The sequence below is a fragment of the Ixodes scapularis genome, unplaced genomic scaffold (genome assembly GCF_016920785.2).
Source record: "Ixodes scapularis isolate PalLabHiFi unplaced genomic scaffold, ASM1692078v2 PGA_scaffold1__304_contigs__length_218370807, whole genome shotgun sequence".
NCBI classification, from domain to species: domain Eukaryota; kingdom Metazoa; phylum Arthropoda; class Arachnida; order Ixodida; family Ixodidae; genus Ixodes; species Ixodes scapularis.
In genome coordinates this window covers 173,534,101-173,678,279 of record NW_024609846.1, presented here as the reverse complement: position 1 = coordinate 173,678,279, position 144,179 = coordinate 173,534,101, and the positions used below count along the sequence as shown (strand labels likewise).

General features: G+C 44.9%; 2 protein-coding genes across 2 annotated transcripts; both read left to right on the top strand.

Moving 5' to 3' along the window:
* The first annotated feature begins 46,544 nt into the window (after window positions 1-46,544).
* LOC121835867 (endothelin-converting enzyme 1-like) lies at window positions 46,545-109,327 on the top strand. Its single transcript, XM_042290405.1, has 9 exons — window positions 46,545-46,614; window positions 51,335-51,403; window positions 66,943-67,104; window positions 68,583-68,669; window positions 81,880-82,073; window positions 82,569-82,763; window positions 82,900-82,986; window positions 109,050-109,175; window positions 109,313-109,327. The coding sequence occupies exons 1-9, from the start codon at window positions 46,545-46,547 to the stop codon at window positions 109,325-109,327; spliced, it is 1,005 nt and encodes a 334-aa protein (XP_042146339.1).
* Window positions 109,328-109,775: 448 nt separating this feature from the next.
* Window positions 109,776-130,863, top strand: LOC121835866 (neprilysin-1-like). Its single transcript, XM_042290404.1, has 5 exons — window positions 109,776-109,822; window positions 127,862-127,929; window positions 128,493-128,623; window positions 130,096-130,161; window positions 130,735-130,863. Exons 1-5 carry the CDS (start codon window positions 109,776-109,778, stop codon window positions 130,861-130,863), a joined length of 441 nt encoding a protein of 146 aa, XP_042146338.1.
* The last annotated feature ends 13,316 nt before the right edge of the window (window positions 130,864-144,179 follow it).

Here is a 144,179-nt window from a genome sequence, read left to right as displayed (position 1 = left end):
TGAAGCTGCTGTTCACCGCGTAGCGTGAAAGAAGGTTAAATCACTTGCTACCATCTAGATAGCAGGGTCAAGCAGAGTAATTGCAAGTAGCTAGGCTAAGTGGCGCTAGGCACCGCCCAATTCATGTTCTACAAAAAAATATTTTTTTTTTATTTCCTCAGGCTCTCTTTTTGGTTCGGGATCCTCTACTATACACACATGTACACACATTACGCACACTACAAACATCAGGTGAACATACATTTAGGGCATACACAAACATGGCACATACAAACGTCAATACAACGGCACACTAACTCGAACACTACACCCGAGCTCTGAGTTTCCGTCTTTTATATTGTCGTTTTGAACGTACGGAACTTTTCGGTGATTTCCTAAGCAATAAAAAATATTCCCAGCATGTTGATTTTTTCCCAACAATGTCATACCTCTGAGAGTATTTTGAATGGCTCAGGGGATGAATGTCTTATTAAAAAGTAAACGCTCGATCATGCCGTAATTATTTGAGAGCCAATAAATCAAGTCGCTCCATGGCGATTCGAAGCCATGAGTTCGTTTCCCCGAACGGCGCGTCGTAGCCGGTATTTCCATTGTAGTGTTTGTTTTTTTCTATTTGTGCTGTTCGGCGCACGGCTTCAATTGCAGCCTTGAATTAATCTCTGTAGAGCGGATATTCACTCAGCTGGAAGTGATGCTTCACGGGAAGAGAAATCGCTTTTCGATCAACTTGAACGCAGTCAAAGCCGTGACTTCCGGCAGGTGTTAAGTGTACGGAGCTACGCCGTGGCGAGCTCGAAAGCTTCTAGCGCTCATCCCAGTGCGCCGCTTGGAGGGCAGTTTCTCCAGGAACTGTAGTATATTTAAACAGCAAAAAAATGGTAGCCTTTTTTATTTTACCTACTATTCTTTTTTAATGCTGAAATTCCATACTGTAAGTATACGTACTTCCCGTCATAATTTCGTACTGTTCAGTCCTTTCCCGAGAGCGCAATCGCTCTCGGGGAGGAGACAACCGACAGTCACATTGGCCACAGTATGATAGGAGCTTACTGTTCAAAGCAGCGTTCCAACATGGCTATCCGCACGTCGACCGATTGCACCTAATCCCTCAAGGGGTCTTAAACTCTTTAATGCAAAGCAGAATGTCAACCTGCGACACCCCGCCCCCTCCGATCAAAGCCTGACCAGCGGCATCAATGCCCAACAGTTTACGTCATCTCATCTTGTTGTTACACTGATACACTGACACTGATACGCGAACACACGATCACATCGGCGATAATTACAGTCTTCTGTTCACAACGCACAACACTGCCATCACGATGTTGCTGCTATCTTGCTGACACGCAGAAATACAGAGCCACGTTGATTGCCGGTTGGCTCTCGGCATCAGAAAACAGAACCGAACTCAGCACGGAAAGCACCCAGGCAGCCGGCAGCAAAACCTGCCGGTCTTGGACGCAGTTCTTGCGATTTCCATAACGTCGAAAACGTCGACACAGTTCCGCGTCGTTCCGCTACTGTAGTTCCGCGGGGGTTCCGCAATCAGCAGACGGCCATCATACCCAGTGTACGTAGCGCTGCTGGCACTGCTGCGGAACTTCGCTGTTTCTAGCGGCTTTGTTTACTTGTTTGATAAAATTAGAGATAAAAACGTCAATGCAACCGAAATGTTCTGCACTTTTGGACTAGAAGACGGAATTACAGGCGGCCTTCGCTGCCGCTGGAGCTTAATCCACTCGACAACATTTATTAAACAACGTGCGCGACGTGCTCGAAAAACGAAACCAGAAGTAGATTAGTCGGGACTGTGAAAGCTTCCCCCCGTCTGCCTGGAGAAAGAGAATAAAACGTTTCGTTCCTCCCTCTTTCTCGTGTCCGTTTGGGGGCGCGTCAGTAGAAGGGAGGAAGACGCGCCGTTGCTACCTTTCTTCTCCATTTTTTCTTATAGTGCTAAAGGCATTTACTTGTGACAGTTTTTTGCTGCAAACAAGGTCGGATGAAGATATCGTTCTCTAAACACCTCAGTGAATGCAAAACGACTCGCAGTCATAAAAAGAAACGAGATCAACGAGCGCAGCTCGTTCACAACATCGCAATTGCCGGCAGCCATGTTATCGTTTCAAACCGCAGCAGAAAAAGCAATCTGGGATATTTTTTAAATCAATAATGATATTATCTGGATAATTTGGTTCTCAAACGAAAAATGTAGCAGATAAAAATTATAATACGGCACGAAAAAACAATTTTCCAGCGAACATCTAGACGTCGATCATTTCCCCAACCAACGAGAACCGAAAAAGGGTGCTGAACTAGATAAACACCTTCTTTTTTTTAGGGTGGGTCTAGTGTCACTAAATAAGCTACGCTTCAGAGTAACGACACTTGACCATATTGTGTATTAGAATCATGGTTGCCAGTTAACTTAAGCTTTACTTGAAATCAAAGAAAACGCTTTTCCGCCCTCCACGATAGACCGATCTCACCAAGCGTTCGGCGCACGCGTGACGCCGCCACACCTTTAGTTCGCAGGTGGCAGGCAGCAGTGCACAAGACAGCTCGTGCCGCCTCATGGTCCACACGCGCAGAGCTCCAGCGAGGTTGTCGCACGTGCAGAAAGACTAAAGCGGGAAACACATGTACGACGAAATCGTCCGATCAGACGTGTGGACTGCCGGAATGACCTTGGTGGGAGAGGGTTTTCGTAGCGTCGGAGAGCGTGGAAAACCCTCGCCTCCGACTGTCGTATTGCGCGGTCGGACGTCGGATCGGACTAGAATTAGGATTAAGATTTTAATGGCGCAGCGGCAACGGTGGCCCTAATGCGCCAAACAAAATGTGTTTTAAAGATCGAATGAAACAGATGCTAGGCTAGAGAAACTTTTTATAACTGGTGTAGATATCCAGTTTTGTTAATAAAATCAAAAAACTCGTCTGAGTGGTACTAAAGCATTGTCTCCAAGTAAAAACATAGGATGAAAGGGAAGATGGTTTCTAAAGAGTTCAGGAAAACATGATACGCGCAGTTGATGATAAAACCTACATTCCCATAGAATGTGTAAAACTGTAAGTAATTCCCCACAATGGGCACAAACTGCAACATCTTCGCCACTTAGAAGGTATGTATGTGTCAAACGTGAATGGCCAATTCTCAAGCGGAAAAGCAGAACCTCAAGGTGGCGGTTCTTGTGGAATGAACTTTCCCAGATGCCTATCATGGGTTTAATCACGTGGAGTTTATTATTGGTTTCAGTGTCCCATTCTAGCTGCCAAGTCTTTAAAAGAGATTTCTTTAGAAGTGGTTTAAAGTCCTGGTAGGGCAGGCCAAAAGATACTATTGAGCGTGTGGCAGATGCAGCCAGGCGATCTGCATTCTCATTTCCTGCGATTCCTACGTGACTCGGTACCCAGCAAAATTTGATAGTGCATCCAAGGCGAAGAGCTCTGTTTACTTTAATACGAACATGTTGTGTAAGTATATTTTTTGTAGAAACTCTGGAAGAAATAGCAGATAGGACACTTTGCGAATCGACAAAAATGACTGCGTTCAATACATTGTTGTCCAGAATATGCTCAATCGCTAATAAAATACCATAGAGTTCTGCGGTGAATATGCTTGCCATTCAGTCAAGCTGCACAGCTCTTTCAAAGTTACTAGAATAAACTGCACAACCAACGTGACTTAAAGATTTCGACCCTTCGGTATAGTACTCGTTGCAACCTCTAGATATCCTTTCTTGCAAAGATATAAACTCTTTCTGAAGAAACTGTGGAGCAACGGTCTTCTTACTGTATTTGGTGAAAGACCAGTCACAACATACGGGTAGCTCGTTCCAAGGGGCAATTCTCTCTATAGATTTTAGCAAGTTAACACCACTTGTGGAAGGGACAGGGAGGTTGAGAGAGCTACAGATACTTTGAACTCGAAAGCCTAGGGGGCGCACAATTGTTGGCTTGTTTTCAAACAATTTACAGAACTGAGGGGTGTGTAAAATACTATAAGCAGGACTTTTGGGATCCGAGAGGACTTTGTAATAATAACACAGGCTCAAGTACTGTCGCCGTTTTCCAAGAGACATTTGATGTGTGTCCACATACAAGCTTAATACGGGTGATGTGCGAAATGCCCCAGTGGCAAGCCGGAGCCCAAGGTGATGAACCGGATCCAACATCCTTAGTGTGGAAGGTCGTGCTGAACCATAAACGATCACTCCATAATCCTGGCATGACCGAACTAAAGCATTGTACAACCGTGGGAGGCATCGCCTGTCAGACCCCCAAGATACATGTGACAGCACCTTAAGGATGTTAGAGGATTGCAAGCACTTCTGCTTTATTTCCTTTAAATGAGACTTAAATGTAAGCTTTTTATCAAAGATCATGCCTAAAAATGTATGTTCGTGCTTCAACGATATTTCTGTGTTATTCAATTGTAAGATTGGATCCAAAGATAGACCTCGTCGCAGGGAGAAGGGCACACACACAGTTTTCTCTGGGGAAAATTTAAAACCATTTTCATTTGCCCACTCGCTCATCCTATTTATCGTGAGCTGCAATTGCCGTTTACAACTAGAGAGGTTGCAAGACGAAAAAGATATTTGCACATCGTCCACGTAAAGAGAGTAAGAAACGGATGGCGGTATAACTTGAGCCAGACTGTTTATCTTAACTGCAAATAAAGTGGCACTTAAGACTCCGCCCTGGGGGACACCATTTTCTTGTAAGAAGACACTGGATAAAGTTGAGCCTAATCGAACTTGAAATGTACGTTCACTTATATAGTTCTGTAAGCAACGGAGCATGCGGCCACGCACTCCACAGTTGTACAGATCTCGAAGGATAGCATACCTCCATGTAGTGTCGGATGCCTTCTCTAAATAAAAAAACACGGACACAGAATGCTGCCGGTGAACAAAGGCCTCGCGTATGACGGTCTCAAGTCGGACCAGATGGTCCATAGTCGACCGTCCAGCCCGAAAGCCACACTGGTTAGTATCGAAAAAAGGTTTTCTCCTCCCAAAAAAAACATAAGGCGGCGATTTATAAGCCTTTCATAAGTTTTCCCCAAGCAGCTTGTAAGTGCTATGGGATGGTAGCTTGTAGCCAGAGAGGGATCTTTTCTAGGCTTAAGCAAAGGTATAACGTGGGCACATCTCCAAGTATGCGGAAAAGCAGCAGTTTCCCAAAGGTAATTGAAAAAGGATAGCAGGTGGTACAAGGATTCATGAGAGAGGTGTTTGAGCATCTCGTAGTGAACTCTGTCTGGCCCAGGTGCAGTCTGCTTTTTTAAGCTGAGAGCAGCTTCGAGTTCACACATTGTGAATGGTTTGTTGTATGCAACAGAGTTAAAGCCTGACATAGTGAATTTCTGTTTTTCAGCGGCAGACCTTAACTTTACAAACTCCGTACTGTAATTGGAAGAGCTACAAACACGCTGAAAATGTTCTGCGAGAAAGTCTGCTTGCTCTGTTAGAGATGCTGAGATCGAAGGAAAAAGTGGAATCCTGAAAGCATGCTACTGGCCGCGAACTTTTTGGAGACGATCCCATACTTCTTTAGCCGTGACAAAACTATCTAAGGATGAAACATACTTTCTCCAAGAAGCCCACTTTGCCCGTTTTCGCGTCCACCGAGCTTGTGCTCTTTTTTTCCTAAACTCGATCAACTTACGGAAAGTTGGATACCTCCGAAAAGTTCCCCACGCCTTGTTCTGGCTTTTCCGAGTGGAAGTACATTCCTCATTCCACCAGGGTTTGCACCTCCGGGGAAGATTTCCTGAAGTCTGTGGAATTGAAGCGGATGCAGCATTTATAATACATTCTGTAACGTAAAGCGTCGCATCCTCGGGAGTCATATGAAGAAACAAGGAGGGATCAAGTGCTGCTTCTAAACCAAAAATAGACCAGTCGGCCTTTTCCAACTTCCATCGCGGGAGCCGAGTTGGTATCGATGAAACTGGTAAAACACTTTCTAAAATTATGGATAGATGGTCGCTGCCAAAAGGGTTGTCTAAAACGTTCCATGAAAAGCATGGAAGCAGAGATGGTGATGATAGTGATAGGTCGATTGATGTAAAAGTGTTCTGGGCAGCACTAAAAAATGTAGGTTTCTTCTTATTCAGTAAACAGATTCCAGTTGATAATAAAAGTCGTTCAACAACTCCACCTCGGGAGTCCTTGACGAGAGCTTCCCCACAAAGGATGGTGGGCGTTAAAATCACCAAGGATTGAAAAAGGTTTGGGGAGTTGGTTGATGAGTGCTTGGAGTTCATGAAGATGAAGCAGAACATTAGGTGGCAAGTAGAGTGACACTAGAGTGATGAGGCGGTCAAGAAGGATGCGATCTGCAACTGCCTCAAGTGAAGTTTGTAATGGAACTTTGGCACATGCCACTCCACTCTGAACCACCACCGCTACACCACCCGAAGGGCTTGAGGAATCACGGTCCTTTCTGAAAACTTGATGATGACGCAAAACCTGTGTGTGCGAGTTAGTTAAGTAAGTCTCTTGTAGGCAAATAGCAACAGGGCGGAGCTCATCAAAAAATGAATTGATGTCATCTATGTTACGTAGAAGGCCGCGACAGTTCCACTGCATAATACCTATATGCTTAGCCAGTGCGAAGTGAATATAAAAACCGGTAAAAAGTTAAATGAGATGACTATGGGTTAAAATCTATCTTTTTGCGCGGTGCATTCTTTTTCTTTACAGCCTCTTTCTGCTGGCCAGGGGGGTCACTGGTGGCAGAAAGGGAGGAGTCAGATCCCGCGAGGAGACTTTCCTCGCCGGGCTTGGGTCCACCTTCGTCCATAGGCTCCTCAGGGGGAGCCGGGGGGAGACCCGCGGGGGTCGGCAGCATTAACGGCTCACTAGCTCTCTGCTGGCTCAAGACACGGGGTTGCCCCCGGCCTTTCGGAGGCAGGGAGGCAGGGGCGGCGGGGGTGCCGTCCCTCGCTTCAGGGTGGACGTTGAAGGAACAGCGTCCACCGTGTGGTTGGGGCGCAGTGCAGCTGGCACCGCTCCCGTGGGTTTTAGATGGGACACTGACGGGAGACACACTCCTTCTGGAGGAGTCTGTGTTCCCGCCGACGCCATCATAGGCCGTGCGGGTCCCCTGCGCACGACCTCGGCATATCCTCCTTTTGATAAGAAGGAAAAACGTTTTTTCGCCTCATGGTAGGAGATGTTTTCTTTGGTTTTCAGAGTCAATATTTCTTTTTCTTCTTTCCATTTCGGACAAGAGCGTGAGTAAGCTGGATGACGACCTTCACAGTTGACACATCTTGGATCGTTCTCGCAACAGACAGCGACATGCTCTTTGCTGGAGCACTTCGCGCATGTATCACTTCCTCGGCAGCTCCGTGACCGATGGCCGAACCTCTGGCACTTAAAGCATCGCTGAGGGTTCGGCACATAGGGGCGAACACGGCACTGGATGTAGCCTGCCTTTATGGTCTCTGGAAGTGTAGTGGCGTCAAAAGTCAGTATAACATGTCTTGTTTTCGCTCCACGCCCTCACGACGAAGGGTGATGCGTCGAGCAGCTACTACTCCTTGGTCTGAAAGGCCTTCGACAAGTTCCTCGTCAGATGAGTCCATTAGGTCGTCCTCTGAAATAACTCCTTGAACTGTATTGAGTTTATGGTGTGGAGTAACATTTACTTTATAGTCCGACACGGCATTGAGAGAAAGAAGGGCCTCACTTTGCTTTTTGGTGTTGATCTCAACTAGAAGGTCACCGGACGCCATTTTTTTTGCAGAGTAATCCTTTCCAATGATTCCTTCCAGTACCTTGGCGACCAGGAAAGGGGACAGTTTAGAAAGTGGTTTTTCCTCTTCAGAATGGAAGACAAGAAATTTTGGGAATTTTTCATGTATAATGGATGTTTCGAGAGTGACTTGAGCTTCGGTGTGACCTCTTTTCAGAGGCCGATCAAGAAAGTTTTTGTTGCGCAGACCCTTATGAGTTGGGAGGAAAATTCAGTGCCCGAGTGCACCGCCCACCACGGAGCCCAACAAGGGGGTAGGTAATGTGCCATAGCAAGAAGGGCTTGGCTGACACAATTACACTACCAGTGCTGCCCGGGCACTATACCCTAGTGTGGTTGCAGGGACAGAACCTGTTTCCACTCAAGGTTGGCCCTTGCCGCCTAAGAAGGTGAAAAGAAAGGAAGAGAGTGTAGAAGAAAAGAGAAAGAGGTGGGAGGATAAGTGAAAGAAGGAAGAAGACGGTAGAAGAGGCGACTGACTGAATCATCCTGGTCGGGCCAAGCCAGGACACCCGTCTATACGAGAAGCACGGGGCCGAAGCGGTGTATTGCCTTGCCCGGGGGGCCCGAAGGGTCCAAACATACCCCGGGCTTAGCTCAACCACCAGGGTCCCCTTTTCCCCCGACACGGGTACGCCACGCACAGCCAGACGTGGGTGGGCGAACCCACATGGCTCGGGGTTCGTAGTGACGCCACTCACCAAGCACCTACAAAAGTAGGGGCCCCCTGCGTGCGGGTATGGTGGCCCACGTGGCTGGGGTCTGTGGTGACGCTACTCACCAAGCACCTAGCACCTAAGGTGCAGGCGCCCCCTGCGGAGCTCGGGGTCCGTGGAGACGCCACTCTCCAAACGTCTTATCGGACGGTTTCGTCGTACATGTGTTTCGCGCTTAAAGAACCCTCGATGCCTTGCGGCAGCGGTGGCGTGGTCAAACTGGCTAGTGAGATCGGTATATTTATTAAACAGTTCGCGACAGAGCCATACCTCGGCATTCTCACTCATGAGTGCGATCACTCACGATCACTCACGCTCACCGTCAGAGTTGAGGTGATCGTGAGTGAGGCCGCGAGTCTCGAAAAATTGTGAGCGTGAGTGTGAGTGGGATCGTGAGTTATGTGAACTCATGAGTGTGAATGTGAGTGTGAGTCCTGAGAGCTCATGAGCGTGAGTCTGATTGTGAGTGTGATAGTGAGTACTGAGAACTCATGAGTGTGAGTGTGAGTGCGAGTCCTGCGAACACATGAGCGTGAGTTTGATCGTGAGTGTGATCGTGAGTTCAGAAAACCATTGAACGTGAGTTTGAGTCCAGAGAACTCATGAGTTTGAGTGTGAGTTCTGAAAACTGATGAGCGTGAGTTCTGAGGAATCATGAGTGTGAGTGTGAGGTTGAGTTCTAAGTGAAGTACTCATGAGCGGGAGTTTTGCGATCTCTTGAGTGTGATTGTGAGTTTCAAGGCTCATGAGCATGAGCATGGATCAAGACGTGAGTCTTACCGCTCATTCACTCTGGAAGCGGATCCGCGTTCGCAAAGCGGTTGCGAACGCGGTTGTAGTATAAAGATCCAGTACAATTGCACGCGCACTTGATGCCACCGAGTGCGCGTGCAGTTGTACTGAATCTTTATACAACCGCGTTCGCAACCGTTTTGCGAACGGATATCCGCTTCCAGTGTGAATGAGCGGTTAGGGCAGATATGAGTCCGGTGGTTGCATTAGTCTGCCTGATGACGTGAGAGCTGCCGGGCCATCTTACCCCCCATTCACACTGGAAGCGGATCCGCGTTCGCGAAGCGGTGTCGAACGTGGTTGTATAAAGATCCAGTGCAATTGTACTGAATCCTTATACAACCGCGTTCGCAACCGCTTTGCGAACGCGGATCCGCTTCCAGTGTGAATGAGCCTTTAGTGTGCGAGGAGACTCCCGCTTCGCAACTACTATGTGGGGCTCAGGGTTGGTTTGGGTGTCGCTCGCCTGCTCCTCCGCCATGTAAGCGCGCTGGGTCCTGTGGAGGGTAGAGGAGGAAAGGGGGGGGGGGTGCTTGCTCCTGCAGGCTCCTCCTTGCCAGCGCCCTCTGCAATGTCTCAACCAGCTGTGGAGGGCAGAGGGAGTATGGGGGAGGGGGGGGGGGTTGCTTTCGTCTCTCCTCGGCGTTCGCTCTCCGCTTCTCGGCAGACGGCGAGACGCCAACGGACTGACGGCACCTCGTGGCGGTGCGGTAACGTCGGAGTTGGGGAAGCGCTCCAAACGGTTAGCGCTCCTCTCTCTGTGGCATAGAAAGGCTCGTGTGGATTTCGGCTCCTGTTGCCAAGTTGGTGCCGGTGCGCATAGAATTTTATTATTGCGTCAACTATACCGTTCGCACGGCTGCGACAAAATTAAGTGACTCGCATTATCCTCATCATCACCCAATCGAACAAACAATTTTACCGTTCGCACGGCTGCGACAAAATTAAGTGACTCGCATGATCCTTATCATCACCCAATCGAACAAACAATTTTATCTTTCTGCACACCTCACCATACTTTTCGCATATGAGTTAACACTCAAAAAGTGCAACGAAGGCGGTGTCATGATAGATCAAGGCTTCGAGTGAGATGTTTTACATTGTGCGATATCGTACTTTTATGTGTCGTTCGGGGCAAGATAGCACAAGCGCATGATATCCAGCCAGCAATGGCCAGGCGGAGCCACGGGAGTGCTGCATTCAGCTCCACAAGCGGAGGTGCCTCTGTTAATGGGGCGGCCAGTCTGCCCGTCAGGCCGTGGCGAGCGGCGGCGACCCTAATTTCAGCAGTTCCTGTGTACACGTGCGCGCCATGTCCCTGTTTATTTCATGTTTGGAGCATATTCTAGAGTTGTCATTTGAACACCAGTTTGAGTTGTCTTCATCACCTGTGGGGTCGCTATATAATAATCGCCGCCCGATCGGTCTGAGAAGGCAGCGAGAAGGCAGCAAATGGGTCTACTGCACTTCCCGGTTGCCCGTCTTCGAGAGCCGGCAGTCCGACCCGCCGACCATAGTAGTTGCCCGTCGTTCATAGCTCGCAGTCGGAGTCCGCGTCCAGGCCTGCGGATCGTCCTTCCCACGCCAGCGCTGCGTTGGCTAGCTGTTCCGGGCTATCACAGTCAGAGTCTCGCTGCAGAACCACTCCTGAACCGTCATGGCCTATAGGACGAAGGGCTCGCCATTTCCGCCAGTCCTGATCCGAACCTCGCTGGTGGAATGCTCCGGGGATCGACGTGGCCCGGACCAGCCAGAACGGTCCTATCGTTCCTGCCCGGCTCCAGCCTCGTGCAGCACGCTCTTCCTCTTGCCTCGCCGGCTGGCCCCCGCTCGCGCCTCGCTCGGCCGTCCTCTTCTTCTCCCGACGCCCCCATGACACTAGAATAAAATGTGGATAATTAGAACCGAACTCTGCATGCTAGAGAACAGTACACAAGCCAGGTGTAAAAAGGCGACAGGCAACAAAGTGCACGTGAGAAGGATATTTACGCTTCGCATGAGCTTTTTCAAAAGAAAACCTTCTGCGTCCTATTTTTTGCACGCCATCACATTTTTTACCAGACTCAGGATTGAATTTTGTACCCGAAACAAACAAAACATTTTTTCTACGAAAATCCTCTATTTGAAAACTTGCAGGTTTGGAAGGTTTTGGTTGCGACCGCGCGTGCCGAACGGCTCGCGCGGTCGCAACCAAATGCACGCTTAGAACTACGAGTACCGGAACGGGGCAACGGGCGTCTCGCCTGAAGACCTGATCGCCTGATCCTCGATGACATAGCGAACAATCGGCCCTATTTTTCCCACCATATTTCTCTATGTGGCTGTCTCAGAGACTCGTAAAACAACTTGTTCAATATGTTATTTTGCCAAGTAGTCTGCAAAACGAGTTTGCCAGACCACTTTCCAAACCTGCACATGTATTTCCGTTCAATTCAACAATTAATGTAAAATTCACTTACTTGATCCGTCGCACTGCAGTAATCCACTTCTGTCGCCGTGTCGCTTCCCAAAATCTTATAGGGAAGCGGTAAAGTTTGACGCTCGAGTCACCTTCGCGACTGTGGCAGTCTTTCACGCAGCAATAGCGACGTTTATTTTTTGGGGAAACTCTACGAGTAGGCGAAATGTCACAGGAACCCGGTGAGGTCATGGAGACGTGAAGTTGAGACTTACTTTTACGAAAAACGGTTCCAAAAAGGCTCACGCCGATCCGAAATGCCACGTTCACACGCGGTTCCTAAACGCGCCCGCCCGCAGTCCCCGTGCGACCCGGGTCGCCCACCTGTGTCACTTCAATGAATTTACTGGCTCCACGGGATGCGTAGAATTCGCCGTGTGCCGTGCTTACACTGAGAAGTAGAGGACGGCGGCGCCCGGCGCCGCAACGTCGCGACGCCTGCCCCACGGCCACGGCCGGGTTGCCGGCGCTCCGGCTGGGCGCGACTGCGAGGCGCCAATTGCCCGGGCTTCTCGGGCTTCGTGCATGACGCTGTGCTCCCCTTGCCCGTTGTTTACTCATGCTGCGTTTTTACGTTATTATGGTTGAATGTATGGGTACTCAGAGGGTAGTAAGAACTTCTTGTAAAACAAAAAAAATATATTTGAGAATCAACTTTTTACAATTCAATTGATTAAATTCTGAAACACTTCTCATCGCTTGAAGGCCTCTGACACATATCGCGATGATTCAAGCCCGTAATGAAATTTTACAATGGTGTAGCACAGGGCAAGATTGATCAGCGGGTCGTTGAAGACGGTACGCTACTGCGTTGAATGAATACTTGTCAACCGAGCGACAGAAAACCTGTCTTGAACCGATGGCTACAGAAACGACGCAGGTTTGTCAATTATGTCACATAAATTATAATATTTCTTGTGAATGTGCAACCAAATGAATAGAAAAACCGTTTGTCATAATTTCTGCCAGTTATGGAAAAAAAGAATGCCACTCAGCTTCAACTTCCCGAATGTGCTGCTAATTTCCGGGAACTAAATGCGGAAAATAATGTTAAATATTGTGTTTAAGAACACCGACCAGTTCAATTTTGATTGTGCCCGCGTAAGCTGTTGTGGTCCCAAAGCTGTGACACTTCATGTCGTGCAAGCACGCACACTTAAAAGGATCATGAAGACACGTGCACCTTCGATATTTTATTTTGCAATTGGAATAGGCTTCAGGCAATCTTGACAAAGTCATAACTAGGGATGCCGCGAACCACCCTAGGTTCGAATTCGAAAGGTTTCGATATTTTCGAACCAAATTGAGGTTCGAAATCGAATTATTTCGATAATTTCAACAGTACCGAGGTTCGAATTCGAAAAGGTCGCAACTTTCAAACACCGTGGAGTTTCGCAATCAAAAAGTTCGAAGCTTTTACGGTTTCTTAAAATTCGGATTCGATTGTTTTGAATATTTCTTTACTTGTTATTTGAGAAATTCAAAGATTTCCAACTTTCCTAACTTGAAATTTGAGAGATTCGAAAATTTAAAACTTCTTAGGATCTAAAGTTAAAAAACTGCGAATATTTCGAACGTCTTTGAATCTGAATTTCGAAAATTTGAAGATTTCGAATTTCTTTGGATCTGAATTTCGAAAAATTCGAACGTTTCAAATTTTTATAGACATAAAGTTCGATAAATTTGAAGATTTCGAATTTATTTCTGTACAAAGTTCTAAAGTTCGAAGGTTTCAATTTTCTTTTAAGGCTAAACTCGAAAATAACTTAGAAGGTTTCGTATTTATTTAAAGTCCAAGTGCGCAAAGTTCGAAGTCGGGTTTTCATGTTCCTCCACAGTTTCAGTTTCAAATATTGTTTTCACGCCTCAGTGGTTTTCATGAAATCAGGTTTAGAAAAGTTCGGGTGTGATATTTGGACTGTGCGAAGTTGGTCAGGCAATTAAATGAGACGTCGAGTGTCCCGGATGTACTGGAATATTTGCCAGTGCAGAGCGACGTGTGACCATAGAACAGTGATTGTGACCGCCAGCCCGGGGGGGGGGGGGGGGGGTAATTAACGTGCATCACGCAGTAGTGATCACATGAACGCAATGCTTAACGATACAGTCGATACTCATCCAGTATGAAACGGCCAGGGGAAGGCAAAAGATTGAGGCTCAGAAAAGCTTGAAGCGATCTGGCAAACTGCCTCCCTACCCCCTTGCATGCTGATAGTAATCCGATCGAACGCCGCCCGAGTGACGCTGGCATATAGTAATATTAGTTTTTACATGATGCAAAACCATGATGGAATGAACTTTGAAAGAAAAATTGTACGAAGAAAGAAAAACGAGAGGAGAACGTCTCAAACTCAGCTAGCTCAGGACAACGTCGAGTTTGAGACGTTGTCCTGTCCCCTTTTTTCTGTCTTCTTACACTTTTTTTTTTCGAATTCCATATACAGTCTCAGGATTTTGCATCACAATCAACACACGCCAGCTCGCCTGCCCCTTGGCAATTTTTCAGTTTGTAATTGCTCTAGATACTTTTTTTCCGGGACGGAAGAAACGCCGAGCAAAACGCACAGGAGCCGACACAACTCGAGGTCGAGGAGCGTTCTACCATACCAGTGACGTCAGAAAAGTAAAAACTGGGGACAAAGAAAAAAAAAAAAAAGAGGGGGGGATTTTGGATTGTTAAAGAAAACAATACGGGGAAAGACGGTGTGGTCGAGCTTATTTTAATCTGAAATTATTTATGCATATGTATAGCTACTGTCGTCCTACACAGCTTAAAAGATCGCGTAGATGGTCGTTGTTAGAAACTCGTCACTACTCGTCACATGCGCAGTGGTTCGGAAGTTCAAAGCTATGTCTTTGCAACCTATATAACTATGCCAATAATAATAATAATAAAAAAATGAAACATAACAATAAATGCGGGAATAAAAAGCTGGCGAGAAAAAAGAAACTATCAAGACTCCGCCGGAAGTGTTGTATTCTTGCAGATTCAGAGGCCCGGAACTACGAAACAAGTTTCTCCTACCAAAATGTGTACAGGCTAAAAGAAACACGTTCCAAAAACGTAAAGCGACAAAAAAAAAAAAAGATTTTTTTTAATGACGTGCTGAACTTGAACAGTATTACAAACCTTCCCCCATGAGTTAATTTATTCCTCAACGTGAAAAAACAATAAATACATCATTTTGTATTCCGCAGATGGCAATAATATGTACTGTCTGTGGTGTTAATTTAAATGCGAGACGAAAACAATTACCGAGTTTAGGGCATAATCGCCCGTAGATACATGTTTGGACATTTCTTCGAAACACATCTTGAACAGCAATATTCTTACCTAAAGACGACATTTACCTAGGCTATACATAGATCATTCTTAAAAAGTATAACATCTCTATCATAAATATCTTCGGCTATAACGTGCTTCAAATATGGAACGAACGACAATTGTCAAAAACCCGTCGTCCTTGCTTGCTCCTTCGGGAATTTATTTCTTTAAAACCAAGCATGCCAGATAATTGAAATAAACGGCATTGTCTTTCGCAAGGAATGCGGCACCGTATGTCGAAATTTGAGAAGAAAAATTACGAATGTACATCGTACGGCTTGAATCCAAATGAAACCGCCTGCCCGTCTTTCGAAGTTCGACGAACTTGAAAATTTACCCTAAAAGTTCGAAGTTCTTCGAACTTTTGACTTTTCAGGAATCGAAAGTTCGAAAATTTTCGAATTCTTTAGATAAATAAATTCGAAAGTTCTTTGATAGGATGGGTGCTTGGGCGAGTTGGTGAACCATACTTGACGGTGACAGCGCAGGGAAAACCAACCTCACACCAGACACTCAGGAAGACAAGCGCGTATGCTTGTCTTCCTGAGTGTCTGGTTTGAGATTGGTTTTCCCTGCGTTGTCACCGTCAAGTTCGAAAGTTCGAAAATGATCGAATTTCTTAGCGTAGGGAGTTCAAAAGTTCGAAAAGCTTCAACCATTTTAGTGGAAGAAATTCGAAAGTTCGAAAATCATCGATTTTTTAGTCTATCAAGTTCGAAAGTTTGACAAGCATCCAATTTCACAGCGTAATAAGTTCGAGAAGGATAGAACTTTTTAGCGTAAAAAGTTCGAAGGTTCGAAAAACATCGCGTTTCTGAACGTGTAAAGTTCGAAATTTCTAAAAGCGTCGAACTTCTTAGTTTAACAAGTTCGAAAATTCGATTTCCGTCGAATTTCTCGATATGTAAAGTTCAAAAGTTTAAAATATTTCGAACCGCTTGAATCGATCATCGAACCTTCGGTTCGAAAGAAGTTCGCGGCATCCCTAGTCATAACTCATAACCTGTACTGACGCTTGTGTGCCGAAGAAATCACTTAAATAGACCCCGCTAGTATTCGTACCCGTGGCGACGCCTCGAAAAGGCGGGAAGACCTATTTTCCGTGACGTTCAAGCGTAACATCAGAGTAGGCTCGTAAAGGCCGGTTCACACATCTGCGTTCCGATCTAGAGGAACGACAGAAACGACACGAACGGCATGACACCGGGACCACCGTGACACATGATCGCTTGATAAAGCTGCTCTTTGCCATCTCTGTCCCGTTCTGTTATACGAACAGAATCGTCCCGGTGTGATGTCGTTCGTGTTGTTTCTGTCGCTCGGAACGCAGATGTGTGGATCGGGCTTGAGGTAATGCGGAGGGCAAGTTCGTCTGCTTCTTGCGCAGGGGGTAGCGGTGACGTCAGAACGCCGAGCCCTGATTGGCTGATCGCGCCCCCCTATCTGAGCGTCGTCTGCTCCGTTGCAACGTCGTCTGCTCCCAACGTCGTCTGCGTCTGTCTTACCTTTCCTGCGGCTTTCGGAAGTGCAGATTCACGAAACGATCTTACGCCAAAACGTGCCTAAGACATACGTTAAGAACGAATTCGTATACACGAAACAAATCTTTCGTAAGTTTTGCGCAGTTACGACGAAATCCTACGACAGCTCCGAAGCTACATGTCTACGCACTTCTTACGATCAAATCAGCATGGCCGACAGCGTCGCGGTCGCGACGACCCACGGACTTTTATTTTTCTACGTGCGCTTCTCACGCGTCCCGACTTCAAGCAGCAAGAAAAAAGTAAAAAGTACTTGAAACAGCCCACGACGAGCAAAAACGCTGGATCCACAAACACCCGGGAAAAGCTCCAACGGCCACGATTCCACCGAACGCGACCAAGCGAGCACGGCAGTTAGGCCTAGCAGGCACTCCGCGACTCGGCGACCCTCTGCCCACGACCGGCTGGCGTGCTGAATGGAATATGCCCGCGTGACCCTTGTGAACCCTTCCCGTATTATACTTTGATCGCTGACCTCAGTTTTAGATTAAGAGGTCAATTTCTTCCTCTTGTTACCTCCTTGTTTCCTGAGGCAACGGTGACTCTCGCCGGTGAAAAAGCGGTGAATCTCCGACAGACGCAAGAAAGGTAAAGCAGCCATCGCTTTGACTAGCAGACGTAAAGCAGACGACGTTAACTGTGCTAACCCGCCGACGCCGTTAAAGAATGAGGGGTCTCGCCGCACACGAAAGGAGGGAAAAAGTATTTGGGAGGGAACTTCCGGACACTAACACGCTCACTCTCGCTTCTTAGCAAACAAACCTCGGCGCCTCGGGACACCTCGCCAGCGAGTCCTTTGACTTCCCTCCTTGATGCGCATCTGCTGGTTGTTAGACAAAAAACAACGTACCCCTCGAGTAATTTCGTCTGCCCTCTCTGAAAGGCGAAGCCGAGCTCGCTCGTAAATACCTGCACTTCCGAAAGTCGCAGGAAAGGTAAGACAGACGCAGACGGTGTTGCGAGCAGACAACGTTGCAAAGGAGCTGACGACGCTCAGATAGGGGGTCGCGATCAGCCAATCAGGGCTCGGCGTTCTGACGTCACCGCTACTTCCTTTCTCATGCGCAGAAGACGAAAATGAGCCCACTTGCGAGGCGTATAGACCGACCGACCGCCAGTTTCGCTACGCCTCCTCCGGCGCAATGCATTGCGGGAAGAGTAGCCTTTCCGCACGAGGGTCAACGCCGCTGTAGGCTTGCGAGTGTCGATCACGAGCCGTCTCGTGCACTACCACTGCCTCCTGTGAAGTACAACTATATACAGGGTGCGGTCGTAAAAACTTTCACATTTGGCACGCCTAGCAAAAAACGAATTTCAAACGTACATACCTGAAATTGGGCACACGAACGTCGTTTATTCCAAAGTTTTTTGCCTATTTTTTTCAAGCGTCAACTCTGGAGTAGCGAATTATTAGAAAGATAACAAAAATGTCAGGCGTGCATTTCCTATGGCCTATACCCGCCCGTTCGCCGTCTGCTATCTAATTCGTGACGCCGCTCCCAGATGGCGTACTGAACGCAAAAACGCGGAAAACGCCGCACGAAAGGCTGGTGTCGAGCGAGATAATCACGATAAAAAGTGATTTTACCGAAATATGTGAACGATTATGCCCTTTTACTTGAAATTTAGAAACTGGCGGACGCCCTCGTTTAATAAAAATATGTTCTAAAGCAGACGAACGTGTATCTTCATTTGTCTTCTGCTTATCTGTTGACGGGTCCGTTCCCGGTGAAAGCTCAACTTTGGAATCAAGAGTGCTGCTGCTGAGGCATCTTGATTGTTCCTATTTATTGCTTTTGTTGCACTGTCTTCTGCAGTTATTATCAAAATATTTTCCGCGCCGCCCTGCGATGCCACAATACTCGGCAAGTGAGTGTGCCCAGGCAGTCAAGTGGTACGTGGAGCGGAACTCGGTGGCCACAGCACATCGAAAATTTCGCACTGCATTTCATAAACGCCCGCCTTCACGCCCAACTGTTTTGAGTTGGGCGGATCGTTTTGTGAGTGGAGAAGACTGTAAAAAGAAGAATCCAGTCAGTGAACGTGAGAGCCTACTAAAAAATGAGGAGCTCATTGAAGCGGTGCTTGCTGTCTTCGAGAGCGACCCGCAGTTGTCAACAAGACGAGCAGCTGTAAATAAATGATCTCGTCGCATCATGGTGTCTTCTTGCTTGCATGACGATCTGTCAGAACTTGACTTGAAACAGGTAATTTCAACAATTCTTCATATATTTGGTTCAAATAACTTTTTATCGCGATTATCTCGCCCGACACCAGCCTTTCGAGCGGGTTTCCCGAGTTTTTGCGTTCAGTGCGCCACCTGGGAGCGGCGTCGTGAACCAGATAGCAGACGGCGAACGGGCGGGTATAGGCCATAGGAAATGCACGTCTGCCATTTTTGTTATCTTTCTAATAATTCGCTACTCCAGAGTTGATGTCTGAAAAAAATAGGCAAAAAACTTTGGAATAATCGACGTTCGTGTGCCCAATTTCAGGTATGTATGTTTGAAATTCGATTTTTGCTAGGCGTGCCAAATGTGAAAGTTTTTACGGCCGCACCTTGTATATGGCTGCGTCACGCACGCTCCAGACGGTTGGTAAGGGGGGAGGGGGTTGTATAAAACGGGAAAAGGGGTTTAATGCCTATGCAGATTGTTATCCTCCAGGAAGGGGGAAAGAAAGATGAGAGAGGGGTTTTGTAAAAATAGTTGGCCGCAAATATGCGGAAGGGTGCCAATCAATCAACGTATGTGAGGAAAAAGTTGGAGAGGAAATGTAGAGCATTGGGCAGATCATAGCTCATGGGAAACAGTGACGCGCGCAATCTAGCTGGTAGTTGTGTTTCTTTCAGGACTCATCTGAGTCACACAGGTCTGTCGCGTCGCCGCGAAGCGGCGGCGCGATTAAGTTCGCGTTTCGCGGCTACCACAATTGTCATTGTGGTAGCCGTGAGAGTGTGTGAGATCGGTCTATAGGTAAAAGCGAACGGCGAGCTCTGGTTTTCATTTTTTTTTGTCGGGAGGTGTTTACAGATATTCCGTTTTCCTGGTTGATAACAAGAAACTATTGATATGTCGGCCTGAAATGTTCACTACAGTACACACGGATGAGCACAGTTGAGCACTATATAAATAGGATTACGCTTCCAGCGAGAGCTCCAGCACGTAGAATCGGTCAGCTGCCCAATGGCAAAGAAGACGACGTAGGCGATAGATCTCCGCCAGCTCCAACTCTACACACTAGGCTAGCCCACATGGCGCGTTTTTCTCCGCGTCTGCGTCGCGTCTGCGCCTGCGCTTTGACGTCACTTCCGGCGCCGGGACGAAACGCAGTGTTTTTTGGCGCATTCCCGCGTATCTGGAGAAGCCAGATACAGCGCACAGCGCACTGCGTACAAAGAGTGAGGAGCATTTGCGCTTGCGCCACCTGCGCCCTGCCCGTAGCGGACATTACCGTAGTGCGCTGCAAACATGCGAAGAACGCGAGACTCCAAGAAGCCGCGTCGACGAAAGAGAGAGAAAGAGAAATGTCGTCTAGACGTCCGAGTAAAAAAAAAGAAAAAGTGTCGACGAAAGGTAGCAAACTCTGTCAAGCATCGAATGTCGAAGAAACGGTCAGCCGATGAAACATCGCAGTGTCAATGAAACGATCTGTATATAAAAACTTGTTCGATGAACTGCGCGCCAAGAATGGCGCGGCTTGCCACATAAAAAGTGGCGCACCCTACGTGATCGAGAGCGCGACAAAGAGACACACGGAGACGACCCCAAACCCCCAACCTACTCTAAACCAAATTAAGTAAAGCCATGCCAAACCAATCCAAATGAAACCAATCCAAGAACGGCTGCACGTATCAAGATAATAAATGCTGCCAGTATTTTATAAAGGCCGAGATGACTGAAAAACAATGTCGGCTGATGATTCCTTAAATCGCAGCCTAGTGAGGCAAGCACGGTCGATCAACAAAAGCAGAAGTAGCTCGAGTGAGACGGAACGACTCACGCGGAGACAGACCAACGGCTTGCGAGGAACAAAAGAAAATCAAAGAAAGCAACCTGTAAGCGTGATGACCTGTGTGTCTGAGGACCTTTGGGTAAGATGAGCGTGAAGACCTGTGTGAGTGTGAGGACCGTGAGGACCTGTGAGGACCATGAGGAGCTGTGAGTGTGAGGACCTGTGAGTGCGAGGACCGTGATGACCTGTGAGTGTGAGGACCGTGAGGACCTGTGCGAGTGCGAGGACCGTGAGGACTTGTGAGTGTGAGGACCGTGAGGAGCTGTGAGTGTGAGGACCTGTGAGTGCGAGGACCGTGATGGCCTGTGAGTGTGAGGGCCGTGAGGGCCTGTGTGAGTGTGAGATCCGTGAGGAGCTGTGAGTGTGAGGACCGTGTACAGCTGTGAGTGTGAGGACCTGTGAGTGCGAGGACCGTGATGACCTGTGAGTGTGAGGACCGTGAGGACCTGTCAGTGTGATGACCTGTGAGTCTGATGGCCTGTGAGTCTGATGATTTGTGATGACTTGTGAGCGTGGTGACCGTGATGATATGTGAGCGTGACGACCGCGATGATGATGGCGAGTGAGTTTTGGTTTTGTGTTGAACCGTGAGGGTGAGTCCGGGTGATGACCCTATTTTGAATAAATTGTGATCGTGAGTGGGCGTGAGTCCTGATTGAGGAAAAAATAGTGATCGAGAGTTTGAGTGAGGACAGCTTAAAATGCCGACCTATGGACAGAGCAAAGCAATATTACATGACCTTCGTAACACCCAATCTAATGCTGAGGAAGTCGCACTTTGAAATCATGACGATGGCAATTGCGTCTGCTCTGCATACGAACCAAAATGGCGGTGCCCACAACAATGTCGGGGAACGGAGTGCCGAAACTCTCAGTGCAGCTCATTTAGTGGCTCTACGTGGGACCTGGAGCAGGCTACCGCACCTAAATGGCGTCTAAAAGCGTAAATAGTTCTTCATTTAAATTTATTTTCGTGAAAAAAAAAACTAAAAAAACAAATATGTCCCCTTTAGGCCCCTTTAAAAGTTTTTTTTTTTCTTATTGCAGTGTTCTTTTAAGAAGCATGACTGAACGAAGAGTTCCGTAGCTAGATATTTCACATGCATCACGAAGTAGAGATTGCACGAAAGCGTGCTGGAGCAAATCCCAAAGACATATATTGCAGCAAGACATGGCTAAAGCATTAACGAGCTTCGGAATGCCACTTTAGCCCTCAAGGTTTCAATAATATATTGAGTGGTTCACCTGAAACAAAGAGCTTGGTCAATAAAGTAGTTTCTTGCCGAATTAATTGCTGCGTTTGCTTCTTAAACGGACGATGCAACATTTCTTGTACTTTGCAAAAACACCACTTAAAACGAATCCCCGATGTTAATGACCTATAAAACACGCGTTGTTTTTTCACTACATTAAATAAAAATCGCAGAAGAAAAAAAAAGAGCAGCCTTCACTCCCTCAACCCGCAGTTAGAACAAGCGGTCACGCGCCGGGCGCTGGCGTTGGAAATGCGCAAGACAGGCGCTGGGTTCCAGACATTGTTATGGTTCGGCTATTTTCGTCATTGAAGCGACTGGACACGGGGCACTACCCGAATGCTTGTCGAGCTATCGATTAATTATCACGAGCCCAAATCGAGTGCTCACGTAATGCTCGGGTCCAATGCATTCAGATACCGTCACGGGGGGTACTATGCCAAAAGACCGCCGGACTTGATTCAAGCGCTTCTTTTCTACACGGCATTTACCGTCACAAGAGGAAGCACATGCATCTTTCTGCGTAAGGGCGCTGGCACACTCATGTTCTTGCTGTTCCACCGTGCTAACCTTGCTGCTCATAGCGGTCTGTTTCTCGGGGCCCAGTGGTGTAGTATCGTGTCCCGAATTGCACGTCAACATCGGGGAAGACTTCTGGCGTGTCTCTCCACGAGCTGGTCATCGATGAATCCGTAAGCACCACGTGAAACAAAATACAAAGAGAAAAACTTGTTGTCAACAAGTACTTTCTACGGTGTGTGCGTAAGATACTATATTGCTTTAGTGAATCATTTAGCATAGTATTGCTTCGGTGGCAATCAAATGAATAAGTAAGAGTGCTCATACTTTGTGATTTTTGTGCCCTGGCATTTCCTCAAGGAAAGTGAGCATTCAAGTCTTCGACCATTGCTGTAATTATGCTTTTTCTAGAAATTCTCAGGGTTCATTCTCAGAATTAACGTTCACAATTAGTCACCGAGAATCTAGTAGCACCTTACGCGCATGACGCATTTCCAGCACAACGTAACAAAAAGGGCATAGCAGGCTCCGCGATAGGTTCCAAACAATTTACACCTTTGCTTCTTCTTTGACAACTTTTCCAGTTTGCTATGACCAGAGTCTATACTCGTGGGCAACTCTCTACGGCATTTCAAAGAGCGGAAGAGAGCAAGCGTGCACAGCTTTGATCAGCGCTCAAGCGTGCATGCATAGCTGCATGCAAGCGTTTACATGCGGAGTGGCAAAAGGTTGTCCCCGAGTATAGCAGTGACACATCCTACGGCCACTCTGTGGCAGAGCTCCCGGCCGGCCAGTGGCGCTTAAACTATGTGTCAGTGCCGCTTTGGAGACAAAAGTTTTATCATGCCTCACCGGAGCGGCCGCAAGACAGCGAGCGCGTATCCAGTCCCGCTGTTGTCGACACTGCGACCCCCACGCTTCGTCATCAAGTTTTACGAAGGAGAGATTGAAAGAAAACGCTCGCTTTTATGCTTGAAATTACACCGCCTGCAACAATGGAGTTTTTTGGCCAGTGGCGTTGCGTGCTAGTAGGCTTGGGTCCCACTAGCGCCAGTAAGCTCGCGTTTAGTGAAAAAACAAAAAAAAAAACAAAAAAACATTCCAATTGAATATCGTTACACCGCCCCTTTAACTTTTGATTTAAACTCACAAGCGTGGCGAACTTAATGTTTGCATTCGTATTGGTGCTGCCCTCTAGAAAGCGCTCTATCCACAAACGGGTGTGGCATTGAGCCTGAAGTTTGCAGTTCGCGACAATAGATAGTGCCACAATACGCTCGGTGCCATATTTAAACTTGAAAGCGCCGGTTTGTGTAGCAATATCAATCGACAGACTGGGCGTATCACACGCCGTATGCCCTTTAAGAATGGGCATACATCATGTCGAATGCCCAAAACCCAACCTGTGCAGCAGCGCGGTTGCAACTGTAAATTTGATGTAAAAGGCGATACAATGCTAGGGAATATAAACACTTTCAGGCACATATGCACATACATAGTCTCGGGCAGCATTCGCCCATCTGTTCCTTCCTGTAATGGAAGGAACAGATGTTCACATGCGGGGTTAGTGCATTTTGTCGACTCCACAATGATCTTATGATTTGAAAGAATATATATATATATATATATACACATTATATATTTTTCTAATAGAAACTTATTGTTTGAAGTTTGTAAAATATAATTTTAACATGTATAAGACACTTTCATCATCGGCTCGATTAAAATCTCAAAATTCGGTCACCAATTTTGACCTTTGAATTAGCATTCAAACCCTTATTATGGTCCCAGACACCATCTACTATTTCGCATGAAAAGTTTTGTTTAGAAAGTTGCTTAACAAAGTTAAGAAAAGTGCTCATCCTGATTCACTAGGTCTTCTAGTAGCATCGCCTACGACATATGTGATGTCGTGAGTAAATACTTCATCAAGGAGGGCTCGGGACGCATAAAGTTCACCGCTGCCCTCCAGCAGAATTGTCGAGCCTATTGAAAAGAGATTAAAATCTCCAGCAATAATTGACCAAACATTTGTTCTTTCTGCTTTTTTTTTCTTTTTTTTTTCTTTTTTTTATTGCCGCGCACGCAGCTGGCCAAATAGGCAGCGGAATAGTGGCCTAAAGGTTATCGCGCTTGCCTTCCACGCTGAAAGCCGGTTCGATTCTTGGCCGTTGGTACGCATTTTTGTTGCCTCTAATGTGATATAGTGGTAAATTCGAGAGCCGTGTTGGTTGATTCGAGGTTAGAATGTTCTACACGCCGAACCGCCGATTGTTCCAGAAGCCCATGCGTGTGCAAAAGGGGCTCCGCGAAGCAATCCGGAGTCAGTTTCGCCCCAGCGCTCGATCCTGCTGTTTCGCTGACATCGACATCTGTGATGCTAACCTTCTCTTTTGTTTTGGCCACAAGTTTGCCCCATTAGATGTTCAGTTTCTAGAGTTATGCGCCGCCTCATTATTTGTCATTCGTGACATTTTGGTGGAGGTGCGGGGTACCACGTTTCATGCCAGTGAAGCGTACCCCTTTGAAGATCTGCCGGGCTTGACCTTTCTGAAGTCTCGGAAAGCTTATCTCCGTTGACGACCCTGCAACCCAAACCAGCCGCCGTACCCAAGGCGTGTCCCCGGAATTTTTCCCCCTACCGTCGAAGCCAATGAGGACTACGGCCTCGATGAGTACCACGTCGCAGCAAGACGGAGCACCACCGACTTCCATCGTCTGCGTGCAGGCATCGCCTCGGACGCCGCCGACTTTCTATGGCGGACTTTACGATGGACGACTGGTTAAGCCAGTACGAGAGCGTCGCCCGGTTCAACGGATGGGGGCTGAGCAAAGCCTACGAAACGTTTACTTCGCTTTGGAAGGCACGGCCCGCACCTAGTACGAAAGCCACGAAGCGTCGATATTTGTCGAGGGAAGAATTCTAAGCCGAGCTTTGACGCACCTTAGCCAACCAGCAGCGACGACAGCGAGCGGAAGTACTTCTGCAAGCAAGAACACAAGGGCCGGACGAGGGCGTCACAAGCTTCGTCAAAGACCCTCCTGAAAAGGAAAAGCTGCGGGTACTGATGTGGGGCGTGAAAGAAAACATTTTCGGAGGCGTCGTGCGGAGCCCACCTACCATCATCGGAGGTTACATCACCGAGGCCACAAACATCGAACGTGCCCTTCAAGCACGGGCGCCTCACACTACCAGAGACTTCCCAGCTTCGCTGCCTTCTCACGGTCCAGCCGCAACACACCGGACATCCGCGAGATCATCCGGGACGTCGTCCGGGAGGAAATCAAGAAGTTCCGGCCTGCTGCGGACCAGCCTACTTCGCTGTTGATAGCCGAAGTTCTCCACGAGGAAGTCCAGAGAGCCATCCAACCAGAGGCTCCCATCGTCGTGGCAGCCCCCGAGGAACCCAGGTTAACTTGTGCCTATGTCGTTCCCCCTCGACGTCAGTCTCTTGCGGCGCAGCACGACCGACGCCACGTAGATCAGGTCCAGTACGTCTGTCAGGAGCCCCACGCACCTCGCAAGACCGACGTGTGGCGAAGCCTGAACGACGCCCTCCGTGCTTCCACCGCGGGGAAGCAGACCAAACCAACCGCCGATGCCAATACCGACGACTCGGGCTGCGCAGGTTCCACCCGAACGACCCACACCCCCGCTATGGTTAACGCCCTCCGGAGATCGACGAGCACCTGCAACGACCTCAGTCGCCTGAGCCTGTGTCCCGCCGAGAGTTCCGGTCGGCGTCGCCACGACGTCCAGATTCGCCGATGCACCAACCCCGACGTGAAAGCCTGTCGCCCCTCGATTCCAGCCGGGTAAACTACGCGCGGCAACCTCTCAAGGTGGGGTTGCCGAAGACGACCGACGCCAAGGTCCTCCACGAATCTTTACTGTTTCAAGCAGTATTCCAAGCCTTCACTGTTATTTGCCGGGTAGACACTAATTTTAATGCACTTTGTGTGATAATTTTATTGACTGTCGCGAACTAGAGGCCTAAAAGTGCTGTTCCAAGGGCCTTTATTGCCCTTACTGGTTTCATCTTAGAACGTTTATAAGATGTCTATTCATGCAATTAATTTTTATGCCATTTTGATTGTGACAGCCACAATAAAACATTATCATTTACTCTCAGAACTAGTGCTATCTTCATCTATTATAAGGACCTACTTGAAGCATGTACTATCACAACCACAAAGGGCCATAGTACCTTCCTTTAGGAGGTAAAAGTGATTCCATCAAGTGTACACTTATCCTGTAATAAGGTGGTGAACTGGGTGAGTTGGTTGGCGTTGTACATGATGAAGGAAATAGCTTAGAAAGCGCGGACAACGAAGAACAAACACGACAAGACAGCACTGTCCTGTCGTGGTTGTTTTTCATAGTCCACGTTCTTTTTTATCTGTTTTTCCTATGGTGTACATTTAACCCCAAAGAGGATCATAGTTCCCTCATAAGGGGATAAGGGGACCAGGAGCGTGTACTATTACCCCCAAACTGGAGAAACTGTTCCCTCTATATGGAACTAAAACCAGCTGCTGTTGTATTCAAAAGGAAGTAAAAGCAGCCCCTTCAGATATGTTGTAACTCTAAAAGGGCGTATAAGTATCACCCCTAAAGAGGTGAAGGCTGACCTCAAAACGATGCAATTTTAACCCCAAAAGGATCTAACGTTCCCTTCAAAAGGAGGCAATGTTGCACCCTAACCCAGGGGTAAGTTTGCACCCTCATCGCGGGGGTACGTTACCTCCAAAAGCGGTTGCCCTGTGTGCAAGTCGGTTACCTCCTTAAAGGAGGTACTGCAGTACCCTTTTTCTTAAGAGTGTGCTGTTTCGCCGACATTGACGCCTGAGACGCTAACCTTCTCCTCATTCGTTTTAGGCACAATTTAGCTCTATGAAACGTTCAGTTCTTTCAGGTATTCGCCGCCTCATCATTTGTCATTCGTGACAATGTTACAGGGATAATCACCTGGAATACTCAAAATTTAAGAAAACGGGATGACAATGTGCAGCTGTTGATTTAAAAACACAGAAGGAACACGAGCTCAACGCACCCGTCGAGCGCAAGCGCCGATCACGTTTGCATACTTGCCATCCTCCTGCTCTCCTTTTCTTCACTGGTACTCGAAAAGTTTACTCTATTTTAAACATTACTCCGACCGCGAAAAGAGTAACACGCTCAATTCCAGTGGATAAATGCATTGAACTGATTGGTTGGTTATCAATCCATTTGGCAACTCTATCTGGCAGGACCGCATGTTGTCGTCTGTTCATCTTTGAGTTTTCAGCACTCGTCCCATTCGCCACAATTGCCTCGGTGCATTACTATTATCCACGATAACTACGTCGTCTATGCTTAGGTTAAATGCAGTAGGTTGTTGCGCATGGTGCGCCGATCGAAGTTGCAACAAGTATTCATGCTGCCAGCGTTTCCAAAAACTGCCTGTTAAGTGTCGTCGATACTTGATCTGCTTGAGTAGCCGTGTTCTTTTGGATTGGTGCTCCGTCTTCGTTACTGGGTCTAGCAAGCATAAATATTTCCCCAAGCAAGATATCTCTTTGGGTTATCGGCCTGGGCTCCGTTGCTTTTGTGCTGTTCATTCTAGGATGTAGGGAGTAGACTATTTCTTTAAGTTCGGTCAAAACAGTCGATAATTTTTTGAAGGTTTCACATTCCCTCCCAAGCACTTTCCGTATGGTAGTCTTTACCGTTCGCACGAACCTCTCCCACTAGCCTTTCCACCGTTAGGAACTGATAACAATGAACTTCAATGTTTATCAGTTATTGGCGAGATGACACATGAAATCTTCTTCTTGCATCGCTCTAAACAACGTCCGTAGGCAGTACAATGCCTTCTTGAATGTTAGTGTGTTGTCAGAAAAGATCGTTTTTGGCAATCGTCTTTGTCTCGTGAAACTCCGAAACGACATTAGGCAATCTTCTGTAGAGATTGCAGCGTCAGGTTCAAGATGAATGGCATGAGACACTGCGCAAGTGCAAAGTGCGACTATGACTTTACACTACCGCTTGCTGCCCTCACGAACGAGGGACTCGCAAAATCTACACCAACAGCATCAAAAGGCGCGCCTTGCATCAATCGGTCAGAAGGAAGTAGAGCCGTTGGGGGTGTGTCAGCAGTGAATCGGAACTTCTTGCATAAACAGCAGCTGAATATTCCTTTCTTCACCAATCTCCTCTCTTATATACTCCAAAATCTCCAAAATCGTTCTCGGAGTTGTGACAGTTCGTCCCGTGCTCCTCTGTGAAGAATCCGGGAGTGCTCGTTCTGCAGACCCATGGCTCTGAAGCAGTGCTCACTTGGTGTTACGATTGGACGTTTCACGGTGTCCGATGCTTGTAGCATTTGAAGTCGGCCTCCAGCCCGGAGGACATTGTCTTTATTAAAAACTGAACACATCTCTTCTAGAGACGATTGCCTGTGAACATTTTTTTATTTCCAAGATACATTTTATCTCGTCTGGGTAAGTACTGTTGTGAACATTGTTCATCCAGTGTAGTTCGGTCCCTGTTAACTCCTCGGCATTCCTTGTTCGCTCGACGGTTTGCCTCTGCGAAAAAATTTCAGAAATCAAAGACACTACGCCATTATATTTAAAGCCCGATGAAATATTCTGTACCTCGTCAGACCCGAGAGTTGTTCAGGTGGTGGTGTTTGCAAGATCACATGAGCTGATTTTCTCCCTTCTTACAACAAGTCTGTTTCTTCCTAGTTACTCGACCTCAGATAAGGATATTCCTTTGCGTGTTCAGTCAACCCCTTTGGTCCAAATCACCATAAATCTATCGACACCAGTCGGGAACCTGCGATGCCACAGTTAGCAAACCAACTCCGTTTTCACTTGCCGGAGAGTACCTCTAACGAGAAGGATCAGTGTCTCTTTGTATCTCCGTATATGGACTGGTCACGAAGAAGCGTAGAAATCTGGGCGAACTCGTGATGGCATTGGAACGAAAAAAACAGCACAAAACAACCGCGGGCCAGTAGAAGATAGAGACAAATAAGGCGATTACGAAGGTCTGTCATTACCTGAAGTCGCTTTTGGTTCATGTCAGTGTGATGAGAGAATCCGTTTACAATGTATATTCGTATGGAATGTTTTGAATTATCTTCTAAGAATAATTGTGCACTCTCGATTTGATGATGGCCCCCAGAAGTTCCATGCGAGGAAGCGTCTGCTTCTTCATTGGAGCAACCCGAATTTTTGCCAAGAACAATGTAGGTCGTTCAGGTGGCGAGGATTTCTTTGCTACGTACACTGCGGCTACATCGGCACTTGGGCTTCCGTCGCAAAGAATAGGAATCTCTGTGTCCTTGCTTTGTCCTCCTTCGAATACGAATCTGGGGTGACAACGGCATTCATCCTTGGCAGGTCACGACACCATTCTTGCAATTCGTTCTTTCGATCCTCGGGCAGAGAACTGTCCACAGTGATTCTTCTCGCTCATAGCTTCTGAAAAAGTGTGTTTACTCGGATTGTAAAGGGCGACAAGACAACCAGGGGATCGAAAATCCTAGATGCGGCTTGCAAAACGAATTATGTTGTGCCATTATTCAGTTCTATACATTTTAATAGAGTTGGCAAAGCTAACATTAAGACATCGTTCTCTGGATCCCAGACAATTCAAATGAACCTTCATTGTTCTCTGTTCAAAGATAGGTGTGGCATTTTTTGTATTTGTCTCTTCTCGAGTTAGCACATTTCTCAGTGCTTGTGAATTCGTCGTCCACTTTCGGAGAGTCATTCCAACATCCTGCATAATAGTCTTTGCGTCATGGTATAACTTGATGTCTTCTTTCCTAGTATTTCTGCCAGTAACCAAGTTGTCCACGTAGAAGGAGTTACGAAGTCCGTGGCCACTTCCGTCTTCTCTGTGGTCAAGCTTGTCTGGTGTTGGAGGATCGTAGCCATCGGAAGGAGTGGAACTACAGGTATTACCGAAAGGAACCCTCGTAATCCTTCACGTTTGTGCCTCTTTATACTTAAAAGTCGAAGGCGGTATATTTCGAAACAAGAAGACGCGGAATGCATATCTGTCCTTTTCTGTCACAGATTTTTGAAGAAATACCTTCTGGATGTCTGAGGTTATGGCAAATCGTCTTACCCGAAATCGGAGGAGAATTTCAAGAAGGTAATAATAGAAATTGTCTCCTTTCTCCAAACATTCGTTCAGAGACTTGCACCCAGCTGCGTACCAGGAGGCATCGAAAACGACTCGAAGTCGTGTCGTCAGTGCATTTTTTCTGATGACTTCGCGGTGTATCATGTAAAATATTCTGCGGTTAAATGGCTAGGTGGGCTAGTTAGTACATGTTTAACTTGTAAAGCGCCTAAAAACACGAGGGGATGAGGAAGAAGAGACAGGACTAAGCGCTATGTCTTGGTCCTATCTCTTCTTCCTCGAGTCCTCGTCTTTTTAGGAGCTTTACAAGCTAGAAATATTATGCCTTCGTCACCGGCCGTCTCGTTCGTTTTTACTTCTGCGTGACCCGTATCAGGCACGTGCTTATATCTTTGTCTTAATAAATTATTAGGGAGTCAGTCCTGCGGGGTACTAGTTTCCGTAGTCTCGTCATCGCTATTTGCTTGTTGTCCTTAAAGACATCTATATTGCACTTCCACGGTACCGCCACTTCGTACTGTGTACCAGACCGACGAACGTTCTGCTCAAACTGGCGCCGCACTTGGCTTGTTTCGGACTTTCGGTCTACTGATATCTGCGGTTCCCAGGCTTTCTAACTACAAGAATAATCCGAGATTACCTTTAAGTTGTTCTGTGTCGGTGATCTGCAGTACACAGACGACTAAGCTCGATTGATTTTTTTGCAACTGCAGGATAGGTTTTCGTCCTTATGAAGTCCAACCCACCTTGCCATTTAATGCAACAAGCGTGCTGCAGGTCTTCCTTCGAGTGACTTCGCCAGTCATAAAGCTCCACATCTGGACAAAGCTAATAAAAAAAAACTGATTCCTGGTTGTGCGGAAACCGCTGGAGACATCAGGCGATCGGCAATTAGCTTTCAATGTTTCTTCATGTAGCTACGAGGACTGAATTTGTTATTAAAGTAAACATCTCTTGACATATCACCGGGATCTCAATCGCTTTCATCTTGCATCCGTCCATGTTGAACTGGCTACAACGTTCAAGCTGTATTACGCGATGTTGAGCCAACGTACCTAAACTGAAGGCGTCTTGACAGATCCTTAGTGACAAATGTCTGCTGGCTGCCTTCGTCGATCACACCTCTAATATACCTCCATGAGGTAGCGCCCACAGCCCGTGCCTGGAAGGTTTCAAGAGGTTACACTCCGGACCCTCTGATGTCTCGGTGGCCTGATGTAGTACAAACCGTCATGCTGCTTCGGGGTTGTTCTTTGGTTTTTATTCATGCCAGGTCACACATGCAATTAGCGCGTCTTCCATCGCAAATGGTACAACTGACCTTTCGTCTGCAGTCTCTTGATCGATGGCCACTGAGCCATTTGACGCACCTCATTCCTTTTGCCAAGCGCAGTTTTGTCTATGTCCAGGGGAAGAGCGGAAGAACAGTCTGCTGCACAATGGCTTGTTCCGTTGCAGAAAGAGCATTTCGTTTTATGTGGTGAGGGTCTGTTATAGAGCACTGAGGAGGTTGGTCTAGACTAGGTTTGGCCAGGCTGACCCGGCCTAAGAGCCGCAAACAAAACCACGAAACTTCGAAGAGCCGGGGGGGGGGGGCAAACTTTTGTCTAAAGCAATAAACGAAATTGGAACTACTTTTAATCTATCCTACTCAAAATTAGTCCAAATGTACGTAGGGTAGCAGAAGCAGAAGACTAAGAAACCGCTACCTGTCTCGTTTTAAAACGTGTTCCATTTCTCTTTTTGGGGAACTGCTCGTGTGACCAGGTGGGAGGCCTGGGGGGGGGGGGGGGGGGGGAGGAGCCGCGAGCCGCACTTTAGCACTTGAAGAGACGCATCTTGGCCACCCCTGGTCTGGACAATTCACGTCAAACAATTTTGTGTACATATCTCGTGACATTTGTGTCTTTCGTTTCTGCGGTATGAAACTCGATCTTCTCCCGACTTTCGACAACAATAGATAAAATATCAAGCAGTAGATCCAGTTCTGACAGCTCAGGTTGTCTGCTGGCACCAGGCATGGCAGTCGCCACAGATAAACGAGCGGTTCAGTGGTAGTTTACGACAATTTCTCGTGGCACAGCTCGCATCAAAATATTGCAGTGCACCAATGAAAAACTTGACTTACTTACACCCACTATCTGGAGTCCTCCTATATTAATTTGCACCTGGTCGAATATCGTTCGTAAGCCCAAGTTATCGTTGGCTGACTTAAAAGGTAAAATTGACCTCAGTCTCGAGAAATAGTCCTGCTTAACTTATTTTTTGTTTTCAATACGGCGATTGAGGATCTCCATTACCTCCGCGTAGCAAGTCTCTGATCTTGGCAATCCAGCAACAGCCGATTCCGCTTCTCTGAACAACTACAATCGAAGGTAGCCGAATATTTCGCTGCTTGACATTGTGGGGTTCATGTAAATTGTTTCATCGAATTGTTCCCAGAAAGCAGACTGCTTTGAGATTTCGCCCTTGAATGGTGTAATGGTGAGCTTCGGTACCCTAGATCCCACACTTCTGTTTCCTTGGGCGTCTGTTGGTTCACGACTAGGTTTACCTGGGACCCCTCGTGGCGATATCTGGTTTAGGAGATCGTTTCTGCAATGGAGGGCACTGATGGTGGCAGTCGCTTTATCTTCGTACTGGACGACACCCTCAAATTCAATTTCGAACGACCCATTCGGTATGTGTCCCTCAAACTCTGCATTCAACCTCCTCAGCTCATCATTATTGGCGCGCAACATTTCGGCTATGGTGGTAATCTGGCTTATCGTTGAATCTTGATTTTGCGAGAAAGCACACACCTCGTTAATGAGTCTTGTGTTTTGTGCCAATCGGGTCGTTCTTTTAGTCTCCAACCTTTACAGGACAATTCACTTCGCTGCCAAGCCTTCCCGTGTCTTGCTCCGGTCCTGGATTCCCGGGTTTCGGCACCAGATGTTGAATTGAAGACCCAGGAACGGCGGCAGCTTGACAAGAAACTGAAGAGTTTTTATTTCCGACGTGCTTTCGCTTCACCTGAGAAAAAGATTCTAAAAAGAGAGAAAAACGAGCTCCACTCTCGCGTTTCGCAAGCACAGGCTCCGATGTCGTTTGCATGCGTGCCATCCTGCTGCTCTCCTCTTCTTCCCAGGTACTCGACCAGTTTTGTCTACTTTAACACAAAGTGTTGCAAAATAAGCACCTCCATTCCATTCTAACTCCGCTCTTGATAATTAGAGTTTCGGATAATTCTACTCTTTTCAACTCCAAGGAATAGATATACTGGACCCATCTCCATTCCTAGAATAACTGAACCATTCAATTTTATTTTTCTAATTCCTTAGCGTGAAATTTGGTTCTTCAGAGTTGCATTGTGTTGTGGGCCAAATCATTATAAAGCTGATGTTAATGAGAGCATATACAATGGTAAAAATATGCAAAACGCAAGTCACTGATTCTACTAAACCGAGCGTAGGTTGCACGGAGAGTTTGGTGGCACTTGGTGGCGCTGGAGACATAGGTCGCGCGATCAAGAGCAAAGGGCTCATAACAAACGTAAAGAAATTAAAAACACCTATTTTCTTCGCGAGAGGATTGTTTCCCACTATTTCTAAAAACTTCAGGGCCAGCCTGTTTGTTTGATGAGGCCTAAAAAATGTCTAGATCGTGCTTAGCGCAAAAAAGCGACACCTTGCTGACTACTTCGAACACCGCCCCAACAACATCGCAAGTACGATGCTGAAAAGCTACTTGCGACTAAAAGCGGAAGCTTTGGGCATGTTTGTAAGTCATGATGATTAAAACGTACAGCGGAAACAGACTGGACAGAAGAGAGGACAGACATTCTTCTGTGCTCCACTCGCGATGCTGCTGTGCAGCACCTCTCGTGCTGCACAACACAACAAACACAAAACCCTGAGAAAGTGTAGTCGCTATGGTGCAAGCACGAAAGAGTGTGACCATATCATGGAACCTGCCTTAAACTGTTAATTTTACGTTGACTGTATCTCTCTATTTGGCACATTACTTTTAATATTTTATTTGTTACCAGGCGAACACTAGATCTGTTGAGCTCAAAGCTACATACGCTCATTATGGTACAATCATAAACCGGATGTTATCAGGACATGATCGGTTTATTCCTCGGAATTCGGTAATGATTCTTGTGCATTAACAAAAATCGAACTAGTAGACTTTCCTGCGGGCGTGCCCGAGGTATGTACTTCGTGATCCATTGAAGATGTTTCGTAACGTCCGCTGTGGTTCATCCCAGGGTAAAACGGAGTATAGGCGCTTAGTAAGGAGACGCTCATCAGAGATTCACCTAGCGGCCCAGTCGGCCACAGACACATGAGCCAGTTATGTCACTTCTGGCTCTGCGCGCGCCTCTGGAGGGGGAAGGTCAGCATTTAAGAAAGAATGGCGGCGTGGATTTATCCCTGCTTTGAGGCCTAAGACCTTTGTTGTAATGGCACAGGGTCGCAACAGCCGCTTCTTTGCGTCTTGCGGCGCCGGGAAACAATTCTCGGCCGTCTTCAACTTCTCAGTTTCTGTTGCTTCAATAGAGATGACAATTTCATCCTGAAAGGAGCATGAACCGGTTAGAGAATCAAGCTGTCATTCATCTTCAAAAGTCAAAAGTCAAAAGTCTTTATTTCTCTCCGTTTGGAGAGGGGAGGCAGAGAAAAAAGCAACTCAGTGTTGCTTGACGAGCCTCGGCCCCCCCCCCCCCCCCCTTACAGCAGCAGAGAAAAAAAAATATATACACGTACACAAATTCACACAAATTCACAATCTCCACACCAATAAAAAGAAAATAAGTGAGCTAAATCGTACAACCGATTCATGCTTTACCTATTCCGGAACGTATTTAAGAAAATCCTTAACAAATACATAAAGTACGTCCTTCCGAGTTCCACTTAAAATATTTATATTCAATTCAATGCAACAATTTAAAAGGCGCGGTAGTGTATATCTCAGCATTTGATCGCCGTACTTGGTCCTGGAGTGCAATACTGCCCACGCATCTTCCGAACGAGTGTTGTAGAGCGTTTCCCTGAACTGAAAATTTGAGATCGATAAAAGTAAACTGTTGGTACAAAACGACTTTTTATAGGAAAGGGCTAATTTGTAACTATAGTGACTGGTAATTTGCACAATATTAAATTTTTTAAACAATGGTTTCGTAAACTCTCATAGCTAGTATGACATATCATACGAATCACTGCCTTCTGAAGAATATGCATTTGATTTATATTAGTTAAGGTCGTATTTCCCCTCACCAAAAAGCAATAGTTATATTGAGCCTAAAGAATAGAGTTGTAAACGAGTATAATGGCCGAACTAGGAATCATGTGGCGATATCTGTATATTATACCCACAGCCTTCGATAGCTTTTTACATGTGTATTGCACCATATCGTTCCAAGTCATGTACTGATTAAAGATTACCCCCAGGACTTTCACCCTCTCAACTATATCTATAATTCCTGTACCAAGCAAAAGTACAGACATAGGACTACAATTTGTATTTCGAGATCTAAATACCACGGCCTTTGTTTTACTTACGTTCATTTGCAGGGAATTTGATAATGCCCAAGCATATAATTGATAAAGATAATGGTTTGCATTGCCTATAATTTTGTATACGTTAACACCGGAAAAAATATACTCGTATCGTCCGCATAAATGATGCGGTTCACATTACCATCAATATTTACTGGCTCATTAATATACATATTGAAGAGAAGTGGCCCCAAAATACTGCCCTGTGGTACACCGGCAGTTAGTGGACCGATATTTGATCGTTTTTTATTTACTTCAACACACTGATGGCGGTTTTGAAGATGACTTCTAATCATTTGTAAAGCGACCCCACGAACACCATAAAGGAACAGTTTCGTAAGTAACGTTTTATGATTTATGAGGTCGAAGGCTTTTGTGAAATCAATGCCCAGGCAGCGCACCAATGTTGGACCTACATTGGGCCAACAATGGCAAACGGTGGCTCCGGAGGTTGGTCCAAAAATTGGTATTCTGGCCGAGCGCAACTTCTTCCAATGTTGGCCCAGCCATTGGCACCAACGTTGGGCCATCGTTCAACCAATGTTCCAGCCATCATTGGCACCAACGTTGGGCCATCGTTCAACCAACCTTCCAGCCGTCATTGGCGCCAACGTTGGGCCATCGTTCAACCAATGATCCAGCCATCATTGGCACCTTTGTTAGGCCATCGTTAAACCAATATTTCAGCCATCGTTGGCATCCACACTATGTCATTGGCTATGCCAATTTTGGCTTTCACACTAATTCAATGGCTATGCCATCATTGGTATACAAGTTCAATCATTGAATAGGCCGTTATCGGCAGTCAAGCTGATTCATTGGCATGTCCCAGTGTTAATGCCATATCTTTAATGCTGGCTATGCAATGATGGCAATGCGTTTAAATCCTGGTTATTCCAACATTGGGATTTAAGAACCCCTGGCCTGTTTTTTATTAGCAGCCCACTGCAAGAAAAACATTCTGGGCACAAATGGCAAGGTCCTCGTATGCTTTGTCTGTGCACTATTTTATCTGGCGAGCAAATGACTAATTCAAGATCAATTAATACTTTTCTCGGAACTTTTATTGAAAGGGGCTAGGGAGGAAGCTCAGCGGGGAGCCTATGCCTGGGCCTGGGGAAGGTACTGGGGCGAGTCCTGGGGCTGAGGAGCCATTACGGCTTCCGAACGCCTCTTCCTGCAGCCTCCCCTGTCGCAAGACCCTGGAAGCCACTTCAGCACCATTTTTAAGCTGCCGATTCTTCAATTGTTAGCTTCGCACTGATGGCATCTACGAAAAGATCCAAAGGTCAAAGGTCAACGCTTTCAAACCCACATTGGTCTTAGTAAAGCACACTCCCAAGCAGCACGTTGTGAATGCAAAAATTCCTAAAGCTGAAGTTAAAGAAAAAAAAAAAAAACGCGAAGCTCACAAAACGATGGCAACACATGGAGTGGTTCTGGGTTCGAAAGTGCTAACGACAGTTATCATATCGCAGAATAATAAAAAAAGAAATATATCAGCAATACTGTTTGCATATTTGAGGAATTTACAGAACAGTGAGGTAATAAGACGTCCCTAAGGTGGCGCAAAATTCACGATAAAGTAATTAAACAATTATTTGGGGTGTTAAAAAAGTTTTTTTAATGTATATTTCGTCGTTCTCGACGTGGGCGTCGACGGACATAGCGCCGCTGCTTGCGCCCCTGTCGAGGTGAGGACTATTTTTACACGTTGTAGCGACTCTATATCGCGCTATAGACTCGTATATTTTTTCCCGCATGCAGCCTCGAGCGAGTTGTTTCGAATGTCGGTGCAAGACAGAGTAACGGCGCAGCAATCGCGGCATGAGAACCCACTGCGCCTCGATCTGGCCGACCGCGCACGCTCTGCTGTAAAGTGAGCGTGGAAACTCCGAGCACCGTCAGCTCACTGGTGTTACAAGAGGCTGCTTTGTCGTTGAAACCTTGCAAACGCCTGCGGAGCCATTACAGTGCTTGGTGCATCTCCCGCGCAGCATCGCAACCTTTTTGGCGCCTGATAGGCCGACAGAGCCCGTATAGCATGTGGAGCGGTTCATACTAAATTGAAGCAGAGTAGCCGCGAAGTAACTTCTTCATCAAGAATCTATTCAAAATACAACTTTTCAATTGACACCTTTTCCCTCAAATAACTATTTAATAAAGTTTACCAATTCGTTTTATTCATAAATAACTTATTTAATTACAGCGTCTTCGTAGCAGCCTTTTTATCAAGACGCCTTCTGGCAACAGTGATCTCCATTGCCTAGAGTACTTCATTCGTTTTTAAAGCTCGATTCCAGAAAACGAGGCACCCTGATACCTTGCGCCAACATATTTTCATTGTTGGTAACCCATTGGCTAAGACAAGCCAACGTTGGTCAGCCTAAGCCAATCGATTACCAATGTTGATAAGCCATTGGCTAAGACAGGCCACTATTGGCCAGATGTCGTGAGGTTCGTGATGTGGTAAAGAAATGACAGAAGACACGAGGATGCGTTATGGGATAATTCACATTGCACTGTAGAAGTATAGAAAAAAATTTACACAACTATTTACACCACTTCAACAAATGTTAATGTTTGAGTGTCCCCTAAAAAGTCCCTCGCTCACGACTTTTCGGTCCTTGCGGCGTAGCACCCGTGGTAGCCGATGATCAGGGGTCTACGACGTCAGGGCCGAGGTCCGGACGTAGTGACGAGGCAGTTGACCGATGGCCGAAGGCTTGAATCAGGCCCCGTACGCCGGTGGCAGCCTACGACCAGGTGTCCGCCAAGGTCTGGGCCGAAGGACGTAGCGACGAGGCAGTTGGGCGTTGGCCGAAGGCTTGAGTCAGGCCCAGAACGTCTGTGGCACGGAGTGGCAGCGGGTGTTCAACTGCGCTACGCATGCAGTCTTGTCTACCTCCGGAAGGTTTGCGCCCGGACTGCTTGAGAAGTGGGTTGCGGGTCGGGCCTCTTGACGTCTGGTCACGCCGACGGAGGTCCGGCCCGGTCGCGTCTGCTCCGTCCTTTGTCAACCGCCCGAATCCCCTCTCGCGCTCCTCGCATGCCCCCACCTCGTCTTCTTCTTTCTCGTCCCCTTCGGCTGGTCGCGGGATCGCTCATCACACCAGACAAAGCTAATCAATTACCAACGTTGGTAGGCCACTGGCTAAGACAGGCAATTGGTGGCCAGCTTAAACCAATCGATTGCCAACGTTGGTAACCCATTGGCTCTATCACAGTTTATATTTCTGCGGGCGTTGTTATTACCCTAGTCAGTACTGCAGTTGCCGTATTTTGTACGCACTTTGAAGTCATTTTTTGGCAAGCAGGCATAATGCTCAGCTTCTTCTGTTATATGTTGCGTGATAACCTTTTTTTGCAGATTGAAATGCGCATCAGCTTTATGTCAGCTCCTACCTCAAACATAGGGTGTTCGAGATGTTAATTCAATGCAATTTTTTATTCGTGAAGACATGTAATTGCTTAATCAGTCGCTGGATATTTGTTTAAGTTTTTATTTTTTTTGTTTGCTAAAATTATTAGTGCTTTTTATTTATTTTTTAATTTTTTCCGGTTCAGTCTGAATTATAGGCCGTGTTTTGCGGCTCAGCAAAGCGGGTTGCCTTGAGATTTTCAAGATCACATACAGCTGACAATACACACGTGTCCTAGGTTGGGGAGGCAGGTGGAAATTTCGGGGTTGAACCCTGCCTCCCCCCCCCCCCCCCCCCCTCTTTGGAAAGGTTTCCCGGCTGCGTCGCTAAATGGGCATAAGAGAAGAGGCACTATGCTGTTTGACGTATAAACATATACACAAATCGAAGGAAGCGTGCATTTTGTATTTCGTGTGAAATTTACTAAGCATGACTATCAGTTTTGGGAAGACGCGTGTTAGTTATAGTCGGTGACAGGTGGTAGAAGCTCCTCCCATCTCTTTCCATATTTGTAGATCGAAAGATTAGGAGGAGTCGACCTCCTCCCCAGCGTTTACTTTTAACCTGTCACCGAACACGGTTTTTTTCTGTGTGGACGTTTAAACTTGCTACAGCTCGCAATGCATACAGCGTTCTAATTCAGTTGCTAACTTGCTCTGCGTGTGAAAACAGAAGAATTGTTCCCCCCGGAGCCATAGCTAGAGATTGTTCTCAGCGTGCGCGATCAGCACACTAAAAGAACTAAGCCAATTATATATTACATTGGTAAGCCACTGGCTAAGGCAGGCCAATGTGGAACAGCCTAAGTGAATCGATTACCAATGTCGGTAATTGATTGGCTTAAGCTGGCCAACATTGGCCTGTCTTAGCCAATCGATTACCAATGATGGCAACTCATTGGCTAACATAGACCAATGTTGGCCAGCCTAAGCCAATTAATTACCAATGTTCGTAACCAATTGGCTAAGACAGGCCAATGTTGGCCAACCTAAGCCAACCAATTGCCAACGTTGCTAAGCAGCTGGCTGAGGTTGGCTAATGTTGGCCAGTCTACATCAACCGATTGCCAACGTTGGTAAGCCATTGGCTGAGGTAGGCCAATGTTGGCCAGCCTGAGCCAATCGATTACCAACGTTGGTGAGCCGTTGATCAAGTCAGGCCAACGTTGGCCAGTATATTCCAGTGTACAACCAATATTGGTTCTACGATGACCATATTGGCCCAATATTGGACCATTGTTTGCCGATTGAATACCAATGTTGGCCTGACTTCGTGTGCTGTCTCGGTGAATATGCCGAGTGTTACCAGCTTCGCTTCGATGTTGCCTAAAAGTAGTTCTTTTTGTTTTAAAAGTGCAATCTCAGTCGAGCGACCTTTCATAAATCCATATTGACAATGCGTAATAATTGAAAATTTCTCACAATAATTATTAAGCCTTTGATGTATAATTTTCTGTAATCCCTTGGAAAATATTGGTAAAACCGAAATAGGCCGATAATTTCCTAAGTCAATCTTATAACCAGTTCTATATAGTACAGTCACCTTTGCTATCTGAATTTTTTTTGGAAAGGTACCATACTTAAGTGCTAAATTGAATATGTCCGTTAAATAGGGTAAACTCGCCCGCAATACATGTTTAATTGGATTTATTTGAAGGTCGTATATATCGAACCTTTTACTGTTTTTGTTTTTGTTTTTAAACGCTGTGAATACTTTCTCTTCGTCGGTTGGGGTAAGACATAAGCAGACAGAAACACTAAGCATGTATTTGGAGGCACTCATAGAACACACACTTTGAGCGGGCTTAACAAAATGTTCGTTAAATTTCTCAGCTAAAGCTTCCCCATCTATATGGGTGCCTTCAATTTTGATTTTCGTGATTGTCTCCTTGTGCGGCCCATTCTTAAGTATACCGTTCAATTTTTTCCATCTAACATCAGATCTGTTTACACCTTGAAATAAATTGTTAAAATAAGACCGTTTTGACTGCCTCAAGGCCCTTGTACACTGATCTTTTTGTTCCTTAAATTTAGCCAACACGCTAACGTCTCCGCTGCGTACGAATTGATGGTAAAGATTATTTTTCTCATTTCTCATTTTTCTTTTTTCTGGCGTAACCCATGGTTTACGTGACTTGCGGGAAATATTTCGCTGTTGGTAGGAGAAGCAACGGTCTTATATCATAATAAACCTATCGAGAAAGTAATCAAATGCTTCGTCAGCTGATGCGCTTCACAGCAATGATGCTGTTTCGAAAGCTGTTTTGACCGAATGCTATTGTTGCGCCAGCATGCAGTATGTTTTGGCTGATGATCGACACTGCTCGCATAAGAACCGAGCCCATGGCACACAGACTTCATTCCGGGCAAAAGGCGTAAGACCCGATCCCATTGCGAACCCATTCCATTTCGGGGTTGCTGAAGTTTGGAATGTTTCCGGAATCATCCGACCTCCAAAATAGCAACTCTGCAACACTGATATTCAGCACGTGTGATAATGTCTAATTATTAATAAAATACTATAAAACAAGCCCTCTACATTTTCAGTGATAGACATCGGAATGCGCTTATACCCATCTTAACTATAGAATCGCGGGGTCCTCTACCCGTGACCCACGATCTTTCCGAAAAAAATATCAAAGGCTGGTGGAACCAAGTCGCAATATGTAGCGAGATTGTTAAATCACGTTTTAGTAATGCTCACAAAATCAATATTAAATCATGTAAAGGTGAGGCTGTTTTTGTTGAAAGGCGGAAATAAACCACTCTTTTAGGACTGCGGGAAAGGCTGTCGCTGCACTCCGAAAATGACAGGGCTTCACTGTGTCGTGTCCAGTGAGATGCTACTCCAAGCATCTGCAGGCCAGGCACTGTGACTCGTTTTTGTTTTTTTTTTAACAACGGATCGTCACTTATATCTTCATACACCTGTATTTTTGGCATCGAGGAAATGTAAAAATAATAAATTCGTTTCAGGCAGTAAGCCGAAACGCGTCTCCGCTTCAACGCAGCTGTAAGCGACTGCCATGATCTCACTCTTGCTGCGTTGACCTTCAATTGTTTATCTTTCGTGGCGTGGAGAAAACGTATTCGAAGTCGGCCTCGACAATCAAGCCTTTAGAACGCACATTTCACTTGAACTTTATTTATAATCTGCGAGGTTGGTTTGCTTGAGCGGACTCGAGTTCTTATTTGGCTTTTCAGGTCTTATATGCTGTACAGCCAGGTGTCGGGTGGCGGGTGAGTGTGCTATCTGAAATTTGTTTGTTATACGGTAGATGATATTTTAGCCAAGTATTTCATATTTCAAAATTAATAAACACGCTGCAAGCGCGCGCAGAAAAACAAGAGAAAAAATCGAAAACGTATATTACACGATGCTGTTTTTTTTTTTTTTTTTTTTTTTTTTACGGAGTGTCATTTTTCTGGTATTTTTTATTCTCACATGCTCACAGAAACTTCCTGCGTGAAAAGGTCTGACTTGTACAAACCTCATATTACGAGAATACGTTTTACTGCCTATTATCCACATGCTTGAGATTCCTGTTTTTCGATCATGATTGATGTATTTCTGTCATGTTACACAGTTCGTTTGGTTGCAAGTACTACCTTTCTGAAGAGCTTTTTTATTGTATCCACAACTGAGTGAAGCTCGCTTTGTCTGCGTTTTATTTTTTACAGTTCCTCCCAGCGAACAGATGTAATTTTATGTCGTGTTGTGGCGATGGTTTATTTCGATAGCAGAGGTTTTTAAAATATTTTGTAATATTTAAGAAGATTGTCTTTCGTGTCTGTAAGCTTGATAAAATACGTATTCTTAATGTATATTTTTCTCTGAGCAAGTACGGTGTTTCAATGAAATTATATCTCTTGCGACTGCCAGACCACAAGCCTTACAAGCTTTGACGGTCTCAAACATTTGTATTGAAGTATACCCGTATAAAATATTTAGTATTAGTAGCATTAGTGGTGTGCAAATAGTCGAAATTTCGATATTTTGAATAATACGCCATTTGATAATCGCTTCGACATGAACTACGATATACGTATTTTCGAAGTGTTTGTTGATTGTACGACACACCTTAGCCCCGTAAGGCGCGTTTCTTACGAAGCAATTGTTCACTGCGGAGAAGCTACACCCGCGGAGCTCGCTTCCGCGGGTGTTGATTCACCTCAGCGCACCGGTGCTTGGTAAGAAGCGATATGGTGCTAAAATCTCGATATTAAAACTTTGAAAGTACAAATATTGTGCAGATTTCTTGGGAGAGAGAGAGATATATACTTTATTTTAGGACGAGTAAAGCACACTTTAAAAGCCAAATGGTGCACGCGCGCGCCTCTGGTGTATTTAAAAGGAAACAAACTTTCTGAATGATGATTATATTTCTTGTAGTTACTGCAACACTACCGTACCGCAATTTTCATCATAGATTTGTTTTTATTAAAGTTGCTGTTATGCATAAATATATTGCAGGCACAGTTTTTTGAAAACCCGAGTTAATTCTTTGTGTCTGGAAGAAAAGTATTTGGTATATAGCAAAAATATTTATAAATCCTCTCTTATAGGTATAGCTGGGCATCTCATAGGTTTATTTTATGTCAAATATCTCGTGTTTATGCCAAACCAATGTAAGCAGTGAACTTTCTGACGTCACAACCGATAAATATAGTTTGATTAAAATGAATCCGACTTAAAAATGAACAAGTGAAAGCTCGGGAATAACCTTATGAGTCCAGCTGGGTTTTCGTTTAAAGGGGCCATGGAACGATATTCGCTTGGAATGTTTTTCACGTTACACAAGCTTACTGTAGCGCATGGAAAAGACTCAACGCGCGTAAATATAAATTAAATGTTTAATCCGCGATGTTGTGCCAGAAACAAAAGCAAAAGTGAGCGTCAATACAGCAGCCGCGAACTTCGCTCTGTCGGCGTGACAGCTGGCTGGAGCGACACTGCGAGAAAAAGTGAGTCGGCAAGACCACGCTCGGCTCCTCCACTACGCGCTGCAGTATCTCGAGTATACGACCTAGAATGCCCGAAAGTGGGCTAGGCCGAGACTAACTCAGCAAGGTCATGCTGGCCCCCTGGTCTTTCACGCTCGGCGTAAGAGAAAACTCGAAAGTTCTAGAAGTACGGAAAAGCGTTCCTTCTCAGTCATGCACTTGACAATAATAATAAAAATGCGGTTTGAGAGAAAATTATTCTCAAACTTCCAACTTTCTTAATCTTTACGACATTTAAGTAACAGCGCAAGAAAACATGCGCATCACTAAACGAATCAAATATATTTGTACATGGCTTCTTTCGAGCTTTCCGCGGGCATCAATATTTTGAATTTAACTTAAGTAGTTCGCATATAGTTGGTCTTCAAAGTTTCATTAAAAATAAACCTGAGAAGTGACTTTGACGATTTCAATAAGAAATATAAAACACCCAAAATATTTTGATACATTACGGCCTCCTCATAATGTCCGCGAAGTTAACGACAAAAAAGCAAACAAATAATCTAGAGGCCAATACCACGTGAGGAAAGTGAGTCAAGTATGCGACTTTCCACATTCGGGAGAAAACGCCCATTTCCACCACGGCCGCTTCTTCGCTCAATAACTCGAGATCAACAAATAATCTAACCCGCAGCGCACACGTTTTTTTTTTTCTCTTTTGTTTCACAATTCCCTACAACATACATTACTTTCAATAAAATTAAAAGTTAGACCATTTTGCCTGTACGATATGATATGAGCTTACCCATGCGCATACCTATGGGACACTGTTGCATGGAAATGAGAACACGAAAACAACTTTTACAAATTCTAAAATAAATATTGCCTTAACTGCATCCACCCCTTTGTAATGTCCAAGCCTGTTTCTCATTGGTTCAAAGTGTGTTCTCGAGTTATACAATCTATCTTGGCATTTCAAGCCGATTTCTTTCAACTCTAGAAATCAACCGCAGAACTCGCCTCCGAAAAGATACCAATCGTATCATTGAAGTTTTGACATGGCAGAAACATTTGTTTTAATTCAAGCTATCTTTCTGAAGAAACGCTCGACAGCTGTTTAGGGCTTTGCGCAACGCAGACGGCAGCGTTTATAACGGAATAATGTTTCTAATTCCCACTTTATTTAAGCATGGTGCATTATGGTAAGTCGGCAGGCGTAAGCCAATAAGTTCTCGCGATCTGTTTTGTCACATATATGATTGCGGGAAAGTACGCTACTCTCGGACTTGCTGTTTATATCGTAAATTATATTACAGCGATAGCTTTATAGGGCCTACCAGCCTCAGGAACCGGTAAGTACGATATGTGTAAGTCGGTCAATCCCTAACCACTAAACAATCTTGAAGAAACAAAAATGGCAACCTGTGTAGGCGATCGAACCCCGGTAACCGGTGTGGAAGCTGGGCGTGTTGCTGAGTCAGCTATGGACCTATTTATCTGTATTTATTACTGAGCTACCGACACAGAACACAGAAACAAAAGGAGCAGACGCAGGTGGTGTGAGAAAGCGCGCGGAGCAGAGGTGGGTGGAAAGGGCAAGAAAGAGACGATAAAGAGCAGGTGGTGTAGAAAGAACCCGCGGAACGAGGAGGAGTACGAAGGGTGAAAATTCACGCTTCCCCTCACTTAGTGGCCCAGAACATTTACCTCAAATGTTAGGCATCCGGGTTGTGCTGAAGGAAAGCACGCGCAGGGTCACAAAACGAAAATTGGGTATTGTAATTTGTTTTTTTACAATACCCTACCTAGGAACAACCTGAAGTAAAAGCACCACCCACCCCAGGCACTGAGAGACTAAGGGTCATCTTTCCCTAGGCAACACCCTACTATAAGGCCACCGCGTTTAAACACTTTCGGCAGAACGACCAAACATGCAACCAATTTTTTATCCCATAAAATAATATACAAAATTACTTAACACGTTGCGAGTGCGCCCAGACAAGAAAAGGAACCAACAGACGGAAAAAATCGATTACACATTACCCCCTTTTTTTTGTTTTTTGCAGAAGAAGAGTCGATATTTACACGAAAACCTATTGCCTCGACCAATGTCTTACCTGCTTGCCGTCAGCATCATCATCATCGGCACGAGTCACACCGAAAGCTCACCCAGAACGTGTAAGACATGTTGACTAATACCTGAATTTCAAAAGGCGGCTGGGGTGAGGAAATGGGAACCATAAGCTTTACCTATGAACTCTTCTCTAATGACAGCATCCATGTCGCCGCCAGCAAATATTTCACCAAATCTGTCAATACTGAGTCGCTTAGCTCAATACACAGTCTGCAGCAGGTTAAGAAAATCAGACAAGCACCTCCAACCAAGCTATCTGCTTGCTGTGATTGGTGGTTTCCTCCCTTTCTATTCGTCCCCTCTCTAGCGTTCGCTCTGTTAAAAACACAAAAAAGAATGGAGGGCCTTGAGAAAGGAGCTTGTCCTGTTTTTGTTAACCTGGAACCGACAATAGAACCGGGCGGTTGAGTGCGTACCCCGTGACATGTCGACCCAGTGCGGCATTGTTAAAGGCACCCAAAAACTAAAAAAAAAAAATTTAAATGAAAAAAAAAAACAGTGTAAGTTCCTCCTTTGGCGGTGTGCGCTAAAAACGCGACGTCGGAAAAACTCGCATTCACATAGAACCACGAGGATCAAGCAGTCGCCGCCAGCATTTTCGTGCGAAGTCACATTACTTTTAGCGTTAAATGGTCCATGAAATAAATTTTGGGCTGGGATGAATTGGCATTTTACTAATCGAATATTGTTTATTGCGCCCCAAAAAACAACTGGTACACGAAATAAGAAAGCCATAAACCTGCGTTGGGGTGCGAAATTTTGAAAATATAGCCGACTACTATTTTTCTTTCCTCCTTTCCTTCTAAAGCTTTCCACCTTTTTACTGTGATGCATATGTGATGCCTAAGTACGTCACCCGAGCCCAGAGTTGTGCCCGTTACCGAAAAAAAGTAACGAAATAGTGTTACTCGTTAGTTTGGTAAAAAGTAACGCGTTATCGAGCTACGTCACTCTTTTGCAAACGTAGCGATATACCGTTACCGTTACTTTTCAAAAATAACGAACATTACTCTTACGTTACTTTTCTGTTCGAGGAAATATGTTTGGCAGAGATGTAAGATAAGCCACCTTAACAAGCTTGGGTAAAGATTAAAATTTACAGAGTTGTTTCATAGTGTTTTGATGGGCGAAGCAGCTTAATTTTCGGCATGCAGAATTAAGCATTGAACCTGTAAATTACCTGATTCTTTCTCCTTTAGTTGATACATTTCATTCAGACTTGCTGGCCATGGCGACGGACTTTTGTTATTCATGCCCATCTCACGCGCAGAATGAGTCGGAGATGTTAGTCAATCGGCTTTTATAAACTACAGGATGCGAACGAGGACTGCAGGAACACAACCAGCCAACCAACACCCCTCATCTGTACGCCGGTTTTAGTAACAGTCCGGTTCATACTATTACCAGAGACTGATTTACTTCACTATCTGGAACAGGACACCGGTTACCAGCACACTGGCTATAATCACTTGCTGCCTCTTACCAGCAGTAGCTCTTATTTTTCTGTGAAAAGAAAAAAAGGTTTCGTGTTTGTAAGTTTTCTTTCCAGGTTTAAAACTTTTTTTTTATTTTTTATTATGACCTTAGGGAATTAGACACTAATCAAGCGAAAGATTCTTCTGTGTACAAAAGTGGGTCAGGAACTTTCAGGCAGCGAGCGGGAGAGCGAGGGTAAAAATATTCCACAAAGGGTGTTTTTTTTTTTTTTTTTTTTAAACTAGAGAAATGAGCAAATCGCTTCCCCACTAGTTGTTCACTGTTGTAAACGGATGTCTCTCCACGGCTTCTCCCCCGCTGTCCACTCTGCTGCACAAAGCAGGGAAGGGGGACGAGGAGGGAGGTGAGGACACTGTAACGCAGTCGTTCGTTCAAGCCTTGTGGGTGGTGACACTATGAAAAAAAAAAAAAGAAAAAGAAAAAGGAGGATGAAACGAATTAGCTGGTAGCCGAAGGTTTTTTTCGCCTTCGCCTTTTTCGCCTTTTAACTTTACTGTGACGAATGCCGGTTCCGTGCAGCGATAAGCTGGTGCAGGATTTTGAGACAAGCTCGTGCAGGATTTCACCAGTTTTGGTCAAAAGTAACGAGTAACGAAATTTGATAGCCGATACCGTAAAAAGTAGCGAAAATACTTTACTCGTTAGTCATTCAGATTACTAACGAGTACGTTACTGCGTTAGCGAAAACTGTAACGTGTCACCAGTAACGTCGTTACTAGTAACGCGTTACCTCCAACACTGCCCGAGCCTAGCTCTAACAATGAACGCGAGCATTGCGCTCGGCAACAATCAATCCGCTGAAGAACCTGATAATTCCCGTTCGTGTCTAATGATTTCCGCGACGCCACCTTTCATCTCTTGGGAATGATAAATTCCGTCGTATGCTTAAAAAGCATGGTGGAAACTTGGACTCATCGCATCCGGTGCCCACGCACATCACAACCAGGAGATTTCTCATTTCGCTCTTGAGTTGAGGATTAAAGCTAAGGATAAATAGGTTGGAAAATTATTTCACTGTCAACTTAACAGCGTCCGAGATTATATAGGAGTTCGACTACGGCCCTCGCGACCCATTAAACAAAGCTTTATTTCGCTATACGGCATGGGCCCACTGGCATTGTCGGGTTCTCGCAAACCAGCACAGAAGCTGACGTATTATACTTGTGCCGCTTACTTGTAGTATGCAATGACAAATTTGGAAGCGTCGAGCGTATCATCACTTCTTCCTGGTTGAAAGTTAGACAATAAATAGATAGCCGTTAAACAATTACTTATGCGCACGGGGTATTGTTTTACAATCTTTGAGTGCAGAAGCGACTGTGTAATGAATGCCTTGACCTTCCTCGCGAGCTGACTCTGTCCCCAAGTATAGTCGAAACGTCGGAGCTGTAGCAATGTGGGTCTCCAGTATTGGAAGACACTGCTCCAGCTCCCAAGCTGTGGAAAGTTCTCTTCAAGAAGGGCGCGCAAAAACGGAGCTCTCCAAAACACTTTATGCGCGGTGACTTGCGCGAAAAATGTGTGGTATAAAATGCTCGCGCGCGTGCATAGGGGTGATACTTTATGTATTAAAATAAAATATAGCACCTTTAAATAAATCCTTTGTCACGATGTGGGCACTGGATGTCTCGCGGTTACAACCTTATTGTGGAGGCAACGGAGCAGCAATCAAACGGGGCCTGGAACGCTTCTCCGACTGTTGTGTTTAGGTCCTATTCTCCCCATGCATCGAAGTGGTCCCCAAGTGGCAACAAATTGTGTCAGAAAAGGCGATTCGTCATGATGTCGCGATCCTGGCGGTTGGTTGTAGAAATACCGGCGAAAATCAGGAGCGAACGCGAGTGTCGCCGCAGTTGCGGCGTCCCAACTCCTGGCTACCGCAGCTTCCGTGGACTGTAAAGCTGTAGAGCGACCTGCAGCAGAACAGGCGTCTGCCACATCCACCACCGCTGCTGTGACGCCGCGAGGATAGCGGCCGACAACAACATGACACTGCTATGACGTCATTAGGCGGAAATCGGGAACCACGCTTTTTTTGAACGTGATATAAACACAAGTCAGAGAATCGTCCGAGGCACCATAGTAAGGGCAACCTGGGCGCCGAGGGTTCCCGGACGAGAATGGAAGAACGGATGATGAGGTCCTTACAATCGCAAAGAGGAAATGAACGGATTGGTGCCCACAACATAAATGGTGTTTGCGTCGTAGAAATTACATAAATATATCATGGCCACTTCAGAAACTTTTGAAAAGTGTCTAGTAGGTTTTAATGGCGCAGTTTCAAAGTGCCGCAAGACTATTGGTTTCGACTGCAAAAATCATTTTTTTCTTATCGTATTTACTAAGAAAAAAAAAATCTACTTTTAATAGTGCTTCATGCGTCGTCATCGGTGCACCAAAGTCAGTAATGCACGAATTATTGGCTTTTGCACATAACCTATGTTTAATTAATCCTCCATTGATAGGGAGATTAAAAATAGTGTTTTGGGTACTTCTAAAACGCCTTGTTCTTTCTTTAATACTGTGTGAATAAACAATATTTAGCACATTAGGTTTTCCGCACACATTCTGCAAATCTCAATAAAATCGTTACGATGAAAAACGAAGTTGGGTAAGTTATTTAGTGGTCATGGTAAGCTGAACGTGAATAGACACAGAGATGAAAAAAATCAACAGCACCAGGCGGTTGCTTATGGTGGGCTAGTAAGGGGAGGTGTGACAATCGAACGAGCAAGAGCTGTCTCGCGATTCATGGATATAAAGCGCAGCATGATTGATATGCTGGAAGTAGTGCGACCTTGCACTACGGTACTAGAAGAAAAACGATGGTAATAAAAATGGGAAGATTGAGCAATTCATCCCAATCCGCAGAGAAGGTTTTCACACGTAAAGGGGAGCACGACCCTTTATATATTCTGTTTATTATCTGCTTCGTTTCAGTGTGTGTGTTTTCTTAGCTTCATTTGAAAATAATTAATTCTGCCTTTCTGGCACTATTGCCAGCTTACAGTTAGCATCATGGTAATAATGATACTTAAGGCATGATGCGTGGGACCGCACTCGGCTACTGGGAGAAGCGGTCGATCGCCACACTTCGCCTTCTTTCCCATCATAGCGTATACTCTTTTGTCCCTTCTTTCATGCTCGATTTAATTCACGCTGGTTTACCCTAATAGGCTCTACGTTTTTTGTTAAGTGTTTTATGCGTGTTAACTCACGCCTGCTGAAAGTGTTCCAACTAAGCAAAACTACCTTTCGTTATTCTAGTGCTGAATTCATATCTTCAAAGGCAGCCCGGTGAAAAAGTGTGCGACACCGACGTGTGCCAACAAGAAGGTAATGCCATCATGAACTATTTTTACCCTTTGGACATGTTCGAGCGTGTTCTTCCGTCTAAGGGAGAACGCCGCATGAGCTCATTCAAACGCAGTGCCTGCGTCACACTTTCCAAAATCCTACCGAATCCTCCAAAAATCTTCACCATACACCCGAGTCCCTCACTGCATTATTTTCGACAAGTGCACAACTCTCTCCCAGTACAATATTTTGCCCGCTCGTCCTTTTTTTCGCTAATTCCAAGTCGTTTAAAATTTGATGCGGAAACGGTTCCACTATTCTCGGTGCCCCCATTGCAGTACGGAACCTATATGGCTACGGCCGACACCGCTGCTTCGCAACACGCCAATGCATCTGTGTCCATCCCAAGCCAGGACGCGTAACCCCCCCCCCTCCCCCCTCCCCCCAGAGGTACCCGACCGAGGAGGAAAATGGACCCCCCCGCCCCCCCCCCCCCCCCCCCTGGAAAGCTACGGAAATCTAGTCTTTCGGGCCACCCCAACCCCGGACTTTTCGTAGTTATAATGCATCTCCAAATCCTTTCCGCTGGCTCAGCTGCGCAGCCCCTTGACATTTGGCCAGTGTTCTTGCACGCCGCACAGATCCCTGCCCAAATATCTGCCGATGTGTCACTTCACCTCATCCAGCGACAACGCGATGACGTCTCTGTTCGAGCAGCTCTTCGCCAGTGCCTCTGACACCGACAACAGGCGGCCCGCTCTGCGGTATGACCCCCGTTCATAACCAGTCTGGTACCCCCCACCGGGCCGACACCCCGCCCGATCCGAACCTCCTTTGCGCTGTCCACCACTGCCACTTGGGGCGATCAGCGAACCCTGGCTCGCCAACTTCATGCGGGACTGCATGCTGCCGCCACACCATTGACCACAACATCATCATCCTCCAATACCCCAGCTTCTCTGCAGCCAGCTATCGACATGACACATGTGATTCAGCCCGGCCCGCCGTGCCCGCCCCATTCTTTTCCGCCCTCTCCCAACATCTTAATCAACTTGACATTGCTGTCGCGGAGCTGGTCAAGCGCGTCGACACACTCACCACAGTAGTTGAAGCCCAACAAGCAGTACAAAGGCGCCTCGACTCCCAGAAAAAACGCATTGCCAATCTCGAGGAACTAATCACCCACACACAGGATCACCCAACACCCTTGCACATATATTCACCAAGAATTTCACCGAAACCCCTACCCCCATGGATGAACAAACTCAATCCATCAGGCGCGGCCACGAAGCCCGGCTGCCTTAGACGGCAAATCTCCAAAACTTCGAGCGGCTACCCTCCTCATCTATCCCAACCCTCGCGCCTAACTAGAACCATGACCATCACATTGACACAGTGGAACTGTTGTAGCCTCTCCGCAAATTTTCCCCCGTTACATTAGTGGCTGCCAACACAACACAGGCTCCCAAACTTTGTCTTCTCCAAGAAGCACATGTCAAAAACATACCGGGATGCCGCGGTCTACATGCTGACGCTGGTACGCTGCTCTCCTCAATCTACGTTCGCAGAGGAAATTCATATGTCATTGAAGACATTCCAGACACTCTCCTCCCTTACGTAACATGCCTCACCCAACTACCGAGACACCCCCCCCCCCCTCCTTATCTCCTCGCAGGGGGCACCTGTGAAAGCAGGTGTTTGGAGAGTGGCGTCTCCACGGACCCCGAGCCATGCGGGTTTGTCCGCCCACGTCTGGCTGTGCGTGGCTTTTCCGTGTCCGAGGAAAAGGCATCCTGGTGGTTGAGTCGAGCCCGGGGTAGGTTTGGGCCCTTCGAGGCCCCCCGGGTGTGGCAATACACCACTTCGGCCCCAGCTTCTCGTAGACGGGAGTCCTGGTAAGGCCCGGCCAGGATGATTCAGTCTAGTCGCCTTTTCTTCTACTATCCCCTCCGATCTTTCACTCCCACCTTTACTTATACTTCTCCTCTCTCTTTTCTCTCCATTCCCTTTTAACCTCGTGGCGGCGAGGGCCAACCTTGAGTGGAGAAGGACGCTAGTCTAGACCGATTCTTCGGTATAACATCTGGGTAGGTGCTACTGGAGTAGTTTGCACAGCAAAGCCATTTTTGTTATGTGCCGTTAGCCTGTCCCATGTTGGGCTGATGGTGGGCGGCACACCGCAGATGTCGAAGGTCCCCGTTTTTATATGGGTTCCAAAGCTAAACTTTCTTCTGATCAATCTCTGAAAAACGTTCGCACCGAAGCCACCGTGCCACCGCTCCTCTAAGGACTACCGATAATACTAAAGGCTTCCAAAAGCTTCTAGTAATGCACTGCGAATACGAACTACCACTTGGAAAGCTCTCCCCGTTCCTTGTGGCAAAAACCCTGGAACCATCTGTTGGAAAATCTTACAAAGCAAAGAAGCTCCACTCTGGAGACCTTCTTGTCGAGTTTGAAACAGAGCAACAAACTAAAGCGCTACTTGGACTTACTAGTATAGCTGATCACAAAGTCACAGTAACGCCACACCGATCTCTCAACACCATTCGGGGCGTGATCTCCGAAGATGATCTGTTGGAAAGTACTGAGGATGAGATCCTTGAAGGACTCAGCAATCAGGGTGTTATTGCAGTGAGGCGTATTACCATTTGTCGAGATGACCAAGAGAAGCCTTCAAAGCACCTTGTGCTTACATTTAACTCCACGACCCTCCCCCAGGCGGTCAAGGCGGGCTATTTCAACTGCAAGGTTCGACCGTTTATCCCCAATCTGAGACGCTGCTTTAGCTACCAGCGTTTCGGGCATGGGGCAGCTACTTGCAAGGGACGGGCAACCTGCGGAGAATGTTCAAGCAATGATCACCTTACTGACAACTGTACAAATTATTTCTCTAAATGCGTGCGCTGTTCAGGTACTCACCCTGCATACTCCCCCTCATTCCCAAAGTTTAAAGAAGAAAAAAAAATGCTAACACTGAAAACCAAAGAAAATGTGACCTACTTTGAAGCCCGAAAACGCCTCTCATTCCTTCAGAGAGGCATCTCCTCCGCTGCAGTCAGCAAGGGGACTGCACCGACAACGGCTTCCGTGGGGACACAGGTCTGCCTTTTAGACCTTTCTGCCCCGGGCAAATCCCAAGCCTCCGAAATCTCACCTGGAGTCTCTCAAGAACAGAGGGATTCAACTCAGGCCACATCCTCAAAGGTGACGGCCCCGCGCCGTCTGCCCGCACGTCCTCATGAGAAAACTGTGACGACAGAGTCACAGTGCCTTGAGGGGCGCCCTTCATGTTCCTCGCATCACGAGTTTGAGGCAATGGATACCTCCAGCAGTCCGGCGGAGCCTCCACCTGCCCCGAAGGGTGGTGAAATCTCGTCAAAAGTTGAGGACCCAAAGAAAAAGACTAAAGCGTGAGGTCCAGAAGCTGGCACATAGCAAGTGCTTAGTCGTGGATGCTGTTTCAACTCTCCCAAAAATGTTCATTAACACTTCATACACCTTACAGCAACCCTGTTCTTTGTCGCTCACCTGCATTACCTCACTCACTCTTAGGGATCGGTTGCGATAGTGGAATAACGGCGACTCCCTCGCCAGTGGCGTCGGCCCAATGTCTCCACCCCCTTGAAGGTCAGAGGGGGCAGTTCCGCAAGGATCACTCGGAGGACTATTGGCGACTCCCTCGCCTGGGGCACTACCTTTATTTATTTTTCCCCGAAGGTTTGATGGAACTGCCCTCCTCTTGACATCCACACCCATTCATGTCCTTTTTCGTTTTTTATTAAATTCGTTTTTAGATGTTTTTTTAGAACTCTAGTTTGTGAGTGGTGCATTACAGCTTTAGCTGCTTATGCGCTAGGGTTACGAACTCGACCTCCTGAGTTTCAAACTTCTTACCGACAATGAGTCTTATTCAGTGGAACTGCCTAGGTCTCCTGCATAATTATGACGATGTTTGCTCCCTTTTGGAGGAATATCGTCCACTGGCAGTGTGTCTCCAGGAAACTCACCTGAAGGGGATTCAGTCAAGTGTCTTTAGGCACTTTCATTTTTTCCGCAAGGATGGAGATCACTCGTCTTTCTCTTCTGGCGGCGTGGCCATAGTAGTTCAAAAATCAGCTGCATGTGTTGAGGTTCCCGTGCAGACCGCCTTGGAAGCAGTGGCTGTTCGCGTACTGTCAGACCGTTTGATAACCCTTTGTTTACTTTACTTTCCACCAAACTTTCATTTAAGGTGTGAAGACCTTGAGTTACTTATTGATCAACTCCCCCATTCATTCATTCTTCTTGGCGATTTTAATGCACACAATCCTTTATGGGGCAGTACTAGACGCGATACGCGTGGACCAGTTGTCGAACGGTTTATTCTGTCTACAAATTTGTGTCTGTTTAACGAAACAAAACACAGATATTTAATGCACCACAAACTCATTTACAACAATTGACTTCTCTATAAGTGAACCTATTTTATTTTCACTGTTTTCATGGCACGTTACAGATAATCCTTTAGACAGTGACCACATGCCGATTGTTTTAAGACGAAATAACCCAGGTGTGACCCTCCCCAGCCGAACTCCCCGCTGAAAGTTTGAGAAGGCAAACTTATCAGAATTCAGCGAATTCTCACTGCTCGCATACACATCTCTTGACAAGCTTTCAGTTGATGAAGTGAACGAATACTTAACGAATTGTATCCTTCATGCAGCCATAATAGCAATCCCCGTGACCTCGGGACGCCTACCACGCCCTTCGAAGCCTTGGTGGAATGAAGAATGCTCAGAATCACGAAAAAAAACAAAACAAGGCATGGAGCATATTTTGACGGTATCCGACATCAAGCAATCGTCTTCTCTTTAAGCAAATGAAGGCCCGTACACGGTACATTCGCCGGCAATCGAAAAGAACAAGTTTCCAAGTGTATGCGACATAAATAAATAGCCACACATCCCTCGAAAGAGGTCTGGGACCGAATTAACAAAATCAATGGATCCTATAGTGTTTTCACCATTCCCTTGTTATGCTGCAACGGAAAACTCTAGAGGTACAAGCCGATATTCTCGGGGAACATTTGAGTTTGTTTCAAGTTCCAGGCACTATTCACCATCATTTCTTCGGCTAAAACAGCAGAAAGAAGCCAGGACCATAAAGGCATCTGGTGGTGCGCGGGAGCCGTATAATAGATCCTTCACCCTTATTGAACTAAAGATGGTCCTTCATAGCGTCAAACCCTCGGCAACTGGTCCTGACGCGCTGCCGTTCAGAGCGTAACAACTGCTTCGGTGATTGATTTTCTGCGGTCCATCTTCTCCCGGGAGGGACTTCCAGAAGAAATCACCACGGACAATGGTCCACAGTTTACTTCAAGGGAGTTTGCAGAGTTCTTGAAAAGACATGCCATAAGGCATGTGAAGTCGACCCTCTACCACCCTCAGGCGAATGGGCACGTAGAAAGATTTAACCGCGTTCTGAAGTCAATCGTTCAGCTAGCTTTGGTACAACATCGTCGTTTACACGACGTCGTCGTTGAGTATTTGGGAGTCTACCGTAACACTCGCCATGCTGCTACAGGAGAAACTCCTGCGTTCCTTTTGCACGGTCGAAATCACCGTACACGCCTGCATCTCACAGGTCGAGCAACTCCCGAACCTCGTCATCATAGAACCACAGTTCAACAACAGCTCCCTACGTTGGTTAAGAACTACCAGGAGAAGATGAAAAAGTATTCTGACTCACGGCGTGCCGTGAAATAACCATCTTTTGCCCCTGGACACACAGTGAAGGTCTTTAAGCCAAGACACAAAGGAAAGCTTCAAATGAAGTACTCATCGCCACAAAGGATTCACCGGCAAGTTGGTCCGGCAACGTATAAGTTGGACGGTGGGACAACTTGGAACGCAGAAAAATTAACGCATACAACGTTGCATCCTTAAAAGGCCAGGTCATCGTGGTCTAAAGAAGACGAGCTGTTTCCTGTGATTCCTACCCCAGTTCTAGTAAACATTCCTGGAATAATTCCACCTCCTGTACCCGAGCCTGCAGTAACGGGTTCCCGAAAACCGACCTCCATGGTACCAGATCCTCCCGATCCCGAGCATGCTGCCCCAGATGGTCCAGAACAGAGTACAAAGGATGCTCGTGGGCCAGAGTCAGTCCCGTGTCCAGTTTCCCAGGACATCTCCGAGGCCGCAACTCCCATAATCACGCCTCCCTTCAGTCCGGCGTCGAGCTGCACGGAGACTGCGAATTCTGATGTTTCGCTACCACACCGCAGTTTGGCATCGAGCGACGTGGAGGTGGCGTCCGAGGCTTTTCTTCAGCTTGGTCAGCCTCTGACAAGCGGAGAATCTTCGCCTCAGCCAGGAATTTCTCGAAAAGACCCTGCTACTCCAGTGCTTCAGCGTCGCCCGACCCGAACCAAGCGGTTGCCAGAACGTTTTAAAGATTACGTTTTGCTTTTTGTGTGAGTCATGCCCTAACCTAAAATGACTTTTAGACTAACATTAGGGACGGTGAATGTGTGTTTTTTTTGTTTCGTTATGTATTTAAGCGACATAATTTTTGCTCGGGACGCATCAAACTATTTTGGCAATGGGCCACGAACTATGAAAGTGCTTTGATGAACGTAATTTTTTTATTATGTATGTAGAGAGCGATCTTTTCGTCCGCCGTTATAATTTGTGATTGTGATCGGGGTATTGTTCTTTCTCTTTCAAGGGTGTTTGTGTTTCTTTTTTTTTTGTCTTTCCTCTTTGTAGACTTATTAAGGAGGGAAGAAAATGTGTATATTTGTATTTTTTCGCATTTTGGATCTATACCAGTAGTAAGGAGGGAGACAGGATGTCTGCGTATGTTTTTTTATTATCATTTTGTCTTTCTTATTTTCTAAGGAGGGAAGAATGTTATGATTAAAATTTACTGTATCGCGTATGTGGGCGGCGAGCTCGTGATATGAGCCGCGCATCCTGTGCATGGGACAACAGATAAAGAGAAAGACGAAGCAGTCTTGTTCTGAGCCCGACTGAGAGACGTTGTTTCCTTCACCGGCGGGTCCCAGCTTTGGACTACGCCATGACCCACGCGAGGTAGCCCAAGCACGTAAGTCCTCATCATCAGACGAGGCGGCCACGACCAGCCCAGGTCTCCTAGATACAACAGTATCCACTACTTCATGTTGAATCATCTCCACCCGTCTACACTTGATCTGGTTTTATACCTTTTCAACAAAATATGGGAGGAGGGACGTCTTCCATCAGCTTGAAGAACGGCTACAATTATCCGTCTACTTAAACCAGGAAAGAACTCGTATGCTGCTACTAGTTACAGGCCAATAGCATTGATGAGCTGCTTGTGTAAAACCTTCGAAATATGATTAACAGACGACTGATGCAGCAGCTGGAAAACATTGCATCCTGGATAAATACCAGTGCGGTTTCCGCTCGTCCCGGTCGATCCAGGATCAATTGGTTCGATTGGAGACAACTGTTCGAGAGGCCTTTGTAAATAGACAGTACTGCCTCTCTGTGTTTTTCGATCTCGAGAAAGCATACGATACTGCCTGGCGGTATGGAATTTTGAGGGACTTGATTGATATCGGTATCCACGTCCGCATGTTCCATGCCATTGAGAGCTATCTAGGTGGACGCACCTTACGAGCAAGGCTGGGGTCTGTACACTCACGATGGTTTGTACTGGACAAAGGTGTTCCACAGGGCGTTGTCCAAAGTGTTACTCTGTTTGCTATAAAAAATCAATTCTATCGCGCGTGTCATACCGCCATCAGTCCACTATTCGCTGTATGTAGATGACCTCCAGATCGATATTTCCTCATTTAACCTTGCAATTTGCGAACGGCGTGTTCAACTGACTATTAATAATGTGAGAAGGTGGGCTGACAGTAACAGATTTAAGTTCTCCACGGAAAAGACTGCTTGTGTTTGTTTTTCACAAAAACGTGGTGTGATGCCGAAGCCTTCGTTGACCACATACAGTGCACCAGTTCAGATAAAAACGGAGTATAAGTTTCTGGGGCTTATACTCGACTCCAAGCTTTCTTTCAGCCAGCATATCAAAACGCTAAAACAAAAATGCCATAAGTCGCTTTATATTCTGAGAGTTTTCTCCCACATGACTTGAGACTCCGATCGACTGTGCCTTCTAAAAATCTATAGGTCGATTGTACGGTCACGCCTAGATTATGGATGTTTGGTGTATGAATCAGCGAGTGCATCAACACTGAAAATGTTGGATCCAATCCATCACGCAGGGGTCCGACTTGCCACCGGTGCGTTTTGTACATCCCGTGTGCTGAGCCTCTATGCTGAAGCTAATGAAATGACTCTAGAGAAAAGGCGAGATGTCCTAGGTCTAATGTGTTCCCTTAGGATACGGTCTGTAGTACAACATCCGTGTCGGGAACTAGTCAAGGGAACACGTTTTGAACGAACCTTCCAAAGCAAGCCCGCTGTTAAGCCCCCCTCTTCATTGCGGAACAAGACCATGGCCGTTCCGGCTAGCCTTCAGACAAACCCACCTGTTGCTCAGCTTTCTGGAACAGTGGCACCATGGGAACATGGTCTGCTAATCACAGACTTGACACTTACTGAGTACACTAAGAAAAATACCCCACCAGAAGTCTTAAAACAGGAATTCTTTGAGCTACCAAATACATATAAAGACTACACCAGCTTTTATACTGACGGCACAAAAAGCGACTCCTCTGTCGGGTGTTATATGATTGGACAATCACTTAAAAGTGTGCGGAGAATTAATTCCAGTGCAACTATCTTGACTGCCGAGTTATACGGTTTACTATTGGCCACAGACTATATTATCGAAAATAGACATGCATACTCTGTAGTTTACACTGATTCACTAAGTACTCTGAGAGCACTCAGATCCCTTGAGAGAGCAAAAAACCCATTAATAACTCAGCTACAACATAAAAGGGTTGCTGCGGCTAGGGACAACAAATTGCACATAGTCTTTTGCTGAGTGCCTAGTCACTTGGGTATTCCTGGCAATGAAGCTGCTGATCGTGCCGCTTCCACATGTGCTACAAGGAAGGTTGATATTCACGACATACCCTACCAAGACTACAAAGGGACCATAAAGAAAAGTATCAAATGTAAATGGCAAGAGGAATGGTCCCGCGAAACCAGCAACATACTCCATGTTGTGAAGCAGATGCTACAGGAGTGGGCAAGTGCCCGTCATAGAGTCCGTTTTTTTCGAGGTAATGCTTTGTAGGTTAAGAATTGGCCACACACATCTAACACATGGGTATCTGCTTTGCCGGGAGGATCCACCTGGATGCGAACACTGTTGAGAACCATTAACTGTAGTGCATCACCTTTCTTGAGTGCCCCGCATATCACAGATACAGCCAATTCTACTTCGCCCAGTTTTATTCTGCACAGATGCCTTTACACCTTGCTCTTTTGCTTTGAAATGAACCTTTTATAAATCATACAAATGTTTTTAAATTTGTAGAAAGCACTGGACTTTTACGTCAACTTTAAACTTACTTTGCAATTTTTAAATTTTTCATCCACATTATATATATACAAATTCATGCACATCCTTTTATTCTATCACTGGCCACTAGAGCCCTCTTTCCTCTCTAGAAACCATTTATGAAATAGTCACAGACTATGGCGCTCTTTAGCTTTAGATGCTTTTGCGCCAATCAAACTGAATCAATCAATCAACCCCTTTTTATCTCTCACTTTAGTTAATATCTGAACCCATCATAAATCATATCTTTTTTTCTGCGATGTTTACGTATCTCCGCACACTCCGATTCCAGCGTAATAATATTCTTGACGGGGACTTCAATGCGCCGCATACTTTGTGGGAACAGCCTTCCATACTCTGTCCAGGACGGTTTTGCAGAGACTCACCATGTAAAAGACATACTCCCCTATCAATATACCGGGCTCGTCTGCGCGAGATAGACACACCCCACACCAGACTTCACGTTCCATATTGGTCGTCATCCCCCCCGACACTTGGCAAGTCTTGCTTGACACCATACTCTCAGACCATCACCATATCCAAATCGCACTTTCACTTGCACATAAGCCCCGAAAGCGTATCACCACACAAACCAAATGGGACTGTTTTCTTCGGATTCGGAACGCAAAGTCGTGCGTTGACTACGCCTCCTAGACAAGCTCGCTCCGACAAGCGCGATCACAGGCTACCGGTAATATGCACGCGGATGTCTAGGCGGATCAACCCAACCCCCCTCTCTTGAAGCTGCCCAAGCGCCGCAAACGCTTACTCAACCGAATTTGCACCTAAACACCTAAACACGAAATCCACAACTCCTACATTCGCTAGATACCCTGACACTGATATTCTCACCCACTGGACTACACTCTCCACTACAAGCAGGAATCGCATCTGCGACTCAGTTAACAGCACCCTGAACATCAAATCGCCTTGGTATTAACTCTGTCCACTTCTTGGCCTACAACCTATCCCACCTTCCACCTTTAAAAAACAGATCTCTATATGGTTCTGACTCTTTACTACAACACGTCATCGAACTGTACATATTTCCTCCGCACCCTTCCCTGTACCACGAGCACTCAGGCTCCCCCAATTCAGATCTAGATCAACCCTTTACACTTCCCGAACCGGACCTCTCGCTCTGGCCCCAAAAAAAAGTCTGGACAAGCTCAGTCGTGGATAACATTACCTGCTCTATGCTCATAAATCTCCCCGACACTGACAAAGAATTTCTCCTTTTCCAAATCAATCGTCACTAAGAAGGTGGTACCCTCCCCACTGAATGAACTTCCTCCATTATCTCTCTCATTCTGAAACCTGAAAAATCAGCTACCCTTGTGTTGGAAAGACCACGGAACGTTTGGCGCTTGCACGTCTAAACAATCTTCTCGATAAAACTAATTTCCTTGCTCACCACCGAATTGGTTTCCTATATGTCCACCCAGGATATCTTTCTTCTACTGCAAGAAACCTTCATAATTTTTACAGACCGCCAGGGTCATGCACTCGTCACAGTTGACGTCCGGGAAGACTTGGATACCTTGCTACACGATGCAATTTTCGCCCCCCTGCACGAGACTGGCTGTGATCTTCATTCATCCGTTCTCGATGGGCAAAAATTAGGCTTTGCGACAACCTTTCCCCGGTAATCACACTCACCCGCGACACCCCTTAAGGTGCCTTACTCTCTTCAACCCTTTTTTAACCTCGGTATGGCTCCACACGCGCGAACCCTGTCCGTGATCCCACACTTTCACTGCCTCTACTACACAGACGACATCACGCTCTGGTGTACCCACGGGTCGGCGGAGGAGGTAAAATCTACCGACCAAACCGGTCTTGATCTTATTGCAAAGTTCCTCTCCCGCGCAGGCCTCCAAGCTGCTTTTGAGAAATCGGAGCTCCTACTCCTCTCCCACTCCCACTACCAGCGGCCAGCTAACTCGCTTACCTTCCTACACCTAGACAACCGACCTATCCCTTGCTCCCCCTCTTCTCGGGTAGTGGGTTTTCCTTCCCAGTACCGTACATATACCAAGGCAATTCAGACAACCTTAAACACCTGCCATCAGGTAACACACCTGGTCCACCGAGTGGTTCGGAGACGCGGTGGGGTCGACGAACGCAGAGCCGGCGAATTAGTTACAGCTTTCGCCTTAAAGAAGATCCTCTACTACACTCTCCCTCACTGTGTGCTTACGCGAACACAGACGAAACGTATACAGTCAGCCCTTAATGCACTCTATAAAACAGCTCTACGCTTCCCTATACACGGATCTACAGAGAAACTTCATGCTACGCTGTTTTTTCCCGCTTCCTACTCTCCTCAGACTTCACAGGGACAGTCAACTGGATCGCCTGTCTGGCTCTACGTAGCGCCACTGTTTCCTGCAACGAGCAGGCGCACAACCTACTAATTTCCCCTTACACACCAGCCAAAAGCCTCTTACCGACCACCTTCGATGCGCCCCGCACCCTGCGCACATGACCCCTTGCCTGCATGCTAAACGCCGTCAAGCCCGGCTCATGCAGAACGACATTTTCCCACCTTATACTACAACATGCAACGTGAACGCTTCCCATTCCCCACCTCTGCGCCACAGCCTCTCTCACTGTGACGCGCCCCATTGCACCCACCGCTGGTCCCTACCCTAACCCAATTTTTCCGCTCGCTCTTGAGATTGCTGCCGTTGTGTATGCGACTCCAGAACTTACCTCCCTTCCTCCTGCCCACTGGTACCGGATTTGCACTGATTTCATGGAAGCGATTCAGGCAATTCGCGCGTACCGCGTTCCCGAGGAATTGCAGGACGACCTCTCCTCCGCCCTTTCACAACTTTTCCCTGCCTCGGTTGTGGTGGTGCGGGTGCCAGGCGATACAGAGATTGCCAGTAATGAGGTGGCTCATTAACTAGCCTGCGAGAGTCCTTTCCAGGCGCTGGTAATCCCATAGGCTTTCCCGCCTACGGCGGACGAGGCACATTTTACAAGACCTTGAAACAACACTACGCACAACTCCGACACTCAATGCAGACACTATCTACACCACCACTTTCAGCTTAATACCTCACAAACCCACACACTGACAGTCATCCAGCTTAACACACTCCTCACCCCCGCCCGGCTTTTCCTATATTGTTTCAGATCAGCAGCCCCCTGCCCCAATTTCCCCTGCCCCTAGGCGGACATTAAGCATCCCGATTGCCCCACCGCAGTCATCGGATCTCCCCACTACCCCAACCTCCCTCCTCCACACTGGCGGGTGTGGCTGGCCTCGGCGTCTCACGTCGATCAACTGGCTCTGGTCCGTTTAGCGGAGGAACACCTCTAGGGTCTTTATTTGACCCAGAATAAAGTCATCTTTTTCTCCGACTGACTCATAATACCGGGTGAAACAAGGAGACGGTAGGCTCTTTAAATCGACCGGAAAATTCGGTTTCTTAACCTATCGCGCTACGACTTTGTGCAGCGTTGCCCACACATGGTGCATTTTTTTCGTAAAATTTGCAAAGAGCGGACTTACCTGAGGAAAAAGTAAAGAAAGAAAAAGGCTTAGCTCCTATGGAAACGCAGCGACGCCACCGGTCTGCAATCAACACGGCGCCGTTTTGCACGGTAGACAAGAGATGGCGCAAGCGGTCGCGACGCCAACTTCCGCCAACGAACGAGCAGACGACGCCGAGAGCCGGCGTAATTAGCAGACAAGGAACTGCAGTTCCTTGCTGTTACCGCGCCTGTCTTTTTTGTTTCTGCGACTGTCGCCGCCTGCGGAACGCGCGCCGCTTTTGAATCGAAAAGATCGTCTGCTAAAGAGCCTTTGAGGAATACCTCGGCCAGCTCTCTGCGCCCGTATGCTCGTTCGTTGCGCCATCTCTTGTCTACCGTGCAAAACGGCGCCGTGTTGATTGCAGACCGGTGGCGTCGCTCCGTTTCCATAGGAGCTAAGCCTTTTTCTTTCTTTACTTTTTCCTCAGGTAAGTTCGCTCTTTGCAAATTTTACAAAACAAATGCACCATCTGTGGGCAACGCTGCACAAAGTCGTAGCGCGATAGGTTGAGAAACCGAATTTTCCGGTCGATTTAAAGAGCCTACCGTCTCCTTGTTTCACCCGGTAAATAGCGGAAATAGTTGGTACCATTATTATTTATCAAGAAATTAATCACTTTAGTGGCAGATTCCACATACACACATATTCAGGGTGCTTGTTTTTCATTCGAAAATATTTTTTAAGCGGTGATAGTTAGACGAGTGCTGTCTTCACCATTTATTGACGAGGCTCGGTAGACGTTATATAAACAGGTACTTTCCATAATCAGTTCACTAATTAACTCCAATTCGTTTATTCACGTTTTAATTATTATTTTAGTTTTTATTAAGTATTAATCAATTAATTTTTCACGTTTCTCCACCCGATTTAAGCGAACCGCCAAAAAAGAGTTCCACAAGCCCAGTCCCTAATGGCACTTCAAAGAGTGACGTAGACGTTTCAGTCAAGTGATCCCTTGTGTTGTCGGCCTATTCGCCAAGGACACGCCACCGAGAGAGTCACGACATGATTTAGGTGACTATGTCACTTTTCCAAACGTTATTCTCGACAGGGCATGCGGTGCTCTTCCTGAGCGCAATTTTTAAATCGGGGGAGAAAACGCGAAAATTAAGAGTAATATTAAAAAAAAGAAAAAAACATGACTTTTTTTGTAACTCTTTTAAACTAGTTTTGCCTCTAATATTTATTGCCGTGATTAATGCCATTACACTTGTAGAAACTGCTCTGATTCTACCGGTCTCGGGGAATGACACAAAGCGTAGTAATTTATTGACCATCATCTCCCGGGTCGCGATCCCGAGAGCCCCCGCGCATACGCGGCGACGGTCTTTTATCAGCGGGGAACGCTGAACCCATATGTTCTTATATTAGCCTTTAAGGCTTGTGCTTAGGATCGCAACAGAGGCCCCCCTTGGTAAGATTTCGAAATCTTAAAATTCGCCGATATATCGTATCAGACGTTTCTTAGGACAAAATAAATCTGAAACCACACACGTCATTCCCCTCTTTAAAAAATGCATCTTGTTTGTTTAAAAAGGCACTGACACATCAAAATCGTATTATCTTTTTATTATTCAGAACGATTGAAACGATGCCGGGACATTATCCTCAAAATTCGAAACTTGGGAATTCAGTACTTGTGAAGTAAAAAAAACAATTTTCAAATGCCGAATTCGAAGTTCCCGCGCGATCCGCGCCGGTGTGTTGACGTCAAATATTACGGAGTCCTGCAAGTCGACTTTCTTTCAAGACTCCGTGCTGTTGCCACCGCGACGCAAAGCGAAAAGGAAAGGAGCGAAAGAGATAAGGGCGCCGGCGGACGGGTTTTATTCCGTGCGAGCGGGGAGCGCCTGCCCAGACCGGACTCCGATTTTTGGTATTTGAAAAAGAAGAGCCGTAGTGCGTTCACAATTATGTTAAAAAACATGTTTTACAATTGCCGTTATTAAATGTTATAGAAATGCCGCCTACAAAGCTTCTGAATTTCATGATTTTTGACGTCACGAATCAAAACAAGCGAGGAATTTTTTTTTTCGCGATTCCGTTTTTTTTTTGCTCGTTTATGACTACAATTTTCATCGTTTTCGACAATAAAAAAATACGACCCTTGGGGTGTCAGTGCCCCTTTAAGTCTATTATTATACTTATATTGTAAAGTGGAGTAAAATCATTTTCTCATAAGCGCTAAAATAGAAGTTTACTAATGACAGTAGATTTCCCGTTTTTCGCTGGCCACTGAAAATTATAATAATACATAGACTTTCCTGCTGAAAACGCTGCTGATAAAATAACCCCCCCCCCCCCCACCTTTTTTTTTCTCTTTTCTATTTCCGATTAGAAATGTTTAACGTCCTTTTCAGTGCACTTAATGAAATACAAATATATTCTACCTGGCCATCATCTTAATTTTTCAATAGAGACGCCATATCAATTTCGTCTATATCGTGCCTTGACACAGCCCCAACGACCAAGTTAATTTTTTAGGTATTGGAATCATGTGAGTCATGTCTCTTTGCAGCCAACTTTATCGTATCCGCCATTAACGCCACCGTGGACCCATGTGAAGATTTTTACGGTTTCGCCTGTGGCAAATGGATATCATGTAATCCTATTCCTGACGGCAAAGAAAGCATCAGTTCCCTTGAGAAGAGTGAAGACCGTTTAATCAGCGACATCTCAGGTAAGATTATTATGAATGGAGTACGATATTTTCATTTTAAATCGAGATATGCTTTCTCGAAACCCGATGCAGTTAAAAGCATGCATGCATTTCCAACTTGACTCGGCACATGCCTTAATTTATTTTATATGTATATTTACGGTATTAGGCGGCCAATCCTCGAAGTGCGATGTCCGGGAATATCTATAGTGTGCTCGCCAAGGGTCGAGAATGCGCTCGAATGTATAAACGTGTAGCTATTAGTGTTATTTGTAAAATAGGCATATATGTACCGCCGAGTTTTCGTTGCCTCAAATATGATCACCATTCGCAAACCATAGCTATCTGAATTCTTACTAGGTTGGATACAGCTTGTTTTTACCCTTAGCTATAAAAGCTTAATTTTTTTTACATGGGAATTGGGACTCGAAACGTCATTATGAAAGCAAATGGAATCGCGAAAACTAAAATCCCGCCCCCAAAAAGAAACGTTTTATATGTACCTTAATAACCTCGTATGTGAAAAAAATAAATTTTTCAGGCGTAAAAAAAAAATACATAAGGCAATATGTTTGCCTAGGCACTCAATTTAGAAGGAGCTATTTCTGCATTGCGCCGGCTGTCGTCCGTTCCGCTTTTCCCTTCTCGCCTTCTTCCCTTTACTCAGCCATCTCAGCCCACACCCTCCCAGCGTGCTGGAGATACGCTGTGGCGTACATCTCCTCCGCTCTCCTCCAGCCAATAGAAGGTTCACAAAATTACTTCTACTTTGACGTCACTGTGATGCTACTTTCCCAATAGATGTCATTTTCTAAGGAGTATGCAGTCGAGCTGACTAGGAAACATCATAATCTAAACACTGAGTCAGGGCAAATAAAGTAAGCGAAAATAACGCCTCGTTCGTTATTTTATTTGTCCGTGCCCGGATTTAGAATTTCACGCCGTTTTAGATAGAACGTGGACAAACAGAATTGCACCGAAATTAAGATGCGTGTCGCGCCGTAAATATTGCCGTAATAATATTTTTCCTTTTGGATAAATAGCACTTTCTAACATACGTACCTTATTCAGGGAGTTAAACAAATTCTGGCGAGACCACAGTTTCTATTTCGGCTGGGCATAGTATCCACTATTAAACATTTTAAGGCATAGGAAGCCGAAAAATTAAACTCGTGGTTTCCGACCGGTTCAAACCGCACGTAAACTCTTTAAAGATGACTTTACCAACGGCCTGATTTTGTGAAACTAGACAATTTCAGAATTGTAACCACCATGTTTTCGATAGGTTTTGTCATTTATTTCATACCTTGTACTTTACTTTTTGGCAGTGCAGTATTTACGGGTTTATTTATGCAAACCCTAACCCCCCCCCCCCCCCCCCCACACACACACACACACACACATACACAAAAAGGGGTGGAGGGAGTGGAGAGTTTCTGATTTGGAGACCACTCTTTGAAGATTGGGTAATCGAAATTTATATATGGTTTTAATTTCAGCAATACTCAACACAACAACTTGCAAGTATGAGGACCAGAACGCCACAGACAAAGCTATTATTTACTACAAGGCTTGTCTCAAAGGAGGTATGACCATGGTTCATTCAGACCACGGTTTAAGAGGGCTCCGGTGGAGTAACGCCGTATCCGGAAATGTCCGACTTGCATCTCTGGTTCTCATGCGCGCCACCCAATGGCGCCATGCAGCGAAGCTTTGCACGTGCTAAACTGAACGTGACAGCTAAACACGGCTCTTTGAAGCGGCTATGGTTATTTCTGATGTTATGTAGGACTATGAACCGTTCCAGAAAAGGCGTTCTGACCGGTGTTATTATCAGCGTGTTTGCGTATGGCGTGTTTTCTTTCAATTTAAAGCGAGAAACGCGTACGAGCTGGGCTCTTGAGATCGCGAACTGGACTGTGGAATGGTAAACGTTAAGTTTGTACAGTGCGTTACAAAAAGTTGTAAACGGATTTCTTTTTTTTTTTTTTTTTTTTTTTTGTTAGGTAGCGGGATGTGCCCGGGAACTTTGTTGGCACTGCGTCATTCGGTAGAGTAGCAATCCTTGAGGAACTGGATGTGGCCCTTGAAGACGGGTTTCCAAGATTTGTTCATAAACCTTGATCTAAATTCTTATGACAAATAAATTCTTCCGGCTGCAGCAGGCGACCTTTGTGCGGGATCGCGTCACGTCACGTCTTTAGGCTGTCCTCTTCTTTGGGAGTAGCAAAAAGGGTTAGCTTTTCCGTTCACGTTTTGTATTCCGCGTTGCACCGTAGCCCAAACACTTCTTCCCCATCGCCGGTAACTTCCGAAAGCCGAAACTGTCCAGAATCAAAAAGATTACCAAGGAAAACAGCGCGGCGTTGCAGCCCGGCGCACGCTATCGCCTGCTACCACTCACGAAAGAACATAATGGGTGTTGGTGGCGCGCCCTGGCGACAGGAAAGAGAATTGCGCGTCGATCTTCACCACGACGGCTCTTCGGGGGAGGCCCAGCGTTACGCCACCTGAATTATTTCTATCACCGTGGTTTAGACCAGATAGAAACGCTTGGGTGACCCGCCAGGTTAACTAGTCTGATTACGCTTGCTGCTTAATGAACTACTAACCATTGTAAGGTCAAGGATCCGGGTTGACAACGCTCAGTCTTGAGGTTATCTGAAGGCGAGAACTAATCACTTGTATACGTGTACAATTTACGACTGCATATTTATAACCTTCACTGCTCCATAGGGTCAAGAGATACTGCTTCTACCTAATGGTGTGTTAGGTTGAATTACACAGGTAGGCTCTCGTCCTTTCTTGGCTTGAGGAGGGGAAGGGGGGGGGGGGTCGAAAGAGACATGTCAGAAACCCATGTGACATCACGGACGGAGCGTACATATTTTTCCCGTTAAATATAAGGGAAGCTGTTCTCTCTAAAATTAGTGGCCAGTTGCCTTCTATTGGAGCCCCATTTAACTTTAAAACTCAGCGGAGAAGGATTCTCCCTTTTTCAGGAGTTTGACGGGAGTCTATGAATTTTTGAAAACGAGAAAACATTTGTTGTATGATGGCATCGTTCTTGTAGAAGGAATTCAAAATGGAAACATCGAAAACTCGTTCCAAATTTTGTCTCTGATAAAAAAAATATATATATATATATATATATATTTTGTTAGTCAAATAGTTCACTTTCCCCTCCGAGACATGGCACGAAGCATGACGTTTCACGTTTTCGATACAGTTGGAACTAAAGCTGGCTTGAAATGTCCACGTTATCAACTTCTAAATTATGCAAACAACAAAGAGCGAAACGATTATTACTGAGCTGTACGAAAGAAGGACAGGTTTTTTGTCTGGTCAGTTTATATGACGTTTTTTCTAGGGGGGTTCCAAACTAGCACAGTGAAGTCTGACTTCTCGGCAAAAGATTTTATGTACAAAGGTTGACGGTGAATGTCGCATTTCCGTCTTTATTCACCGTACAAACTGTTCTTCCCTTCCCTAAAAAATTTCAATCTAACTCAAAGGAAGGAAAGACGCCAGGGGGCCGAGCGAAGCAGAATTGCTCCACATGGGCTCCTGCCCTTTTTAGGCAGTTAACGCGAAAGTACCAAAATATCCTTATAATCTTCAGTGTCATTCAATTCACCAAGAAAAGCGGCACCGAGGGATACCCTAGCTGTACAAGTGAGTGAATTTTTCGGCCACATTTCCACCTTGGAAAGATCTACCTCGTATGCGGAGAGATAAGCCTCACCAGGAATACAAGTGGTCGCCATCTTGGCTATACTCGAACACGGGGCACCCGCCGAGGGAAAGAAATAAGCGAGACCCAACGCCGAAACCCGCTTTGCGCGCGGGCCTTCCGGCCCCGCAAGCATGATACATATGCAAGTAACAAAGCAGGGAGTGAACAACGAGATAGACATGGAGAACAGCGCGAGTACCAGAACGAGCGGCACGCACATGGAGTTCGATGAAAACAGCGGCAGGACGCTGAGCCAGCCTGGCCCGTGGTACGAAGTTCTCAAAGAAAGAAAAAGCCAGAAAACAGCGGATGAGAACCGCATAAAAGGAAACAGCAAGGCGAACAGCGCCCTGAATCTAAAAGAAGAGACGAGTGGGCTGACCAACCCAAAGATGCAACCGACCAACAACCAACTGCAGCAACAGCGACGCGGGGACGGAAGAACCCGCGGAGGCAACAACACGCCACCAAGGAAACGCAGGTTGCCGCCATTACCAGAGAATGAATACAAGGTAGTATACAGACCAAGAACGGGCCTCAAGCTTTCTTCGTGGTCTGATAAAAGCCACATGCAAGGCATCGCCACAGCAGGCGGTTTTCCATTCAAAGACTTCTACTCGAATGTGACGATCCAGACGCAATGGGCTCAGAACTTGATCATCGCAAGTACTGTGGACGAGGACTACGCCATGAAGCTGAGCATGATCACCCAGATACAGCTAGGCACGGCCTTGTACGAACTCATGCCTTACCTAAAACCGCTCCCTGGCACCGTACGAGGAGTGGTGCATAGAATAGAAGCAGGAACAACAGAAGAGGAACTTAAAGAACTTATCTCAGTCAACGGCTACAGCATTCTGCACGCAAGAATGCTCGGAAAATCCAGCTCGGCGCTACTCACGTTTGAGGGACCGCACGTGCCATTCTACGTGAAAGCGGGTAGCGTGTTCACCCGATGCCGGCCCCACCGCAGATCCGTGCAGTACTGCAGAGCCTGCGGGAATGCCGGCCACAGACAGGACGTCTGCCCCAACCCGGACACAAACAGGTGCAACCGATGCGGAGCGGAAAATCCTCAAGACAATCACGAGTGTCAGCCTAAGTGCAAGCTGTGCTACCAACCCCACGAAACGGCAAGCAAGGAATGCCAGAAACGACTCAAACCAAGCCCCCCACCGTTACACGTGAGGGAAAGAAGCAAATCGCAAAGTAAACAAGCCACTTGGACGGGAGTTGCAAACGACCGCCCTTTCGAGCAGCAGCAACGGACGTCATTGCCGCAGGACAGAGTGGTGAGCTGGCCCCAGCTGGGGTCCCATTCTCCCAATGCTCCAGATCCCTTTCCCCCTCTGCCGGTCACGCAGCAGGATTCAAGTAACGCACATTTCGAGCAGACCATAGACACACTTAAGAAACAGAACGCGGAGCTAATCTGGCGCTTAGAAAACAACGAAAAAAAAGCGAAGGCTAGGGAACAGGCCCTAGAGCAGAAACTGCAACAGTTTATAGAGCAGATGCAGAAACAGCAGCAACAACTGCCGCAAATACCGCCGCGAGCTCCGACACCTCTGCCGGGGGACCTCGAACAAAAAATGGAATATCACATGAACAAATTAGATGAGAGGATCGATCAGAAGATTGATCAGACAATGAGCCAGATGACAAAAGCAGTTGAACATAAAACGAACAAAATGATGGAAACCGTGAATAAGGTCTTTGAAAACGTTAATCCAACCATCATCCAAATGAGTACGACCCTCAACGCCAAGATTGATCGAATGGGGGAGACCCTCAATGCCCAGATGGGCAAGATGGGTGATGAGCTCAACCAACGTATTTACGACCTTGAGAAGGAAAGGGAACAAGCCCGAAAGAAGCCGAAAACGTCGCCAGGAGGGGATGCGCTGACAGAAGAAACGATCAGAACCCACAATGGAGAGTAAAGAGACGGGAAAGAAGGACGCGGCCCAAATCCTCAAAATCTGGCAGTGGAATTGCCGATCGATTAACCGGAAAAGACAAAATCTACTACAATTTATCAGCCGTCATCAACCGGATATCATCGCGCTACAAGAAACAGAAACAGACACCATAAAGATACGGGGCTACGAGACACACATAGCCGAAGGAAGAAACCGGACAGCCATCCTCACCAAGAAACACTACACAACACAACAACACCAAATCAGCCACAGAATTGAGCACACTTTGATAGAGATGTTACCACAAAAGAAGACATTACAGAGTCTATTTATCCTGAATGTTTACAGCCCGCCCTCGGACAACCTAAAGGACTTGGACAAGTTCCTGAGGGAGGTAAAGAAAGTTACCAAAGGGCAGAAGATACTCGTAGTTGGGGACTTCAACGCACCGCATGTAGCGTGGGGATACCACAAAACCAACAAGAAGGGCACGGATGTGCACAATGCGGCTCAGCACCACCAACTGACGCTGTGGAACGACCCTCAGTGTCCAACCAGGATTGGAAACAGCATCTCCAGGGACACAAGCCCCGACTTAACTTTCTCGAAGGGCATACGGCAAATCGAATGGACGAGGCTGTAAGAAACCCTAGGAAGCGATCACTATATAATTCAAACCGAACTCCGACACAACAAGACTCCATTGAGAACGGGACAAGCGAAGATCACGGGCTGGACAGCGTTCCGAAAGGTGGAACACCCAGCGGACATGGACGATATTGAAGAATGGACCAGGCAAGTGATGGAAGAGGTAACCAAGCACACCAAGACGATACAAGTCACTTCGAACAACCCCGAAGTTGACCCGCACTTACTCCACCTCTAGGAGGCCCGACAGGGCCTCCTAAAAAGATGGAAGAAACAAAAGAGAAACTGCAAGCTCAAGGTCCGCATTGCCCTGTTGACCAGGGAAGCTGAGGAGTACGCAGAGAAACTCGGAATACAAAACTGGAATCAGCTATGCGACCGGCTACAGGGTACCCTGAGCAATCGCAAAACATGGGCAATACTTAGGTCGCTGCTGGCAAAGACGGATTCAAAGAAGGTCACGTGCCAACATATTCAACGCCTCATCCACAACTATCAGGGTTCAGAGGAAGACGTGCTCGAAGCCATCACTGAAAAGTACATTGCCAACCAACAACAACAGACGACGACGATCACTCACCTGGACTACGAGGGAAAATCCAACCCAGAGTTGGATCAACCCTTCAGCAGGGCAGAGATAGGGGCGGCGCTCAGGAACTTGACGAGAAACACGACCCCAGGAAGGGACAGAGTTAACAACAAGACGCTCCGTAACCTGGACGACAGAGCTACGGAGTGTCTCCTTAAGCACATCAATGAAAGCTGGGAGACCGGGAAGATACCGGCATGCTGGAAACACGCGCATGTGACAATGATCCCAAAACCGGGCAAACCGATCACTGTGCAGAACCTGAGACCAATATCCCTCACATCGTGTGTGGGGAAGCTATTCGAGCACATGGTTCACAACAGACTATCCCCGTATCTCGAGGAGAACGAATTCCTCCCTAACACGATGTTTGGATTCAGACCTCTTCTATCGACCCAAGACATGCTTCTTCAACTCAAAGAGGATGTAATAGACAACCTCAGCACGCAGCACAAGAACGCAATTCTAGCATTGGACGTCAAAGGGGCGTTTGACAACATATCCCACGGTGCGGTGCTAAACAGCTTACAAAGGACAAACTGCGGCCAAAAAACTTACAATTTCGTCCGTGACTTTCTCACAGACCGGACGGCGACCATAGGCCTGGGAAACCTAAGGACCGAACAGATCAAGGCTCCACAAAAGGGAACCCCTCAGGGATCGGTGATCTCACCGTTGCTTTTCAATATTGCAATGAGGGGTCTACCGCTCCTTCTAAAAGACATTAAAGGTCTCAGCCATGCAATCTACGCGGACGACCTTACCATATGGACGACGTCGGGGTCGACAGGAATACAGCAAGACGCTCTGCAAGAAGCGGTGAACAGGACCGAGAGATATTTGAAAGATTGTGGTCTCTCGTGCGCTCCGGATAAATCGCAACTTTTGGTGCTAAAAAAGAGGGCGAGAGGTCGTCCTCCACCGGAAACACCAGACCCAGTACTAACTCTACATGAAGATAACATCCCACAAGTCGACGTGCTCCGTGTCCTGGGAGTAGTATTTCAGAAGGATGGTGCAGGGATCGCCACAGTGCAAAACCTCCAAGAAACAGTCACACAAGTTGCGCACCTAGTAAAACGGGTAACAAACAGAAACCACGGCCTCAAGAAGCAAGACACTTTGAGAATCATTCAAGCACTCGTCATCAGCAGAATAACGTACGGGACCCCGTATCTGGGGCTCAAAAACAGCGAGCGCGAGAAGATTAACACACGCATTCGCAAGACATACAAACTGGCCTTGGGGCTTTCCCCAACAACCTCCACAGAGAAACTACTCCGATTGGGTATACATAACACATGGGAAGAGCTGGCAGAAGCACACAAGGTGAGCCAGGTTGAAAGACTTAAGCTCACCAGGACAGGCAGGGACACCTTAAGAAGACTGGGCTACGCAATCGAAGACGAGTCAAGAAGTAAACAAAGGATTCCATTACAACTAAGAGACAATATCACAGTTGCATCCATTCCTCGCAACATGCATCCAGAACACAACAAAGAACGACGAATGGCAAGAGTGAGAGCACTGAGAAAGACCTACGAGAGGGACGATGACCGCGTGCGGTACACAGACGCAGCGAAATACAAGGGAAAGAAAGCACACGCGATTAGCGTGGTAAACAACAAGGGAGAAGAAATCGCGGCGGCCTCCGTGAGGACCCCAGACACGGACTCAGAAGAGGAGACAGCAATCGCTCTTGCGGCGACGACAGGCAAGGAACTCCTCACGGTAATAACAGACTCACAAGCCGCCTGAAGAAATTACCAACTAGGCCGAATATCACGATTGGCCCTCGAAACGTTAAAAAAAATCAAAGATCCCCCCACAATAGTCATAGTCTGGACCCCAGGACATGAAGCACTAGCGGGTAATCTAGCGGCGCATGCCGCTGCCCGAGAACACTCTCTCCGGGCTACCTCGCTGGGCGACCGTGCTCCAGCGGATACAGACGAGGGCGTTCCAAAAAGATACACCGACATTCTAGCGCATTACAGACTAGGGAGGAGAACCTACCCTCCCCAACACCCCACAATATCCAGAGAGGACGCCGTGAAGCTACAAACTAACACTTTCCCGCACGGCACATTATTTCACGCAATGTACCCAACTCAATATGACTACGACTGTAAAAGCTGTCGAGTGCCTAACACTCTCTACCATATGGTATGGGAGTGCAAGCACAACACCTCCATACCCCCCCATTTCCCGACCAACCGCGGAGCAGTGGGAGGACCAGCTGAACAGCTCAAAACCTGAGGACCAGTCCCGACTGGTGGACAGGGCCAGACTGGCAGCGCGGGACCATGGAATCCTGGACTGAGGCAGCCACCCACCTGGGGACGACCCACAAGCTTTCGTCTGCTCAAGTTATAATAAAGTTTATTCCTCCTCCTCCTCCAACTCAAAGCGAATCTACTTTCTGGTGCCACACAAGATAACCAGAACCCAACCCAATTATGTCACACCTAAAGTGTTACAAAAAACGTATTGCCTTATTAAGGTGTAAGATAAGTGGTCCAGTTTGCACAAGAATGCACCATTTTCAAAATTCAAATGTTGAGTGCTTTTCAGAGTAAAGTTTCGTGGGCGAGGCACAAGCGAGTGCGAACGTTCCCTCGAGCGGCGAAGCTAGACCCTGTTAGCGCTATTTAGCCACTGTAATTTAAATTTAACTCCCGAATCGTCGCTTTTTTGTTCATTTTTGCTTACCTTTAGTTCGCAAGTTCGTACAGAGAAGAGTTTTCCCCTCCCATTCCAAACTTGCTCCCTTCTTGCCCATACGTTTTCTATCATGGAATTCTCTTGCCAAGCCCCGACCGGGAGATTGTCTACCAAAAGTGTTGGATTAAGAAGATGGGTAGCTTGTCATTCGGGGGATCTAATCACTCAATAAAAAGTACGAAACACCGGTTTTTAAACAGGCAGAAAAATTTGCAGTTTCAGAAATCTGGTTTAATCGGAAAAGTAACGGTTACATCCTAAAGTAATGACCAATATTTTTTTCTGTCCAGAAATCAAATCATATATTTGAATACTCTTTAGCCAAAAGTAATTGTAATTGCAATCGATTAGTTTGATTATCGTATACAAGATTGCCTTTGGCCTGACTAGCCTCATACTCTCGAGGATTTTGTAAAAGTTTGAAGTTAACGAGATTGGTCGTAAATTCTGGATTGCGTATGAAAGTTTTCAGGTTTTGGGATGGGCGGAATTGTATTTTTTTTTAAATTCAACTGTAATTTTTTATTGTTCTAATTCTTGTTAAATTATAGCAGGAGGTCTTTTATCTCCTTGGTTGGGAGGCTGTAAGTGCCATGACGGTAATCTGGTCCTGGCCAGGAACGGAGTTGGTCTTGGCTATCGCTAAAGCCTCAATCAATTCGCTTATGATAAATATCTCTTTAACGTAAACTTTCGTTCTCTAGTAATTTCCCGTTCTGGTCGCCCTTATTGCGAAAAAAAAGGGATCCGGCTTTGTTAGCTAGTTGTTCCTCCTTATTTTTGAGTCGAAGTGCAAGTTTGCTGGCAATATTATGGGTCTTTGTATAGCCTGCTAACCCCTTGTGTGTAAAACATACTTTCATCAGTCCCATTTATTTGTTGAAAGAGCCGCCAGAATTTCTCCGCTTGTTGCGCCAAAGCTCGAGCATGTATCTTTTCGCCTCGGCCGTGGCTTTGTTCACTTAACTTATGTGTCTCAGAGTTTTCCCCTTCTTATACTTTTTGGGGCTTTTTAGCTCTTGTAGCCCTTATGTTGATGAGGTGCAAGTCGGGATTTGGAATGTCCTCGTTGACTAGGTAGGCCGTTTTGGCTTGGTTGACAGCTTCTTTGGTTCCTTGTCCAAATGGGCGTCTTCAATTAATTGTATGTCGGACGGAAATGTGTCCCACCGCACAAAGTTGTCTTTTTCCTGGTTGTGGTTTTTAAGGGATACTTCAACGAAATTTGAAATATACCCGTCGTGTTCAGAAATAGGTTGAATATGATCTACAATATTCGTAACTGACAATCGCACGTTTGTATTTCGAGGCCGGTGGCTGTATTTCCCGTTAAAAACGGCCCACTCTGGCAATCCCTCGGAGAGCAGCCAGCGGAGAGCACGTGACATCCCCCGAAGAAAGAGTACCTGTGAAAGAAACAAACAGAACGAAGAAAACAAAAAGAAAGGGAGAAGAGGAAGAATAAAAGCCGCTGATTGACTGGGCCCGTCTTTGGGCAGTAATAACGCTAGACATACTTTTTAAGGAACTGCTTATTTTCAAACCAAGTTGGCGTTTTAGTTCCGGCCATTTTCGTTTATTTTCTATTGGTTTACATCTGCAACGCCAAGGCTAGAACAGGCAAAAGCGCTTTATTTTTCAATACTTTACCCGCCTCACCTTAATCATGTGCGATGATTCTGGCAGCATATATTTTGTATGTCCTTTACTCGACTTCAATCATAAGAGATTCCGAGGTGTCCTCGTTGTCGAAGCCTCTGGGTTAGATAGCGCATTTCGCTTGTGTGATGAAAGTCTAGCTCCGTACGGTTTCATCTCGAGGGTTGTTCCTTTCTCTTCGATTTTCTTAGTTGTCATGAGCTTGGTTGCCACTACCGACCATTTTACCGTTTACAAACATGAACTGCTGCTTGCGTCCCAAGCGAAATCCGGTCGCTCCATCTTTGTAAGCCTGTCGAGTTTGCTTATGTTACCACTGCTAGAAAATATAAATGCTACACGGACAACGAAGTTGTAGATTTAGCGAGGGCCTATGGCTGTACTATATAAAGTCTTGAAGATATGTGCTGATTTACAAAAATATTCAAAAATTTGAAAAAAAAATCTCGATCTTGGTTCTTTTTGCGTTTGCCTGGAGAATTGGTGGTTATATGTTTCACTGACGTTTCAAGCAGCGCTGTTAAGGTGGGCTTTGTTGATTTCTTTTATTCGCTGGGTCGTCAAAGACTAGCACTGCCTGGTGGCGTTTTCTAAGAAAACGGTCTGTACTTCGTTCACCCTTAAGCTTACATTGCCGTGGGAGCCTCGTGCTCGCCAGAACAATCAGCCACCTCCATTTTATCACATGACCCGGCTCCTTTCGAGTGGGTATAGGCGAAAGCATCACCACGTAACGAAAGAGACACGTACGACTGGTACAACAAGGACGTAACTTCCACCACAGTCTTTGCCTAGGTGTTAACCGAGTATAGAGGATTCTTTGTTGTTATGGCGATCTTTCTTTACGTTTCGTTTGCATAAACGGAGCATTCCTTCTGGGTGACGCCGTCTTTGTAATTGCGTCACGGATATCCTTGCTAAATAGGCGGTAGACCTCTTCGCAACATATAGTTTTTAAAACGACCTTGTGCGTATGTGTCGATGACCCATATTTGTCGGAGTCGTAGAACGGTTACGCGGCATCTGCATCTGGTGCCAGGGTTCTAGCTGTTGGTCTAATTTGTCCTTTTCCATTGACGTCTTCGCGTTTTTGTTAGTCTTTTGGGTGATTTCTTGAGAAAATTCGCTTTTGTTGTTGGCTAGGATCTCGGTTGAGCACTGACGTATTTACAGCTGAAAAGTCGCCTTATTCTGTTTAAACGAAAGCTGCTTTCTTGGTCAGGAAGTACGTTAAATTCGCTTGTTCCTGCTTGAAGAGCATGGATTCTTTCCATTCCTCATCGGATACATTAAGAAAAAAAGCCGCCTTCTTTGGAGGTGTATTCCCGTGGCTGTCTTCTGGCAGGCAGGAATGGGTGTGCGTTCCCATGTTTTTTGTTTTTTCTTCTGGTTGGGATTTTGGCTAGAGTTTGGATCGGAACGATGATCATTGGTCCTCTTTGAGGGTAAAGAGGTTCTTGTTGCTGTTAAAAGAGGCCCAGCGTTCCCGGGCGGGTTGGTGGGACCCGGGTACGGGGTTCACAGAGATGCGATGCTCGACAAGGCTTAGCACCGAACGCGGGGGCTGAAAAAAACACGTCCGCACTCTTGGTTTTCAGAGCGTGCCTCCTTCCTCTGACTCCCCTAGAGCGCTGGCTCAGAACGAGTTCACATTAACAGGCTGCTAAGACCGGCAATCTTTATGACGTGAACTACACCTTGCAAAAAAAAAAAAACAACTTTGGATGCCGTCAGAACGCCCTCGAACTCACCTATGGCCGCCAGTAAGACTCTCATTGTTTTTGTTTTCTTTTATATTATAGACGCAACAGCTGGTTTTTATCGCAGAAGGCTGGCAGGCGGTGAGGAAAGGCAATTCAATTCAAAATAGGGATATGCGGGGTTACCGCGTTTTTGTCGAGCAGTTCGAATACCAGGCAGAATTGCAAAGAAAATCCTAATGTGTCCCAAGTTTGTTTATCCAAAGGCCCTAATCTACATGGCGGAACCAAGCGGGACGAAGGAACCGGGACATCGCCGCCCTGCTGCTATCGGTCATCGGTGCGGAGCTGGCCAATCGCAGCAGGCGGCGGAGTCCCGGTTTCTTGGTCCGGCTTGTTCCTGTCGTGTAGATTAGGGCCTCTGGCTTATAAAACTTAGGACAAATTAAGATTTGTCCCAAATTAGGCTGAAGTTGGCCCCAAGGGTCTAATGAGGCTTTGCTCCAGGATGACATTATGGCCAAGACACTTTGCTGTGCCATTCTACAAACCGTCCGCTCTTACAGCCAGTTTCATTACGCCACCGCTGTCACCACGCATAGTAGAAAGTTTGGTCTATCTGCACGCGCGATAACCGCACTGAAGGTTTCTGCGAGCAGAGCACGCAACGAGCTGTCTCATTATCTGCCACCTCCTTCCTATGAACTACAGTTATGGCGGCGTCACGCATGTGTGGAACACCTAGTGACATCGGTCTATTGATATGAGTGGACAAGAGGCCTAACCGAATGCTGACACAGCACTCATACCCAATTTGTGCTTGCGCTCAACCACACTGTGATAAGGTCAAAATGTGACCACACGTGCTTCAATTATTAATGGTAGTGTTTCTATAGTCCCCTATCACCGCTATTATCATTTACAGCATAAACTAGATTCTACCGTTTGTATAAGGCTATCAATGCTCTCACAGTATACACGGCCTGACAAGAATGACTTAACAAGCCGTGCGTTTTGATACCAGAGGTCTATCTTGGTTTGACATCTCTTACCATGTGGTTTTGCCACTTCTTTCAATATCAAAACCACAAACCAAATGTCAAAACCACGTGATAGATGATAAGGACGTAACGCTCACTCGCAAGCGTTTCATGATAAAGATTCCGGTTGAATAAGCTGCCGTAGCAAAGGCAGCGTACGAAGTCTTTCACGTGTACATAAGTTTTGGTACACTGCATTTACTTTTATTTCGTCAATCATTTGGTATAGACCCTTTTCCTGTTTACAAACATGAACTGCCGCGTGCGTTCTAAGCGACTTCGTATCGCACCGTCTTTAGAAGCCCATTGAGATTGCTCATGTCAGCAGTGCTAGGAAGCATAAATGCTACACGTACAACAAAGCTAGAGATTTTACAAGGGCCTTCGGTTGTACAATATTACATCTCGGCGGAGGAAAGTTGGTGTACAAGAATACTCTAAACATTTGAACAGACCTCGAACTCCTTCGTTCCTTTGGCGTTCACCTGAAGAATTGGCGGTTAAACGTGTCATCTGCATTTAAATCCGAGGTGTTACGGTGGCCTTTGTTCATATTTTTTTATAGAACGAACTGTCTCCGGGACATCAAAGACTGGAACACCACCTGGTGGTGTTTGCCATAAAAGGGTCTATAGTGTAGTCGGCAATCGTTGCAGGCGATATCACAGCTTCGCTGTTAAACCACCTTCACAACGTGGATTGGAGCCCTAACGTTTTGCAAACAAATTCAGATAATACGGTGACCCCTGCAATTTGTTTTATATTGCCTTCGATACAGCTACCACCACGGAAGAACAGGAATTTGTGAGAGGAATACTTGAAGCAAACCAACTCGAAGATTGGCCAAGAACTCCGGGAGAAGGGAACGCGTCAGAAACAGTTGAGCAACTATTTGGTAGCCTCGGTTGGGAAAGCCTCGTGTTGATTGACATTGTACCCGACAAGAAAAACGTTTCTCGACACGTTTTAATGGTAAGCCTGCATTATAATTAATATCGAGAGTTTTGTTGCCATTGCAATCTTTCTTGAATGGCTATAGTCCGTAACAGGCTAAGAGTTCAGGGGAAGGTTTTCCCACCACATTCTACTTTAGTAGAGCGAACGCCGGAGAGGAGGCGACCACCTCTCCAGCATTCGCACTGCTGAAGTGAAGAAAAAAAAAGTAGGAGGAGCTTTCCCTGAACATTTAGAACTCTTAACTTCTCTCTGAATAAAGGAATTCTATTGCCCGTAGAGAAAAAATTATTTGGCGAAAGTGCGCATTACTTTCTATCGTAAGGTTTTGGTGTCTCAAACTAAAAAAAAAAAAAATACAAGTGCAGAAAAGCAGAATAAAAAACACAACATTGTCACTCCCAAGCTCTCCAGCCCTTCCCCCTTCCTTCGTTTCTATTCAAATATTTCTCAACAATACATTCTTTAATCAAACTTAAGAAAAATACGTCTCCATTTCCATGAATTTTTCAGATGGATCAGCCGAATATCGACTTTTTGGAACGAGATGAACTTATCTACCAAAGTGATTCAGAAATAGTCAAACTAAATAACATGTACAAATCTATTATGGTTAAATTCATGATGTACTTTAAACCAAATATTACAGAAAAACTCGCAAAACGATTGTCAAACAACATGTATCACTTCATCGTTAAAATAGCCAAGGTAAGATATTGCGCTATTCGATTCCCTCCTCGGTAATAACTGTTGTCCATTTAAAGAGTACGATAGTGGTAGTTGTTCACCAGATTTTGACTCTATTCCATCAAATGAATAGTTTGATTTCTATTATTTGTTCTAGCTAACAAAATCGGATGAGGATATACGCTCGACAAGTATAGAAAGATATAATAAAAAGAAACTCAAGAATCTCAAATGGAGACACCCGGTAAGCAATTTTCTATATACACCCCAAACGGAATCTCAGACGTCTGTATTTTTATAAGTAGTACTTCAAAAACTTAGAATATCCCGTCATACCTTATATTTTATACAAAAGACACCATATGAAAATATTGTCACCTGCAGTGTCGAGAAAGCAACGCTCGGTCACGGACTTCTAGAAGATTCGGGTTCATGCTTGCACAACACGTAACTTTCCCTCTGCTTTCTTGTTCTCGAAAGTGCCAGTTCATCCTCGCCCCGAGCGCACGACGCTGGAACATTCTTTGGCGAACTTTCAAAATAGTGACGCGCTGTAAATAAGCAGCTGCTCGCGACTTTGTCGAGTCGGGCTCGCTCTCGCTCGCTGTTGCGCCGCCGAATCGCCGCCCGCTTTTCCGCTGCCTCGACGCTCGTTCTTTATTACTTCTCGTTTGGCACAAGTTCGCCGATTAAAACTTTATTTTCAGTTCGCTGTTCGGCTTCTCCTCACCTTAATTCGTAAAATTTCTATAAAACGTACACCTCCGAGGCCTCGTAGCACAAGCCCAGTCCCGAGTTTAAAAAAAAAAAAACGTATGTGGAGACGACCAAGACCCGAGGAAGCCTCCGTATTCAAGGTTTGCTCCCGGAGTTTGGTCCACTGCCGAAGGAGACCCACCAGCCGGTGAAGCCGACGAAGCCGACGATTAGCAAGCAAACAATCGTCCCAGACCCATGCCGCCTGACCAGTCGTGTACTTGCCCGTCGCCCCTCGTACGCCCACGCCTTTCCACTTCGAGACCCACGAGGACTGGATCGAACACTACGAGCGCGTCGCATGCCATAATGGTTGGACTGCCGACCAGTACCTTCACAACCTCTATGTTTCGCTGGAGCGTACTGAGAGGCACTGGTTCGAGAACCACGAGGCTACCCTCTTGTCGTTACTCTTGTCTCGTTGTCATCACTTTCTGCAGGTGGCGAGAGAGCTTCCCACTGAAAACCGAATAGTCTGCTCCGGTGTCGATGAGTGCCTTCGTGTCGTGGCCGTCGATGGTAACGTCGAGGTTGTTCGACCCCGTCACAAAAGCAATGTTCTGAGGCGTCTCGTCGCTAGTGTGGGAGCCCCCGACGCTTGCGGAGGATATTGGCGCGGTAACGCCACCTCCCGGTAGTGTCGCACTTATTTTTGCCGGCGGGACACAGGAGACGTGCTCTCTCGGTGGGATTTACGAAGTGGCGACGGCGGACGTTGTGGTGACGGCGAACGGGACCCACGTCGAGCCGCAGGCATCGGAAGGGGTAGACGTCGTAGGTAGTCTTCGATCTCTCGCGGTCGCTCACCGTAGCGTGGGCGCGGGTTGTCGGGGTGGAAGCCGCGCTGCCCGAGTTGTCTGTAGGGCATCGGTGATAGACATGGTCGGCTTCCCCGCAATGGTAACACAGCTTGCGTCGGTCGGCCGTCCTCCACACGTCGGTCTTACTGGGGGAAAACCGGCGGGCACACGTACTGCCGATCTTCGTGACGTTGGGAGTACTGCGGCGCTGGATGCTCACGACGTGGAGGCGCCACATACGGACGAGCAGGCGGCGGTGTTCGGCGAGCCATTCCGGCGTAGGACAGCGTCGGTTCCTCGGGGGCTTGCACGTCGACTGGAGTTTCAGGCTGCAAAGCCCGGTGTACCTCGTCGCGTACAATCTCGGCGATTCAAGAAACCACTGGCATTACACCTTTTCAGCTGGTGCAAGGCAGAAAGGTGACGACTATGCTCGCCGCCCTGCTGCCCCACAACCCGACAGAGGACGGTATCGACGACGCCCAGCTGGTCAACCAACGAGCAGAAGTACGCCAGCTAGCCCGCCTTCGAATTAAGGACCAGCAACGTGTCCACGCTGGCCGGTATACAACCTTCGTCGCCGCGACGTGGAGTTACAGCCTGGAGACAAGGTGTGGGTGTGGACGCCCATTCGCCACCGCGGCCTCAGCGAGAAACTGTTAAAACGCTATTTTGGACCTTACAGGGTCATACGCTGCCTTGGGGACTTTAACTACGAGGTGCTCCCCTACGGAACCCAACCATCAGGACGCCAATAGCCACGACACGAGGTCGTAAACTCAAGCCATTCTACGCGCGTTAGGATTGTGACACTGCATGTTTATTCCGTTTCACCGTAAAGTTTTCAGCCATGTCTGCTTTTCTTTCGCGTTGCATCGGGACGATGCACTTTTAAAAGGGGGGGGGGGGGGGGGCGAAGGAGGGAAGGGTGGTTCGCGTCCATTCTTGCACCAGACGTAACTTTCGCCTTGCTTTCTTGTTCTCGAAAGTGCCAGTTCATCCTCACCACAAGCGCGCGACGCTCGAACATTCTTAGCCGAACTTTTGAGATAACGACGCACTGTAGATAAGCAACTTCCCGCGACCTCATCGAGTCGGTCTCGCTTTCGCTCGCTGTTGCGCCGCCGAATCACCGCCCGCTTTTCTGCTGCCTCGACGCTCGTTCTTTATTATTTTTTGTTTGGCACAAGTTCGTCGATTAAAACTTTATTTTCAGTTCACTGTTCGTCTTCTCGTCACCTTTATTCGCGGCAATATTGTGTTACTTTGGTTTTGTATTAAATCAGTTAGCTATATACGCGTCCATGCTAGTACCCCGAACGGAGGAGAATTCAGGTAGGGGGACCTGTAGCAAGCATGCTCGATTACTTTGTTTTATTTATTTTACTCTTTTTTTTTAATAAGTGTAGTGTGAAGATAAATATGCCTTTCAATGTAAAATGTAGAGGTTAATTTTCCGTGATAGCGATTTCCTAGCGTTTGTTTAAAGCACTTTAAATGAAAAATGCTGCATCAATAATTTGTAAAGACTACCCCAAATATATGGTTGACGTTCTCTGAGGTTCTAGCTGCGACCTTAAAAAGATTTTCGGTCTGAATTTCACGGCGTTTCTTCCGAAAACGGTATAGCTCAAATACTAGACATTACGGAAAGGTGAATTCTGGCCGCTTGCTCTCACATAATAATAGCCAGGACACCGGTCATGCTGTACATGATTGCGGGCGAAGCTCATACGTGAAGACTTTTTACCCCTAGAGTAGGGAGTGACAGGATGCATGTCAACTTCACTCCGGCATTCTGTGGCAAACATGTCTACCGTATTTGCTGGAAGAATAGATGCACCGATTATAAATGAGGCCCGAGCGTTAACATTCCGAAACATCGCACATACAGCCATCATCACATCCCCCATAAGAAAAGCTAATGACGAGGTAGAGAAGATGATTCTGCGCGAAAACGACATCTTCACATATAGTTATTCTGCGTGAAGACGTTATTTCTCTGTACCCTGAAGGATGAGTCAAACACTCACGACAAACCTACGCTATTCAGAAACTACATTTCTCTTAAACTATCAATATAAGCGGATGCGCATCACATCGAACACTTTTCAAACCGTATTTAAAAGAGAAACAGGACGATAGTTATTTAAATCACTATCATTACCAGATTTAGAAATCGGCACAATAGATTTATTTTCAGTTTTTCCGGAAATACACCGTATTTGAGTGATATATTAAATATAATACCAAGAATTAGGGCAAACATGTCACTGCAGCTCTTCGCAATAGACCATTTGCTATATTACCCAAGCATCAGGGAGAATGCATGGATTGGTCTTCCACGCGCCACACGTGCACGCCTTCCTCGTATAAAAGATTCGAAGTAAATAACCAAAATAAAGCGTTAAAGAACGCGCGTGCAAGATGCCATTTGTTTTGAGGTATTTTCTTTAGAAAATTTGCTACTGATGAGGCCAGCACGTGAGGCGCGTGGAACAGCAATCCCTGCATTCTCCTTGATGCTTAGGCAATATAGTAATAGGTCTATTAAATTGGGAATACCTCGAACACAGTGGATACCTTAGAATTCAGTTTTCCGATAGTAGGAAGCACCCGATGAACCGTGACACTCTTAAAAGGCAAAAAGTCATCAACACCTTGTTTCACAGTAAATGTCGTGTCGAGATAAAAAAAAAACAAAAACGATTCACTAACATTAATTGAAAAAAGCTCACAAACAAGCTTTGGGAACTCGCGAATAATCGAACTATTGCATTGCGTTATGTTGCACGACTCCTTTCTGGAATTCTTCTTCATTAAGTGCCAGAATTATTCAACCTGCTTACAGTACAGGTACTGGTAATTTGAGAGGAATTTCTTTTTTAGTTCACGACAAACGCCCCCGCAGGAAATGTGCATCTAGCGTTCTACCGGTTCCGCCGCTTCGCGAACGCCATCAGGTGAGCGCCCAACGAGAAGCCGCCAGGCGTTCAAGAAGCTTGTCAACTGACTTCGATCTAGCAACATTGTTAACACCCACCAAAACGTACACATTTTATGAAATTTTAGGATGGTGACGTGGAGGCGCCGATCTGTCTGGCCGGTTTTAAAGCCACCCTGAGAATTTATGTCACCCTACATATCTTGTTACAAATTTCTAAAATATTGTTTGCTTGAACCGCATAACTTTTGGTTCTCATGCCATCTTATCTTTGACAAATCATAACTCAACCGATTTAACAAAAAAACACCAAAAAAACTTTGGCCTCTAGTAATCCGTAGGAATATATTTTCGTGGGCTCTAATTATTCGTAATAAGATATTTTGGTTATTATATTTTATAGACAAGGATAGTTTGATTCACGGTGGTTCAATACCTGCCTCACGGCAGTTACGATTGATGAGCAACACTGGTCTATTTTAAATTTTATCTACCGTCAGGTATAACGAGAATGGCATGCATGACGGTTCGATCGCAAAATCAAAATAGAAAAACTACAAGTATTTCCCGAAATCTATGTTTGCATCCTAATTCCGCGGCCACTTTTATATATATATATATATATATATGTGTGTGTGTGTGTGTGTCTGTGTGTGTCTGTGTGTGTGTGTGTGTGTGTGTGGAGAGACAGAGAGAGTGAGACCAAAGAGGGGAGAAAGTGATTTTTTTCCATTTATTGAATTAAACGTGGGGAAACGGCTAAATTTTTCGACAGTTCTCCTTCTTTTTCCTTTCCCTACCTTTAATTCAATAAATGTAATAATCCCTTTCTACCCTCTTCATTCACAATATTAGCTACATTATATAATATATATATTTATATATACCGGGTGTTTCAGAGAACGCCGGCCAAATCGCTCCTGTGATTCATTGATTGAAAGATGTATTTATTTAACGACCAAAGAAGTGGACTCCGCATGAACACTGCTCTTTGGTCAATCCTTTGAAAACTAAGCATCGCACAAAAGAAAGGTTGATGCCGTGTTGGTGTGTGCCCAAGAGCCTATTTAGAAAAAAAAGAACGTTTGAAAAAAATAGCTTTTTTTTTATAAACTAACTTTTTATTTTTTTATTTGAAGGCCATAGTTTCAATCAATCAATCAATGTTTATTAAAGTGTCCAGGAACAACCAATCGGTCTTAGTGCTGGCACACTAAAAAAAAAAATGAGCAAAAACACACACATACAAACACGCATACACGAGTGCAGAAGGAGAACGTAGTTCTCCAGTCTGAGAATAAAAATATTAACAAGTATGAAAGACACTCAAATCAACAAGGAAATCAAAAGCACAAAACAGAGACATCACCAGGTGTGAGAGCAAAAAGCAAATACTACATCAGCGCTTCAGCTGATCAGCCCTTTTCCTGCAGGAGGAAGATTTGAACAGCATTTCCGAACTTGCTCCCGCATGAGTTAAAAATATAAATTGTGTCAGAGTAGCGATTATAACACTCCGCCGATCTTTGGATCGGGTTTAAGTTGCTAAAATGTCGAGCTATATAAAAAGATGATTGGAGCCGTGTAGGCACACGTGGAACTCTGAGGCTCACTTCGGACAGAAGGCTGGGAGAGTTAATCGAGCCGTGCAGGGTCTTAAACAAAAAGAACAAATCTGCCTTCACCCGACGCTGCTGGAGGCTCAACAAGTTGACAAGTTGCGAGTTACACACACCGTTCAGACAAGGATCACCATTCTCAAGGTAACGATATTTAAAGATAGAAATAAATTTGTTTTGGACTCGCTCGACAGATGAGCTGTTAGTTTTGGAAATGCCGTTCCAAACAACCGAGGCGTACTCTAGCTGGGATCTAACTAAGGAACAATAAAGCGTAAAAAAAGCGGACGGGCTTTTGAACTCCTTCGTTATGCGAGACACGGCACCTAACGTGCGCAAGGCCGATTGAACCACTTTGATGACGTGAGTGTCAAATCTCAAGGTTGAATCAAAGACAACTCCAAGGTCCCTCAGTTCACTTACACGTGACAGCAGTTCGCCATGATAACTATATGGAAAGAATATATCATGGGTCTTGCGAGAATATGTCATTATTTTTGTTTTAGAATGATTCAAACGGAGGTTATTGTCTAAACACCAACGACCGAAGGAATATGCGTCATTCTGAAGCGCGATGCAATCCTCTAAGGTCGATATTTTTTGTAAAGTTTTATATCATCAGCGTACTGCAGAAATGAAGAATTTAATATAACTCGAGAGACATCATTTACAAAAATATTAAAAAGGAGGGGGCCCAAGACAGATCCCTGAGGCATTCCAGAGCTTGCCTTGTACAAGGACGAGGTAGTATTGTTGACGCGGACGTAGGCTTGCCTATCAGACAAATAGCTTTTTAACAAATTGTATACCGAACCACATACTCCGTACGAAGAAAGCTTGTATAAGAGGATGTTGTGGTTGACTACGTCGAATGCCTTACTCAGGTCTAAATAAAAAACGTCAAGCTGACCTCTATTACAAACTACTTCAGAGGCAGCAGACATAAAATATACGAGATTGGTGGATGTCAATCTGCCGGACATGAAACCATGCTGATTAGGAATGACTATACTACGAAACTTGAAGGAGAGAAATTGATGGATTACCATTTCAAAGAGTTTGGAAAAAGAAGAGAGAAGAGAAATCGGTCTGTAATTAAGAACATCACCACTATTTCCAGATTTCAGGACCGGAACAACCACTGCCAGTTTCCAGTCGTCAGGGAATATCCCTGACGTCAAGGAGTTATTGAAAATTGTGCACAGTATAGGCGTAAGTAATTCATGATAAGCCTTAACAATTGCAGCGGGTATCCCGTCATGACCTGCAGACAATGTGAGTTTCATTTTCTTAATACATAGCCTAACACATTCCTCATCGACAACCACAGAACCTAATGAGTCGCCAAAAACGTCCGAGTGAGGCAAAATAGATGAGGAGCAGTTATTATTATTAATGTAAACTGACACAAAGTGATCAGCAAACAACTCAGACATACCCTTCGCACTGTCGCTATGCTGATTCAAGACGATTTCGGACTCAATATTCTTCCCCAAGCGCGATTTAGCGTACCTCCAAAATTTCTTGGGATTTTTAACAAGATCTGATTCCACCGAGTCAGAAAGCGCCTGGCGATCACGGTTTAAAATTTTCTTACATCTCTTTCTGCAAATTTTAAATTCAACTTCCCACTTTGGAAGACCACTTTTTTTAAACCTCCTGTGCAAAAAATCTTTCCGTTTTAAAAGCGTTCTGAGTTCACGAGAGAACCAGATAGGGAAGCGAGATTTTTTAGACGTTTTAAGAGGGATATACATGTCCATAGCCTCCTGAGCAACAGTTGTGAGGAGATATACTTGGCCGTTGATATCAGACGACTCCAGGATAGAAGCCCAGTCAACACCCGAAAGATGGTGATACATTCCAGTGTAGTCCCCCGCTGAATACTTATATCATGTGTGTGGGGAAGGACCATTAGAGGGACTGAGGACCGGAGGATCAAAAACAGAAAGAACTACATCAAGAGCAGGGTGATAGCTATCCTCAGGAACCATAGAAAGTTCACTTCGAGCCACACGTATACCGTCCGTGTTTGAAAAGCATAAATCTAAAGCATTACCTTGGTCGTTTAGAATGTTATTGTGCTGTCTAAGATCTAAAAAGGAAGTAAAGTTGAGGAGATAGTTGCACTTTTGTTTACAATAAAAGTTGCCAGTAAGGACATTGAATTGTGTCCAGTTAATCCCTGGAGCGTTAAAATTCCCCAAGATTAAGATATTGCTCCCCTGTGAATCATTAATAGTATTTTCAATGTCAGCAAGACATCTTTGGAAATCATCTGGTGTCGTCTGAGGAGGAAGGTAAAACAGACCTATTAAAATACGTTCTCTGCTAGAACACTCAATTTCAACCCACAGAGACTCAGGAAATCTCTCCAGATCCTCACGTCTTCGTGAACCATATTGTTTGTTAACCGCGACCAATACACCGCCTCCTGCTCGGCCTGGGAAGAGAAATCACGATCATGACGGTAGACATCAAAACAAGGCGGAAAGTAGTCGGAGGAACTAACACTAGGACATAACCAAGTTTCCGTTAAGCAAACAATTGAGTAATTAGATAGAGTAATGTTGGCAAAGAAACATTCAGCTTTCGTCCGCAGGCCACGGACATTCTGGTAAAACAAATCGACGTTACTCATCTTTGTATTTAGTGTTGGGCTTGTGGGCTTCTTCAGACGAGTGAAGGAGTTCTTGACGAAGAGCGCCTCTGAAAGGTTTAAAAAGACAATCCTTCGGCCACAAAGCAGGGTCAGAGAGTTTCTCAAAGCCTTCGCCAGCTACAGAGACGTGAAAAGAGGCGTAAGTGTTGTAGCGAGTCTTCAGTCGGTGGCACTTCAAGTTTTCCACATCAAGGGAACACAGATGCCCAACGACGTCAGTAGAGGTGGTGACCGGATCCAGCTTGGTCACAAACAATGCCCTCCGGCGGGAAGATGAGGGGGCAACGCTCAGCTTGCACGCCACGGACGCTCCGGCTTGCGCGGGGATTCGAGTCTTCGGGCTGATCGGATTGGGCTTCACAGAAAGTGGATCATCTACCGACGCCTCGCTCACCAGCGCAGAGACCGGTGCCTGCGGGCTCATGGGGTTCGGCTTACCAGGCAGCGCATCATCTTTCGTCGTCCCGTCTGCTGGTGCACCTGCAGGCTTTGCAGAGAGAGCCGAGGCAGGAGGGAAGCGCAGGGCTGCAGCAAATGTTTTTGCTCCACAGGGCCCTGCCTGAACTTCAACATCAGTTCTTGCACGCTTACCAAGCACATCGCGTAAGCTGCGAACTTCCGCCCGGAGACAGGCGATAAAGCCTGCCTGGAGCTCCGCCTGCTGTCTCTGCTCACGACGGAGACGCGCGTTGTCTTCACTGAGGGAAGCAACCTCCTCGGTGAGGAAAGAAATTCCTTCCAGCGCGTCGAGGAGAAGGGACCGAAGGGACTGAAGGCTGGCGTCCCCACGTGCGTCGAGGCCATCGGGAGAGGAGGCAGGCAGCGTCGCCGGACGAGTAGGGGAGGCCGATGACGGAGGAGGAGAGCGGGCGAACTGGTCGTCGGGGTCACCGGAGACCACGCCGCTGACGTTAGGCCTAGCTCCACCGTTGATCTTAGCACAGCTTTGGGAGACAAATGAGCTCACCTCACGCTGAAGAAATGTGCGTTCGGTCTCCGGAAAGCATACGCACTTCGTATGCGCGCGAAGTTGACACTCAGTGCAGCGAAGAAATCTTTGTCGTCCGTAAAAACAGCGAAAGCAAATCAGACATGCATCCTTGCTGGGCGGCATCTCCGCAGCGAATTAGAACTTAATGGGCATCATCATTAACCCCTATATTAACCCTTTTTTAGAAAAGAATAAAGCATGCCGAGCATTTTCCCGTGTTTTGAAAAACCCTTCCAATTCCGTCACGCATTCCGGTTTCAGATTCTTATCCAATCGCATCTTGGCGGCAGCAGTCCTGGGGCCCTAAGCTGGTGGACCTTTGGCGAGAACGGCGGCGAGGAATTTGGCGGCCGCGATTGGCCAACGCCACACTTGACCTTGGCACCGGCCAATCATAGCCGCCGAATTTCTTGCCGAATTTTTCGCCAAGTCTCTAGATTAGGGCCTCTGCCCTCCGACGGCCGTTGCGCGGAACCAAGGCAAGACAATTCGCCTGCCTCCACCCGCCCCCCTTCCCTCTCTCGTAGAAAACAAAGAAGTGTAGCGCGAGCGCGCGGCCAGGCGATAAGGAAAGCCTCGCTGTTCGAAAGAGCATGACATTGCAAGATTGAGCTTCGACATTTGGTTCACCTCCGCCATGCGAAGAATGACTCGAGTTTCAAAGTGCGATCTCACTCAAGTTGGGATATTCTTCGCACAGCTCTAAAGCGCTTAACATGTTAAGCGGCGGTCCCACAGGTACCATATTTATCTCGGTGTTTACTTTTTTTATTATTTACGGTACTTATCAAGCAGCTACGGAGTTGTCCTTTTGTAAGCTTTTTTTTTTAATATAGGTGATTTAATTACAACCAATCTTCATTGACAGAACTTATTTACGCAATAAGAGGATAAGAAATTTAGAAATCGCATACCGAATCGCAGATTTCTCCTTTACATATAAAGTAGGATTACTTTTTCTGCATTCATTTTGTCACGGCAGTAATATTGGTCTTTATGAGCCCTTTTTTGTTATATCAATTTTAAGATAGGCTTAAAGATAAACATTATATTAACAAAGTAGTATACGTTTTAAGCCCATTTTAAAATTGATACAACAAAAGAAGGCTTGATACAAAACAGGCCCACAGACATGACAAAAGAAATAGAAAAATGGTAATCTCAACTTCATTAGCATTGCAGACATCTACGATCTGGTGTGCGATCTGTAAAATTATAATTTTCTGATTATGTAAGAGTATTGTGTCCGTAAAGTTTGGTTGTAATGTACCCACCAATATTAAAAAAGGCCTGCGAAACAACAGTTCTGAATTTGCTTTTTAAGTACCGCAAAAATAAAACGCTAAACATCAAAAATATAGATGGCGTCCATAGGACCGCCACCTTCAGAGAGGTCTAAAACACACTACTCGACTGAATAAATAAGAGAAAGTAATTGAATGGCCTCATGAAATGTGTGATATTGGTCGATACGTAAGACACAGCGCTAACCACATTATCAGGTAAAAATAGCTTGTTTTCTTTTTCCTTGCGTTTGTACCGGTTTGATTTGGTTATTTGGCTAAAATATGTTAGTTCACTTATTGCGGTTTTAGTTACTGAACCATTGCTATTTGCACCATTTCACTTGTTATAATCAATGTAAAATAACAAAACAAGTTCATACGTTAGAGCAAGAAAAGTGTATGCATGCGGAATGATTTTGAACATTTTACGTGATGCCTAGTTTGTTCCGTGCGAGTTTCACTGACCATACTTGAACTTCTAATTCCTTTTTTCTGAAGTGGAGAGGCGTTCTTTTCAAATGGTATATGTTGCTAATTAAGAAATTTGATTTTATTTGAAGAGATGGTATTAAAAGGTAAACGATAGTTTAAGACAATAATCAAAATAATATAGTCGTAATCTTGTTTCCCAAATTTGAAACACTCGATATGAGACACTTCACAGCAATAATAAAGTACAACACAAAACATCCGGCTATTTATTAGTTCTTCTGGATTAACCTAATTAAACTAAACTACTTTTTCTAGGGAAATTCACCCCACGAGTTCAAACAATAAAGGAAGTTGCTCGTATTTACATTAGAAATACCCTTAGACACATTTGTACTATTTTAACTGCCAAGTCTTGAGATATTTTAAATGTTCATTTTTCACAAACTGGGGTCGAGAGCGTAAAACGCAGAACAGTATCGCATATCTGTGATATCGTTTTAAAAGTACTGTTCAAAGAGGGCTCCTTCGGCCGCTATGCACCACTGGCACCTACTGACGACGCTGGAGGTTCCACTGCGAAGTACGTTATTGGGAATATTGCGACAGACGTTGCGGATTTTTTTCTTCAGTGCATCTGGCTTAGTGGTGTGGGAACAACGTGTTCCCCGCATCCCTATCTAGGCCTAGCTCAGGCAGGCTGTGGGACGTCGCCATGTTGGGGCGCGTCCCGGATGCGAGGGCGAAGCTGTGTCCCTTGTGGACGGCTTTCTCTCGCCCTTCTCGGGTGATTTGCCAAAGGCACACCCCTCGGGATCATGACGTGGACGCGTCCGCCCCTCCGGGGAGCCAACCTGTATCCGCCCTACCCCGGGCGCGTCAATTCCCGCAGGCTATATAAGACATCCTAATCCAACGGGCAGGACTCTCACTGGGGGAGGCTCTGCTTGACGGAGCCTTCCTTTCATTTACCGATCCTCCCCCTCCGTGATACTGTCAATAGCGGCAGCGCTGACTCTGACAGGCGATCCTGTCAAAAGAGGCAGCCCCATCATCTCTCCAACATTGTTGGCCCTCGGGCAAGCGTGTGGCATTTGAGCTAATAAACACGTCTTTATCCGGACCCAAGGAACCTTTTGTGTTTCTAAGTGGTACCCCCAAAGGGGAAACCCATAGTGGTCTCGGTCCCATACACGCAGTCCTCCCCGCAGGGGGCACCTGTGAAAACAGGTGTTTGGAGAGTGGCGTCTACACGGACCCCGAGCCATGCGGGTTCGCCCGCCCACGTCTGACTGTGCGTGGCTCTCCCGTGTCTGGGGAAAAGGGCATCCTGGTGGTTAAGCCGAGCCCAACGTAGGTTTGGACCCTTCGGGACCCCCTGGCGAGGTAATACACCACTTCGGTTTCCGCTTCTCATAAACGGGAGTCCTGGCCAGGATGATTCAGTCTAGTCGCCACTCCTTCTACTATCCCCTCCCTTCTTTCACCTTTGTCTTCTCCTTCTTTTCACTCTTCTCATTTCTCTTCTTTCCTTTTCAACTCCTTTGGCGGCAAGGGCTAACCTTGGGAGGTGACAGATACTCTCGTCCAGATCCACACTTGGTTATAGTTTCTGGGTAGCGCTAATAGAGTAATGCTTCCAGCAAAGCCATATTTGTTATGGGGTGTTACCTATTCCCTCGTTGGGCTCCGTGGTGGGCGGCGCGCCACAGATTCCGAAAACCCTTTGCCTTTTTATGGCACCCCTCTGTTCTCAACCCCGAGCAGAGCGACCCCCGAAAAGGGTTCGCCCCGCTCCCCCTACTTTTGAAAAAGCTAATGAACCTGAAAGATATCCTTGATTTCTTGTAGTTCACCCTGCAAGTGACATTGTGCATTTTTCAAAAGTTTTCCCTTTGTCATTGCAAAGCATCTAGAACAAGTGGTTGGAAAATGTTATAAGGCAAAGAAGCTTGCTGGAGAGCTCCTTGTTGAGATAGAAAATAAGCCACAGAGCACAACACTCTTGAAGATGACAAGCCTGGGAGACTGCCCGGTTACTGTCACCCCCCACCGTACCCTGAATACTGTTCGCGGTGTCATCTCAGAAGATGATCTTCTCGAATGCAGTGAAGACGAGATCCTTGAAGGTCTGTGCAAGAGTGCTGTCGTTGCTGTTCGACGAATCACCTTAAAACGTGACAGACAAGAAAAACCAACCCGCCATCTGATACTCACATTTGAGCTCCATGCTCTTCCATCCACCGTGAAGGCAGGCTACTTGAACTGTAGAGTCCGCCCTTTCATCCCAAATCCTCAGCGGTGTTTCCGCTGCCAACGTTTCGGGCATGGTTCCCGAAACTGCCGCGGCCGAGAAACGTGTGGAAAGTGCGGTGGTACTGACCATGTAGCAGACATCTGCGAAAATGAAGTCAAATGTGTGAACTGTAGCGGAGCTCACCCTGCTTTTTCTCGCTCCTGTCTAAAATAGAAAGAGGAAAAAGATATCCTGACATTTAAAGTAAAGCATAACCTTAGCTACCAAGCAGCCAAAGAACAGCTTGCCTTTCAGGCAAGGCGTTCTTATGCCCAGGGAGTGTTGAGGGGAACCCGACTGTCTACGGCATTTGTGGAGACACAGACTTCTCCGGAAGACCTATCGTCTCCACAGGGGTCCCCTTCCGAACCTCTGAAGGTGACGCACACTCAGTCACCTGCATGTTCTAAGGGTGCTGTACCCTCCAAGGAGGGTACCACTTTCTCCAAGGTACCAGAGGTGCCATCAGCGGCCCTAGCTGGCCCTTCTGGCAAGGGTCGATGGCTCTCTCCTCGTGCTTCCTGCAGCCACCCGAAGCCCAGGCGGACAGAACAACCTCCTCCCCCGCCCAAGGGCCCAACGCTCTCGCCGGGTGAAAAAAATGGACGAGAGCCTACTGCTCTCTGAAGACGACCAGCCTCTCCCTGAAACAGAGTCTCTTCCTCTGGTCTCCTTTGAGGTTGTAGGACGACCAAAGGACACTTCTAAGAAAAAAACAATCCTACGTGTTGAGGCACCAAAAGCCCCGTAAATTTATGTTCTAGCTTTCTTTAGTACGTATATATATTGATCTGACTTCATTTTAGAATATCAATGTCTCTTTTTCTTCAGTGGAACTGTAGAGGCCTCCTTCCTAGCTATGACGATGTGAGCTACCTACTAGATGGTCACGGCCCCATTGCATTTTGCTTACAGGAAACACATCTAAAAGCGAGCCATACTAATATATTAAAGTGCTTCCAGGTGTTTCGCAAGGACCGGTTACAAGCCGTTTATTCATCTGGAGGCGTTGCAGTTGTAGTGCAACGCTCAAACCCATGTAGCGAAGTGACTCTGTAGACTTCGCTAGAGGCTGTGGCAGCCCGCATTTTGTTAGATCGTTTAATTACAGTTTGTTCCTTATAGATACCCCCCAGTTATCTGCTAAAGATTGAGGAGCTTGAAGACCTTGTTAGTCAGCTCCCACCACCTTTTCTGCTTTTGGGAGATTTTAATGCACACAATCCTTTGTGGGGGAGTGGCAGACGAGATCCCAAAGGGGCTCTCATTGAACGCTTTTTTCTTTCCTCGGGATTGTGCCTAGTTAACACAAATGAAGCCACATATTTTAGTTCAACAACTCACATTTTCACTTCCATTGACCTATCTATTTGTCACCCATCATTATTCCCATTGTTTTCATGGAGGGTCATCCCAAATCCTAACAAAAGTGACCACTTTCCCATCATTTTAGAATTTAACCATCTTCCCATGACAGTCCCCACGCGCTCTCCTCGTTGGAAATTCGAAAACGCCGACTGGTCAACTTTCAAAGAATCGTCTCTTTTGGCGTGCACATCACTTGACGATCTCGATATCGACAGAGCCACTGAATATATCACTCACCACATCTTACAGGCTGCCATTCTTTCCATCCCCATGACGTCCTCGCATCTACCCGGGAGACCTAAGCCCTGGTGGAACAAAGATTGTCGTTTGGCCAAAAAAGAACAAAATCGAGCTTGGGGTATTTTTAGGCGCTACCCTACAACATGTAATCTTATTGAATTTAAAAGAAGTAGGGCCCAGGCGAGGTGGATTCGAAGGCAAGCAAAGAAAAAAGTTTTAGAGGGTACGCTTCCTCAATTAACAGCACTATACCCGCGAAGGAAGTCTGGGATCGCGTACATAAAATTGACGGCTCTTACCGGGCATTCACTGTCCCACTCCTGAGTCGAAATGGAGTGTGTCCTGCAAGTCTTGAGGAACAGGCCAACATCCTTGGCGAGCATTTCGAGTATGTCTCCAGTTCCCAACATTATACTCAGACGTTTCAGCGACACAAGATAAATGCAGAAAAAAAAGCTGTTAACACATCAGGCGGCACGCACGAACCCTATAATACTCTATTTACATTATATCAACTTCAAATGGCACTTCTTTGTCCCAAAAAGACTGCCCCTGGACCAGATGGTATTCATTATAAAATGCTTGAACATCTTCATCCCTCCACTATGAAGCTAATTTTGTACCTTTTTAATAGAGTTTGGCTCGAGGGCCACTTTCCATCCTCCTGGAAGGTCGCTGTGGTTGTTCCAGTGCTGAAGCCCGGCAAAGATCCCTCTTGTGCATCTAGCTTTAGACCAATAGCCCTAACTAGCTGTCTTTCCAAGACACAAGAAAGGATGATTAACAAGAGACTGATGTTTTTCTAGAAAGAAACAACTGCCTTGATAAGTTCCGGTGTGGCTTTCGTTCAGCACGGTCCACTGTCGATCAGCTCGTCCGCTTTGAGACCTTCGTACGTGAGGCGTTTGTCAACAGGCAACAGTGTCTCTCCATCTTCTTTGATTTGGAGAAGGCATACGACACGGTCTGGCGTTACGGCATACTGCAGGATTTGTTCGATCTTGGTTTCCGTGGCCGAATGTTGAGTGCTATACAGAGTTACCTGCAGCAGCGTACTTTCCGTGTGAGGCTGGGAACAACTCTCTCTAAAGAATTTTTACAGGAAAATGGAGTCCCTCAGGGGTGTGTGCTGAGTGTCACTCTTTTTATTCTCAAACTTAATTCAATTGGCCGTGCAATTCCTCCTTCGGTGCAGTATTCTTTATATGTTGATGATCTCCAGATCTCCGTTTCATCCTGTAATTCCTCAATTTGTGAACGTCGCGTCCAACTTGCGGTTAATAATTTGGTCAGATGGGCCGATACAAATGGTTTTAAATTTTCTCCCGAAAAAACAGCTTGTGTCAGCTTTTCTCGTCGATGGGGTGCTCTTCAGGAACCGTCTTTGAACATGTATGGTTCTCCTATTGTTGTAAAAAATGAACACAAGTTTTTTGGCCTTCTGTTCGATTCCAAGTTGACTTTCGTTTCACACATTAAGAGCTTAAAACTCAAGTGTCTTAAATCTCTGAACATCCTCAAGGTCTTGTCACATGTGTCATGGGGCTCCGACCGACTGTGTCTGTTGCGTATCTATCGCTCAGTCATTCGCTCTCAGCTTGATTATGGTTGTATTGTCTATAACTCTGCTCGGGCATCAGTTCTAAGGATGTTAGATCCTATTCATCATCAGGGACTGCGATTGGCTACAGGCGCGTTTCGCACCTCCCCAGTGCTTAGCCTTTACGCGGAAGCAAACGAACTGTCTCTTGAGTAAAGGAGGTTTTCCCTGGGTTTTATGTACTCTGTCAGGGTGCGCTCTGTCGCAGAGTACCCCGTTCGAGATGATATTGAGACTATCAAGTTCCAGCGTACATTTGAAAACAAACCTTCCATAGTCCCCCCTCTTTCTATGAGGAATAATACTGCAGCACAATCTGTTGGGATTGATGCAAAGCCTCAACTAGTCCAGTACCCACCAGATATAGCTCCATGGAACAACTGCCACATACAATGCGACCTTACACTGACCAAGTATAACAAAAAGAATGTTCCACAAGAAGTCATAAGGCAGGCCTTCTTTGAGCTTCAGACCAAATATCACGAGTATGCCAGTTTTTATACAGACGGGACTAAAAAAGACTCAGTAGTAGGCTGTGCTATGGTGGGACCATCGGTAAATCAGGTGAAGAGAATAAATTCAAAAGCCTCTATACCAGGGGTGGCCAAACCGCGGCTCGCGAGCCGCATGTGGCTCTTTGCTGGTCCAAGTGCGGCTCGCGGATCCCTCGTAAGGGGACCGCCCCCCCCCCCCTTCTCCCCAGGAAAAAAAAAAAGATTTCAGAATAAAGCACACTGCAGCTTGCAGTTTGGCAGCATTTCCCATACGTACAGTCGTACAGCCTGTTGTGCCCACATACCTACAGTCAGACTCTGAGCAAAAGTCAAGTTTGCACCCCCCCCCCCCCCCCCCCCGCGGCTCTTGGAAGTTTGGTGGTTTTGTTTGCGGCTCTTAGGCCAGGCGAGCCTAGCCACCCCTGCTCTATACTAACAGCAGAGTTTTATGGTTTGCTGCTGGCTGTTGATTAGATAATCAAAAAACGACTTTCTCATGCTGTAATCTACACCGACTCTTTAATCTCTCTGAAGGAAGTCGCATCAATGAACCGTGCAAAAAACCCACTGGTTTCTGAGTTAAAGCACAAGATTATCCTGGCTGCTAAGAAAAATCTTGACATAGTCTTATGCTGGGTTACTAGCCATGTTGGCATTCCTGAAAATGAAGGACCTGATTGTGCAGCTATCTCTGCTAATGATCGAGAAATTGACACACACCAAATACCCTACAAAGATTACCACAACTCTCTGAAACGTTGTATCAAAGCAAAGTGGCAGGTGCAGTGGAACAGCAAAACCAGCAACAAACTACACGGAATCAAACCTTTTTTTGGGCGAGTGGGAGAGTGCCCGGCATCGGAAGCGCTTTTATGAAGTCATATTCTGTAGGTTACGAATCGGTCACACTCGTCTCACACATGGAGACCTCTTGAGCGGGGAGGATGCCCCGGAATGTGTGCACTGCAACCTACCTTTAAGTATTATGCGCATACTCATTGAATGCCCTATGTATGACCAATGCCGGTATAAGCACTTCTCACTGCTTTATAGAGAACACATTTTACTACACCTTGCCCTGCTACTAGGTGACGAACCGCTCATTCCTTGCAGTTGTGTCTTTAATTCCCTCACAGATATCGGCCTTCTACACCGACTGTGATTTTGCTTTCTATCCTAAATTCATTGTCATATTGTTTACACTTATAAACATTCATGTTCATGGTTTTATCATATATTACGCTACTACAGCTCTTTCCTCTTCTTAAACCAGAATGGCAATAGTCTAAGCTTGGCGCAATATAGCCTTGGATGCTGACGCGCCATAAACCCTCAATCAACCAATCAACCAACCAACACGCAGTCCTTGATATGACCCCACAAGAAAAAGTCCAATGGCGCGAGGTAAGGCGACCGGGCTGGCCATGAGACGGGCCCACCGCTCCCGATCCACTTTTCTGGGAAGTTCGCACGCAGCCAGATTTGCACCTGGTGGCGAGAATGTGGCGAAGCACCGTCGTGCTGAAACCACTGTCGAACGCTGTCTGCCAGAGGGCGAGTGGCCTGGTACTCGTCGATGGAAGCCTTCAAAATATCTTCAAGATAGCGTTGCCTGTTGAGGGATATTTCATAAAAACGGGACCAAGGAGGACTCCTCCCATGGTACCGCACCACAAGTTGAAGGACCACTGGTATCGATGTTTGGTCCTCAACACCCAGTTAGGGTTCTCGGCACTTCAGTAATGAACGTTGTGCAGATAACCATGCGAATTTCTGGCGAAGTTTGCTTCGCTTGTTCATAGGATTTCCTCTTTGAAGTGTGGGGCTTCCTCCACTTGATTTAAGATTCAGTTTGAAAAATCGAGACGGTTTTGGAGGTCACGCGTTTCGAGTCCCTGGTGCAGTTGTGCATGGAAAGGGTGCATACCTTCCTGGTGTAGAATCCTCCAGACGCTTGTCGCTGAAATTCCTGCTTCGGCACCGATACCACGCACACTCGCGTGAGGGTACAGAGAGGCATAGGCCAAAATGCCTACTTGGGAATCTGTGCTTGAAGACGTGGCGACACTTGGGGGACGGTGAAAAGACCCGTCGAGACGTACATGTTCATAGTTACTGAAGATTGTTGACCCGCTAGGATGTTTCCCCGGGTACCACTCTGAGAAGAGCGCTGCGGTGTTTCTCCTGTTTTCCTGAGCTTGTCCTAAAGCCCTTATCATATTTGCCTTTCCTTCGTTTGAATAAGACGCTATTTGTAAGGCCGCCCGAACACACTTGAAACTGTTGTAAACCTGAGTGTACTGAAGTTGTTGACACAAGCTGAAGCTGAAAACAAATAGAATAAATTTGAACTATTTTGGGGCGCGCGTATCGGACGTCTTTCGGTGGCGTCGCACTTTGAAACTCAAGTCATTCTTCGCATGGCGGAGGTAAACCAAAAGTCAAAGCTCGATCTTGCATTGTCATGCACTTTCTCTTTTGAACAGCGAGGCTTTCCTTATCGTCTGGCCGGTTGCGCTACACTTTTTTGTTTTTTACGACAGAGGGAAGGGAGGCAGGCAAGACTGGCGAATTGTGTAACCTTGGTTCCGCGCTTCGACCGTCGGAGGGTAGGACAGCTGCCGCCAAGATGCGCTTGAATAAGAATCCGAAATCAGAGTACGCGTCAGAAATAAAGGGTTTTTCAAGATAGAGTAAAGTGCTCGGCTTGCTTTATACTTGTCTAAAAAGGGTTTATATAGGGATTATTGATGATGCCTAGTAAATTTCTAATTGAAACTATGGCCTTAAAATGAACAAATAGAAAGTTACTTTCTAAAAAATAAAAAAAAGTTCATTTTTCTACATGCTCATATTTTTTCTAAACAGGCTCTTGGGCAGACACCAACATGACATCAACTTTTCTCTGTGCGATATATACAGGGTGTTTCAGAGATCTCAGGCCAAATCGCTCCTGCGAAAACTAAGCATCGCACAGACAGTAGGTTAATGCCGTGTTGGTGTCTGCCCAAGAGCCTATTTAGGAAACATAACGTTAAAAAAAGTAGTTTTTGTTTTGTTTCTTAGAAAGTAACTTTTTATTTGTTCATTTTAAGGTCATATAGTTTCAAGTAGAAAATTACTCCGCATCATCAATAACCCTCATAAGAACCATTTTTAGATAAGTATAAAGCATGCCGAGCGTTTCATCATGTTTTGAAAAACCCTTATATTCTGACGCGCACTCTCGTTTCGGATTCTTATCCAAGTGCATCTTGGCGGCAGCTGTCCTGCCCTCCAACGGCCGAAGCGCAGTAAGAAAGCCAGACAATTTGTTATACATCGTTTCAGCTTAGGTCCGAGCGCGGCCCATGTTATGAGCCGAAGGGCCAATCAAACAGCGAAAGAGGTACAACATCATGGCGTGCTCTCTGCAGTTGAAAGGACTAGCAGGTATACGCCGTCTCTCTGTGCGTGCTTCTCCACCCAGGGTAGTCCTATCAAGCGCAGAGAGCACGCCATGACGTGGCGCTTTTTGCGATGTTTGATTGGCACCATAGAGATTATACATACTAACTTTAGAGGAAAAGGTCCGCCATTTTCCCATGCATTCTGGCTGCCGCAAGCGGCGGAGCATGCAGGCAGACCCTCGGGGTCCTACAGATGGTTACCAACTGCCTTCGACTTCACAAATATAATTATATCATCAGAGCAGTTGCATGAACTTCAACAATCCACGAACTTACCGGTGGAAAGATATTCGCGTTCCTTTCGAAGCCTTCTTTTTGCATAGCGCGCAGATGTGCGGCTTTCCGTCAACACTAAACTAAACCATATAACCGAGATCACCGGCTTCGCGGTTGGCCGCACCGTTGGCCGGGTTGGTCGCGCCCCAGAAATACGAAACCGCGCAACCACCAGATTTCAGAGATTTCGACAGAACGGAAGTTAATGCAGCGTAATGAACATACCGCTTTTTATAAGCCTTAAAATAGCTCAAAATTTAGTTTACAACGCTAAATTATCACTATTTATATTGCTGGGAGTTTTTAGTCTTGGCGATTACCATTGCGACCGTCGTCCTTCAGCTGGCAACATTGGTTTCTTTCTCTCCTGTTCTGTCGCTCTCTTTCGCGATCTTTCACTCGGGACCCAGGATGTCGGCGCGCGGGATTGGCCTCTCCTCCTCACCCACCTTTACCCCCCTGATTGGCACTTTCGCTAATAACATTGACCGCGCTCGAACATAAGGGGAAACAAAGTATACACGAACTCATCTCTGTTACGCCACGGCGCAGTGGTGGCGCGTCCGGCGCACTTTCGGTCTGGGACTGTGGGCGGAAGCCGCCATGGGGCACTTGTATTCCTGTGTTGCTTTGGAAGAAACCGGACGAAAACCTGCCTTCTCGTCAAAACTCCGCGACTGGGGCTTTACTAAAAGGGTAGGGAAAGGTTTGAAGGCCAGTTTGCATTCGTTTCCTGCGTGCTCGGTTCGTTCGAGAACGTGAACAGGGGCCGTCGGACCACGATTCCTTGGGCGGAAATCACTTTGGATTGAATTCACGGATATTTGTGGTCGTCAGATTTATTTATTTTGTTCCAACATGAACACGAAAAAACCGTCAAGTTGCAGGGACCACGTGCGGAATACGTTCAGTGCGTCATCATGTTCAAAGGGCCGCCTCATCATTTGAGCTGTCGTCTGCTCTATCAAACGTTTTTGCTAGTCGTCAGCTCTTTCAAACGATACTGTGCCGTAGACCAAACGTTGACCCGGTAATTTCGATAAGAAATGCAGACCTCACAATAGGTTTAAGTTTGAAGGTTGCTTGGGGTAAGTAGGCTCGGTGTAAACAGTAGATATAAGGAGATGTTGATAATTGTTACCAGTGGCCATCACCGACTTGTTATGCCTGATTCGCTCGGTCCGATTCTGCTTGCGACTTTTAGTATCGACGTCAACATTTCAGCTACGGTGCAGGCTTTTGCAGCCCGAGTGACGTCATGAAAAAAAAGCGAGCAGAACCTCACCACGTGAATCAGGCTTTAGCGTCCATTCTGCGGCGTCCACACGGAATGAATCGTCTCATGTTACATTATTCACGCCGAGTTTTGCGGTGTAACGAGCCTCGTTAATTTTGCTGGGGCCACTATAGTAGTCAGACATTGCCTGGAAGACGTAGAATCAACAATTCCAACGCGACAAAAGAGCGCTATCACTCACACCGACGCCGGCAACATCCATTCCAATGGTTTGTTTATGGGTGGCGGGGAGCTTCTTGCCCATACCCCCATCGCGCATGCGCGCCGCCGGTGGCGTCCGCTAGGGGCGCACCGGTTTGTTTGAGTTGGTGCATAGTCTCGCCCGCTTGCCTCCCTTCCCTCCCTTCCCTCTCTCGTAAAAAAAAAACAAAGAAGTTTAGCGCGCGCGTGAGGTCAGGCGACAAGGAACGCCTCGTTGTTCGAAAGAGCATGACATTGCAAGATTGAGCTTTGACTTTTGGGTTGGCTTTGGTTCCGCGCTTTAGCCGTTGGAGGGCAAGACAGCTGTCGCCAAGATGCGCTTGGATAAGAATCCGAAACCTGAGTACGCGATAGACTTGAAGGGTTTTTCCAAAACATGGTAAAATGCTAGGCATGCTTTATACTTGTCTGAAAAGGGTTGTTATAGGGGTTATTGATGGATGTCCAGTAAGTTTCTATTTGAAACTATGGCCCTCAAATGAACAAACAAAAAGTTGCTTTCTAAAAAACTTAAAAAAAGTACTTTTTCTAAACGATAATATTTTCTCTAAACGGGTTCTTGGACAGCCACCAAAACGGTATCAACTTTTTTTCTGTTCGATGCCTAGTTTTCGCAGGAGCGATTTGTCCTGCGTTTTCTGAAACACCCTGCATATATATATATATATATATATATATATATATATATATATATATATATATATATATATATATATATATATATATATATATATATATATATATCTACCCATGCCTTCGGTCCCCAGCTACCATGCCCGTTGGGTGTATATATATATATATATACACCCAACGGGCATGGTAGCTGGGGACCGAAGGCATGGGTATATAACCGAGAAGAAAGGAAAACCCTTGGTGAATACAGCAACAACGAACGGTTCGAAGGCCGGACTCCGGTCCCAAAAATGATGTCACGAATTACAGGCCGATCTCCTTAGCGTCGGTTTGCTGCAAGTTGTTTGAGCACATTTTATATTCCCAGATAATGCAACTCTCACGTTTCAGAACTTTTTTATTGATTATCAACATGGATATAGAAAGGGTTATTCTTGTACTACACAACTCACTGAATTGTATCATGATCTTGTTACTACCGTTGATAGGGGTGAGCAAATTGATTGTGTGTTTCTCGATTTTAGAAAAGCGTTTGATACAGTATCGCATTCCCTCTTAATCCAAAAATTGGCACTTTTGAATCTAGATACTTCGGTACATAATTGGATACAGGCATATTTGTGTTCGCGTCGGCAATGTACGGTTCTAGATGGTGAAACATCAGATTTTGTTGAAGTTACCTCTGGCGTGCCACAGGGGTCGGTACTTGGACCTTTGCTGTTCTTAATATTTATAAATGATATTCACGTTGGCGTGACCTCTCAGCTAAGATTGTTTGCTGACGATTGTGTTGTATATAGATGTATAAAAAAACGATGAGAATTCCACACAACTGCAGGCTGATTTGGATCAAATTGAACTCTGGTGCAGTCTATCAAAATTGCAGTTAAACGTCAGCAAATGTGTACATGTTACCTTCACCCGCAAAAAAAATAAACTTCACACTCAGTATTATTTAAATAATGAACCACTAAAAAGTGACGGTAAAGTAAAGTACCTGGGGGTGACCTTATTAGCAGACTGCAAGTGGAATGCGCAAATTGACGATGTCGTCATGAGGGCGGGACGGGCACTCGGTTTTATCCAGCGTAATCTAAAAAGGTCTACACAAAAAATAAAAGAACTTGCATACCTTACCTACGTTCGACCTCTTACAGATTATGCTTGCACTGTGTGGGATCCTGCTCAGCAAAATCACATAGACGCTTTAGAGAGGATCCAAAATCGTGCGGCACGCTTCGTCCTGGGGCTGTACGACCGCTTTTCGAGCGTCACGGACATGAAGAGTACATTAGGCTGGGATTTGCTGACATCCAGGCGGAAAAATTTGTGCTTAAAATTTCTATATAGCATTTATAATAAACACACTGGTATTAACGGTTTTCACTACCTTCTACCCCCTTTCTATATTTCCCAACGTAAAGATCATATCCACAAAATACGCGAATATTCCACCAGGACGGAACTGTGCAAAAATTCTTTCTTTGTTAGGACCATTAGGGATTGGAACAATTTAAGTGTTGAAACTGTTTGTGCCGCAAATGCAGAAATGTTTTTTTTCTATGTTGTTCGCCCCCTGCAATAATGCCTAACGGCGCTGCAGGAGCTACCTGAATAAAGAATAAAGAATAAAGAAACGTCGAAGAATGAACCGTCTGTTGTTGCTGTTTCCACCAAGGGTTTTCTTTTGCTGTCATATATATATATATATATATATATATATATATATATATATATATATATATATATATATATATATATATATATATATATATATACATATATATATATATATATATATATATATATATACATATATATATATATATATATATATATATACGTGCACGTGTGTGTCAAAACTGCATTGTCAAAAGGACGCCCCGCCCCGTGCTCCCCGTAAGAGGGCCTGATGGTATTCATCAAGCAGATTAAAATTCTCGTGATTTTTGGTTTAGTTGTTCATTATAATGAACCTCACCCATTAAGTGTGATTAAGATTAGAGCTTACCTTGTTTAAAGATTTCTATCATAAACTAAAGCGCCGTATTTGTTCCTAATGTGACAGATAAAACATACTTAAGTTGAAACACAAACTCCAAATCATTTATTATTTTTTTACAAAATGCTCCGACACTTTTTTGTCTGTGTGCATGTGGTGATGGGTTTCTAGTCTCCATTGTTAAGCAAAACATAAATGCGCTTGAGTCAAAACCTGAGTACAAGTATTCATCTTAGTGAAAAGAATAAAATAGACAGAGAATAAACCAACACGCTAGTCACGAATAGTGCGGGTACTAAGTGTTTTCCGTTCAGTCTTGAAAAAAGCTGCCAAAAAGTCAGAAAGCTAACATTCGTTGATTCCCCCAAATTTCCTCTAGTATCTTCAAATCAGTCTAAAGTTGACGAGAAATCAATAGACTCTATAAATTTAAGTTTATTGTGCACACCATATTTTATTCCCGTGTTCGGATGAGGCCAGTTGTCGATAAAGCAACATGTAATTCGAAAAGCGTAAGAATTATTAAAGTTAATTTGTTTAAATTCTTTTTTGGGGGGAGGGCGGATGAGGGGGGGGGGGGGGGGGGCCGGACAAAACATGCAAGTTGTAAGAACATGACTCTTGTATTAATCATGGAATCATTCGCGATGACCACAGCAAAAAACAACGTGTCTAACCCTTCCCTCCTGCTGACGAAAACTGAGGTTGAATTTTTAAAATCCGAGATAACCCTACCACCCTGACTTCGCGTTTCTTTTCTTTCCTTTCCTTCTCTCCCCCTTCTTTCCCTACTCCTACTGGGTATAGTCGGCTGCTCGCTGTTTGAAAGTTTACTCGTCTGTTGCTAGTTGAAAGATGCGGTTGTGTTGTCCCTGTTTTAATTGTTTTATTCTTTCTTCATCCATGACCCAAACCAACACGCTCTTCTCCCAAGCTTGTATTAATCGTGAAGTTTATGTTCCAGAGTATTAACTGGGTTAATCTACTCAATGAATACCTTTCACCTGTGAATATAACGGTCAATGAAGAGGAGGACATCATATTTCAGGAACCGAAATACTACACAAATCTGATGAAGCTACTTTCAAAAGTCAGTATGTAAGTGTTGCACGTTGTCCTACGATGTGTTCTCAGTTTAAGTTAGGTAACTATTGGCTTGCATTAGTTTTGAGGAGCGACCATCCAACAGCAACTAAATATTAAAAAAAAAATCTTTTCTTTATTCAGGCAATCTTCACATGAGTGTTTTCGACAATTTAAATGCATTACTACTTTCACAACTGAACGTTTCCACACTATATGTCAACATAAAGTTGCGTAGCAAACTGCTGTGCAATTGTGTTACACGTGGAACGTTTCAATATTGCTCCGGAGCATTACCGAGCCCGGCGCCTACGCTCACGGCGCTCTTCGTAAGAAAACCCGTGGCACACGGACTTGATAACAGTTCCAGGAAAGAAGATACCGGCGCCAGTCGGGATTTAAAGCCTGGTGGTTTTCCAGAACCTCCCAGACTCACCGGAATCTGCCAATCAGCGTTGATCAAGAGACTTTTCCACCAGCCAATCAGCGTCGATCGTCACGGTCGATTTTTTTTTAGTTTCACTAAATCTGACGGTCTCCTTCCTTGGCGAGCCAAAGAACGTTTCATGTTAATATTCCCTTTGACAGCGCTCATAACCTCTAAAAAATGTATGATGAAGTCATTTTTTATTATCACATTATGCTCCTGTTTAGGTTCGTTCTCGGAGGGTATGGTCGTTCTTTGTGTTCAGTTGTGAACCCCTTACTTTTGCGGAGGGCAAGGTCGTGGTTATGTTGAAGTGCGACTTTCTGTGCAAATGTTTCTTAGCCCAGGTTACGGAAGGTGAAAGAAGGTTTACCCACGTTTTCGTTAAAAGCTGAGAGTGTGTGTGTGTGTGTGTGTGTGTGTGTGTTTTAATCCTCTTGTTCTATAGTGTCGTCGTCTTGTCTGTTGCCACTGGTGATTGTAGTGAGGGCGTTGGGGATGTGGTATATAAAGTGTGTAAAAGATACATTTTGTACCTGAGTTTGAGACGTCTGTTTCTTTGCTGGCTTCCTTCGCATTTCTTGTTTTTTTAGGCCAGTCTCAGGTTTACCATTCTGTTCAACTTAAACTTCAATATATTAAAGTGCATTTCACAAATATAAAATATATTTAAGCAAGTAATGAACAGTGTTTAGAACGTGTAAGCAGATTTTAGTAAAATTATCGACTTCATGTACGCATATATCAGCTCTGCAATTGTAATCAATGTGCGGTCATTCCTGGAAAAATAGTAAAACTGAAGGAAATCTGTAATTTTCTCCCCTCGCGTAAGGGTACTCTTTTTGAAGGGGCTAAATCTATTTTTATAATTTAGGCTGCGATTCTTAAAACTTCCACGATGTTCATTTCTAAAACAAATATTAATGTATACTATATTTTAATACCACTCTTCGACCTCAGCTTGCTGTCGGGAGCATCAAGCTATACATCGGTAAGACAGTTCGAGCCTGTATAATATGCCCTTGACGTTTCGTTCGAACTATTTAAACTCGAAAAAAAAATGCTGTCTTATTGTCTAAATATATATTAGAAAATTATACAGTCACTGAATGGCGTAAGAAAGGCAGGGCGTCGGCGTGCCCTGTGAATCTTATTACCGCTTCGTAGCCAATGAGGTTTCGGTCTTCGCTCCCGACATGAACACCTAAAAACGAATCAAGGAGCATAAACATAGCAAGCCGCGTCCTGCGCTTCCTACGCTCCCAGTGACTGATATGATGATTTAATATTCGTCACCGGTATTGTTTCCTACCGCAGGACGACGCTGTACAATTTTTTAGGGTGGAGTATCGTATCAGAGTATGGACCCTATGCGTCGAAAGAGCTCCGTGGTGCGATAAGAGAGTTCGAAAGAAAGAAGCACGGTGCTGCACCGTCCTATCCACGCTGGGAAAGATGCACTCAGGTGGTCAGAGAAAGCATGTCGGCAAGCGTTGACCGCCTGTACGTCCAACAGAAGTTCAGTTCTCAAGCAAAGGAAGAAGTAAGTGAGTTAGGCGAGCAGAAATGGCGTAAATCGCCACTTTTCTCTTTTTTTTTTTATATATAAAACGTTAAAAAAGGCAACATCATCGATATAATCAATGTGAATCTCCAAGTAAAAGCGAGCTTAATCTAGTCTGCTAACAAAATTTCATCTCTTGTTAATTTATTGGTTCATTTTTGCATTTTTATTTGTTTCGCAATTTTATTTGTTTTTCGTTTATGTGAAGTTTTTTTTTATCTGATAATATTGTTTCATTTGTTTGTTTATTTCTTACAATTGCTTTTTGCATGCTCATTTCTTTAATCGTAAGTATATTTGTGTTTATGTTTGTTTGTTACTTTGTACTTTGTTGTGATTTGTTTGCTTTTGCGATTGTTTTTGTCTGCTTGCCTGTATATCTGTATGTCTGTCTGCCTGTTTCTTTTGTTGGTTTTTAGATAATCTTAGCTTATTTGTTCTTTTCCTATTTAAACAATGTAATGTTTAGATATGATTTGTGTAATAAACATGTCAGAGCTAAGATGAACTATGTAAGACATATATTAGACGCATAAAGGCTGTTAAATGACCTTTTATCAAATACCTTGGAGGCCAACACACGAAACGCCCGCGGCGTGACGGCGAAAACCGACCGCAGCTCCTCTGGCGAGCTTGGGGTCTCTGCTAGCAGACGAACTCTTCAGAATGCATTGGGTTGCCTGTCTACACACGAGGAAACCAACGAAAAAGCATCGCGACAGTTTTCGTTTTTGCGCCTTGATTGTTAAAAATGATTTACCATTTCAACAGTAAAATGTGTGCTACTTCTACAAAAAAAAAAGTTTTCTTCTTGCCTAGATTGTTTTTTACCGAAAACACATTATGTGACAGTTTTTGTAAGGCATCCGAAATACAAATCTATATATGCTCTGTTTCTTTAAATACTTAAACATCTAAAACTTTCAAATCTTTGCTACGACTCAACTGTAGTGTTTCAATCAATCAATACGTCTTACTTTTGTCGTTGACATTACCGTTTTCATAGAAGTCTTGTTCATATACCTGTCTTGGCAAAAATACAATCTAGCTAACCCTGCCGCCACCATCGCCAACTACAAAAATAAAAACCAGCAAAAAACATATCACAATGTATTCACTACAGTGATGTCTATATATGCAGGGTGGAGACAATTGTGCCTATTCCCGGCGAGAAGTTTTTTTGTATCGACGCCTGGTAGAATTTATGCACAACCCAGAGTTACTTCAACCTCCTGTGCTGGAGCAAGCACGTGTAATGCCAAACTTCTATGCGCTATGAAAATTAATACATAACAGCGTCACATGCACTGCCCATAGTGACATAACAGCGTCACACGCACTTAAAACATATCAGAGTCACATGCACGCGTTAGCGAGCTTCTCACCGTGATTACGATCTCAAGTCATTACCGAAATGAATGTACACGTACACTTAATTGACAAAATGAAAAAGGAGTATGAAAGATTACCTGCCACTTCTCACATGTGCGAGAAAAAAAAAGTGTTATTGTCCAAATAAAAACGAAACTCCTTTGCAATAATACACTGCACACATTCAGTTGATGGCTAACTTCTTTTGAGACACGTTAAATGCCATCACTCGAAAGACGGTCCCACTATACTGAGTCCGCCTTTCTAATCTTAGTTTATTTTCGTCTTTTTCTTCTTTTTTTTTTTCAGACTTTGCTGCAACGTGGTGTCACATTTCTTTTTTTTTTTCTGTCTCTCTCTGCGCGGAATCTGTGTTAGAGTTATCGGGCTGTTCATTTCTATTGTTACTTCGTTTTTTTTTTTTTCGACTCTTTCTTAGGCACTTTCTTGCTAACAAACATCAGTCGTCGGCTAAGTTAACCCCGTTATGGTGACTGAAATGCGCCTCCGACTGGTGTGCTTAGCGTTTTTATCCTCTCAGGCACCGAAGGTGGTCCCCAAAGTGGCATCAAATGGCGTCACAAAAGCCGGAGTGTCGTGCTGTCGGATGTCGCAATCCTGGAGGTTGGTCGTAGAAGTTCCGGCAAAAGACACGAGTGTCGCTGTCGTCACGGCGTCTCTACTCCTGGCTGCCAAAGCTTCCGTGGTCTGTCAAGCTGGAGAGCGATAACCGCGGCAGAGCAGCCGTATGCCACATCCATTACCGCTGCCGAGACACCACCATGCTGCCGTGAGGCCGTAAAGACACCAGTGGGAGACGCGTACCAGGCATTATGCCTACCCGTACATGGTACCTGGAACGCATATCCGACGATGTGTTTACCACGTCCAAAACAAAAAGTGCTCCCTCGATTTCCGCCTGATGACGTCATAAAAGTGACACGCTATCGCCGACCGCGATCCTGGCGGTGTCACAGCAGCGCTGGTGGACTCTTTCTTTTTGCCGGAACTAGTACTACCGTACTCGTTCTTTTTGCCGAAATTTGTGCGAACAACCACCAGGAATGGGACATCTGAAACATGGCACTCCGACTCTCGTGACGTCATTTGTTGCCCCTTCGGCATCATCCTCTTCTAATTGCTAACTCTAGTTACGCGACTACCTTTGGACCGAAGTAAATGTATCTGTACATTATTTACTGTTCAGGGGAGACTATCTCAAAAAATGAATATGAACCTCCCTTTTTTGCCCATTTGACCTAATTGGAACGATGAAATATGTGCTTAAAGTCGAAATATTGTTTCACGGGTTCAGGTGGAAATGATTGCTAAAGCAATAAAAGAAGAATTTAAGAAAATGTTCACGAACGACGACTGGATTGACAATAAAACTAAGGAGGAAGCTGTGCGAAAGGTTGTATTTCTTTAATATATATACGCGCTCAACTAGCTCAGTCTCGCGGCATGATTAATTTCTCACACGACGCATTCATGATATAATAATAATATAATATAATAATAATTCTTTATTTTCTGTGCCCACAAATCTCACAGCCTGTGATATGTATCACAGGCTGTCAGATGGGAACCCGTCATGGCTTAGTTTTGTAAAGAAAAACACGCAGCAAATTAAAAGTGAAAATACATTTATAAAATGTAAATACAATAAGTGAAGCCTACCTCATCAGTAACTTCATTGCAGAATATATTTAATTAATTACTTCTCACATAATACGCATTTTCTAGGCAAGTCGAAGGTTGTTGAGCATTTGGACCCCTAAGTCATTGCTCTTCAACCTCATGGCGCACATTCATGTATTGCGAGAGACGTAATTCCGGAGTAGAGGCGGTAATTTCTACTAGCGACCTACTACGAAGTACCATTGCTACAAAGGATCAAGGCGGAGAAACCTCTCGCAGAAGGAAGACCGCCTGCATGGCGAACCAAATCACGCCGGTATAAGCTATTCATACAAATGTGCTCTAGAATCCCAAAATTGTAGCAAACGCAGTAATTGCAAAACAGTATTTAATTACCGATACTAAAACGCAATAACATAAAAAGGCAGTTCAATTTATAATAATTGAAAACGAGCGTGCTGGTGAACAGATGCAAATACTGGAAAAAATAAAACATCTAGTATGGGACGACGGAAACAGGACGTTTTGCAAGAAGTCCTGTTTTCGTCCCAAACCCTAATTTTTTGTTCTTTCAAGTATTCGTACAGTTCCATTTATTTAGCTTACATTGCAAGTTGGGGGGGAGGGGGGGGGGGGGAGTATTCCTTTATTGAAGATGAATACCCAAGAATACACTGCATTCTGGATATGCACTAAATTGTTATTTTTTCGTCATCCGTCGGTTTGTGTGAAGCCAGCAAAAGTACTAAATGAATGCGCTGGAATTTTCCCCTGAAATGAACAGCTCTTTCTTAAATTCGTCCTGGTTCCCCTGTCTCAACTCAACGCACGCCCTTCTCCATCGCCCGACAACCGTTCTCATCCTAGTCATTTAGCCCGATCTCCCTTAATGGCATAAAAATAACTTTGCTTTCATTGCAGCGGTCATTTGTCCTAATAACAAATCCTCCTTTTAGTTGGACACAATGATCTTGAAGATTGGCTACCCGGGATGGATCTTAAATGATACTGCACTGGAAGAACACTACCAATTTGTACGTTAATAATACACTTCGAAGTTTATTTTTTCATTAGACATTATCAGCTTGGCTAGTGGCTAGACGTGAACTCTGATAAGGTAAAGAATAACGTTAATAAGCGAATGGGCCATGGAGTGTAATTAATTCTGTTATAGCAATCATTATACAATCTGCATCTCAGCTGCGTGTAAAACGCAACTGCCCTAGTGTGTTTTTTTTTTTTTTTTTTTACAGCGGAGTTGTTAAGGGTTAGTTCCCCAGGACCTTGTCCCCCGTAAAGAAATGAAGACACTGAACTCTGGACACCTACCGCCATCTATGAGCGACGGCGGGAAGCCACGTATCTGGTTGCCGCCGTCGCTTATAGATGGTGGCAGCCTTTCCACTCTGGCTTGCCGACTTGCGGCCGGCCATTACTTTCCATTGTACAGCTCCGCTGGTCCTCCTTCTTCACCAGAGTGAAAAGGCTGAAAGTTTTTTTTTGTTTTAGAGCGCAGCTCTTGGGCGCCCGTTTCCGGTCTGAGCGGCGTCGCCGTCACCGTCGGCGTAACCGCACGGTGCATTATGGGAAATGTCCCACAATGCAAAGCGCGGGGCTCGTGACGTCACACGTGACGTCACGAGTGACGTCACGAGGTACAGTGTAATATGGGACATTTCCCATGACGGAACCCGCGGCGAGGACGAGGGGGAGGGGAGGAGGAGGGGAGGGGGAGGAGGAGGAATGAGGAGAGAGGAAGAGGAGGACGAGGGGGAGGAGGAGGAAGGAGGAGGAGGGGGAAAAGGGAAGGGGAGAGATGAGGAGGAGGAGAAGAGGGGAGGAGGTTGAAGGATGAGGGGAGGAGGAGGCGAAGGAGGAGGAGGAGGGGATGAGGAGGATGGAGAAGGGAGGAGGGGAGGAGGAGGGAAGAGGGGTATACCCTCCCCTCGCTACACTTCCCTCCTTCTCCTCCTCAAGAGCTGCGCTCTAATTCGGCATTACAGGGTGTTGTGAACGTCGTTCATTTTTAGAGCGCAGCTCTTAGGGGCCCGTTTCCGGCTTGAGCGGCGTCGGCGTCGGCGTCGGCATAACCGCGAGGTCACGTGACCCCCACAGGTAACGTGACCCCCTCAGGTCACGTGACCCCCTGAAGTCACGTAACCCCCTGAGGTCACGTGACCCACTGAGGTCACGTGACCCCCTGAAGTCACGTGACTCCCTAAGGTCACGTGACCCCCCTCAGGTCACGTAACCCCCTGAGGCCACGTGACCCCCTCAGGTCACGTGACCCCCACAGGTCACGTGACCTTTGAGGTCACGTGACTTTTGATGTCACGTGACCCTTGAAGTCACGTGACCCCCTGAAGTCACGTGAACCCCTCAGGTCACGTGTCCCCCTCAGGTCACTTGACCCGCCTCAGATCACGTAACCCCCTGAGGCCACGTGACCCCCTCAGGCCACGTGACCCCACTAAGGCCACGTGACCCCACTGAGGTCATGTGACCCCCGAGTTCACGTGACCCCCTGAAGTCACGCGACCCCCGAGGTCACGCGAGCCCCCTTAGGTCACATGACCTCAAGGAGTCACCTATCCTCAGTACGCTTCTATCTTCCTCCTCAAGAGCTGCGCTCTAACCGGCGTTACAGGGAATTGTAAACGGCTTTCATTTTTTTTAGGATTTTATTTGTAATTTTGGGGAATCCGCATGAAGTAAAGTGATCTATAATGGCTTGCGTGTTGCATGGGGCCGTCCGCGAGTACAAAGCTGACTGTACTTATGGTAGCACAAAAATCACACTCAATGTTTTAAGGGTTATTTTGCAAATATTTAATGAATAGCCACAATCGGCTCTCTGTCAAAAAGTAAAGGATAAAGCTAGCTGCTGCTCTTACATTGATTCGCTGTTATATGCCCTGTTTTCTTTTCAAATAATTCACTCCTGGATCATTTTTAGTGCAGAACGCATTAAAACAATAAGTTATGCTAGACGGCAAATTTCTAAAAAAAATAAAACGCAAAACAGCGTTGAAAAATACGGGCACACAGGAATAGAGTGCAAACATAAGGCGCTGACTCTCAACTGAATATTTCTTTTTAGAGCGCAGCTCATGGGCGCCCGTTTCCGGCTTGAGCGGCGTCGGCGTCGCCGTCGCCGTCGCCGTCGGCTTAACCGCGCGGTGCATTATGGGTAAATTTCCCCGTTAAATTTAGCGGAAAAATTTCCCCGCTATATCTAGCGGAAAAATTTCCTCGCTGAATCTTGCGAAATCTAGCGGAAAAATTTCCCCACTAAATCTAGTGGGAAAATTTCCCCGCTAGATCTAGCGGAAAAATTTCCCCGCGTAATCTAGCGGAAAAGTTTCCCCGCTAAATCTAGCGGAAAAAATTTCCCACTAAATGTAGCGGAAAAATTTCCCCGCTAAATTTAGCGGAAAAAATTTCCCACTAAATCTAGCCGAAAAATTTGCCCGCTAAGTCTAGGGAAAAAATTTGCCCGCTAAATCAAGCGGAAAAATTTCCCTGGGGGTCACGTGGCCTGGAAAGTCACGTGACACCCCCCCCCCCCCCCCCCGAGGTCACGTGACCCGCTCACATGAGTTTGGAGAGGGGGTCACGTGACCTCGTGGGGAGTCACGTTACCCCACCACCACGAGGTCGCATGACCCCCCCCCCCCCCCCACCTCAGTGCCCTTCCTTACTTCTCAAGAGCTGCGCTCTAATTCGGCGTTACAGGGAGTTGTAACCGGTTTCCACTTTTTGATTAAGCCTTTAAATCAAATTGACAAGGAAACTGAGCAAAACAGAACCCGCACGAGCAACACCCTTCGCACGTATCAAAAGCCAGTCTAAACGTACGGGCCACACCTATGTAATTCACCTCGTCACCTAAATGAAAATTAGGCACTGACGCACATCTCGTCAGGCGTAACATAAAAAAAGCTTCATTGATCTCCTTCACAATATCGGTATTTCTAAGGTTTTAATATTTTATGTCATTAAAGAAAGGGGTGCACCTTACCAGGGTCTATTGCGAAGTGCGCCGGAAGTGATGCTAACGAAAGAGCGTGCTTCTTAACTTTCATGTTGACGCACCTTTGCCCTATGTGCACCTTTACACACTGAAAACTAGTGCATGAATCCGCTGACAGATACAAAATACGCGGTATTTTATTTGCACTCCGTTTTTGGCGTCCACAACGGTTGATGGTCACGCTTAAAAGGCCATTGACAAACCGAAGATCGATTTTTTTTTCACTGCCATCTTAAACTCTTCAAAAACACGTAAAGAAAAAAACCATCCCCCAAAACAAAGTTCTTTCGTGCGAAAGAGCATATTAAAGTTTCTGTCCTCCTTTAGTTGGAGCTCGTCCTCGATTCTTTTTTTCCTTACGTAATTGGCTAAACCATTTTTTAAAACGTTAAAGGAAATCGCAAGTTGCAAGTTTATTATAATTATTATTTTCATTCCTAAAATACGTCTTTTTCACGACAATTGCAAAAGATTTACACTGCTGACATTGCAAAATAAAAGTCAGCGCCTGGAAGTGTTAATGACGGAGGATCGGCCGCCTCCTAGCTTTTTCTTCATGCTTTCAATATGGCGTGATGCCGTAAAGTTCGTTAGCACGTTTCGGTTGATGGCGGAAACAAACTCTCAATGATTTGAATATATTGAGGTTTTTTAAAATAGCCTTTGTCAACAAAGTGGCGAGAACAGATCAGGGGGTATGAGACTGGTCTCTGTGGCTGTTCTTCGTTGATTGCAGCCAACCACCGAACATTTTGTGCTTCATCTTTTGGAAAAATAGTGTAGCGCGGCACTTTTAGATTTGTTAGTACTGGGGCAGAACTTCACGCAGCAGCTTTGCGACATCGCCCCTCAGGTCGCTCAACAATGTCTGATACAAGTAGTTTTCTTACTTTCGTTTTTGAAAATCGTTTTAAACCGGCTAAAGCGTGAAGCACATCTGAGCAAGAATCGCGTCGCCTTGCATCGCCAAGCGGCGTAACCATAGTAAGGCTATGACGGGGCCCAAGCGGTGCAGTCCCGTAATAGTGTAAGCGACGGCTGCTATGTTTATGCTGCTTGGCGGCGCGATGTGACACGATTTTTGCTCGAATGTGCTTCAGGCTTAACGCTGCTAAAAAAATGACGAAATAAAAAGTGACGCCTTGTCCGCACTTGAAGAATGGTCTCGTGAAATTGTCTCGCGATTGGCAGGGTGGCACGTGAGCCTGCCCAAGAATGATGAGGGAAAGATAGAAAATTAAACACTACTTCCTGATGGAAGTCATAGAAAAAGCAAGGAGTGCGCCGTTTTGCTAACTACGTCGTAGATTCGGGCGGGCTTTTTAAATCAAGTTTGTTAAAATTATTTTGTTTTCACTGCAAATGCTCAGATTTCAAGCTTGATGTTTTAGGACGTTTCAGTCCTTTGCAATAATAAAAAGATATCGATGTTTAAGTGGTAAGCGGGACAACTTAGCAGGGTTCGAAAACAACAAAAACCTTATACTTATTTGCAACCCGCTTCATTCTATGATAGTTTCTGCCCATCCGATAGTTTAACCGGCCAAATCATTTCACGCTTAAAATTAAAATTGCATCTACAGCGCTTTAGGTAAGCGTCCCCACTTACGTCATCGTCAGAAGACGTCAACAGACCCCTCCGGTTCTCTACAGCATGTTAACTAACAGATCAAACTACTTAGGTGGTTCGCAAAAGTCCGTTTCTTAACGTATCGCACTGTGATTTACTATAGAGGTGCGGCTATGTGGTGGAAGCTCGGGGTGAATATACCAACAAATATTCTCAACTTGTTTAAAAAAAAAATTCGGGCAATCGACGGCATTATTCGTTAACGATGCCGTGATCATGTTTGTCGAGTTGCATGTGCCGCCGACAGATGCCCAAAGCTCCGAGGGCGCGCCGACGTCGAGCGTGTGGACTATCTTCCGATATTATTCTCAATGCCGGGAAGAATATAATTTCATTAATTCTTAGAAAAAAACTGTGTAGGAAAACAGGGAGGTATAAATTCTTTGTGTCTCCCCCCTCTTGATACCCGATAATCGGTCGAAGCGCCGCATATTCTCGTGTCTCGCGCGGCGCCATCTGCCCAACTAGGCGAGCATGGTAATGACACCATCTGCGAATGCTGCCGCAGATTTCCTTAAACACTTCTCTTTTCTATGCCTATTTCTTCTCTTTTTTCTTGAGCGTGATAATTTTATTTGTGAATGTTTTCACTTAAAGTATCCACCACCTAGCCACACCTCTGTAATAAATCGCTGCCCGATGCGTTGAGAAACCAATTTTTGCGGAGCGTTTCAAGTGGGTTCGAAGCACATAAAGTGTAATGTCGGCTTTACCAATGTCGGCGACTGGATTGATATTTAAGAATACGAAGTCATTAAAAAAAACACGTCCTGTAGACCAAATATTGTTATGTTTTACGAATCAGACATCGAAAAAACATGGATCTTGAATTTATCAGTACGACTTTACTTACTGCTTGATGACAAGCAATCAGTTCAACTCTCGTAATCGCAACCTTCTAAAACCTTAATTTCTCTAAAGTGGCAGTGCAAAAATTTTAGAACTTCGATATCACATCACGATTAAGGATTCTCAGGATTAAGGACAAAATCGATTAATTCTTGCGTGCGCTATTTTTCTTTTTTTCAAATATAGACAGTATTTTGTTCGCGGAATTTCTAAAATTCTTTTATATCCTCTTCCGAGTCACGTGCACAGTGACGTGGAACCGGTTGTATTCTGTCTTTAGCGCCTCCAGCGAGCACGATGCTGCATTCTACATTTATTACGCCAACAGTCACGAGCTACCTTCGTTCTCTAGAGATTTTCGCTTCGCATCAAAGTACTTCCCAAACTCCGGTTCAATCGCGTCAGAACACCATGATCAGTCGGCATCTTTCATGATCGCAGCGGCGAGCCGAACAAGCAAGAAAACAAAAACGTAACTTTTTTGTTACTCTTGATCACGCAAGCAGTAGAAAAGATGGTTGGCACAAGTTCACCCGAGACACAGAAGGTGAAGAAAGACATAACAATGGAAGGGACAACACACAATGTCTCCCAACACACCTGTGAGTTTATTCAAGACCGATCTCTTTTATAGGAACTGGAGACCTCAGTTAAGGCCGGAAAAGTTCTTGCAAAATCACCCCTACATTGTTCTTACAGAGAAACAATAGAAACAGTCTCCCCCAACAACCTCCACAAAGTGGTTTCCTTCACCTCGAGTAGGTGACACCGCTGTAAGACGGACAAGTCAAAGGTTTTCAGAACGAACTCTTTTGAAGGGTCAGCGAACCAGCGCACGCCGATTATTTTTATTTATTTTTTTTATTTATTCATTCTGCCAGCCGTGAGGCCAAGGCAGGAGTGGTACATATTTTCAAAAACATACCAAGGACACACAAAGAATTCAATAATTCAGTCACATCACTTGGTGACATGGGAAGGAAGAAACATTTCAATTTCCTTCACAAAAGTTGACACACTTTGAGAGTTGACTATACATTCAGGCAGCTTATTCCAGAAATCAATACATCGAACAAAAAAGGAGTGCCTAAAATGATCCGTAGAGTATTGATAGGATTGGATATTTAAGCTATGTTTTATTCTGTGGTACACCGGAGGAGACATCACGACGTATTTTCGGGTATCCAACATCGAATGACCATGAAATATCTGAAAAAAAAGTTTCATTCTATTCGTTTCTAATCTGGTCTTTATGCTAGGCAGGCCTGCTTGCTCCTTGAGTTTTGTGACCGACTCAGTCGACCGGTAGCAATTAAAGATAAATCTAGCAGCCTTATTTTGAATTCTTTCCAATTTATAAATATTTTGATTTGTGAATGGCTCCCAAACCGGACTTGCGTATTCCAGAGTTGGCAAAATTAGACACTTAAAGGCGATTAATTTGACATCGGAACTAGCGAACTCCAACTTTGTTTTAAGCATCCATAGTTTTTGAAAGGCTTTCTTACATACATAGTCAATATGGGAGTTCCAGCTTAAGTCACTTCTTAAGTGCACTCCAAGGTATTTATATTCGTTAACTTTAACAAGCGGAAGACCATTAATACTGTAGTTAAATTGTAAGTGTTGTTTTTTGCGCGTTACATTCATGTAGACCGTCTTACTTATATTCAGTTCCATCTGCCAGTCAGCACACCATTTCATTATCTTACGCAAGTGCTTGTCCAAATTTAGTTGGTCTTCATTGGAACTGATATTGGAGTAAATCACAGTGTCATCCGCAAAGTGCTTTAAAGTTACCGCGGAGTCAAAGTCCTTTCCCATGTCGCTGATAAATAATATAAAAAGAAGCGGTCCAAGCACCGATCCCTGCGGGACGCCGGATATTACTTGTAATGAATCTGTTCTCTCCTTTTTAAAATACACATACTGTTCCCGTCCTGATAAATATGAGTTCAACCTATCGACTATCTGATCATTCTTAAGAACGTGACTAAGCTTGTACAACAATTTCGGGTGCGATACGCGGTCAAAAGCTTTAGCGAAATCTAAAAATATAATATCTGTCTGTCCCCCTTTATCTGCGGTTATGCTCAAATCATGAAAAATTTCGATTAGCTGCGTAGTTGTAGAACACCCCCGTCTGAATCCATACTGATTAGAGCCCAGAAGTTTGTTACTCTCAATAAAAGTGATCAAATGTTTCGATAAGATATGTTCTAAAGTTTTACAGCACGTGCTCGTTAGGGAAATCGGTCGATAATTACTCAGGATAGTTTTATCACCCTTCTTATGGACCGGAATTATCTTGCCACATTTCCAATCTCGGGGAATTGTTCCTTTGTCAAGTGTTAGGTTAAAAATTATTACCAGGTAATGGGAGCACCATTCTGCATATCTTTTTAGAAATATATTAGGTATTTCGTCAGGCCCGGATGATTTTTTAGCATCAAGGTTTAATAACAAATTGAACAGACCTTGCTGGTTCACTGTCACGTCAGTTATAGCAGGAATGCCACAAGGCACGTAGAAATTGGGAAGGATGCCATCGTCTCTTGTGAAAACTGACTGAAAGTAATGGTTGAATGATGAAGCAACTTGCCACTTGTCTGTTATAATAGAACCGTTCTTGACAATACCTGGAACAGTTTCCTTAACCGGAGATAAATGTCGCCAAAACTTTTCTGGAGAATTTTTTAGAAAGTTTGTGAGTGAATTTTCCATATAAAAACATTTAGCATTGCGAACCTCCGATTTAAAAGTATCCGAAAGGCCCTGTACTTCCTCTCGCTTTTGAGGTGTCTCGCATTTTTTTAGATTCCGCCTTTTTCTTTTTAGCCTACGCTTCATGCGAATAATATTTTTTGTTATCCACGGGTTTAGCTTGGAGATTTTTTTGACTCGGAGGGGAATAAAATTGTTGATGGCAGTGTGAACCATAGTTTTAAATCTTGCCCAGATCTCGTCTACAGATGTCGTGTTTAATGCGGAGAATTGCCTAAAGCTATCATAATGTAAATTAAAAAAGTCACATATACTTTCATCATCTGCCTTAGAGAAATCCGGAAAGGAAACAGTTTCAGGCGGTACTTTTTCACGCTTTCCTAAGGGACACGCCACGAGGACCATGTCGTGGTCGGAGATACCATCCAAAACTTCGCACGAGTATTGCGACTGCGACAATCGTTTACTTAAAAAGACCAAGTCAAGCAAAGAACTAACAGAACCTTGCGTTCTAGTACTTTGTTGAACAATTTGTGTCAAATCATGAGAAAATACTAAATTGATCAAAGCTTGCGACGTGGAAACTTCCCCATGTGTTGCACACATGTTCAACCAATCAATGTTGGGCAGATTAAAATCCCCAGCCAGAACAATTCTGCTATTTTTACTTCGGACATGTTCACATAGATAATCATTTATACTCGTAAAATAGGTTTCGTTCGTCAGAGGAGGACGGTAAACAGCTCCGATCATATTGGACACTTATTTATTACAATCTTGCAAAACAATGATTCAATACCATCTAAATTAGGCATCACCTCACTCTCTAGCTCCTCCTTGATAACAACTGCGACACCACCTCCACGAGACTCCCGATCTTTACGAAAGCAAACATAATTCGGTGGTACAAAATCCGTATCTTCAACTTGAGTGCTCAACCACGTTTCTGTTATTATAACCGCGTCAGGTTCATGTTCCAAAAGTATGGCTTCCAACTCGGCTCTCTTGTTTAATACGCTTCGCGCGTTTAGATTGATTACGGTGAGTAAATCAGGAACACGACTGATTTTCAGGGCCCTCTCTGTGACTCAGTTCCCCTTCAAGAATATCGCCACTCCCATATGGACGGCGAGAACCGGATGTCAAATCCCAGTAAAACAAGCTACCGTCTACGGCTATCTTGTCATAAACTAACCGGACTTTAGCGCCTCGGTTTCTTTCATCTCTTGCGGAGTCCCAAAGGCATTTTCTTAAACTTTGAACTTGCCTAGAAAAATCCTCACTTACAGAAATACTTGTGCGCAAGATCGCAAGCTAATTCGCCTTTAACCTTCCCGTCTGACAGCGGTATTAGACGCATTTAGTGACGTTCACACAACATGATTCATAGAACGTTTAACTGAGCAGATAGCATTCTACAACTTTCGAATTCACTACGGGGCACCACTCCATGAGGGCGTCACAACATGGCAACCATGACCACTAGACGCCGCGGAACGGCGGAACCTAATTAATTTTTTTATATGCCTACAACAACGGAATTGCAGTATTTCCGTAGAAAAGCGACATGCTGTTATTTTTTTTTTGTTTTAGGAAAAAAAAAAGAAGGTAACACGCTGCAGAATTTATCAACGTTAAAATAGTTGCACTTTCTTTTTTGCACTAATAAGCAACAGATTCTTTCCAAAACCCCATCAAACAACATTGGTGGTCGCCATGTGATTGGCCCAATTAGTGTGATAGGATCTGAGTCCTCGCTGAACAATACATGCCCAGAGTGCGTGCCCATGGGATGGCGGGCTCGGGTAATTTGCGCAGCAACTGAGCTCACCTTTGAGAAGGGTCTAGTGCAGAAACCATCGTTTAGATTTAGCAGAAAGATTTTAAGGTAAAACAGTACTGATTAACAAACAAACAAGGCCCCATTTTGTTTGAATCAGCTTATCGCTTAGCAGGACGTTAAATACTTTTGAGAGAGAGAGAGAAATGGGAGACAAATAATTGATCGTAAACATTTTGCGATTCTTTCGTTAGATTGGACGGATTGAAGAGGGCACGCCATACCTTGAGATTCAGGAAGAAGTAGAAACGAATGCTTTCCTGAAAGGATTACAGGCGTTGCGTCAACCATATGACAAACATAACATGTACGTGGTAAAGCAGACTCTCCAAAGAAAATGTGAAACATTACTCGTTTTGTTTGAAACTTCAAAAGTTAATTATTAAACCAACCATGCAGCCGAAGTGTTCCTATTTTAATTACATATTTTCTTTTTCAGTTGGCTAGTGCCGGCAACTGAAGTAGACGCATATTACGAAGACACGAGCAATACAATTGGTATATGTAATGTGATTTGAGAGTTGTAATTAGTGTGGTCATACTTCTTTTATGTGAATTATGTAAAAATGTTTTTGACGCAATCAGAGGTACACGTCCACTGTGCTGATAGAAATAGTCGTGTACTGCACCTATCGTAGGAGGGTGCAAGTCTGTGTTCTGTACTATCAAATACGACAATTAGTTGCACCAAAAACAGCTGGCGGCTGGTATCCCCAATATTTTCAGTAGAGGAGCCGCGCGGTTCTCTATACCATCGTTTCCATATTGAAATCAGTTGGATTTCCGAAACATACACGTTGTTCTAAAAAACACACAAAAAAAGCGATACTTCATTGGCTCAAACTGCAACTTACTCGGTCTTATTGGACGTTTTTGTGCGCGGTGATACCGTTTTTATGCAAATCAAATACTGTATGGCACTCCACTTTGTGCTTAAGTATTATTTTGTCCGCCAGGCAGTTTGTTTATCTATCTCCCAAATAAGAAGCGACCCATCATCTATAAAAACCGACGTTTTTTTTGTTTTTTTTCTTAAATCATATTTCAGACAGAATACGCAAAACTTCCAATCCACGAATATTCCTATTTTTGCACACGTATATATATATATATATATATATATATATATATATATATATATATATATATATATATAAATGTTTGAAGCTACTGAATTTACACTTGTTTATTGTCGAGCATTAATGCTTCCAGTTCGTTTGTTTAAGCCAGAATTGTACCTTAGAAACATTAAATATGCATACATTATATAAATTCTGAACCTCTTACTCTGGTGTCATTAAAATGTTCTAAAACATTTTAGAATGTTATATTTTCATTTATTAATAATGCCAATGTCGCTGAAAGCTTAAGAAACGCTGGGTGTACCTCATGATGTTCACGATTCTTGCTTCGTGATTTGTTCGTAGTCCTTATCGGCTAATGCTAAATTATCATTGCCTGCAAAGCGATAATAATATGCTCAAAACTTGCCACGCCATTTATTTATTTTGATCTCCGGCGAAAGTTTTAGATACACACTTTGACTGAAAATTGTTTCTAAGCCATAATAGATACACCTGAGAGAGAAACAAAAATTACATACAAGTCAGAATAATTGTTTTCGTGAAGATATTGAATTTTAATATATTGTCTCAAAGGCTGGGAAGCTGTATTGGCGCAATACTGAAAGCGTGACGTTACATGCTGTAATGGTGTGTTTGTGTGTGTCTGCTGGGGGGGGGGGGGGGTAGTACAGCTTGTTTCCGACGGATTACGAGAAGTATGATGGTGGGAAAAAATTAATGCTGGGGAAAGTCACATAGGCAAAAAAAAAAAAGAAAAACGCTCAAAGTAATGTGTTTTTTATACAATTATGTGACGTCGCCCCACTGGTTAATGCGGAAGTATTTGAATCGTGGTTTTCGCAAAACCTTCCCTCGCCAAGTTTTTTTTTTTTTTTTTTTTGCTTTTTTAAAAGTTATTTTAGAACATAAATATAATAAATATAATTCATCGACAGTAAAGCCTGGGTATCCCGACAATGTGTTTAGTTTGAGTAGCTTATTTTGGGAGAGTTGTTCAATATATGCACTGGTTGTAACAACATGCGGGTCGACATTTGCAGCGTTTCCTGCTGGCATCCTCCAGAGTCCCTTATACACAGAAGGACTGCCTAGGTAATTATAGACGTAGGTGTGCGTATATGTTGCATGATAATGAACTTCCTTTTTATTTTTTTTTATACTGGTCATGAGAGTCTTAAGGTGTAACATTTTACTCACTTGTCATGTAAAGAGCTGTCAAAAAGTCGTAATAATAGATAAAAACAGGTTTTGCATTAGGGAACTTATTATGGCTACACTTAAATAAAAACGTAACAGTACCTAAAACATTTTTCTTGGCTAGCTATACATTTAGGAGAAGCGACAATATGTAAAATAGCAAACTTCATTATAGTTCCTGTTACTCACCACAAGAAACAATAAAACAATGTAAAAAACATCTCGTTTCTAAGCAAGCCTGCATACATTTATTTTAAGGACTAACACATACATATCTAAAACATTGATTACAAGAGTTATGCATTAAATCACTATTTCGCTTTACATTGCAGTGCTCTAAATTATGGAGGTATCGGCTCTACTATAGCACATGAAATTACACATGCATTCGACGACATGGGTAACTGCTTTTCACATAAAACGCACTCATCCTTATTAAAGGGCTTTAAAATAGCGCTGATGTGTATCTGTGTTAAACTTTAGTAAGATATTCATAAAAAAGAAGAAAAACTCGTTGGACATATAATGTTCTGGTGTTTTGTTTTCCCTTTCCTCATAATAAAAATTACAGGTCAGAATCTTTTTCTTTTTTTTTTTTTTGACGCATCATCCAAAAATGGATGAAATTTCTTTTCTCCTATTTGATTAGTGGACTTACTTCAAACCACCACGGTAATTAAAACCATTCGCAATTGATTTATGTCATTTATTTCAGGTGACAAGACATATTAATGATACTTTCAAATTCAATTTTAAATGTCCTTACGCAGTTGCTAAATAAAAAAAAAACGTTCAAGATTTTGGCTCCTGGATTATTTTCGCTCAATGGACTAAATTACCAGACGTAAAATTTTATGAAATATCGCACTTTCTTCCTTAGTATCTGAATATTTTTTTTTTATAAACACATCCCTATTGTCCAAAACGTTGATTTCAACTTTCGTATAAAAATACGTTTCACAGGTCGACATTTCGATTCAACGGGACAGTTACACGACTGGTGGACGGAAACCACTAAAGATCATTTCGATGAACGAGCGCAATGCTTTGTAACACAGTACGGTTCCACATACGATGATCAAGCTAAAATGCTTGTAAGTGGAATTGTTCGACAATAGTTAATAATTTGCTCCGTGCCATGAAAATTACTTCTTGTAACCGTCCAGTGGTATTTTAAAACAGGGAAGCCAGCTCCTTTTACAGTAATATAATTATTTAAAAGTCACGCAAATTTAAATGTATGCTACAAAAATCCTAACTAGGAACATACATATCTAGGGATAATACATAATGTAGTTTTTTGTTTGGTACCCAGAGTAATTCGCACGCACTGAATGGTATACGTCTCCCGGCCCATCGCTTACGTAGCTGGTAAAGTGCGTTTCTAAATCAATTGGTTAACTTTTTAACAAAGTGATTCTTTATCTTATTGCATTTTTATTCGTACAATTGTAGTGCCTTTGTACTCTGCTTTTTTAGATACAAAGTCCTTTGTACAGAGGGGGGCTTTAAGTACCAGCACACTTGACACACCTTGCAAATTTCGAATTTCAAACGAACATACCGGAAATTGGGCACACGAACGTTGTTTCGCAAAAAAAAAGTGTTGTCTTTTTTTATATATTGTGTCTGGAACGCGTCCTCGACTGGTGTGTTTAGCGCGTCCAAAAAAGTGTTCCCTCGACTTCCGCCTAATGACGTCATAGGAGCGTCAGGCTGTCGCCGGTGGCGCTCCTGGCGGTGTCCCAGCAGTGGTGGCGAATGTGGCAGACGTCTGTTCTGCTGCAGGTCGCTCTCCAGTGTGCCAGTCTATGAAAGCTTCGGCAGCTACAAGTCGGGACACAGCAACAACAGCGAGACTCGCGTTCGCTTGTGCTTTTCCCCAGCATTTCTACGCACAACCGCCAGGATCGCGACATCCGAGAGCAAGACACTCCGGCTTCTTTGACGTCATTTGTTGCCACTTCGGGATATCTTTAATATATGGACGGGATAGGACGCTAAACATACCAGTTAAGGACTCGCTTTAAGCACCATTTTTTTGGGGTTTTTTTTTTAGCGTCCAGGCGGTGGTGGAGTCTTAAAAATCAAGCAAGAGCGGCGGCTTTGTATTTCCTGTTCCATACCGGCCGTTGTGTGCGCTCTGGTTTCCGCACTCGCTCCCAGGTGGAGTGCTGAAAGCAAGTCCTGAGGATAGAGCGAAACTCGAAACAGCCAGTCAATTTCCAACTGTATCAATACTTAGCAATGCATACTCGGTTCGGGTAACAGTCCACTAAAGGCGGTCGTCAGCCTGACGGCTTCAAAATCTCCAAAGAACCCGCATGCAGGAAGGTGGCTCTACAGTTGTTAGAATAGAGCCGCCCAGGAGGACCAAATGAGAACGGTCTATATTAACGAGAAAGAATTGTATAGGGAGAAGTCGGTCCAACAATCGTTTTGTCTCTTTAGCTAGGCGTTCATATTAATTGGACCCTTATTAACGAATACATCACTGTATATGGTCTAAACGTTTTCAAAGGCAAATGACTGATGTCTGAGTCTTCATAAATTTGCTTTTTTGCAGTTGAACGGAAACCTGACTCTTGCAGAAAACATTGCTGACGCTGGGGGTCTCAAAGGCGCGTTCAAGGTGACATCGCCCTTTTATTTTTCTCTACCTTAACAGAGTACCACAAACTATTCTTGTTGTGGCGGCCATTTGGTAGAATTTTCCAAATGTGAGACCTAGATCACTGCAGCGGGCACTAATAACATTGGAGTTATAATCCCGGCGCTGCAAAATATTTTGGTTTTATGTGGCTTCACAGCATATATCTTATTCGATCACTAAGCTTCCTACACCTACATATTTCGCCTACTAATAACGCCCTATATGCGTTGAGTCAATTCTATTTGTTTTTGTTTTGCGAAAAACGCGCTATATTCCTACTTCGATACATTTAATCGTATTTGTTTATTCAAAAATTATCTAAATTCCTACATCTGTTAATTTAAAAATGCCATTTCGGCCGTTAAAAAAACCCATAACACTCAGTAATTGAGACTTGTCAAGATTCGTAAGTTTCAAAACAGATGCATGTGTTTTGAAACACGTGGATGTGTCACAAACTTACGTAAACAACATAAAAAACAAAAATCTGTTAACAAAGTGTATTATATTTTGTTCAGAATGATGTAAACCTTTATTTTTTTTATTTCACAGGCATACCAGGGTACCAGAGTAGGAAAGATAGAGAAGACCCTTCCTAATTTAGAACATTATACAGGAAACCAACTTTACTTCATTGCTTCTGCTTTGGTAAAGTCCGTTTTTGCAAAATTTATAAATTAATCTGTAGACAAAACACGCGTATGAAATGTTGATTCTCCAAACTGTTTCAAGTCATAGCGCTTTCACGAAGGCTTTTCTTTTTCTTGTCTAGATCAATTTTCCCTTCTGAAATTTACAACAATAGGCTCTCAGAAAAAAAAGTTTCTAGTCATAAATTTGTTTATTGGCTATACTCGCATATTTAAAAATTTCATACAATTTTGTCGAAATCTCGCATTCAACGTTGCCAGACTTTGCACATTATATGATGTTGCGAATCCACGCACAATGAGTACTACAGTATCGTTATTTGTATATGTATGTATCTGTAGGGTGATTTCAGATAAGATCGACCAAAGGGTGGCTGGTCGACATTCTTAAATCAACTAATAGTTTTATATACCATTGTCTAGTGCCCGGTATAAACAAATCCATACTTAGTTTTGACAAAAAAAAATTTGGGGACAGGAAAGATCGTCAGGCATGAGGATGTGGATAGTTGTATTAACGCGCACTGATGGACCGGGCACGTTTGAAAGTCAATAACTAAAAGGATAAAGTTAGAAGAATTTTAATACTTTTTAAAAACAAACTATGGGTACAGCTTGCTTGTAATATAAAGTAATAATTATTGAAATTTTATTTATTTTTCTAGAAATTGCCAAACATGCCTGCTCGAACGACAAATGTCAAAATTTGGAGGCCTGTATCTCATGAAATAATTTAATCATTATCATATAATTTGCAGTTAGTATTCTACTTTTATATGGCTATTAGTCAAAAATAAATAAGTCATCTGAGTGATACAATAGTCGGGATATATTTAGGCAAACATAGGGAAAAAATCAAACAACGAAACATTCCGATGCGAATAAGAAAAAAACACCACCTTCGATTTTTTAAAATAAATTCGGATACGCTGTTACACTCTATTTCGGAATTCATTTCTATTAAAACATGTTGCATCATTTTATTGAGAAAGAGGACACAACTCTCCAATGTTGGGTCCTTTTTCAAAGCCTACATTTAGCAGTGCCCTATAGGAGTTCCAGTTTCAGGAAACTAACACACATCTTTCATATATTTTTATTCAAATGAGGTCAATGACAACTAGAGCAATCGGTCACACATTAAAAGTGAGGAGAAACTATATACAGCATTTTACATACAGCGTACAAAGAGGTATCATATTAGAAACTAGTGATTCGAGAAAAGATGATGCAGTATGAAGTTTTACTTTCCGGTATAATTTATATTTAAAATAAAAAAAATTAAAAAAAAATTTACTTCAACACACAAAAATGAAGATAGAATACTAAAATTGTTTAGGTTAGTTATGTATTTCAGGGGACAAACCATTTCAGGTGAGCGGTGCCACCGCGCCGGACTGTAAGAGCTTCGATACTCTTGGTGTACGAATGGATCATGGGAAGCCGAGATATTTTATCCTGCGCGAGGATAACGTTTTGTGATTCTCATATGGTGATCAGATAAAGATTATAAGCTATCACAAAGTAAAGTATTAGGTTAAATACCCCGCGAAGAAAACTCTGATAAATAAGATAACCCTGCATTCAAAATTAGCAGTCCTTGGGGCATCAAATTCGGCACTTTACACTAAGGCTTTCCTCGATGTACCCATTTATTAAAGTTTGTTCTAACCAGATTCGACTGTCCGTGCTGCATATAAGTCACAGGTTTGTTTTGTTGATGACTTGCACAGCCGCCACGCGTACCAAGACTGAATGCCAGGAAAGGCGCGCACCGTCAGCCACTTTTTGTTGACGATACCGAACAAGCTCATTTTCGTCCAGATATGCAAGATGCACCAAGTTTCTCAAATAGAACGCTCACGATTGTCCTGGCCGTCTGAATGCGTTTATTGAACGTTCTCTCGGGTATTTCAGCGTGGCCTGGTGCTTACGAGTCCCCCAACTCCGTCTCATTTATTTTCCCATGTCTAGATGCAGAAAAAAAAACCACTGGATTTGTGGGCAATCGTTCTATGCACACTGGTGAAGTTGGTAGCGATTCTTAAAGTGACTGGTGGCCCCGTCACTTACGTACGTCACGTGCAAATATGCCGCAACGTTGTCTTCAACCCACTCTTTCACTTTTTCTAGAGCCAAGCACGTGAAAGCGATGTCGTCACACAGGTCTTCACTGATGATAGCAACGCTGTTTGTAAATTTTCTTGACGTGACTACACATGTAAATGTCAAAACTTTTTTTCTTCGGTGGTATATGCTTTGACTTTGTCAGGAAGCACGATGGACCACTTTTCAGCAAAGTCAAAATGAAAGTCAATGCTCCCGCGTTGCATGCACGTGCTTTTCATCGCCGATCGCTTCATCTTGCGTTTGTCGGATATCGTTGTGAAATATCCAACTTTCAACGGTTGCTTGAACGATGTTTAGGTAAATCTCAAAATCCAGCGTTTTTTTTTTTTTTGTTTTTTTTTACGAGGTTTGTCGGATTTTTATGTTGTAAACACAATCTCTTTATCCTCTTGGATATGAAGTCCCTCGAGTGTAAGAGACTGGTCTTTTCGGCAGGGATCACAGTCTCTTTAAAGACACAGACTTGATAGTGGGTCGCAGAGAAATGCTGAGTTCATTTCACCAGTGTAGAATGTTGAGCCTGTAACGTTCTCTACAGCGGCAATACAAAGGTAAGGATTGGCGCAGCGCACACAAACGCCCACTTCCTGGTGTGGAATACATTTGACCCATCTAGGGCGCAAGGAATAATATTTTGTTCGCCCACCGCCGGAATCAAGTTGCTTGCCTTTGTTGTATACACGAAATGCCTCTCAGATTAAGCGTGTCAGGAAGCGCTTTGGCACGAATGTTTTCTCCACGTCGAGCATGAGAGAGATTACGTCCTTCTGGTTGGGACCTTGGCACGAACACTGTAGCCCATCTTTTGTGAAGTACTCTAGGGCAACAGACATGGTCTCAGGGCTCACCTTGCACCTCGTGTAAGATTCCGGCTCATACCACGCGCCATGCTTTTCCTTACCTAAAACGTAAACACTGTCACCATGTTAACTTTTCCAGGGTTCACATGGCGACAGTGTTTACGCTCTACTGTATTTAGGTGGGGCTCGAGTATTTGGGAGTTCTGTTCTCTGTCAGTGTGCCTCTTTGTGCCTGATATTATCGCCCGCGAAGCAAGCGAGTAGGATGGCGACAGGCACGACCGCTCAGTAAACAGGCATCGGCGGCCATATTTTGCTGGTTCAAGCGAACCCCCTCATCCTTGACAGCGAGCGCGAAAATGCGAAAAATTATTGTATCTGCCGTTTTGCCAGAAATAGCGACGAGTGACGCCTGCTACTTCCGTCAACTACTCCCCCATAATCGTGATCTTCGCGAGGAAATGATTGTTGCTAGCCACAGAACACTACCGCGCACAAAGGGAATGCTTGGATATGTTTTTATTCTAGATATAAGCCAGGGATATATATATATAAGCGAAAGAGATGGAGATAGAGGGTGAGAGAGAGGAGCATATAGTGCCGTAGGAAAATTAAGTAAACAAAGTTCCCAGTGGCCGAAGGCTGCAGTATCTTTTCTCGGATCACTAGTTCGTAATATGATAGCTCTTTGTACACAGTAGTTTCTCCTCAATTTTAGTGTGTGAACGATTTTTATAGTTCAATGGAGTCATCTGAATAAAAGTATGTAAAAGGTGTGTGTTAGGTTCTTGAAACTGGAACTCAGACCCACTTCTTGTATAGGGCACTGCTAAGTGTAGGCTTTGCAAAGGGACCCTACTTTGGGGAGGTGTCTCTTTTTTCTTAATAAAATAATGCAACATGTTTTTAATAGAAATGAATACCGAAAGAGAGTATAACAGCGTATCCAAATTTATGTAAAAAAATCGAAGGTGGTGTTTTTTCTTATTCGCATCGGAGTGTTTCGTTGTTTGATGTTTTTTCTATGTTTGCTTAAATATATTCTGACTATTGTATCACTGAAATGCCTTAATTATTTTTTATATAATAGCCATATATAATTAGAATACTATCTGCAAATTATATATTAATTATTAAATTATTTCATGAGATACAGGCCTCCAAATCTTGCCGTTTGTCGTTCGAGCCGGCATGTTTGGCAATTTTTGGAAAAATAAAGAAAATTTAAATAAATATTATTACTTTATATTACAAGCCAGCTGCACCCATTGTTTGTTTCTAAAAGTTATTAGAATTCTCCTATTGTTATCGTTTTAGTTATTCGCTCTCAAAGGCGCCCCCTCCATCAGTGCGCGTTAATTCAACTGTCCACCTCTTCATGCCTTACGATTTTTCCTGTCCTCAAATATCGTCTTCTGGTCAAAATTAAGATCGAATTCGTTTATACCAGACACTAGACAATAGCATATAAAAACATCGGTTAATTTAACAATCTCGACCAGCCACCCTTTTGTCGAGTTTATCTCAAATCACCCTGTATATGTTTTATTTATGTTTGGTGTGTACAAAGAAAAAACGTAAAACTGGATCCCGACATTACAACTCGCTTGCTGACGTGCCATAGTCCGGCTAAAATAACAGGACCGGAAGGCGATAGCAGAAACGTACAGCAGTACCATAACTACGGATGTCGCGAACTTGTTTTGGTCCTCAGGTTTGACGGGTTAGACGAACCTCCGACCTTTTGGCAGTGTTGGAGGAAGTTCGACTCCCTGAAAAGTGTTGCCCGTCTTCAACGTAACAAGTTGAAATTTTCGGTAAAATATCTTGAACTGTAGCTGGTTGCAAATCTTAGGAAATAAAAACCAATGTTCGTACCATATAAAAGCAAACGATAGTTGAGTTCGGGTCGTACTTTTTGTCGAATATTGCGTTTAAAGTTTGATAAAGCCAAACCTGGTCGACCTTGATCCTCGGCAGTCTCAATGCAATCCCAATCGTTGTTGTGCGGCACATTTCGCCAGCATGACCCTTGCTCCAGTGGAGAGCAGAGCGCTTAGCACATCGCCTTCTTGCAGCGCCCTTCTTCGTATCTTGTTTTCCCTAAAGTCATTGAATGTTCCTAGAGTACCGAAACTCCCAAGCATTGTTTAAGAACCGAGTAGCGGCGCGGCAGTCGCACTCCAACCCGTCTCCAAATGGCGCGGCCCTGTGCGGTCGAAGCGAAGCGCGTACTGTGTGGCGTTCGTTCTCGGCGAGCTCCTCAATCCACTTTCCTGGTCTTTGGCGACACTGGTTTGTTTTAGAGAGCAGCTCTTAGGCGCCAGTTTCCGGCTTGAGCGGTGTCCCCGTCGGCGTAAGTGCGCGCTGAATTATGGGACGTAATCCATAATGACGTCACACGTGACGTCACGCGTGGCCCACGCGTTGCATTATGGGACATTTCCTATAATAACGTCACATGTGACGTCACGTTTGATGACCCGGTTAGGAGGAGGGAGGAGGGGGAGGAGGAGGAGGATGGGGATAAAAGAGGGAGGAAGAGGGGGAGGAGGAGAACAAGGAGGAGGAAGAAGGAGGAGGGGAGGGGAAGGGAGTAGGAGACGAGGAAGGAGGAGGAGGAAAAAAGGGGAGATGCCCGCTACTTTTCGTACAGGCAAGTGATATCACCATTCATAAATCACAGAGGGGCACGTATGAAAACGTGGTGTACTCGTTATTCAAGTGGCCATCTACATGGTACGGGTCTGTGCTGTGCCCATCGATCTCTGTGGCACGTCAGACGAAGTTGGTAACTTGTGTGCCGCCAAGGTCGACAACGGCTTGCTCGTGGTAGCTGTGTTATATCTCGCCTACAGCACTCGCCAAATATTTCGTGCAAAACAAAGAACTTCATACCAGCCTAGCGGGAAAATATCCCAATGGCCGTGAGGGACGTGCACTTGCTGTTCTACTGTGCCATCTCCCGGGAGCACGCTCAAGACTAATGCTGAGGAAAGCAAAAACGCCGAGCAGTCTTCGAGGGAGCCGACAGCAAGTAGGATGACATCGAGAGAATCACGTGCTTCGTCAGAGTGTTGACTTTAACGCTGTCTCGTTCCTTCGCCCTGATCCTGCTGTCTTGTTTCCTGGCACCGGCAGAACTTAGAGTGGAGCTTCCAGATGTGAGAACTAGATTTACTTTCTCCGGACAAGCGGTGAGCGAGAATGCCACGATAAATATCTATATATCTTTTTCAGATTATTTAGCACGGTAAATCGCATAATCGAAATACCTCAAGAGAGGAGCGGGAGGAGGAAAAAAGAAGGAGGATCAGAGGACGAGGAGAGGAGGAGGGGCATACTCTCGTCTCCTCCTCCTCGAGATCTGCGCTCTAATTCGGCATTACAGGGAGTTGCAATCGTCTTTCATTTTTTTATCAAAGATTTTTTTCTTCGTTTCGTCTGGTGCGTGACTTTCTACTCGCTTTCTCGTCTTTATCTCTTTCGCCTCAAAACACATTGAAGTCGAGTGTTCGGCATAGAGTCTGAGGCGTAGAGGTTGAAATGCAGCACCAGCGCAACCGGAGCGAGCAAACGAGCCGGCAACCTTCTTTGGCAAGCCAGATTAGCGGCTACTTCATACTGAAAAAAATCTAGAAAAGATCAACGCACCCACCGCTGGGTCCTAACTCATCGATGCCGTTAGCTCCCACCCGTCCGTACCCGCGGTAGCCGTGGTACACGGAAACGTTTTATTTACGTTTGAGGTTGTATTTGGGCCATTTTCCAAAATGGACGACTGAAAGCATCCGCCACGGGTTACATTAGCCAATCAAAACAGGATTCTGCGGGGACTGACTTCCTGTAAGCGGACTGAATGGAATTCGGTACTTTGAGAACATTCAGTGACTCTAGCTTTCCCGTAAGAATGAGGTAGACTGGCGTGACTAAGTACGTCTAGATAACTAAAAATTTCTCGTACTTTTGCTGCATGAACACGCTTACCTATCTTCTAAAGAATTCGACTCCGCAGTGGCATTATACTTAAATCTAGACGTGGTTCTCACTTTTTAGCAGTTCTCTGGGTTTTGACCAGATCGAGCGGTCAAAGCACAGGGAAGCCCATATGCACAGTATTTCGTTTTTGTCGTTTAGAGTCACTAATAGGACAGCTTAAGAAGCGTAGGTTTTGGCTTAGTATATTCACGTTTTTTTTTTGTGTGTTTTGTTCTTCGTTGTTATCGGCTAATTTCTCAATCCTATTTGAAGTTGAGCAATATTAAGCTGCATGAGACCTGCCATGCCTGGAATTTCTTAAGCTGTCATATACTATAGAAAATCTCGTTTCGACGCTCTGTACTTCTGAACGGCCTGATTTCACACTACCGAGTTGTCCACATTACACTCAATTTGAAAATTGCGGCATTGGTATCTTGCAGAATAATTGAAGAAATGCCCCCTCTAAGCTTTTTCCGGTACCGGGAATTGATATGTAATGCCCTTTTACCAACACCTGAATTGGGGTATGGTATTTCATTATAGTGTTATTAAAGAAAAAGACTCCAAAACAAAGGTTTTGAAAATGCGACTTCGAACAAAGTTTTACTGACAGCGTTCTTAGTAGCAAAATTTTATGAAGTTTTAAATACCCATACTTCCTTGATCACGATCCACTTCACTGCACCCAATTATTGTATTTTTATTGGTGTTAGTAGAAATAACAGAGGTGTGTTATCGTACTCAGTTGTTTTTGCTATTTGCGGTTTTTATCAACGTGGGGTAAATAGACCTACCCCAAAGTAATCCGATTCTTAGAGCAGTTTTGAAACGGAAACAGACTGATTAGTGTGGAGCTTTGATGTTTGACAACATGAAGGTGCGCGCTCAAGTGTTTTTTACTTTTTTTTATTGTAAAATTGACACTTTTTGTCTTTGGATAATTAGTGAGATAATTCAGCCTGATCACCAGCATTTCTTTTTTTTTTGAAGACGCAAAGGGTATTAAAGAAGGGGCCAGCATACTTATAAACAAAATAACAATCAAGATAACTTGAGCAAACGCTAAAACACTGAATTCTATATGGTGGTCCAAGTCACCAGGCTCGGTCTAAAATGGACCGTAAAAATCGGCTCCTGTACGTAGCAATCTAAACATTTTCGTCGAAGGTCTATTTCCCAAGTTTTTTTTTGTAAAATTACAAAGCGTACCTTTCTTTCTTAAAAAAAATAAGGCCAAGAAACTTGCCAGGGTCTACGACGGGCAGCGACGCAGACGACAGGGATCCAATATTGGGGGGGGGGGGGGGGGGGGGGGTTTGGCGTTCGTATTGATAGATGGCGCTACCGCCTTATCGCGACGGCTCGCGACCATTGGGGTTTGTTAAAATGAACATAATATTTTTGAAGTGTATCTTTGGTTAAAAAATAAATGCGGACAATAAAAGCGAAACCTAAGGTAAAAAAAGAAACGCGTCTGCATAACGACGGCGCTTTAGCTGCCTACGGATTTCATCTGCGTGTCGTCTGCTTTCTTTCGCTGGTTGGCTGAACATTCCGACGCTGTTCCCGACGCCATCTATCACTACGAACGCCAAACACACCCCGCTGCTGCACTTGGTCGTCTGGGTCGTCGCCCACAGTAGGCCGTGGCAGGTTACTTGGCCCTTTTTTACAGAAAGAGAACTACTATTTGCAATTTTACAAGAAAAAAACGACTTGTGAAATACACCTTTGACGAATAGGTCAGATTACTACGTGCAGGCGTCGATTTTTATGGTCTATACTATTTCGTGCCTGGTGACTTGGACCACCCTATATATAGGAGGTTAGAGAAGAGGGTATATCGGCAGCTGCAAATATGTTAGTGTTATCAAAAGAAAGAATGTGGCGAGGGAGTGACGTCCAGTGCTTTACGACCAATGGTAATGTAGACATTTGATAAGAAGCTATTCGATGATGACAATTACAAACAACAAATGAAGAAAACTGAATGTGTGCTAACCAACTTAATTTGAATCTCTGAAGCAGAGAATAATCAGTTCTACAAACACGGCACACAAGGTTCGGTCTATTAAGCGTTAAAAAACAGCCAGATTCAATTTAGAAAGAAATTACTGCTCCGCTTGACTAACAGCAGAGTTGTGTATACAGAGAGTTTGGTCAATGGGAGGCCCGGTCAGAGCCAGGGCGTGCACCAGACGCAGAAAGAGGGCTTGGCATGCTCTCTTGGCCAGCTAGAAGCTGAAAAGTATCCTCTAGCGGTAATAGCGAGAAACAGTTGTGGTCATTTTAATAAGCGCGTAAGAGCTAAATGTATTAACCCGTCATGATTGAAAATAGGATGCACGTGATGTTTCGATCACGATCATGCAGTAAGATGTAAGAACCGAATGCGCCGCTCAACTCTGTTTTGCTCAGACAGGGTGTGACCGCTCGGACGGCAGATTTCCGGCCCTCAGCGCTTGGCGTACGGATTATGTCGATTGTTCCACTAGTTGCACTCTTCCACCATCTTTTTGGATGACCGTGATTGAAGCATCACGTGCACCATGTTTTCGGTCACCGAGACTTACTCCGATGCACTTATCAAGTTTGCTTCTCGCGACCACTACCAGGGTATTATTTCCGGCTTCTGGTTGGCCACATTTGAATTTCTAAAGACGCCCTGGTACACGCCCTGCCCACCTTCGGCCAATGGCGCCTCCTCATTTGTCTCTTATACTTCCCAACGAATGGCCAAACTTTCTACATATACAACTCTGACTAAGAGTCGAGGACTTAGGGGATCCCAAGAAAGTCTGCAGGGACCCCTAAGGGTGCACCGACCCCCACTAGAAAACTACTGTGCTCGTCTATGAAGAGCTCTACGAAGCGATAAAATCAAGAGATCCGTTGTGAACTGTTTTTATCGTGTAACTTTAGTATGATTGCTATGGAGATTATATTGGGAAATTTGGTTCTGACATAATCAACCGCGAGACTCACACTAAACAGGCAAATATGTACTTCAAACATATTTTTGTGCTCTTTCCAAGTCCTTCTGCCACAATATGCTGCCGGAATTCCTCAAGTATATGATTAGAAATGACGATCACAGTCCACCAAAACACAGGTGAGTTCAGTGCATACAAAATTATGTTTTTAAGCGTGCAATTTTCATTCACACTTTTATTATTTGAGGTAACCCCCGGCGCGGCAGCTTATGAAGCCAGTTCCGAAAAAATTAGACGAATGTTTTTTTCTAAATAAGTATGTTATGACACGGCGGAAATTACCTATCATGTTGTTTTTGTTGCTTTGTTTATGTTCATAGAAGTGTAGCTCCCGCGTTTTTGGTGATTTTTCTTAGACGTCTCTTAAGCACTTGAAATCCTAGGTTGTACTTAAAAGGCAACTCCGATCAATATTTTTGAATTTGGGATTACAACTCTTTTCAGCTAAATCAGTGTCGCTGATTACAAGGTACATAAATATTTTTCGATATTCTGTTTAGTTTTATAAATATCACTGCTCAAAGTTTGGATCCCTACGTAAAAACCGAAAATATCTGCTAGAGAGAGGGCAACACTGATCACCAGTCATACGGTGGCGAATTGGCGTCCAAATGGTGCAGCGGTACGCGGTACAACCGATCAACCGCAGCTCCACCTCGGCGTGATATCAGGAGGCTGCTGCGCCAGTGTTCCTTGACTAAAAGCTAACCCGCTTGCCGCATGATAAAGAGCAGCCGGTTGCACCTTTAACATCGGTTTTGGTGGAGTACGCGACTTCCCTTTGACGTAATACTTCGGCAGTAATCATAATTCGTGCAACGTACCATAGTTATACCATTCATTTATTTTGGTTTCGTTTTCGACCGAAGTGGCCCTTTAAGATTCATTTTAATGTGTGTATTTGATGAGCAGCTAGGCAGCAGATACCTGTGTACTGACGTATGAATCTTGTTGTTCTAGGGTTAACATTGTCGCACAAAATGTGGAAGAATTCGCAGCAGCGTTCAATTGCCCGAAGAATTCAAATATGGTCTTAGAGAACAGGTGTGTCATGTGGTGAAGGAAAGCAGCGCCACTTCAGCATAACGCATTTAAAAACTACAAACGGACATCGCCACGATCATGTATCCTTGTTTTTTTAGTGTGCGGTTGTATGTGTATCGACTGGCCTTACCAGTAAACGCTTGTCCAGCCACCTGGTTGCAAATCTTTGTAGATCACTTGACGTGAGGTGTCATTATAATAATGTCACAAGGTGACATATTAACACACCCTTCAAAAGGGGAGAAAAGTTGAATTAGCTGTTATATTTTATCAAAATTTAAAACATGTATTGTTTCTATTATACATACATCGCAGTTTTGTGTTCCTTTGGGGTGGAAAAAAATGCAATCGCAATAAAATCTTATAAAGCGTTTGGTATTTTCTTGGGTTTTGGGTCATTGTTTTCACTCAAGATTATTTTATATGGGACGCGTAACTTTCCCACAGAAATTGAATGCTTCCTCACAAAAAGCATCTAAATTTTATTTTCTGCGAAGTTCACTGAATGCCAAACGACGGGTCACTGATCAGTGCTCAAGTGATTCCTTAAAAAGACTAATCTATGATATTGTCGTTTGACAAAGGCGCGTCGCGTCCTCTATATAGTTTGTACCCCACTCTTTTGCTCACGAATTCTGCGTGAATTAGAGTAATTTTTTTGTTTTTTTTTTGGATTTCAAATTTGTTTTCATGAATTCAGCCAACTAAATTGAGACTAACCTCGTTTCTCTCACCTAACCTATGACCTGAGCAGAGCGATCTTACCTTTAAATCAAATCAAATCAGAACAGGTTTATTGGCTATCACATACTTTCACGAGGCCAAAAGGGGACTGGGCCAAAAAGCTCTTAAAAGGCAGATTGACAGAGGTTCCCGCCCCATCTCCCCACTCCGCAGATCGCAGCAGCAAAAATTAACAAAGGTAAAAGAAAACTATAACAAACACATTAATGCAACTCGAAAATGAACGAAGGATGAGATCACATTTTTATATAAGCAAATATAAAAAGGCAGAGGACTATAATATCAAATAACACGAATATACTACACAGCAAAAAACATCAAGGCTCTAAAAGAACAAGATTGTACTGCACAGCATAAAAATATCACTATACGCGAGTCACATTGAAAGTATACAATTTAATAAACCTTTATGTGATAGTGTACCTATGTTGATTGCTATTTTACATGAACTCTTCAGCATGGTGAACCCAATAAAATTAAGCTTTTAATCAGGGTAGTTAGTACGCGATCGATGGATCATCGATGGCTGATTGGCTCTTAGGCAGCGCAAAATGGTGCAATATTTTACGTTTGCTAACCTGTCGGTACGTCGACGAAAGCTTCAAACAATACATTTTCTGGAAGGTTTCAAAATTAAAGTATCTAAATGTAGACTCACTAGGATGACGAAATGCCACGGTACGCAACGGCACGAACAGCCCTATTTTATAAATTGTAATTTAGTATTTTTTTAGTGCCCCAAAAAGGTTACAGTAATTAAGATGAGAACAAATTAACAAATCATAAATTGTTGATTTGGTTTGAATAACAAATGTAGCTTTAAATTTTGTTAGTAGGCCAACGTTCTTCGATGCCCTTATTTGTAAACATAGAATGCTCATATCACACGATATGAGCATTCCAGCTTTTATCCTCTGAGAAACACTCACCAAATATTTACCCAATATTTTAATCTTATCAACAAACTCAATTTTCCGATTATTTGAAGGAAAACAAGGAATAACACTACCATTTTAACATAAAATCAAAACAATTAGCTTTCTTTTTGCCGTTTAATTTAATTCATTGTTAGTTTTCCTCGATTCGGTTTAGCACTTCCTGTATTATTGAAACAGTTGTACTAACATGGTTATGAGCGACAATCCTACTTGTATCATCGGCATAAAAATTTATCATTATATTAACATTTCCACCCAGGGCAACAGTTCCAGTATTATACAAAATAAATTATAATGGGCCAAATACGCTACCCTCGGGAACTTTCGTTTTTTATGGCTGGCCTGTCTGAACTTTCGATAACGGCATCGGCCTGCCTCTCGACAACGGCATCGGCTTGCATGCCTAAACCGGGGAAGAAACTGCTGCACTACAAATAAAGCCGACGAGCAACGTGTGATCGAATCACCGGCAGACAGAGAAGGGAACGTAACGACTGAACGATCGAGTGAAACCTGGTAATCAAAGGCAACATCTACGATAGACCGACACAAGCAATCAGTACCTCAAGCCAGGACTAAACAGCAATAGATGTCCTCAAGAAAAAAAAAAGAATAAAAAAAGAAAAACGCATTGAACGGAAGTGACGAGGCTCTTCGGCGAGGCACAGGGTTCATTACAATCAGCTACGGCGACCATCGATGATCTCAATATTTTGA

What these genes read in the sequence shown, in the direction of transcription:
- LOC121835866 (XM_042290404.1), top strand. Translation starts at nt 109,776, where the DNA reads ATGTATGATGAAGTCATTTTTTATTATCACATTATGCTCCTGTTTAG. An exon ending in CACATTATGCTCCTGTTTAG is followed by an intron (nt 109,823 to 127,861) that starts GTTCGTTCTCGG and finishes TTTACATTGCAG; the next exon opens with TGCTCTAAATTATGGAGGTA. An exon ending in ACATGCATTCGACGACATGG is followed by an intron (nt 127,930 to 128,492) that starts GTAACTGCTTTT and finishes TACGTTTCACAG; the next exon opens with GTCGACATTTCGATTCAACG.
- LOC121835867 (XM_042290405.1), top strand. Translation starts at nt 46,545, where the DNA reads ATGTCTTACCTGCTTGCCGTCAGCATCATCATCATCGGCACGAGTCAC. An exon ending in CGACGTGTGCCAACAAGAAG is followed by an intron (nt 51,404 to 66,942) that starts GTAATGCCATCA and finishes GTCTCTTTGCAG; the next exon opens with CCAACTTTATCGTATCCGCC. An exon ending in TTTCTCGACACGTTTTAATG is followed by an intron (nt 82,074 to 82,568) that starts GTAAGCCTGCAT and finishes TGAATTTTTCAG; the next exon opens with ATGGATCAGCCGAATATCGA.